This window comes from Chenopodium quinoa, unplaced genomic scaffold (assembly GCF_001683475.1).
Source record: "Chenopodium quinoa cultivar QQ74 unplaced genomic scaffold, ASM168347v1, whole genome shotgun sequence".
NCBI lineage: Eukaryota > Viridiplantae > Streptophyta > Magnoliopsida > Caryophyllales > Amaranthaceae > Chenopodium > Chenopodium quinoa.
Window position 1 is genome coordinate 4,168,586 of NW_018743252.1, and position 142,679 is coordinate 4,311,264.

Genomic DNA, 142,679 nt, shown 5'->3' on the forward strand with positions numbered 1-142,679 from the left:
ATTAAAAATATAAGTTTATATTAGAAAAAGCAGACTGGTTAATTAAAAGGCAATAACAAAATTAAAAATAATAGTGAAATAAAACTCATAATTTCCTACAAAATTTTTAGATGAAATGAAACTTTTATTTGAAAACGACAGTAGTTAGTTGGATAAGGATGAAAGATGGATGAAGTAAATAGCAAAGATATGAGGGTGCAATGAATGAGTGGACTAATTGGTGACGTTGTGGGGGATCTAATGTGGACCTTTATGTTGGTGTGCTTGCCCACACACTCACACAGTCACCAACTTCCAATTTTTAATAATGAGAAAAAAGTGCCTATGATTAGCTGTTTTTGTAGTTAAGCTCAACATGTTTTAATCCACTAGTTCATGACTTGAAGGGGACTAGTTGAGGGTAATGAAGGGCACTTCATTAACCAACAACCTACTAATTTTAGGTATCTATAATACCTCACGTGGGGGCTTTTATGGTATTATAGTATCGATGGAAGATCGATGATTCCGCACTGCAACCTGCTTGCAAGGAAAGCGGGTTGGTATGAGTATGTTTTTGATGGGTATTAATACAAGATTTGAATTAAAATGTTGTACTAAATATAAGTTATGGATATAAGTAAAATAATAATTTTACTTGTCACACTTGAACTATCTTACTTTTAAACTCAAATTAAGTGAAGTGAGTTTGGCAAAATTACTCGTCTTGGACTCTTGGTTGAGGACTACCCGTTGTTGGTTCGTTAGTAGCACTTGCACATATTGACAATTTGAATTTAATTCATCAACACGAACCCAACTTAACTTGCTAGATTAATTTGACTTATTAATTCCATAAGATGTTGATATTTCAATATTTCCAAATAAGATGTGACAATCATAATTGTTACTAAACCTAATAATATACGTATAATCTATATGAAAGGTTTTATGCATAAAATTAAGCAATTAATTAAAGCAAAATCAACTTGGCCAATTTGACTAAAGTGTGATAAGATCTTTGCCACACAAAATCATGGACCCATTTTTTTTTTTTTTAATGCATTGCAATTTCAAATAATCAAATCACTTAGTTGCATGGACCCGTCATACACATTAATATGGGTGTGTGTGTAGTTTAGGACACATACATAGGTCATTGAGCTGTCGTCATACTTGGTTTATTATTACAACTGCTATATAGTATATGCACTAAATGCATGCATAATATAATTGGCATGGTATAGAAAGTTACACATCACTATACATTGTACCATGTGACACTAAGCTAACAACTCTTGAACTATATAGGAATGCCGACGAATTTTGTCGGTTTAGGACAATAAGATACTCCCGCTGTTTCATAATATCTATCCTATTTTTTAGTCTGATTTATCTCTTTAATTTTGCTTCAAACTCTGTAATACGGAGTATTTTTTTATTGTACGCACCACACCTTTATTCTCACAACAATTCCATTAACCCAATTATCTTTCTATCTTATCAATTCTTTTCAACAAAAAATAAAAAAATAACCATCCCCCAAATTAATATAATCTAGAATTTTAAACCTTCTTACTAAATTTAAACCTTTCAAAAGTAATATTAAAAAAAATCTTTTTACAAGTCTTTAAGATTTAAATTATAAAAATAAATAAATAAATAAATAAACTCACATATTAACCTTTGCTATTTACATTTTGCTTATGTTTTAATTCTAAATAAATATGGGGATTACCACCACACAATTTTACACTCTTTCAATCTTCTCAAATCCAATCAGTATCATGAAATAAATAATTATAAGAACCAAATAAATTTTCAATCAAAATGAGGTCAAAAAAGTCACCTAGTTGGCTATTTTTATCGTTTTTCTTACGATACTCCTCACCTAGTTGTTTGCAACAGCCTTATACTAAGGCAATTACATGCATCATTGCATCATACACATTTCACTCTTGTTCTACCATAGAAATTGACTGATGTGTACAAGGCAATGGACGTAATATCGGATGGCATGACAAAAAGGTAATACTCGTAATTATTTAAAAGACTACTTACTCTATCTCTAAATGCTTTTTATTTTGAAGATGATAGTCTCACAAATTAAAAAAAAAAAAAAAAAAAAATTTACAAAGCATTTTAGAAATGAAGGGGTCGGAGTATATTACAATAACTTGTATGCAATCATTTTATCAGTATTTCATTCTTTAAAATAAAAATAAAAAATAAAAAATAAAGGTTTCTATATGAAGCAAGTGAATGATGGATACCAACTTAGCCCACTTGTTCCATAAATACTGAATATTTAATAACCATTATTACATAAATATCTAGAATTATTAAATTTGGTTTATAATTTTGTAACACTATTTGATTATGCTGAGAGGACAAATAAATGTCAATTGTACAATTAAATAAAAGAAAAATAGAAAAATTAAATTCTACTAGTCCGTAAACCTGTCAAGGTTACTATACAATAGAAAACAAAATAGTGCTTTTAGAAGATACCAAGAATAAACCTATTTTAATATAATTGTTTCATTTTAGAGACGAAAAGTCAAACTATAAAAGTATAAAGTAATTAGTAGTGTTAATATGCTAGCATAATCATCCTTAACCCCCTTGCACGAAGCCATCAGACCAAAAAATCCGACATTCCTCTACACTAGTGAATCTCTACACGTAAGTCATTAATATGTTAAGTTAATGAAAACGACTATATATGTATGTAAGATGATACTAATTGATAGATGGAGTTTGGTTTGATCCTGTGGCGGATCCAGGATTTGAGTTTGATAACAAACAAACAAACAAAAAAAAAAAAAAAAAAAAAAAAAAACGAGAAAAAGTTGTTTACACTTTTTGTTGTCAGTTTTCAAAATATCATGATTTTAATAAGTTTGACTAATTTTTAATTTATTATATGACATATAACATATGATTTGAAAAAACAAAAAACCAAAAAACAAGAAACCATAGCGATACAAAATGAACCCTTAGTAACTAAAAATGAAAAGAAAAGAAAAAAAAAAGATTATCTAAAAGACCAGTTATTTGTGAAACAGGTCTCTTTGATCGGAAAATAAAAATCTGACAAGGAAAAAATTATAAATATCACCTAATTTAATAGCAATTTTTAAAATAGGAAGTCTCTTTGAATTTAACACAAAAAGCCGGGTTGATTCATTGCTTTGGCTAACTATATAACAATACATAAGAGAGTTGTTATTAGATACAAACGACCTCTTTTGTTATCAGTTTTTTTTTATTTATTTTTTTTTTGGCTGAATGGGGATGCAGCTATACCTATGTGTACCCCTAGATCCGCCAATGGATTGATCCAATTAAGCTAATTTCATGAGTGACATACTTGTGTGTGCGTTGGGCTAGTCATTTGATTCACGTATGGTTTTGGTCGAGCCAAATTAAAGGTAGGTAATGTCTATTCTATGGTAAGTTTGCATACAAAGTATTGGCCTGGGTGAGGCAACCCTCACCACATGGTTTGTTAGCGATCCACCCAAATTATGCCTATAATCTCAAAGTTAGTTAAACATAATAACGAGAAAAAAATCCTTATTAGTCAGGATCAGACTTTCTTCTAATAAAGGGGCCGGGAGAACGTCAATAAGAATTGAATCCACGGCTTCATCATAATCAGCGTGTAGGAGAAAATACAAGTTGATATCTGATATCAACTTGTATTGTTAATATCAAGGGCATTTCGGTCTATTTTGCATTTAAATAATGGGCAAATTGGTATTTCCGCAGTTTACATGGCTCTTCCCTTAATGAGTTCCCCGTTTTCTCCAATATTGACGTTAAAGATGGACGTTAGTTTATTTTCTCTCATTTGAAAGGTCGCAACTCATTCTTCAATGGTTAAACGAGGAACGCAGACCTCAATTCCGGCGTCACTATACCGAAGTATCTGATACTGAGACGTTCACATAGTAATGCAGGTGACATTGTTCCGTTTGTATTCGAAGTGGACTGGACCAATGGTGATGAATTTTGCCGCTGCCTCGGTTAGTTTGATTTCGTAAAATTTGGTAATTGAACTTATTGAATTTGGATATTGTTGTATAATTGATGATTATCGATTTGTACTGGAGTATTGGAATGTATGTGTGGATGCAATTAGGATTTTAAGTTTTGTTATTCCTGATTATCAATAATGATAATCATAGAAATTGATGGTATTTAACTAGGATTATAAGTTTTGCGATTGAATTGTTCAAATTTTAGATTGACAACATTTCTCCGATTAGATGTACACCGGATAATTTCGTAGCCTAGATCCAACTTCTGATTTGTGTTTTTGTGGAGATTAACCTGGAGCTAACAGAATCATCTTCGTTTTCTCTCTCATTAAGTTTTTTGATTTGATTTACTCTCTCCTCCAACCCAGATCTGAGTAAAGTAAAGGGAGTAAACGTCGTTACTCTTCCCGTTCCGTAACATGTTTTGTAAAAGAAATGAAAACAACGAAGCCCAACTCAGCTTTCCAATACTTTATGAATACTTTCCAAAAAGTTAGCCTATTATTTACGAGACTACCATTATATTAACATTTTTTGTTGATATCTGATATTAATAGTGACAGGCTTGTCCTATAGTTAAATTACGGCTTTCAATATACGAGAATTTACCTTCATGAAAAAAAAAATAATTATGAAAACCTCACTCAAGCAAAAGCCGAATCAAGATGGATCCTAATAACAACTACATGAAAAACATTTCTCCATATCAAATTTGTTTTATCATACAAAAATTGTAACCTGAGAAGGAACGTGGCAATCCATAAAACATCAAATTGTACTGAAAAGGCTATGCATGATCGGTGATAACAAACCCTAAGTAACGATTCGTCGAGCATATGAAAAATCTTAAACTACCTTATAAATACTTTATGAATCCATATTGTTTCTGCTGCCGATTTGAAGGGGTGGTTGCGTGATTTGATATGAATGTTTGATTAGATAGTTTAATATCAATGTTAAAATTGTTTTGAGATGGTGGTTGCATTGTTTATAATTTGGAGTATTTTAATATTAGAAAAAATTATCCCAACTTTCATTTATTTTGGTAGAATAATCCCAACTTTGGATTATACTGGAATAATCCGAACTTTGGGGTTCTTCTTTTTCTTCAATCCCTAACCGGTCAACCAAAGTCAATGACCTATTATTATCAGATCACTTAACACGTATCAAGTCCTGATTGGTCAAAACATTATAAAAAAAAAAAAAAAAAAACGGCAGCCTCCCCTTCCACCATCCGTGCGCCGCCTTTGCCGCCCCTTCCCTCACCAGTCGTACGCTACCTTCGCCGGACCGCTACATTTCTCCCTCCCTTACCGGATCGCCGGTTTCCCCCCTCCCATTCCCCCACGAAACCACCTATGAAACCCCTCCCCACTTTCAAAAATCCCAAATCGCTCCTCCCACCACCCCGAAACCCTAGCGGCTAGGGTTTTCGATGGTGTGGGAGGCATTTTTGGTGGTTTTTAAGAGTGGGAGAGGTGGTTTTAAGGGGGTTTTGTGTGGAGGAAGAGGTTTCAAGGGAGGGAGTGGTCGTCGGAAATCGAGAAAAGGAGGGAGGGAAAATCGGCACAGGGGGAGGGGAATCAGTGGCGCAGGGAGGGGGAATCAACGACGCAGGGGGAGGGGGAATTAGCGGGGCAAGGTGGTGGCTGTTGGGGTTCTGCTGGTGGCCAGAATTGGGAGGGGTTTTGGCTGTTTTTTTTTTTAACTAATCAATTTGTGACACGTGTCACTTTAACAAAAAAAAAAAACCATTCAACCGATAATTGATATTTGGGATTGAAGAAAAAGAAGAACCCCTAAAGTTCAGATTATTCCAGAATAATCCAAAGTTGGGATTATTCTAGCAAAATTCATGAAAGTTGGGATTATTTTTTCTAATTTTTCCTTAATATTAATGTTTGATTAAATTGTTTGGATGATATGATTAATTGGGTGGATGACAAGGTTAATTGTTTGGATGATATGATATTTTGCAGGATAAAGTAGATCTGATCAAGTTGAGCCTGGCTCGCTAGCCCAGCCCGACCCAGCGGATTTTGGGCGGGCTTTGGGCAGTTGTTCGGCCCGAAATCGGGTCGGGTCCAGCTCGATTTTTTTAAAAAATTGGACGAGCTTAGGAAATCAATTTTATGCAATTTTAGTTGACTTTTTTCGCCCGTCCCGAAATTGGCCTGAAAAGCCCGCACGACCCGCCTAGTTTGGGCAGGTTTGGGCACACATTCTCCGGCACGTTGAATGAGCAAATTTTTTTGACCTTGGCCCGGTCCTGCCTGCCCATTGATCACCTCTAAAATAAAAGCATGTTGTCCTTGGAAAATTCAATTGCTAATGAATGTGTCGAGAATTTGTTGGCTCATTTTGAGGTTGTTTTTTCCTGCCATGTGTATCGAGAAGCCAATCATGCAGAAGATTATGTTGCAGCTATATGTAAACATTGATCCTAATGTAGATGCTAAGTTTTCTTCTTTTATTTCTTTAGATAAGTTAGGGTACAGTCTTGAGAAAAGACTTGTCTAACTTTTGTATTTTTCCGTCCAATAAAAAAAATGGATCAATTGTTTGGATGATATGATTAAATGGCTAGATGATATTATTCATTCATTGTTTGGATGATATGATTAATTATTTGGATGATATCTTATAGTGTGTGGGCTAAATGATATGGTTAATTAGTTCGATGATATTATGGTTAATTGTTTTGATGATATCAGTAATTAAACTACTTGGATAGTATCTTTAATTTCTAGGTTGGAAGATTTCATTTATTATTTGGATAATATCTTTACGTGTCTAAATTGCATGATATGATTGATTAGTTGGATGACATGGTTATTTGTATGGATGATGTATATGATTAATTGTTTGGATGATATCAATAACTACTTGGATGATATGATTAATTGTTTGGATGATATTAATAACTACTTAGATGATATAACTAATTGTTTGGATGATAAGAGCTGGATGATATCATCTATTGTGTCTATGATTTATCTATTATTGTCTGCATGATATCATCTATAGGCTGGATGATATCATCTATTGGTTCTAATATCGATATCTTATAAGTTGGATATGATATCATCGATATATTGTGTCTAATGATATTATCCATTGCCTGAATGATATCATCTATAATTAAGTTAGATGATATCTTCTATTGACTATATGATATAATCTATAAGCTGGGGTTGTTGTTTTAAGGCTTGCCTGATCACAAAACTATTGGTGAGGCAAGCCTTACGCAATACATTCTCAAGTTTGTAACTATTGAAGCATGAGTATTTATTCAATTTAGTTTAAAAGCGGGTTACTATTAAACTTATGTCATAACTATAAAAAATAAAAAAAAAATAAAAATAAAAACCTTTATGTAAATTGTATATTATATTGATCAAATGAGTTAAACTATTATTGATGTTATGTGTGTGTGTCTATGTTTTTTAGATGTACTACAATGTCTTTTGAGCTTGTCAATTTAGAATTTTGACTATTGACATCTATACTTAAAAAAATATTGTAGTACAATTTTTGAAAATATATAGAGTAATCCAACATCAAGAAATAAATTATTTAACCCAATATATCACTGATATGAAAACAACTCATGACTTAATTCATAAGGCCTATTGCCATCCCAACTTGAGATGATGATATGTACTTCATGTATTTATATATGTAACTTTTGTGATGATAAAACCACTATTATTATAAATGTCCAACTTTACCTAAAACCACCTCCTCTCCTTAGCTCTTCCACCACCGAAAAACCCTCTTCTATTATAGCTCCTCCATCTCTATCGAAAGCCACCTTCTCCTCCACCTCACCATGCAAAACTACTCCCCCCCCCCCCCTCACCGCCGAAACAACCTTAGTGATGGTCTTAATAATGTCGGGGGTGGGTAAGTGTAAAGTGTTGGTCACGAAGTGGAAAAAAGTTAAAAACAAAAATATATGATTATTTCATCAGGTCACCGGCCATTTTGGACCAACAAAGTGAATTTCTATAAAGTTCGAATTCTTTAAATATAATCTAAAATTGGGATTAATAAAAGTAAATTGGGCATAGTTGATATTATAAAGCCAATTTCAGTATGGAGGAAACATCCGATTTCTCTTCATATGTACACCAATAAGACCATCTCCAATGGTATACAAAAGGGACATGCTTGCAAATTAATCAATGTTACAAGCATGTAGCCTACCATTGAAGTGGTAAAATTGTTGTAGCTAAATTAAAGTTTTTAAACCTGCTCAAACAAGCTACATTGCTTGATGTTTTAAAGATAACATTATCCACTTAAATTATGACATACGAAGTATATATAAAAAAACATATATTATTTATTTATTTTTCTTCCAAGATACAATACGCTAAAAAAACCTATCCAATTGGAGCACGTTGTAGCTACATAATATAATAGCTTAAATATTTGATGTGGCAAGGAGATGCTCCAAGTTACCCGTGCATTACATTGGCCAAAAATCAAAATTATTACTGATTAGGGGATTTTGCTCCCACCAATCGGAATGCGCCACGTGGGCCAATCAGGACCTGCCAAGTGTCCCCTAGTTGGAACTGTCAGGGCTTGCCACGTGGCACGCGCTTATTCGTCCACCTTGGACCTGTTATGTCACGACATGTGGCATACTCCATGCCTAATGGAGAAACCGGCCACCCAGGCCCAACTTCCGAGGGAAGCCCAATCGGCCCTAGGTTAACCTAAACCTAGGATGGGCACGTTTTCCAAGGTTATAAATACCTCCCTTAATCCTCATTAAGGGGGAACACAGAAACATTACGGAAAAAACACATTAATTACACACAGTAATAACCGGCTGATCTCGCTAACAAAGCAGATTACCTACATTAAACACTCTCACCTAGAGAGACCAAATCACTTTAATTTCCGCATTAATTACTCCTTAATCAGGTACTAACTTGACCGTTGGAGGCGGAGCTCACAGGAGTCTCCGTTATTTTGCAGGTACAGGCGTCCGGTTCCAGTCTCGGAATTGTAACTCTCCCGCAGGACATCAGAAAACCCCGAAACATTTGGCGCCGTCTGTGGGGAGAGTACTTCTGAGATGGCATCCAAGTCTGTACCGACTCCTGAAGAGAGGCGTCCCCTAGACGACCCTCAAGTTCAGTCGGACCATGATACCGAAAGTGAATTTGAAGTTGAAGCTCATACAGCTTCAGACGGGACCCCAAGGGCCCGACGTACCCGTCATACCGAAAGGAGGGAACGGGAGCATCTTCAAACAGGAAGCGAGCCAGCAGGCGCACCGCCTGTTCGGCAACAGCCGACTGATGGGTCTGCTCCCATCACAAGGAACGAACTCATGACCTTCATGAGGGACTTCAAGGGAGAGATTCAAGAGTTGATCAACAAGAAGCCGCCTGCTCCAGTCAAGGAGCAGTCGGCCAAGAAACCCTCCACTTCACTGAAGAGGAAGCCAGTTCAAGGGCGAGAGGCGACTCCTCATCCTAAATCTAGGAAGCGGGAGCCACCTGCCCTTGATTTCACAAAATTCCGTTATCCTACAGGAAATAGGAAACCTGTTCGTCATATTCAGGCGGACGGGTCGAAGCAAACATTCACAGATGCTCGGCTACTGCTAGAGCAGAAGAAGAGTGACCGATTGTCAAAGTCGGCCTCTACTTCAAACTTTCAAGACAGTTTACGAAATGCCTCGATGAGGCATACTCAGTCGTACCATGAGAGTCAGTCAGGCGGCACCTCCCGTCAGTCCGACTTTCATAGTGACCAGGCGGTACCAAACTTACCATTTGTGCCGCAACAACAGTATTTTTTGCAGCCACCTCCGTTTGGTGGACCTGCAGCAAAAAACGTCCAACCTATGGACTGGCAGCTACGGTTGCTTAGACTTGGTGAACAGCCGTCGGCCTTCTCCAAGGAAATTACTGAAGCCGCTCAGCCGGCCAAAGTGAAAAATGTACTAGTAGGCGCCTATGACGGCACTACTAACCCAGAAGACCATCTGATGGCATTCACCAACCTGATGTACCTTCAAGGGTTGGATGATCCCACTTGGTGCAAGTGTTTCCCAGCGACTCTCAAAGGAATCGCACAGCAATGGTTCGGCAACCTGCCGACTGGTTGTGTAAATAGCTTCAAGACGCTTGCTTACTTATTTGCCTCCAACTTCGCCATGAACATCCCTGCGAAGAAAACGACCCTTGATTTGGGAACAATTCAGCAGGGCGAGAAGGAGGGGCTTCGTTCTTACATCAGGCGGTTTAACCTGATGAGAATACAGATTCAAGGGTTACCGGATGAGGTAGCTTATACTGACTTTTTCAGAGGTCTCAAAGACGGGTCTACCTTCAAATTTGATTTGGTTCGAAAAAGGGTGGCGACTCTTCAAGAGGCCTTGATTGAAGCAGAAGCCTATATACAGGCGACTGATCTTTGTACGATAAAATAGTCGGACGGGAAAAGGTTCGACAAAAGAGAAGGACGACAGAAACAGCCGTCAAACAAAGATGAGAAAAGAAAAGAGGTCTGGGCGGCTGATTCCTCTAAACAGCCGGCCCAGAAAAAGAAAAAAGAATTCAAACCATACTCCCCAAAGTATGCGTTTAACAAGGATAACCAGTTTATCCTAAAAGAAATCAAGGGACGGATCTCAATTGAGAAGCCGGTCCCCATGAAGGGTTCTGCAAACAACCGGAACCAAGATAAATTCTGTGCTTATCATGATGATGTTGGTCATCACACCAATGACTGCATCAGTCTCATGCGGTATCTGGACCGCCTGGCTGAGCAAGGTGATCTTGCCACTTATGTCAAGAAATCTACGGGGAACACTTCCTCAAAAAAGCAGTCGGCCAAAAAGAATCAACAGGCCGACAGCTCCGATACAGATGATGCAGTCGTCTACACCATTGCAGGCGGCTTCTCAGGAGGCGGCCCCACTATTAGGGGCAACAAAGACAATATCAGGTGGTTAGATGTAAATTCCGTTCACCAAGAACGGTCGTCCAAATATTCATTTCCTGAGATTGTCATCACTGAAGAAGATCTAGGAGGGGTAAGGGGGCCGCATGACGACCCTCTCGTTATTGAATGTAAAGTGGCCAACCAGAGAGTTGGCCGAATCCTCATAGATACCGGAAGCTCCTCAGATCTCATCAGTAGCAAATGTCTGTCGAAACTAAAATATCAGACTGATTGCATACATCCGGCCTCCCACCCTTTAGTAGGGTTTGGAGGAGGAGTCGTCCACCCACTGGGACGAGTAGATTTACCCATCCGCCTGGGCAAAAAAGGGGAAGGACGACACATGGTAGTCCGGTTCCTGGTAGTAGAGGAACTCTCGGCCTACAACATGATTCTGGGTCGACCTACCCTGAATAATTCCAAGGTTGTTATAATCCCATCTCTTATGTTGCTCAAGTTTGAGAGGGATAATGGAACAGTCGGCTCCCTAAGGGGAGATCAGAGGATGGCCCGAGAGTGCTATCTCTCGGATTTCAAGCCCACTGTTATGGCTACTGGGTCAAGCGGTGAAAAAATAGACCTTGACAAGGAGAGTGCGCCTGTTCAAGAAGCAGGCGGCAAAAAGAGAAAGGCATCCCAGACAGGGGCCGCAATAAAAGCAAGAAAATAGCAATCATTGGCAGAGGAGCGGCCGGATGAGTTCCGCCCTCATCCGGCTGGTGAGCATGCGGACCTGATCTTAGACGACTCACGTCCTGACCGAACAGTCAAAGTTGGGACGACTGCTCTGAGAAACCTTGGTGACAACTTTCACAAACTATTGAAAGAATACAAGGACATATTTGCATTCGAAGTCCATGAAATGCCAGGCATTAGTCCTGATCTGGCGGTACATAAACTGGCCGTGGATCCGAAAAAGAAGCCGGTACGGCAAAAGAAGCGGAACCATGGCGAAGAAAGAAGTCAGGCGGCAGCCGCCGAAGTTAAAAAATTACTTGATGCAGGGTTCATTCGGCAATGTTACTTCCCAGACTGGGTTGCAAATGTGGTGCTTGTTAAAAAGCCGAATGGCACCTGGCGAATGTGTGTAGACTACACAGACTTAAACAAGGCGTGCCCCAAAGACAGTTACCCTCTGCCTAAAATTGATAACCTGGTCGACTCAACAGCCGACCATGCTTTGATGAGTTTTATGGACGCCTATTCTGGTTTCCATCAAATTACTTTATGGAAGAAAGATCAGGAGAAGACGGCCTTCGTCACTGATCAGGGGTTATACTGTTACACGGTCATGCCGTTTGGTCTTAAGAATGCCCCGGCTACCTTCCAACGAATGATAAACACTGTGTTCTTTGATCAGATTGGGAGAAACGTCAAGGCATACATTGATGATATGATTGTCAAGACTAAACTTCAGAAAGATCATCTGTCGGACCTCCGAGAAACTTTCGCCACACTCAGGCGGCACCATGTCATGCTCAATCCAAGAAATGTGTATTTGGAGTTGAGTCTGGGAAATTTCTCGGATTCCTTATCAATCAGAGAGGAATAGAGGCGAACCCTGAGAAGGTGCAGGCGGTCATTGACATGCAGTCGCCTCGTACCATCCGAGAGGTTCAGAAGTTAACAAGTTGTCTGGCGGCCTTGGGAAGATTTCTAAGCCGATCAGGCGACAAGTGCCTATACTTTTTCCAGGCAATTAAGAAAAAGGCAAGGTTTGAATGGGGGCCGGATGCTGAGGCCGCCTTCCAGAAATTAAAAGTTCACTTGCATTCCTTGCCGAGGCTGGTCAGCCCTTTGCCCAAAGAGGTTCTCTACATGTACCTGGCCGTCTCTGATCATGCGTTAAGCGCTGTTCTCCTTGCTGAAAGGGACGGCTGTCAGCTCCCGGTCTACTTTGTCAGTCACGTACTGAAAAATGCCGAGTTGAGGTATCCCCTAGTGGAGAAATTTGGTCTTGCACTCTTCATGGCTGTTAAAAAATTGAAGCCCTACTTTTTGGCACATACAGTCGTCGTGTATACAGACCAACCTATCAAGCGGCCACTTACCATCATGGAGTCGTCAGGCCGAATGATCAAATGGGCCATAGAAATACAGAGCCTCAAAGTTACAATCGAGACTAGAAAAGCAGTGAAGGGGCAAGCCTTTGCTGATTTTATTGTAGAGATGACTCGTCCTCCTGACTCTCAAGTTCCAGACCAAGTATGGAAGGTATATGTGGACGGAAGCTCTACTTCAAATGGTTGTGGAGCAGGCGTCATATGTCAGTCGCCAGAGGGCGACAGGTACGAGTATGCTCTACGCTTCAGTTTTCAGGCTTCAAACAATGAGGCAGAATATGAAGCTTTACTAGCCGGGATCCGCATGTGCAAGGCGACAGGGGCAAGAAAAATAGACGCCTGTTCCGATTCACAATTGATAGTGAGTCAGTACAATGACGAATACGAAGCAACCCATCCGGCCATGATCAAGTATTTACAGGCGGTCCGACAAGCAGTTGGCTCCCTTGAGGATTTCCATCTAATCCAAGTGCCGAGATCAGAAAACAACCAGGCGGATGCACTGTCAAAATTAGCATCATCCGCCTCCTCTGATACTCCTCGAACTGTTTTTTGGGAAGTAATGGAGAAGAGAAGCATCGAGGAAAACCCTATTGGAATCCTAGACAGAAGCTCAACCTGGATGGATTCAATCAGGGCATATCTGGCAAACGGTACACTGCCGGATGATCCTCAACAGGCGGCAGCACTGAAAAAACGAGCCACCTGTTTTGAAATGATAAAGGGAGAACTTCACAAGAGGGGGTACCTTCAACCCTTCTTAAAGTGTGTTACTCCAGAAAAGGGACGAGAGATACTAGACGATCTTCACTCTGGTTACTGTGCTTCTCATATAGGTGGTAGGATGCTTGCTCAAAGGGCAAGGCGGCAGGGCTACTTTTGGCCTACTTTGGAAGCAGATGCAATGGAGATGGTGAAAAAATGTGACAAGTGCCAAAGGTTTGGCAAACTAATTCACCGTCCGGCTACTGACCTCACTACCATTCACAGCCCACTACCGTTTGCTAAGTGGGGCATGGACATTCTGGGTCCATATACGCCTGCTACAGGCGGAAGGAGGTACATACTTGTTGCCGTCGACTACTTCACTAAATGGGTAGAGGCGGAGGCTGTAAAGGGAATCAAGACGAAAGATGTAATTTCATTCATTTGGAAAAATTTCATCACTCGGTTCGGGGTTCCCATGTCTATGGTTTTTGATAATGGTCCCCAATTTGAGACGCCTGTTCTCAAAAGCTGGTTGGGTGATCAAGGAATTGCAAACTACTTTGCATCTGTCGGCCGTCCACAAGCAAACGGCCAGGTAGAAGCCTTTAATAAAATCATCTCAGACGGTCCCAAGAAAAAGATTGAACGAGCAGGCGGCCTATGGGCGGATGAACTACCACATGTTCTCTGGGCCATTAGGACGACTGAAAAAGGGGCAACTGGAGAAACTCCATTCCTCCTAACTTACGGTGCAGAAGCTGTTCTTCCAATAGAACACTACGAGCCGACTCTTCGAGTAATGCTATATGACGAAGAGGCAAACTGGGAAGCCATGCGCCTGGCATTAGACTCACTTCCTGAAAAGAGGGGCAATGTTGTCTTGCGCCATGAGATCTATCGCCTGAGAATGATTAGATCATACAACAAAAAAGTACACAGGCGTCCACTCAAAGTAGGGGACTTTGTACTTAGAAAAATGGAAGCAGTTGGTAGGGCTAATGAGTCTGGCAAACTAACTCCAAACTGGGAAAGACCCTACCGAATCTATGAGGAAGTCAGGGACGGTACCTACCGTCTGGAAACACCAGACGGACAACCGTTGCCTCGAACTTGGAATGTAGATAATCTTAAGAAATATTTCTTTTGAATGATGTAAAGTAAAGAGCTACTTAATAAAAGTTTGCACTTACTATTCGATTTTGTACTACGAGGGGCATGCCGTCTGTACCTTTACAGTCGGCTACTTTCCATTGAGTTTTTCACTCTATCTTCAGAGGGGCATGCCATCTGTACCTTTACAGTCGGCTACTCTCCATTGATTTTTTCACTCTATCTTCAGAGGGGCATGCCGTCTGTACCTTTACAGTCGGCTACTCTCCATTGAGTTTTTCACTCTATCTTCAGAGGGGCATGCCGTCTGTACCTTTACAGTCGGCTACTCTCCATTGAGTATTTCACTCACAATAGGGGCATGTCGTCTGGGCATATAGTCGGCTACTCTCCATAAGAAGATGGCCGACTGGTTCCAAACACATAGCCACCCCCCTAATACTTAGCTAAAAAGATTAGGGCCTGGCCGACCCTGTGCCTAACAGGCGGCTACCCTCCTTTTACTTAGCACCTACGTTCACCAAGAACTTACCAAGGCCACAGGCCGAATGATCAGACCAGGCGCCAAGCCAACTGATCAAATCTACAAAACTAATACGACCTGTCCCAACATCATAGCAGGCGTCCGACGGCATCCCTCCGGATGAAATTCGTCGCAGAGAGCAGCTCCCTTTTGGGTGGAACATTGTTCTATAAACTAATTACACGGCACCTATACGACTGTCCCCAAGGGCAACCACGTAGCCGTTTTTGAGACAAGGATAACTCTATCACTAACCAAACCAGTGGTAGCAATTGACATCTGAGTCAGATGACCGCCTGTATTACTTGGGATAAATACAGGGGGTACCTATTGAGTTAATAGCCAACAAACATTGGCGAATCAAGGGGTCTAGCCGGCCTACGCCGCCTGGTACCTCTACTTCTCAAGCAAAAGTGACGGCGACTGAGTAACTCCAACGTTAACTCATAGTCACTCCCTCAAATTTGGTATGGAACCTAAAAGGTTTGAGTAGACCACCTGTTTTTTGGCTAACAGGGGCACTCAAACCCCTATTCCTACTAGGTAACCTATTGAGTTAATAGCCCACAAACATTGGCAAATCAAGGGGATCAGCCGGCATCCACCGCCTGGTACCTCTACTACTCAATCTAGATTGTGACGAAGACTAAGTAACTCCTATGTTAACTTAATAGTCACTCAACTTAGTTAAGGCCTAAAAGGTATGAGTCGTCCGCCTGTTTTTAACAAACAAGGGCTCTCAACCACTACTCTTGCTAGGTTAACAAATTATGAGTTAAAAGCCAACAAACATTGGCAATAAAGGGAAACAACCGGTACCCGCCGCTTGTTATCTCTACTACTCAGTTCCTTGGCGACTAGGTAATACTCTATTTACTTGGTCAGACCACTTTCCTACTTGGTTAAATTTACAAATGACAGGACCACCTGCCTAAAAAGGATCCAGACAAAATAGTTCGAATACTGATTGGATAAATGGCCGACTGATCGTCTATCCTGGAAACAGACAACCAGTCGTCCAGGGGCATAGGCGGCGTACTAACTCTCCGTACCTGTCTGCAACGTTCGGCCATGTAAAACAGTCGGTCTAGTGAACAATTGGATATTAGATATGGAATACTTAGACAAATTTGAAGCAAAACAAAAATTCATTAAAAATAAGCCGGTCATTAAAAACCAGCAAAATATTCAAAGCCCCGGCCCCCTGGCCGGGTAAATACAAAGCAAACGGCACGCAGGCCGTGGAAAGAATACATAAAGCTTAAGAAGGGGGCAGATCTTCAATATTAGCAGTTGCCGCCTGGTCAGCACTCTTCTTGCTGGACTCGGCTTCAGCTGCATCCTTTTTTGATGCCTTACCCCCAAGCGGCACAAGCGCCACTACTGGCTCCTCCTCCTCCAACGCTTCTTCCAACGCCTCTTCCTCAGCAGCCGCCAAGATCTCTTGATTATAAGTATCAGAACACTGGTGGTACGTTCTTTCCCAAGAGGCAAAGTCGGCACTGGGGAAGAGGCGGCCCCAGGTCATGCGCTGGATTTGAGCGGAGTCTTCCATCATCTCCCGGACCAGCTCTTTCTTCTCTTGCTCGGCCTTTTCCGAGAGCTCTTGGGTAAGACTCTTCTCTTGGCTCACCAGGCGTTCTTTTACGCTGGCCAAGGATTTCTCCATGGCTTCGTAAGAGTACATTTTTAGGCGAAGAGGTTTCAGCTCGGCCTTAAGATTTGTGATGGTCGCCTCCAGCTCGTCATTCTTCTTCTGGGCCGCCTCTAACTGAGCCCGAACAGCGGCGGTAGCCTGCGCCTGATAATAAAGAATATCAATGGTCAGAACTTCATTTTGGGCAATTTGAAACATTGCCTTATCACAGTCAGAGGCGGCCATAGCTTTTGCAGCCTTTACCTCTTTGTTCTTCCGATCAAGCGGCTTGCGAAGGCCGTTCACTCGGAGCAGGGCCTAAGAACAAAGAAACAGGCGTCAGTTTCCAAACAAAAAATAAAACAGGCGTCCAGAAACTCAAATACTCAAAAATATGCTAAGTATACCTCAGCAAGGACCCCTGCAATCCCGTCAAGGTCAAGGGTGCCGACACCCCTGACCGCCTCCCTTTCAGCTGGAGGAACTGCCCTGATCATAGACTTGGCCATCTCTACCAAGTCAGGCTCCTGAGGGCCGGCTGCATCATGCAAAAACAAACGGATTAGACCTAGTAAAAAAGGGAGCAAGTCTAAAATTTACAAGGACAACTTCATACCTCTAGGCGGCCCAGTTGGAGTTTTAGAAGAAGTGGCCGGCTGTTTCTCAGCCGCCACCTTTTCCTGGCAGAACCAGGAGAGATCCCAACAGTCGTCTTCCGGGCCTTGGGGTCCGGCTGTTGGGAAGATGAAGCTCTTGGAGCACCCGTCTAAAAAAGAAGAAAAAAGTCAGTATATGCATAAACACTCCAAAAAGAGGGTGAAAGGTTCGGAGCTCACCAAGGGTGCCCCCTTCTTGGGGGAGTCGGTTGAAGCTTGTTGCATGATGGAGGCCCGCAACATGGCCGCCGCAGTCTTGGAGGCGGTGATTTTGCTCATGGCGTCAGCTGCAAAAACAAACAGCAAAGTTAATAAAAGTCATAACAAGAAATGTATGGAACAACACAGTATTCGACAGGCCGACTACCTCTTGAGCACCGACTGCTGAGGCCACAGGCGGCCAAAAAGTACTCGTCGTAGAGCCACTTGAAGCTCGGGACGCAGTGCAGGGGTACTTGCTCTCGTACCCCTGAAGTAGAGTCGACCCTCGACTCTACTTTAAAGAGTCCTTTATCAAGGATCTCTTTCTTAGCCTTGGGGGGAACAGGCGGTATGCTACGGCCGCCTGCAAGAAGAGGCGGATTCCTGTTCCACCTATTGAAGCGCTTGTTCAGCTCAATGTCTGAACTCTCAATGATGAGGAAGGTGCTCCGCCAGTCCTTCCACTTGTTTGCTTTACCTCTCGTCGTGAGGTAGCCCCTGTGGCTTGTTAATTGATACCAGCCGGTACCGCCTGTCTTAGGGGTCCGGCTGAGATAGTTCATATGGGCGAAAGCCTCGAAGCTCGGCTCCACCCCGTGCAGTTCGCACCCGGCCACATAGCCGAGTACGTTGACCCAGGAGTTTGGGGCTAACTGCCATAACCCCAACTCAAACCCATCCAAAATCCGCTGAACAGCCGGATGTAATGGGAAGCGCAGCCCTGCCTTAATGGTCGCCTCGTAGCAGCCAAAGCAGGCGCTATCATAACTGGAACCAGTCGGCCAGATGACTGTGTCTTCTGGATCCGGCACAAACACTAGAAAGTCGGGGCCCATGGTGTGGTTTGCAATAAAGCTCTCCACTTTCTCTTGCATGGCTGTGATTCGGCCCCGAGGTACCGTGCAGTAATAGGGGGTATTTAGCTCTCGGTAAGAGGCGGATGGCTCCGCCCAATTGTCCCCCTTCTCAACTGCGTGAGAAAGTCTCGCCTCTTGCAGGCGGCTGTTTTTCTCTTCTGTACCCAAAGAAGCATGGCCAGAAGAGCTTGACTCAGAATCGCCCTCCGACGAGTCCGAAGAGGACGACTCCTCCCCTCTCCCGGAGGGGCCCGCCTCCTCTCTTCGAAAAGGAGAAGATTTGTTAACTGTTAAATGGGAAGGGGTCACTATGACTCCCCCCACAGAATTGCCGACATCCAAGCCGCCTTGTTTCACTTCCACATCTGGCGCCTGGTCAGATGTTTCACTAAGCGGCACCCTGTGGGAGGAGCCGTCTGAATTTGAGATCCTAGCTGTCTTTTTCGTTCTGGCCATCCTGCTCTGCATAGACACAGATACAGTCGGACTTTGTATAAAGGGCAAAGATGGGTCCGGAAAAGGGCAGGCGACACTCCTAGTCCTAGATTCAGCCGTCCCCGGTGACCGGCTGATCACTAACCTAGGTCGTGTCGTGTGCTTCCGTGGTGCCATTTCAAAAAATAAAAAGAAAATTAAGAGTAAGAGAACTGAGTTACCTGAACGAGTGACGGTTGATGAAGTTCTGAAAATCCTGTGCAGTCGGCTTGTCAGAACAGGCGGTAGGCAGAAAAGGTCCGAAATGTCAGAGCAAGTTCAGGGGTCCGAATGTTCTCAAAAAGTTCTCAAAGTGTGAAAATGACTCAAGACAACTCTCCCTTATATAGGCAAAGTGAGAAGGCGAAGGGTCACGTTCAGAATTCAAAATTTGGGCGGGTAAATCTCTCGTCCTTTGGCCGACTGACACCTGTAGAAGGTCGCTGCCTGTTACAGTGCGACACCTGTCACAGGTAACACGTGACCAATCACATGCCACCTGTGAGGGGCAAATGATTAGGAGATTTTGCTCCCACCAATCGGAATGCGCCACGTGGGCCAATCAGGACCTGCCAAGTGTCCCCTAGTTGGAACTGTCAGGGCTTGCCACGTGGCACGCGCTTATTCGTCCACCTTGGACCTGTTATGTCACGACATGTGGCATACTCCATGCCTAATGGAGAAACCGGCCACCCAGGCCCAACTTCCGAGGGAAGCCCAATCGGCCCTAGGTTAACCTAAACCTAGGATGGGCACGTTTTCCAAGGTTATAAATACCTCCCTTAATCCTCATTAAGGGGGAACACAGAAACATTACGGAAAAAACACATTAATTACACACAGTAATAACCGGCTGATCTCGCTAACAAAGCAGATTACCTACATTAAACACTCTCACCTAGAGAGACCAAATCACTTTAATTTCCGCATTAATTACTCCTTAATCAGGTACTAACTTGACCGTTGGAGGCGGAGCTCACAGGAGTCTCCGTTATTTTGCAGGTACAGGCGTCCGGTTCCAGTCTCGGAATTGTAACTCTCCCGCAGGACATCAGAAAACCCCGAAACAATTACTCTCTCCATCCCATATAGTGTTCTTTTTTATTCAATATATATATATATATATATATATATATATATATATGTATATGTATATATATATATATATGTATATATATATATATATATGTATATATATGTATATATATATGTATGTATATGTATATGTATATGTATGTATATGTATATGTATATGTATATGTATATGTATATGTATATGTATAGTGTTCGTTTCTCATTGTTCACGAGAATCAAAGCTAGTAGAGGGAGTGTGCAATATTTTTTAAAGTAGGGGTTTTATATATAGAGAAGCTATTGCTTGCGGATGCCCACACGCAAATTTCCATGCGGTTGGCTTGGCTGATATGTTTTATTTGTTGGCTAATATGTTTCATGTGTTGGCTGATATGTTTCATTTGTTGGCTAATATGATGTTTGTATTGGCTAATATATTCTTTTTGTTGACTGATATATATTTTTTTTTCCTTTTGTTGGCTGATATCAGACATCATTTGGCTTATATGTTTCTTTAGTTAGTTGATATATTTATTTTATTGGCTGATATGTATATTTAATTGTTGGCTTATATGTTTCAATTTGTTGGCTGATATGTTTATTTTGTTGGCTTACCTATTGCTTCTGTTTGCTGATTTCATCCTTTTGTTGGTTGATATGTTTCATTTGTTGGCTGATATGTTTCTTCGGTTGGCTGATGAGTATCTTTTGTTGGCTGATATATTCCTTTTGTTGGCTGATGTATTCCTCTTGTTGGCTGATATATATTTTTTGTTAGCTGATACATATTATTATGTCTGATATGTCCCTATTGTTAACTGATATCAGACATTAATTGGCTTATATGTTTAGTATAACGGCTTATATACAAACTTATTTTATATCCTTCTCTCTCCTCTTTCCCCCTCTTCCTCTTCCTCTCTGTACAAACTTATTTTATGGCTGATATGTTTGTTTTAGCAGCTCCTCACGCCACAAATTCTCACGCCCATTCCCAACGCACCCACCAACCACCAACCATCGACCCACCGAATCCACCCATGTAACACCCTAGAAATTCCTTTCCTTTAAAATACTTATTTTGCCCTTTTTAAAACACGAAATAGGAAAATCTAAGATATTACCGCTACCTTGTAAACGGCTAAGGCAATTATCAAAGACACTTAGCGGAGGACTTTCTTTAAAACCATTCAAAACAAGTCAACTCAAAAGTCAAACCCAACGAAAGTAAAGTCAAACAAAGTCAACCTACAGCTTGGAACCATTGTAGGCCCTTAAAACCAAACAATACTGAAAACCTTTACGTTAGTCTCATGAGCATAATAAAATAAATAATATTCAAAACAAATAAAACACATCATATTCCTATGGAAACTAAGCATGATTCGCTCTTCACTCATGCTCATCATGAAAATGCTTCATCACCTGAAAAACTTCTCTCTACCTGTCCCCACTAATCGCCATTAGAAATGGATCGTCGTAGGGCCAAGGTAAAGACAAGGCCAAACAAACATACAACACACAATCAGCAATGCTGAGTACATAAGCGTAATAAAAACACACTAACATGATTTCATCCTTTCATCACACAACTCACCTTGTTGCACCTGCAAACAAGCATACAAGACATTCTACATTTAACTAGACAAATATCAATGTCCATTTAATTTGATTACGCATCGAACGGGTTTCCCCCTAACCTACCCTAATAAAGGGATACTAACACGGGAGCTAACCGTGCCAGTATAAAAGAACCACTCGTAAGTGGCGGAATTCCTGCGCATATTAAAAATGACTATACAGCGTCCTGTATTCCCAGTAGAAGTTATGGTCAAATATAAAGTCGCATAACTCCCGTCATATGCTCATACTCAAGGTATATACGTTCCAAGAGTTTTGGTGCGTAATCTCTTTCACTTTACGTTGCTTTACATATTATTATACTTGGTAATGACTCTCAATCCCTAACACAATCAAACATTATAATTTATTCAAGCAATCAAACATACCAATCTAATTATTGAATAATTAGTGACCACATAAATTTAATGTTGAATCCTTTTTAAATTACCTCGGTGTTAAATATAATTTAATCCTCGTGTACATAAACACTTAAATAGCTCCTTCCTCATGCTTATAGGATCAATAATAATTATATGAACAATAATAAAATTTCCTTTTCATATTCCAAACCAAATTAAACATTTAGTTTAATTAAACATGCCTTCCATCATGATAATAAGGATATTTTGGATTTTAACACCTGACAAAAGGCTGAAAATGGTTTTTAACACCCCCAAAAAAAAACTTTTATTTTAACACCTCCCAAAAATATAAAAGTTGGAAGTTAACACCAGTTAACGATTTCCGTCACGGAAATTTAACGTGGGTCCCATAAATTGGCTTCAACTCTCCTTCGTTTTCAATTTTTTACGAAACCCACCTTCGTGGCTGCCATCCCATTTTTTCTTCTTATTCCTCCCTTCATCTTTTCTTCGTCTTCTTCCTCCCTTCATCTTCATGGCTGCCATCCCAAACTCTTTCCTTCGTTCTTGCCCACCCTCCCCTCAACTGCCACCCCTTCCCTCCCCCCTCCCTTTCCCCCACCCCTACGCTGCCAACCGAACCCACCCCCCTTCCCTTTCCCCGTTCTCGCAACCAAATCAGCTCCTCTCCAAATACCAGCCCACAATCGCAACCCCTGCAGCCACCTCCTCACTCAAACCGCAAAAAATCAATTCCCAACATCAATTCCCGAAATCAGAGCAAATCGCAGATCCATCGAACCTCGTCTAGAAATCAATTTAAGTTTGCCGAAAAAAGTTACGGTGTGGTGGTTTAGGGGTTAGGGTGGCCGAAAAGGTTAAGGCGGGTCGATTCGTTAGGGTTTGGAGCAAAGTGTTGCAGAAGAGTGGTGGTAGTGGTGGTGGTTGCGGCGATTCAGATCTTTGATTGTGGTTTCGGTGTGGTGGCTTGGGTCGGGGCAGCAGGGGAAAAGGGAGAGGGTTGGGTTGCGTTTGTGGGGAAAAGGGGTGGGATGGGTTCGCCGGTCGTCGGTCGGGGGAGGGAGCTGGGTGGCTAACGGGATGGGGCAAGGTTGGTTTCTTGGGTGGTTGATTTAATTTTGGTGGCCGGTCCCCAGTTAACATGTTTGCTGGCTGCGAAGGCTTGGTCAGTAGCCGTACAGGGCCCTTTATGGGCGGCGGAATTGGTGGTAAAAAAAATGGAAGTTCTCAGTCGCTTTGTTCTCCAACGAAGGAGAAGATGAACCGGTGTTGAATTTTTATTTATTTTTTGTATGGTTTGATTTATGAGCACCAAAAATCTGTAAATCTGTAAATTATGAGCACCAAAAATCTGTAATGGATAAAATCAATGAAATGAAGGTTCAGAGAGGAAGTTTCGTGTTTTGCTGGGTGAAAATTGAAGTTGAAGCCAATTTGTGGGACCCACGTTAAATTTCCGTGACGGAAATCGTTAACTGGTGTTAACTTCCAACTTTTATATTTTTGGGAGGTGTTAAAATAAAAGTTTTTTTTTGGGGGGTGTTAAAAACCATTTTCAGCCTTTTGTCAGGTGTTAAAATCCAAAATATCCTGATAATAATAAAAGTGTGGTTCATATCCAACATGCCAACATATATAATTCCAATCACCAATTCATCATAAATAATTCATACCTCACAAATCATTTACCAACATCAATCCAATCAACAAATTCCAACCAACACCTATCATGATACTACTTGAAATTAATTTATCAAAGCCTAACATGCTTCTACATATTCAAATAATTACCAAGTACGCGAACGTACCTTGAATATGATCTCAAAATCGCCACGACTAAATAAAATCACTCACTTGGAAAACTCCTACAAACCAAAATTACAAATAGGCATTATTACCTATTCAATATAAATTTCAAGCAATATATACACTCCTTAAATAACTCATAAATCCTTTAAAACAAGCTAAAATTTAATTTAAAACCTTAATTTTATTCCCAATTAATGGGTAATTAAAAATCATTTCAAAAAACATAATTATAGCTTATATATAAAAATTCCAGCTTTATTAAATCATTTAAAATTGCTGTAATTGTGTTTTAAAACACTTATTTCAATAATTTAAATCACCCATAAACAATTTCCATCAATATTCATAAACTTAGAAACCTAGGGTTTATAATTTGGGGCTTTTTAATTCAAAACCAAATCTGAAAATTTATATACATCATACTTAAAATCAAACATCATAAAAATCATCACAAAACCCAAAAACAATAATTAGATTAAGGGTGGATTGATTTAAAAATGAAAAAGAAGAATTTTTTTTATATACAAAACACACGCACGCACAAGGGGGAAAGGGAGGGTGCTGGCGCCACCTCCCAGGACTGCTACGATTGCCGACCCTGTGCTGGAGATGGCGGCCGACTATGGTGGTGGTGGCAGCCGGCCACCGTGGTGTGTGTGGTGGTGGTGAAAAAAAAATAAAAATAAAATAAAGGGGAAGGGGAAAAATTAAGGGGAAAGAAAATAAGAGGGGAGAGAGAGAGTTTACCTGTGGGTATTCTCCACCTTGGACAAAGTTTGATTTTGTTCATATGATGGGTATTTATACCCTCTCTCAATAACCCTCCTACTTAAAATTCCTTTACTACCCTTAATGATCTATTTCCTATCCAAACTAGTATTTTGACTTTTCTTAAATACCATTGACTTTAAAATTTCCTTTTATAAAACAATATGCCTCAAAGTTTTCAAATCATGAAATAAAATATTTTCAAGATTGTTAAATAATTAAAAATAACTTTTAATTAAAATAATTCTTTTTAAATTAATGAAGCACCATAGATAATTCATTTCGAATTATTTAAATACTTTAAGAAATACTTATTTAAGTTAAAATATGTATAAAAATACGGGGTATTACAACCCACCATCACCTCTTTCATCACACTTCTTTCTCTCTCTTCCTCCAATTTCGCCCAATCACAACTCCACCAGCAGCAAAACACAGCCACCACCAATCGAACCTCCAATTCCCCTACCTCACTCCCCTGCTGCTGCCCTGCTACGAGCACCCTGCACAGCCCCACCGTAGCTCCTGTCGGAGCCCAGCCGCAGCCATGGCCAGCCGCGCAGCCAGGTGGAGTGCCCAACCATGCACGCAAACCAGCAGGAAACTCCACCGTACCAGGCCAACAGTTGTACGTTTCAAATCTAGGGTTTCAATCGCAAATCCACCGTTGTTATCGCCATTTTTCGATCGTCATCGTCGTCGTCATCCACCAGTGTTGTCTTCATCAACCATTATCGTATTCATCGTCATCGTCGTCTTCATCATCAGCGTCGTCTCCTCCGACGCACAAAACATTGGGTGCGGACATCCACACCTAATAGTTTGTGTTATACATAATATGTGAAATATTAAAAAGAAAAAAGAAAAAAGAAAAAAATAATACATATATATATATATATATATATATATATATATATATATATATATATATATATATAAATTGGGAAAATGTATAGATGTATTTTATATGGTAAGAGATATTAGGGGTGTCTATAATTCGGATTAAAACCGAAATCCAATCCAATCCAAACCAAATTATCAATTCGGATCGGATCCGAATTTTAAATCGGCTCGGATCGGATTGAGATTTTTTTAAAATTCGGATTTTCGGATTGACCCTAATCGGATCCAAACCAAACCAAAAACCGAATTTTAGAATTAAGCATGCATAATATGAAAATTGTTGCTGTCTTAAGTCTTAAACTGTTGAAAGTTGCTAAAGTATTTAGTGCATGGAATATTTGTTGTAATGGACTAATGGTGTTGCCTTTTAGCTATATTAGTTATTTTGAACAATTTTTTTGACTTGATGTTAAACAATTATGTTAATCATGACTATTTTCAAGATTTGCATTAATCTTAAGAATTGGATAAAATGTTATTTTTTATATATCGTACTAGTTAATTAGACGCTATAAACTAACGTATTTTAATTCGGATTTTCGAATCGGATCCAAATAACCGAACTTTGATTCAGATTGGATTGGGTGAGTAATTCGGATCGGATCGGATTGAAAAATTGAAAACTGAATTATATTTCGTATCGGATTGGATTTAGCCTAAATTCAAACCGAAAACCGAACGGACACCTCTAAAGAGAAAGATAAAAATAATAATAATAATAATAAATAAAAATGTACTCCGTAGTGTATCATGTAAAATAAATATAGACCGGTACAAAATACAATATCTTGGACCACTCAAAAAAATACATGCACTACATTATGTGACGAAGAAAGTATTAATGAAATATATTAAAACAATTTCATTAAAGTGGGGGCATAGTCCAAAGAAATAACAATTAACAAGGTGCATCAAAATTAAGTAGTTTTGCCAACTCCTAATATCAAGGTTTTCCTAGATGAAACATCCTATTGAATAGATTAATTCTTTCTCTGACCTTTTACCTACCTTAATACTCGCAACTTATTTTCTCATTAGATGCTTTTCTATGTTTTATTATTTCCCTTTGTGTTTTTATATCTTTATGGTAGGAAATTGTTGATTTAATAACAACTAAAAAACCCCACATTTTTTTTTGTCTTGTGTCATTTTAACGTTTGCTCGTTTTCTTTCTTTCTCAGTTGAATGGTTAATTAGTGTGTGTATTTCATCTATTAGATTACATGGCATGCATGAGAATTGGCTCTAAATCTGACTCTTTGCGTCGTGAAGGCCAAACTTGGTATGTTACATTACCTCCTTTCACCATTTGTTCAATTTGTCATCTTGATTAGTGGTTTCGAGTCGTTGAACCGAGGATTTTAGATGATCCATAGTTTTAAGGGGAAAGAATTTTACGTTTTTTCAGAACGAGAGGATAAGGGAAATCCTATCGATTGTTGATATTATTTTTGTTATTGTGTAATATAATTTTTTGTTGTACTTTAATTTTTTGGAAGGAAAAAAGTAAAAAATAAAAAATTTTGTGAAAGTATAATTAGCATGGTTTGTATCAAAACAACAATAAAAGATAGTTTATCAATGTAAATGTAATAGATAAAAAAAAGTTAAATACAAGATCACAAAATTTGGTATTGTTTTTGTTTTGATTGTGCTATTGAGTAATTCCATGTGATTTGATATAAAGGAATGAAACTTGCACTATATTATCGATTTGAACATATATTGGTAATGTGGAAAATTAATTTTCTTTGAATCATAAACGTTTCTTTAAGATATATATTACAAACAATAAAAAATTATAAAATTTATCAATAAGTCGAAATATACTATCAATTATAAGTAGGTGACAACTTACTTAGCTTGTTGAAGTATAAGGAATGATAACCAAGTTATGGGATGAAATCTCGCTTACAAACATGTGGAACAGGTGAAATTAACATTGGTGTCATTTTGTGTTGTCTTTATTATTTTCTTCCATATTTTTATTACATGCAACATTGAAATGTACTACATTTTACCAATATGTCAAAATCTAACAAAGTGTTGATTGATTAGTGTTACTATGATTTTTTTTTGTACAACATTAAGTTTTTTCCCTATAAATTTTACTAAAATATTCAAATATTGAAATTTACGTTCAAATTGTATGTTGGCAAATGCAAACTCATAATATTGCATGTATTATACAGAGGAATTGTTGTAATTAGCCTTTTAAATTATTACTACGTATTAGTTCAATATTTCAATAGTATCATAAAAATCTACATACAATACTTCCTAAGTTTTGTTAAGTCTCCAATTGATTCAACTTTTTTCTATATCATTTTTTTTTTTCTTCAAATGAATAAGGTTCAAATATTTGAATATCATTATCCTATATTTTCAGGATTTGTTCATCTGGTCTTGCAAGTGATGTTACCATAGATATCGGAGATATATCATTTTACTTACACAAGGTATAATGATTTTACTTCCATATAGTAAATTAGTTATTAAATATGTGTGATTTATTTCATTATGTTGTATACTTGTATGTGTTTAATCTCTTCTTATACTTTCGTACTTTCGTAGTTTCCCTTGATCTCAAGAAGTGGGCTGCTAGAGAAGCTTATTGGAGAGTTTACAAGTGAGGATGGATCAAGCTGCATCGTCAGACTCGATGAAGTACCTGGTGGATCCAAAGCATTTGAACTTGTTGCCAAATTTTGTTATGGAATGAAGCTTGAGATTAATCCCTCCAACGTAGTCTCTCTACGTTGTGCAGGAGAATACCTCGAAATGACTGAAGAATATGGGGAGGGCAATCTCATTGCCCAAACTGAGGCCTTTTTTAGTGAAGTATTCAGCAGCTGGACAGACTCGATGCAAGCTCTTGTAACGTGTGAAGAAGTTCTTGAGCAAGCAGAGGAAGCTCATGTTGTTTCAAGGTGCATAAATTCATTGGCGATTAAAGCATGTTCGGATCCAAGCTTGTTTGGATGGCCAGTTAGTGGACAAAGTAAGAACTCCAAAGAGAAGTCTTTATGGAACGGGATTTCTTCAGGGAGTAAATCACAGATTACTACTGCTGATGATTGGTGGTATGAGGATGTATCTTCTCTTAGTTTTTCACTTTATAAGAGGCTTATTAAAGCTGTTGAAGCAAGGGGGATGAAACCCGAAAGAGTTTCAGGTTCAATTATGTTTTATGCAAGGACTAATATCCCTCTTTTGAATAAGCAAGCTGAAAAGGATACTACCAAGCAAGGATCAGAGGCTTCAACTGCTCTGTTGTCTGAAGTTGACCAAGGGAACCTTCTTGAAGATATCGTAAATCTACTTCCTACTCAAAAAGGCGTCACACCAACCAAATTTCTGCTAAGGCTACTGAAAACTGCTATGAACTTACATTGCAATCCGCCCTGCTTGGAAAACTTGGAGAAAAGAGTAGGAGTTCAATTAGACCAAGCCACATTGGTAGATTTGCTTATTCCAAACACAGGGTTTGCGTTAGAAACATTGTATGATATTGATTGTGTTCAGAGGATTGCCGATCATTTCATGAAAATGCAGTTAGGCGTGTCTGGAACATCTTCTCCTATAACAGCAGAAGATGGTGTGCAGTTGATAAATGCATCTGAATCTATTGCTTCCATGACTTTGGTGGCCGAACTAATTGATTCTTACCTTGCTGAGGTTGCCCCTGATGTCAATGTTAAGGCTCCCAAATTCCAAGCTCTTGCTGCTGTGATCCCTGATTATGCAAGGCCTAGATATGATGCTTTCTACCATGCCGTTGATATCTATCTTAAGGTATCACCTATTTCCCTTTTGTATGTTCCAAATAATAGAGAAAGTAACAATACATTAAATTTACTTATATGCTACTTATTGCAGGCACATCCGTGGCTCACAGAGTCCGAGAGGGAGCAAATTTGCAGGTTAATGAATTGTCAGAAGCTGTCACTAGAAGCCAGTACTCATGCAGCACAAAATGAGCGGTTGCCACTTCGGATGGTAGTCCAAGTCCTTTTCTTTGAACAACTAAGGCTTCGAACTCAGATCTCTGGATGGTTTTTCTTGTCTGATAATCTTGATAGCTCGCAAAATAGAGATCAGGATGAGATTGTGGATCAGGATCGAGCTTTAGTGGTTGCTGGTGATGTGAGGAATCGAGTTTCTGAGCTTGAGAAGGAATATCAAACTATGAAAAAAGAGATACAGAAAATGACGAAGACGAAGAAAAAATGGAGCATATTTTCTAAAATGTTTGCCAGACCTAAACCGCGTGCTCAGTTAATCCAGCCAAAATCTGGGCTCACAAAAGTGCAACAATCATCTCTTCTCAAAACCCAAGAGTTGGAGAATACAAAGTTTACAGATTTAGATGGAACAAATCAAAATTAGAAGGGTAATGATTTTGTGTTTGCTTCTCATTTTCTTTTGGGTAATTTAGTTTTAAAGACTCCTATGTTCTACATTTTCTTGTTAGAAAGGTTCTTTTGTGTTGCCGAATTCGATATTCATGACTTTTTTCTATCTAGTTCATTGTAATGTAAGTCATTGCGTAACTGATTTACCTACACTGCTTCTTCTCCCTAAATTTTCGAGCAAGTTTGATGAGAATAAGAAATTAAGCATTGAACATTTTGTTTTGATATAATCAAGCTTGAAAGTTTGTTACAGTAGTTTTTGTGACAATTTTGTTTTTTTTAGCTTTTACAGTCCTTTCAGTATATTACGGAAGAGGGTGTTTCGTCTACATACTTTGGCAGTATGATAACATTATAAAATCACCTATTTTCCTACTCAGTGTTTTGTTTCACCCAAAAGTACTAGAACCAAATGCAGTTCTGATACTCAGTTGCCTCTGAAAAGAGTTCACTGTAAGTCTGTAATATTTTCCGGGGAGTCGTGATTGGTGCCTAAACTTGTGGGACGTAAACAGGTGTATTTACAAAACACTGAGGGATCTATCTATTCTCACAATGGAAAAGTGCCATTCAGATGCCTAATAGTATTTGTTCCCCTGAATTTACACCCTGTGGAAGAAAATAAATTCAAGAAATTTTGAAATTGCAAGTAAGATTCTGAATGTGCAAAATATGATACTCTGTAGCAAAAGATGGTGTATAAAAGCATGAGAAATCATTTTCCTACACTCAGCTGATGATGCATCCAGGACCCTGAAACTCCTCGGACGTTCTTGTCTGATTACGAAAGCTGAAAGAAAATTAAGCAAAATGGATCTGGAAAACATATACTTTGTTTTAGAAGAAAGGAATGTGTACTAATTCCGTAATATATTATTACTCCGTATTAATATTTTTACACAGTTAAGGAAATAATAAATATTAGGAAAGCCTCCTCACGAGGGGAAAGCTACTAATTGCCTAGTTTGTATAGGTTTTATGCATCACACAGCATATGCCAGATGACAGAGTGGCTGTATTAACATCAAATAATCAATATCTAGTATTCTATAGACAAGTTCAGATACAATCTTGAAAAACACTATGAAAGATTTTACTGAAGAGTGAAATATTGAACCTGAAATTTTTGCATAAAGCCTGGTAAATAATGCCTGGCTGAATTTCTCTATTAATTTATAAAAATGTATTCATTATTCCTGAAGCCATTATTGGTCAAATCTCCAAAGGTACAGCATAAACCCTTAAGATATAGTTCTATATAACTAAAAGACGAATTGAAGCTATACAACATTTATCAAAGATTATATTTTTGTCTCAAAAATGTAGGTTGAAGACACGGCCAAACCTTCAGCATCGAATGTGCGTACTAATCTCTGCCTTTTATCAGGAGACTCAAGCCAACAAAACTCAAGATGAAATGACTTTAGCTCAGCCACACTCTTTGCTATATCAGTAGGGCATCCCATATACATACCTCCAGGCAACAAAGTTAACTGGAAACCTTTGTCAAATTTTATCAGATTATCATGCATCGTGCCCGTCCATTGAACATTAGCAGTGACGTCACTTCCTTTGACAGTTGAACTTATGTCCTGTATGTTTGTGACCCAGAAAGAGGATTATTAGGAACCACACAAAGATCACTTAAAATATCGAGTCATGTCAACTGCAACATGACCTTCAACAGTCAGAAAATTGAAAGCTATGAGAGTAGTTTATGCAAGTATCTAATAGAATGAGAACACAGAGAATACTAGTATAAGACTCCCGTATACATGACTTTAAGGCACTAATGAAAATTAAGCAAATTGGATGCTTAATCTAAAATACAGAAAAATTACAGTGGATGGAGTAACAAAAGTTGTGTTTGTCACAGCCAAACTATAGAGTTATTAAAGGTAAGTAACTAGGGCATTTCTGGATGTCTTCTATTCTATATGTACACACGTAAGGTAGTTATTTTCATTAATCCCTAATAATTTACTAATATTCTACCTACTCTTTCAAAAATAAACATGTTGTATATAGCTGCTCTACACAAGAGTTTTTCTAGGATACTAATCTTGAGCTGTTGCTTTAGTTGGACTCTGTCAAACATTAGGCCATTAGGGGACGTTTGGTTCAACAAACTAGAATGGAATACATTGGGAACCCACCAAGGTAGTATGGATTGAGAACTTCATACCTGGCTGAATTTGTTTAGTTTGAAATTGAAATGGATTTGTACTCAGAGTTTGCATCTAGGGTGGAATGGATTTAGAATCTTGCAGGGTGAGGTGGGTATGAGAATGAGATTGTATTGTAGGGGTTGGAATATAGTTAGATACCACTGGTATGAGCCTATGAGGTTCCATAGCAAAAAATTGTCCAACCGAACATTAGCACGAATTCTACTCCGTTTTTAGGAACTTGTTTTGGATTTTAGAAGTGACTTCTAACTATAGCACGAATTCTAACTAATGTCCAACCAAACACGAATTCTAACTATATTCCAACCAAACATTATATAGCAAAAAAAAAAAAAACAAAAAAAAACACAAGAACTTGTTTCTATATATGAAAAAGTCACTTCCATGTACAATAAATCTTGTGTTTTTTTTTTCTTTTTTTTTCCTTTTTTTTTAAAAAGACATCCAGGAATCCTGTATGCATGCAAGCAATCTACCATATATGCCAGCTCTGACAAGGCAGCCAAAAACAGCATCTTGCACATAATAAATACAGTTACTGTCAAACTGTACCCCATTCTGGTGCTTGACCTTTCTCACAAAACCACCAAGATATAAACCTAACCTTCCATGCAGCACATTTATAACACCAAAATTTTCCAGTTATATGGAGCAAACGTTCACTCCCATTACAGTGTCACCATTCTTAATCAACCTTTAACATTCATCATTAGTGAGGCCAGTAATATTAATCTATTTTGCCTATCCTTCATAATTGCACAGTATATCCATTTAACCATTGCTGCATTTGATACCACCTACGTGATAGTTAAAAAACAAATAGGAAGACTCGTGCACAAAATGCTGCACATTGTCCCACAAGACTCTCGGTCTTGACAGTGTGTACACAAGACTTTGCATCAGACCCCCAACAAACAGACCCTCGATATGTACTCTTTCATAATAGCAGCTGTCAATTTATACAAAATGAGCTACTTAATTCTCAATGTCCAGTAATTTAACATTTGCATTCACTGATGAGCCATAATTTACCATAAAGAATTGTCCCCACCATTTTAATAAAATTCATGGTAAGTTTTAAAACCCTTCATAGTATTCCCTCTATCCCAATTGAAATTTTCCTGGTTACTTGTGACACACATACTTGACCATAAATATTTTAAATCATGCATTAGTAAAAATTAAACAAAGTTGTTATTTTGGAAATATAAATTATAATGACCTTATAACAAGATTTCACATGTTTATGTCTTTTCATATATATTGACAAAAAAACATGGCCAAAGTTTCAGTTTTGCAACCGAGACATCACTTGTAAGAAAATTACAAATGATATAGGAGTATAAAATTTTATTTTTCACATCTTTTCAAAAGCACATAGTACATAGTTAATTTTATATAAGCAAGGGGACTGTATATGCAAGCAGTATGTCTATCTAAGCCACATGAAGTCATAAAATAAACAGATGTACTCTGCTTCAAGCATAGTAGTATAGTACTCTATGAAGCATTTGGTCAAACACTAAAATAGCATCCAAAATTGATAATCTGTTGAGGGGAGTGTCATACCTGGATCAACAGACCATTTTCATCAATTTCTAGTGAAGCAACTGTATCATGCTCAGCCATTGTTGCACCATACACACCGCTGCGTTTGGTGACTGAACTGCCCTTCCATCGGCCAAGAAAAGGTACAATCCTGTTACTGTTATCCTACCAAATCAAAAAGGATCAGCTAAATAGTTACTTTCCTTGGCTTCTTACATTTACTTAATAATCAATTAAAGTTATTATACGAGGGTTTTTGGTTGATGAATACCTCTAAGGAAGGGGGTGCATCAACAACGCTTCCTCTCTCTTCAAGAAATATAAGAAGCATTTCTAGAATTCCTTTTGGGTCCATGATATGGAATGCTCTAGCTCGCATATCTTTATTGATAGAATAAAGGCAATTCTCACAGACAATAGATGGCCGCGAAGAGGGCAGCTTCAAGTTTCTGTGAAATAAAAGATATTGCTTTAAAACCTGGCGAGTTAACTCCAAAATATTGACAAAAGTTAATAGAAGGATGACACTTTAAACTTTAAAGTGTAGATGTAGAGTCACACTATCATTTCCAAGTTCCCAACGTGAACTCAATGCCTAACATATCTGAAAATGCATGATTTGTTATCTGTACTATGTAAGATTTTAATATCTCCTGCATGTTTTACCCTATTTGTCTATACTAGTATACATTCAAAAAGAGTCCAAGTGAACCATCAATTTACATCAAAGAAAACAACGATGGACATTTTTTCATTGTTTGTCTTTATGCTGATCATCTTATCTACACTGAAAATGGTATGAAACTCATTAATAATTTCAAAGAGTCTATGATGCAAGAGTTTGAAATGACAGACTTAGGACTCATGAAATACTTTCTTGGAATTCATGTAACGCAAACCAAGGGAGAAATTTTTTATTTAATCAAGAAAAATATATAATGGATCTCCTCAAGAAATTTCATATGGAGAATTGCTAAACTGTGAATACTCCTATGGCATTGAATGAATAATTAAGTCAAGATTATGGAGCTAAAAAGGTCGATGTTAATATATACAGAAGTTTGGTAGGCTCTTTACTATACTTAACTCATTCAAGACCTGACATAGCTCAAGCAATGAATATGGTATCAAAATTTATGAATAATCCTAGCAAAATACATTTTGCTGCAAAAGGATAATACATTATCTTCAAGGTAGCAAGAAAATAAGCATAAGATACCGAACTAAAGAGAATGATAAATTGATTGGATACACAGGTAGTGGTTCTGTAGATGATCGTAAGAGTACATCAACTTACATATTCTGCACAAAAATAATATCATGGAATTCAAGGAAACAACAAAGTGTAGCATTGTCCTCAACAGAAGCTGAATATATGTCCACTGAAGCAGCATGTGAAACGGTTTGGTTAAGAAGAATTTTAAAAGATTTGGATATTGTGCAAGAAAGTTCAACTACAATATATTCAGACAATATGTCGGCAATTGCAATGACAAAGAATCCGGTGTTCCATGGTAGAAGCTTGAGTTTAATATGTGACTTAGTCAGTGAAGGAGAAATAAAGCTTGAGTTTTATTAAGGTTTCCTTATGTTATAAAAGGACCCATTATGTGATCAATTAGATCACACCCTAGAGAGCCATAAAATTAGGACTCCTTGTTTATTCAAGTTGTTTTTTCTCCATTATAGTGAAGAAGCTTCCGAATCCCACACCTGTGAAGGTAGGTCAAATTTGACTGAACAACATAAATCCTTGTGTTTTCTTCATTTATTTTCTTTATCGTTTTTCTCGATCTAAATTTTCATTGACTTGTTCTGCATTAAACAAACACAACACCACCCGATTTCCTAACATCTTTTTATCACAATGTTTGCATCACAATTCGCAAAGCAAGTGGCAACTAGATGCCATCACTACAATAATTATTTGACAAACATGGCTGACTATGGCTCCCTCCTGAAAGGTGGATGCATTAGATATTGGGCAAAGTCTAATATGAAGAGGAAGAAAGATAAATTCATGTCCCTACTACAGAGCCAAGGGCAATCACGGTAGGACTTAAATAGTTAAGATGAATATGGCCAAAATTGAAGATATATTGCTTCCTTAGGTCTTCAAAGGAAAGATTAATAAATTGTTCCAATTAGATTGGTAGTAATATATATACCATGTTGAGTAGGGTATGAGAGGGAAAGAGGTTTAACTAGCAACTGCTACATACGAAATAAAAAGAAAGAGTATATTAAAGACCTCATACTTAGGCAGAGTCTACTTGGACTTTAAAGCCTTCAGATTAATATTGTACTTCATATGCAATCTGCAGTTCTATTCATGTGCTAGGAATACCAAACAAACATCGAAAAGGGAAATATATCTCTACATATTTTCAAACGATTGTGTGATTGTGTCACTGACTCACTGTGTTATTTGCCTATTATATAGATGATTTAACCTTTAAAGAATCCCATATTCCTAGAACATATCTTATTAAACAAGCCATCTTATAATGCTCGACTAAAATATAGGAGAAACTGCCTTAGAAAAGAGACCACCTACTTGGGAGATTCTTCACCAGTGTCATCTTCCCCAAGAACCCCCTGTCGTAACACTGTTTCTAACATACCAGCAGTCTGGTATCTTAGGGCAAATGCCCTCTCATTTGGAAAGAAGCCAATCTGTAAATGAAACAGGTTTTACATCAAATTCAAAAGACAAAAATCACTAAATGTAAGGTTTGCTCCAGAATTTGAAGACCATCTGCCATGTATTGAAAGAAAAACCTGTTGATACTTGTCCACAGTAAACATGTTGCTTTCTTTGATTTTGTACTCTGCCCACTCTGTCTCCTCCTCATCACCAGAAATGGATGTGCTTGATACAGGCTGTTTTATGTACAACCTGAAAGCAGTTCATGATTGTCACGAAAGGCAGAGAGGGCAGCCACAAGGCCCACAAAATAATGGATTCACTTATCATAATATGATACTATAAAATATAACTTCAACATAGTGATTACAACTCATGCATTTTTATCACCAGCCAAAATTATTATGGACATTATACTAGCACCTCTAAAGAGAAAACCCCTTATATCTATTAAAACTTTCTTATAATCCAAAACCTAGGGGTGTCTATTCGGCATTCGGTTTGGATTTGGCCTAATTCCAACCCGGTCCAAACTAAAATTTGAATCCAATCCGATCCAAATTTTCCCAAAATCCAACACGATCCAATCCGAATTAGATTTCAGTAGTAGGGATCCAATCTGAAATCCAAATTAAAATAAACTACCATGTTTTTTCAAGCCAAATGACCCTTGTATGTAATAAAGACATCATAAATCATCAATGCACTAACCAACTCGAACACGAATATTGATATAAACATCATAAATCAGCAATAAGTTTATTATGTAAATGTAAACCATGCAAGGATTGTTGTGGAACATCATGGACTCATCTATCAAGCCATGATGAGGGAGCAAGGGAGAAGTTAACGTACGTCTGAATGAGGCTAATGAGCTCATCTTCACCATAAGAGCCAGCAGAGAGCCTAGTATTCACTTTATGCAGAAGCTTTCCATTACCATCAAATTGCTGCCAACATCAAATATACTGCTTATAAATGCATCAAAAAAAAAAAAGTATTGTGCTGGTTAGCATCAAAAGTCGATGTTAAAAAGATAACAGAAAAGAAAGTATGTGACAGTGGTTAGCTAGCCAGATATTTTCACTCATTTATAATAAAATACGTGAAAGCCTCCTAAGTGCTTAATGCTGCGATAGACCAATAGTACTATTTTTTTGTTCCCAGAACAGTTTGCAGATTAACCAGCCAAAAACATATGAACCCCCAAAAGGAAGGTTAACACTACCTTCTATGGATTCTAACAACAAAATCAGCATAAGTATAGCATATTCAGACATAGTGTTTTGCGGTACTTTCCTATACACTAAAACTAAAAGTTCTTCAGTCATCTAAAACCAATGCTTCCAAAAACCATCTAGATGCTAGACCTCATCCAATATAAATCCTAGTAGGCATTGGCAGAAAAGCCTTTGAATCTTGCGTAGTTTGACCATTTAAGCAAGCAAACCCTTTGTAGCAGGACACTCAATGATAAATATTGTATGCCACCAGAAACAAAAGTTCCCTAGACAAATATATTGCATCTTACTTATCTGCTTCAAGTCAAAAGCTTATCATGCATCTCGAGCCAATCATGAAACAATCTCAAGGAACATTCTTGTACCCATTAGCCTCAATCTTTTAACAAGCACTGAAAAGTCTAAATGTTGCTTACACTTTGTTTGGATTGAAGGAAATGGAGGGAAAGGAAGGGAAGGGATATGGAGGTTTAAATATTTTTCATTTGGATAACAAATGAGGGAGGAAGGAAGGGAATTGGAAGGGAGATAAATGGAAGGATTAAATTGTAAGAAATTAATCTCTCCAACAATGGAGAGATTTGGAAGGAAATCTCATTCTTACTTCCCTCCCCTCCCTCTCTTCCCTCTCCTTCACCTCCCTCCCTTTCTTTTCTTTCCAATTTCTTTATCCAAACACACCGTTAATAAATATCTCGCATCATCTCTTGGAATTGATGTATACTCAGCTCAATGATTTGGTTCAATATATACTCAGTTGTCTTACTCTATAATCTATGCTGGTTTGTATACTCAGCTCAATGATTTGGTTCAAGGTCAGTCTAGCAGCAGCAAAAGATTCAGGGCAATTAATCACAGCAAGTAGAGCTCAGGAAACTTGGTGATCAAACGGCTTTGTCCACCTCAGCAAGAAGCTGTATGATAGTTTGTTTTGATATTCCAATTCTGTTGGAAAGTTGTAATAAGCTTAGTTCCTTTCAACTTCTGTGTTTCAATATATAGGTTAGTTGTAATTATAAGAAATGAGAATACATACTTGTAATATTTTTCCCCAAAATCTGGGTTTGTAAGAGTCTCTCTCTATCAAAAGTGTCATAAAATTCTCATATTCAAAGTTTTTCTGCAAAACTCAATTGATGAAATCTACTGTTTCATCAATTTCTACAATCTAAAATTCTAAATGTGCTCAAAGCTCTATATATACAATGTCATAAACTATAGGAATGATAACCCAAAAAATGTCTATCTTCATATGAAATGTCCTGCCTTGCAACTACCAATTAATTGATTTCTTAACCATGCGTCCATACATAGAAATTCATACTCCTATCACTTTTTGCACTATTCACATACTAGCTTTGCCATATTTTTTTTTACATGGATTAGTCTAATGTATACATATACAAAATCAAGTTTTGAATTTTTTTTTTTTTTTTTAACTAATAGACAGTAAAACATATTAATGGTCAAACACATGTCTCAAAAGTAGCAAATTAACAAAGTATATTCATACTAAGTACGGAGCACTTAATAGTGATGATGCACTAATTCAAAATTCCACACCACATCAAGGGAAAAAATCATGTAACATCAAAATCATCAAAAAAAAAAAAAAAAAAAAAGCTTCAATCCCAGAAATACTCTACCTCTAAAAAAGAAACCCAGATATTATCAACAATTATAAACAAAAACATGAAGAAAAAAAAGGATTAAAATTGAAATGAAGAAGAAGATACCCACATAGAAAGAACCGGCCCAACTTCCGAGGTTGATTTGAACAAAACGATGAAGATTGTCGATACCCAATGAATCCTCATCTGCTATCTCCAATTCTGGTGTAGAAGTTGGGGTTGTAGTTGCTTTAATTGAATAATTGGGATGATTTTTGATGCTGTAAAATGTTGGAATTGTGCGAAGGTTTAAAGATGGAAGGTAAATTGGTTGGCATTTGTTGTGAGAAAGAAGTTTTAGGGTAAATGGAGAAGAAATTGAACAAGAAAAGGATGCCATAGTAGTAGGGAGAGACTGGAGTTATCCTTTGGAGTTGGCTTATCCCAGAGTAGACATTATTCTGCTATGGACTATGGAATACAACAAATTAACGGATAGGGACAAAGGGATTTGTTAAACATCGTCCACAAATTACTACATAAAGCCCACAAAATTCACTTGGTTTGACAAAATTGCCATTGACCTTTAAAAAAAAAACATTCACACTCTCATCACTCACACTCTCATTGCTCATCTTCTTTCAACCTCTCTTAAAAAAAAAAAATTTCAAACAACGGCAATGTCGAGGCGGCAAGGCAAGGAATTGGCGGCGGAGGGAAGGATGTCCAAGAGTGGCAAGGTACAATTTCTAAAAAAAAAAAAAAAAGGGAAAAACCGCCGTGACGGCGGTGGGGCGCCCTGGCTGGACGCCCAGCCAGCGGTGGTGGCGCCAGCTACAGACGCCGCCACCAGTTGGCTGGCACCTGGGCTGGACGCCATAGCCACGGTTGTGGCGTTTATTCAAGGCGCCGCAGTCGTGGCTGTGGCGTCCAGCCCAGGCGCCAGCCCACTGGTGGCGGCGTCTGCAGCTGGCGCCACCACCGCTGGCTGGCGTCCAGCCAAGGCGCCCCACCCCCCTTTTTTTATATATATTTGTTTTAAAATATTGTTTTTAATTTTTTTTTTTTTTTTTGTGTAATATATTTTTGAATTGTTTTTATATTTTGTTGTTTATTTTTATAAATTTTTTCAATTTCGTTGTATTTTTTCTATGTTTATATTTTGTTTACAATTATTTGTATGTTTTTAGTTTATTTGATTTGGGAGTGGTAGCTATTTTTCGTATAAATTTTTGTATGTTTATATATTTTAAAATTTTGTGTAGAATTCACTGGGTCGTCATGGTGCGGGGAAGAATATAGAGCTTCTTAGTAGAAGCTATTCAGTGGAGAGGTCGGGGCATAGACATGTCAGATCCCGTGGTATTTCGGCCTCAGCTCGTAGAGAACGGATCCACCGTCGGAATGAGGATGACGATGACGATGATGATGCTGAGGAGGGTGACCAGGAGGAGGAGCAGGAGGAGGGCGCAGATGAGGATGAGGATGTGGACGATGGCAGTGGACCGTATGATGATTACGGTCCATTCAGTCAGAGGGTTGATGACATGTACGAGACACGTATGGTGGAGGTGCGTAAGGGTAGGGGTGGTAGGTTTGTTAGTAGATCTGGCACATCATCTGCGTCCACTGTATCTGGGGCAAGCAGGAAACGGTCGAGGGCCGGTAATGATTCTTGGGTTGTTAGGAGTGAGGTGCCCGGTGGGCCTGTTGACGGGAGTGTGATTCCTAGCTTTCTAGGACACATAGCTGCCCGTATTTGGGAGGACCAGGAGAGGCCTTCAGTTACGGGGTTGTTGAAATGTCATACCCGGGAAAAGACTTGTAGCTTTTTGCGTACATGGGCTGAGGCCTGGCCGGCGGAGAGCGAGATGTTCGAGCGACTGGAGGGCACTGGGGTGAATCACGTTCCTGCCACCATGCACGATAAGATTGACAGTACGCTGATCACGGCTTTCATTGAGCGATGGCAGCCGGATACAAACTCTTTCCACCTTCCGTTCGGTGAGATGACGATCATGTTACATGACGTCGAGGCCATTCTGGGGATTCGTGTTGAGGGTAAACGACTTTGTGCTGTGGCTGATGCGGATCAGGCAGATTTGCTGGCGGAGTTGTTGGCGGTGGACAGGGCTGCACTGTACACCGAGGCGCTAGGTGTTTGGGAACACGGAGGTGTGAAGATCGCATCCGTGTTGCAGCGGTGTTTGTACCCCAGTGCACGTAGGACGCACGACGCACAGCTGAGTGCTTATGTTTTTCTACTCCTCGGATGTACCTTGTTTCCGAATAAGAGCGGCGAAAACAAGCTCAGGCCACGCGACATAGTAGAGGCGTGTGACCCCGACAGTGTAGGCCAGTTTTCCTGGGGATCGGCTACGTTGGCGTATTTGTATCGCCAACTAGGATTTGCGAGTCGGGCTGACGCAGCAGGTATCACTGGGTGTCTGACTCTATTGCAGACCTGGATATACGAGTACTTTCCTGCATTGCGACCACATCGTGACCCAGTTCCTATTGATGAGGGGATGCCGCGTGCTTGTGCGTGGAGTCCGCGCTCGGAGAAGAAGTCCGTTGACCGCCTCCGATCGATACGGTTATTGCTGGACAGGCTGTCCCCCTTAGAGGTAACGTTTATAAATTGTTTCTACATTTTATTATTTGCACATATTATATTCATGTTATTAAATTTTATATGTTGTTATTGTACAGGTGAACTGGATGCCTTTCGGCCCGAACCCTAGTGTTAGGGTACCCAGGACCCTGTACACGGGACTCATTCAGTATCGTGAGATCGTCGAGGCGTACATGCCCCAGCGTTGTCTTCGCCAGCTTGGATTTGTCCAAGTTGTCCCTCCTCCCCCGGCATGCCCGATGAAGGTGTTCCGACCTGCATCGTCGAGGGACTACGTCGTGCAATGGCCGGATATCATAACCGGGACGTGGGACCAGTTTCCGATGGTGGCCCGCTTATGGACTGCGGAGTTGCAGCGGCCGCCCTCTGGGGTTACTCCCATGTGTGACCATTACTACATGGAATGGTTCAACCGGTATTCGCACCCGAGGTTGATCGCAGATCTCGACCACAGCGATGATGATTATGTGCCACCGCCTACTGCCACGGAAGCGGTATGTCTTTTATTATATTTGTCGTTGTCTTTTAATTAAGTTTTATATGTTGTTATTGTATTTCATCTTCTGTTTTTTGTTGTATGCAGTGGATGGGAAAGATAATGCAGGACGTACAGAAACTCTCTCTTGAGAAGGACAGCATAAGTGCAACAGGGAGAGCTGTTGTTGATAGTCTGGAACAGACCCTTGCGCAGTGGGAGTCGTCGTCAAGGAGGGATTACTGATGGTTATTGTATTTTATTTATAGAGCATTATGTTGGACATTATGTTGTAAGATTGTAACATTTTTTAGATTGTTCTTTTAGCTTCCAACTTAAACATATTATCAGTGTTGTTTTTAAATTTTGATATAACCGTTCGTGGATCCGCGCAACTTACCCATGCAACATATAGAATGCAGTAAGCAATACAATATAAAATATTAATGTTCTCATTAAAAGAGCAACGTACAAATAAGATTACAAATAAAGAATGTAAACATGAAAAACTAAAATGCAGCTAGGGTGTTCCATTCGTGGATCCGGTCATGATATAGCGCATCCCAACCCTCTACGCTCGCTGTGCGAATGTTGTACCACCGAGGTATAATCGGTGGCACTGGAAAATCGGTTGACATGTCTAGTCGGATGAAATGTCTGTATGACGACCCAAGAAACGCAATAGCTAGCTCTCTGACCGGTGTGGTGACAGTCTCACGCGACCGCCAAGGGAGAACCGTGGTACAAGGATAATAAGCTTGACTATGCACTCCCAAGCCGAAATGCATGACTGCGCATTTGTAAATGTTTGCAACGGCAAACAGATCTAGGGGCGCGTCAAAATAATGATTTTGGCCGCAAGGTCCACCTCCCCACCGGATACGCCGCAGAGCGCCATCCAAGTCATCCTGGTACACATGACGATAAACATTTCGGTTAGAGGCAATTTCGCTGTACATCAACTGACGCACCAAACCGTAGTTGTCTTCGCCCATTTGAAAAACATCAGCCACGACCCGGAATCCGCAGTTACCATCTCCGATTACATCATTCCACCCTTCCAAGTACGACATGATGATCACAGGTATCCTTTCCTTGTACGGAAACTGATCAACATCGTTTCTTCCTATTCACCATATAATTATAGACAGTTAAGAAGGCAGGAGTAACACTTTAAAACTATGTGCAATAAAAACAACCAAAACGTACCAGTTCTCAGGGGCATATTCACAGACGATGAAGATTGACTACGACTAGATGACGATGTCCGACCACGAGAACGACCACGACCAAGACCACGGATATACTCAAACGCACTCCTGTTCCGCCGTTGTCGACCTCGAGGACGGTCAACTCCTTCGGGTTCCTCATAATCTAAGGTAGACGGGTGGAACATGTCATGAAGTACATGAGTAGCGTCACGAATAATAGAAGGATGGCTGGAGGACACTCGGTCGTACATCGAACGAAACTGCTCCAACTCCTCCTGTTCACGGTCGGCCGTTTGAGTGTCTGCATGCTCACCAATAACAAGCGTCCTCCAGAATGAATGGACCTGATCAACATGTAACGACGCCCTTTCTTCTGTAATAAAGCGGTGAATGGTGCATGCGCAAGGTAATCCATGAGTTACTGAAATAGTACACCCACACCGAGCATACACTTCGTCAGCCAAGTCCCTCACCCTATTCAGCTCAGTGAGAATCAACCCCAAGCAGTAGTGCGACACACGACCATGGAGAATCTTAAATATAAAATGGCTATACATCGTACCATGTCGTCGTCTGGAGTCCTCTAGAGAGTTCCTGATGTCGTTCTCTGAGTTTCAATTGACTTGTTCAGTCTAGCGAACAGTGTATCCAAAGCAGCGGTCGATGAATCAATCCAGTCCTTGGTAGCTCTATGAGCGCTCTCAACTCTACATGTTGTAGTGTTCCCAAAATGAAGTACATGGTTTGTCCAATATTTGACAAACTTTTCCCTGTGAGGGACCCATTGATGCATCACATAGTCCACCAGTGCTGGACACCACTGGTACGAATCCCTGAAGTTAGCCAATGCTCGCTCATACGCTTCCTCTGTGGTAGCCTGTAGGATCTTCCGCCACTTACCATTCACCAATCTCTCTGCCATTTCCAAATTCTTCTTGAAAAGGTTGTAGGCTTTCACTTTCACGCAGTTGTTGATGTGCCATGTGCACAATAAGTGGTTCGATTCGGGAAACAGCTCTGCTATGGGGGCAAAGAGACCTCCCTCACAGTCGCTGACGATGGCTGCTGGATGAACATTAGGCCCGATGTAGTTTCTCAGCTTCTCCAACACCCAATAATAACTTGGAGCCGTCTCATCCTTGATGATTGCATGACCAATCAGAAAGTTCTGGTTCGTTGGAGCCATCCCAACCATCTCAACCAGTGGGAACTAGTACTTGTTTGTCTTGTACGTTGAGTCGATCAAAATCACAAATGGCCAAGACTTGATCATATCAGCACAATCAGGATGCACAAGGAAAAGATGAGTCACCTCCGCTGTATCTTCATCAGAATCAAACCAGAACAGGTAACCACGTGATTGTGCCTGGTGTAGCAGCTGCTGTATAGGGTTCCTTCCCTCTGACCGTTCAAACCTGAGTTGCTGTCTGACGTTGTAGATGTGTCTTCGGTTTGGATGGTCTTCTGGAAATTTCTCTAACACAGATGCTAATATTTTAGCAGGCTTCACTTGAGCATCACTCATTTCTTTCAAAACTAGTTTCACAGCAGGACTTAAGCCGCTCAGTTGTCGATGACCCTCTTCATATACTATCATCTCATGGTTGTGATACCCCCATTTAGAGTAACCAATCACTTCCCAACCGTCACGACTCCGTAGTTGTCGAACCTTTACTCTGAACTCACACCCACAACCTTTCCGCTTTGTATCAAACCGAGTGGCTGTACGAAAAACTCTTTCTTCTCTTTTGCGATAACGGTCACATCTCAAAATGCGATCCATTCTACCATCCCGTTGAGATTTATGAGTTACTACTACCAAGCAAAATCCAGCTGCAATTGCAACCTGTTTTGCCCAATCAATCGCCTGTTGAGCTTCTTCGAATGGACCATCATGTCCAAATATCCCACTGTAATCATTTCCGTCTCCACCATATTCCTGCATCAATTATATATTACAATAAATACATTTAACGGATAATACATTTAATTTCTATATTTACACAGAATTAACACAAAAAAAAAGCATAATTATATATAATCAAACTTAATTTTTATAAAAACTCAATTCGAATTTTCAAACTAAATTTAAAAATATACCATTTCGAATTTTCAAATTTAATTTTAAAAAAACCTATTTCGAATTTTCAAATTTAATTTAAAAAAAACCCATTTTGAATTTTTTAAAAAAATCATTTTCGATTTTTTTTTTAAAAAAAATTAAATAAAAAACAACAACAAAATCAAAAAAGAAAAAAAAAATTAATTTATAAGGGTGGCGTCTGCCAGGGCTGCCACAGCCACTGGACTGGCGCCTGGCAGGGCCGCCTCACCAAAAAAAAGCATAATTATATATAATCAAACTTAATTTTTATAAAAACTCAATTCGAATTTTCAAACTAAATTTAAAAATATACCATTTCGAATTTTCAAATTTAATTTTAAAAAAACCTATTTCGAATTTTCAAATTTAATTTAAAAAAAAACCCATTTTGAATTTTTTAAAAAAATCATTTTCGATTTTTTTTTAAAAAAAAAATTAAATAAAAAACAACAACAAAATCAAAAAAGAAAAAAAAAATTAATTTATAAGGGTGGCGTCTGCCAGGGCTGCCACAACCACTGGACTGGCGCCTGGCAGGGCCGCCTCACCCAGTGGAGTGGCGCCTGGCCAGGACGCCAGTCTGGTGGTCTGGGCGTCTGGGCTGGACGCCACTCTGGTGGTTCTGGCGTCTGGCTTGGACGTCCAGGCTACGGTTTGGGCGTCCATCCTAGGCGCCGGAGCCACTCCGACGGTAAACCGTGAATTTTAACGGTGACTTACCTCGTTTTCCGTCGACGACGACGTACCTCCGGCGTCCCCCGCATCTCCGGCCTGCCCTCTGGTCTCCCCCGGCGAGCCAGTACGGCTCCACATTTTTTACACCGAGATTATTTCAATTTTAGAAAATGGGCATAATGGTCAAACCATATCATATTTGTGGGCTTTATATGGTAAATTGCGAGCGATGTTTAGCGTTTCACCAAGTTTTCTATTTCTTTTGGACAAGTGTACCTGGTTTTACGCATTTTTATAGGGTGAGAATGGGCCCGGTACCTGCACTATTATTATTATCGGTTTAACTAATCAATAATCAATAATCAATAACTTATAACACTAAAAACGATATACAAGAACCAATCGATATGTTTGGGTAATCGATTTTCAGAACGATTATCGAATACCCGATATGATATTCAATAATGGAAAGTTAAACTTCTATACTTACTATATACTAAATTAATCACCAAAGTTATCCCTAAATTATACGTGTCGAATTCACATCAAAAAATTTCCCGCCAAACACTTTTTTATTTTTCCTTTTTTTCCTTAAAAAAAAACATCATAAAAATGTTAATGAATAAAAACTTACAATAATTTATAAAAATATTTTAAATTTTATATTTAACAAGAGAGTTTCAAGGGTAGACATTAAATAAATTCAATTTTAAAAAAAAATGATATATAAGTCAATTCATATAAACTAACTTCATTTTAATTGACTTTTATTAGTTACAAGTCTTATTATTATGAAGCCATGCATCGCATGGGACAAAAACTAGATATATTAGTATGGCGAAACCATAAATGACACATGTCATCTCGTGGTTAAAAAATTTTCCTCCAAAAGGGTTTTTTATTATAATTATTATCTTTTTTTTCCTAAGCTTTTTAATGAAGTATATAATACTTGTTATACAATAATACAACCTCCGTTTTCTTTACTTGCATTACTTTGCAAATTGCGAGCTTCTAGGCAAATTTTGGAGATGAGAGATAGAGAAGATAAAAAATGAACCCATGTGATGGGAAAGAGATAGAGAGAGTTTATTAACTAAAAAGAAAAGCAATGCAACTAGATTAGATTTTTAGACCCTTATATTTAAGCTTGGTATATAATCCGTCAATGTTACTATCTTAATATTATTTTAATTGTAAGAAAAATTAGTTTTAATAATCCCGGCTGATTTTCTTTTAACAATTCCAACTTCCGAATTATGTAATAATCCCAACTTTAGGGTGCATTTTCTTCTATTAGTCCCAATTATCGGTGACCTGTTGAAATGGTTTTTTTTGTTTTAAATGTCACACGTCACAAGTTAATTGGTTAAAAAATAAATAAAAAAAAAAACCCAACCCCCTCCCCTAACCCACCAGTCGACCTCCTTAAGTCCCAAAATCAGCCAGCCACGCCACCACATCCCTCGAAATCATCCCCTCCCTTCCCCCACCCCCCAAAAACTCGTGAACTGTTAAACATCGCCCGCAAATTCCTACATAAAGCCCACAAAATAAGAGTGAAATGACACTTTTGCCCTCAAACTAAAAAACACAATTTCTCTCTCTACTCTCTACTTCCACTTTCTCTCTCTAAATTATTTCCAGAGCTATGTCGAGGCGGCCCGGCAAGGAAGTGGCGGCACCGGCGGTGGGCGGAAGGCGGTTTGCCGGCCAGAAGGTAATTTTTTAAATTTTTGTAATTTTTTTTTTAAAAAAAAAACCTCCGGCTACGGTGGGGCGCCAAGGCGAGACGCCACCACCACGGAGGAAGCGCCTAGGCAAGACGCCCGTACGGTGGTGGCGGCGCCTAGCCTAGACGCCACTACCACGGCGGCGGCGCATAGGCTAGGCGCCACGGCCGTGGTAGTGGCGTCTGGGCTAGGCGCCGCCACCACCGTACGGGCGTCTTGCCTAGGCGCCTCCTTCTCTTTTTTTTTTTTTAAATTTTTTTTTGTTTTTTTTAATTTTAACTTTATTTTCGAATTTTTTTTTTTTTTTTTTAAAAATTTGTTTTTCTTTTTTTTAAATTGTATGTTCCCTTTTTTTTTTATCTTTTTTTTTTAAATTTTGTTTTTTTATTTGTTTTAATTTTATGTTCTATTTTTTTTTTTTTAAAAAAAATTGTTTCTGGTTTTAATTTTTAATTTTATGTTCCTATGTATTTTTTTTTTTTTTGAATTATATTTTTGTATGTAAAAAAATTATAAGTTCCCTTTTTTTTTTTATAAATTTTCTTTAAAATTTTGATGTTCTTCTTTTTTTAAGTTTTTGCAATTTTAAATTTTTTAAGTTTTGTTAGTTTTTTGTTTTTGGTTTTTTCTTTGCATTTTTGATTTTTTGATTTTTTGTTTTTGTTTATGTTTTTCATTTTTTAGTTTGTTGTTTATATTTTTTGTTTTTGGTTATATATTTTGTTTTTGGTATATTGTTTTGTTCATATTTATATTTTTTTATGTTTATATTTATATTTTTTATGTTTTTATTTATATTGTGTTGTTTATATTTTTATTTTTTATGTTTATAATTTTATTTCCGTTACTTGTTTATTTGCTTTTGTGTTTATTTTCGTCCTTTTTTGTATTTATATTTTTTGTTTTTGTTTATGTTTGTTTTTTTTTTGTTTGTAGTTTATATTTTTTGTTTTTGGTATATGTTTATGTTTATATTTCTTATGTTTATATGTATATTGTCTTGTATATATTTATATTTTTTATGTTTATAATTTTATTTCCGTGACTTGTTTATTTGCTTTTGTGTTTATTTTCGACTTTTTTTAATTTGTTTTCGTTATTATGTTTCGTTATTTACTTGGAGTTAGGCATCGCAATTTGGACCTGGTGCGGGGAAGAGTATTGACGTCGTGAGGAGTACGATCTACTCAATGGAGAGCTCGGGGCCCAGACACGTTAGATCCCGTGGTATTTCGGCCTCGGCCCGCAGAGAACGGGTGCACTGTTCTGCGGACGATCAAGATGATGATGATGATGATGAGGAGGAGGAGGAGGAGGTCGAGGACGAGGATGATGCAGATGAGGATGTCGACGATCAGAGTGGACCATATGATGATTACGGTCCATTCAGTCAGAGGCTTGATGATACGTATGAGACGCATAGGGTAGATGTGCGTAAGGGTCGAGATGGTAGGTTTGTTAGTAGATCTGGCACATCATCTGCGTCCACTGTGTCTGCGGGTAGCAGAAAACGGTCGAGGGCCGTTAATGATTCTTGGATGGTGAGGGGTGAGGTGGCCGGGGGACCTATAGACGGGAGTGTGATTCCTAGCTTTTTAGGACACATCGCTACCCGTATTTGGGAGGACCAGGAGAGGGCTTTGGATACAGGCATTTTGAAATGCCAAACCCAGGAAAAGACTTGTAGGTTTTTGTGTAGCTGGGCTGATGCTTGGCCGGAGGAGAGCGAGATGGTCGGGCGATTGAGGGGCACTAGAGTGAGTCACCTTCCTTACTGGTCTGGTGACGGTCTCGCGCGAACACCAGGGCAGAACCGTTGTACATGGATAATAGGCTCGACTATGTAAACCAAGGCCGAAATGCATGACTGCACACTTGTAGATGTTTGCAACGGCAAAGAGATCAAGTGGCGCATCGAACCAATGATTTTGATCGCAAGGTCCCCCTCCCCACCGGATACGCTGCAGAGACCTATCCAAGTCCTCGCCGTACACATGGCCATACACATCTCGGTTTGATGCGATTTCACTGTACATCAACTGCCGCACTAAACCGTAGTTGTCTTCACCCATTTGAAACACATCCGCCACAACCCGAAATCCGCAGTTACCATCTGCAATGACATCATTCCACCCGTCCAAGTATGGCATCATGATATTAGGGATCCTGTCCTTATATGGAAAATGTTCAATGTCCATTCTCCCTGTTACACACATCAATAAACACAATAAACAAGTCAACAGTAAACTAATCAAACAGTCAACAAAAGAAATTGATCTCGAATGTCTTACCGGTGCCGGGCATATTCACCGACGACGATGATTGGCTGCCACTGGTACCCACTGGTGCATCACATAGTCTACGATTGGCGGGCACCACTTGTACGCATCCTTGAAGTTTTCCAAGGCTCGATCGTACTCTGCCTCTGTGGTAGCTTGCATGATCTTCCGCCACTTACCATTTACCAATGTCTCTGCTGTTACTAAATTCTTGTTGAAAAGATTGTAGGCTTTGACTTTCACGCAGTTGTTGATGTGCCATGTGCACAGTAAATGGCTCGACTCCGGAAACAGCTCCGCTATAGGGGCAAAAAGACCTCCCTCACAATCACTTACGATGGCCGATGGCTGTACATTTGGGCCGATGTAGTTTCTCAACTTTTCCAACACCCAACGGTAACTCGCAGCCGTCTCATCCTTCATGACTGCATAACCAATCAGAAAGTTCTGGTTCGTTGGAGCCATCCCAACCATCTCAACCAGTGGGAACTTGTACTTGTTTGTCTTGTACGTTGAATCGATCAAAATCACATATGGCCAAGACGAAATCATATCAGCACAATCAGGATGGACAAGGAACAAATGAGTTACCTCCGATGTGTCTTCGTCAGATTCAAACCAGTAAAGGTAACCACGTGCTTGTGCCTGGTGCAGAAGCTGCTGTATAGGGTTCCTTCCCTCTGACCGTTCAAACCTCAATTTCTGTCTGACGTTGTAGATGTGTCTTCGGTTTGGCTGGTCTTCGGGGAATTTCTCTAACACAGACGCTAATATTTTAGCGGGCTTCACTTGAGCATCACTCATTTCTTTTACAACTAGTTTCGCAGCTGGACTTAGGCCGCTTAACTGCCGATGCCCCACTTTGTATGCTATCAGCTCATGGTTGTGATATCCCCATTTGCCGTAACCCTTCACTTCCCAACCGTCACGCCTTTGATGTTGTCGAACCTTAACTCGGAACTGACACCCACAACCTTTCCGCTTTGAGTCAAACCGAATCGCTTTACTGAAATCTCGTTCTTCTCTTTTGCGATAACGGTCGCATCTCAAAATGCGATCCATTCTACCATCCCGTTGAGATTTATGAGTTGCTACTACTAAACAAAAGCCTGATCTAATTGCAACCTGTTTTGCCCAATCAATCACTTGTTGAGCATCTTCGAACAGGCCATCATGTACAAAAATCCCACTGTAATCATTTCCGTCTCCACCATAATCCTGTAACAATAACATATAACGTATAAATATAATTACATTAAGATTAAATTAATACACTTAACACAAAATTATCACAAACGCAATTTCTAAATTTTAAATTTCTAAATATCATTTTTATATTTAACGCATAATACATTTAAAAAACAAAATAATAACACACATTTCATTTCAAATTTATCAAACATAAATAAACAAACAAAAAAAACCATAATAAAAAAAATAAACAAATACAAAACAAAATAAAACAAAATAAAACAAAAACAAACACAAAATAAAAGATGCATTAAAAAAACTTAATTAAAAAAAAAAATTAATTCCCTCCAAAAAAAATTAAAAGGAAATAAAACAACACAAGCAAACAAAAACAAAAAAATTCCAAAAAAAAAAAACAAAACAAAATAAAACACCACAAGCAAAAAAAAAATCAAAAACAAATCAAAACAAATAAACAAAAAAAACAAAACAAATAAAAAAAAAAACAAAAACAAAACAAAACCAAACAAAAAAAAAACAAACAAACAAATCAAAAAAAAAAACAAAAACAAAACAAACAAACAAAAAAAAAACAAACAAACAAATAAAAAAAAAAACAAAAACAAAACAAACAAACAAAAATAAAAACAAACAAACAAATAAAAAAAAAACAAAAACAAAACAAAAAAACCAAAAAAAAAAAAAGGGGATTAAATTAAAAAAAAAAAAAAAAAAGAAAAACAAACAAAAATAAAAACAAACAAACAAATAAAAAAAAACAAAAACAAAACAAAAAAAACAAAAAAAAAAAAGGGGATTAAATTAAAAAATAAAAAAAAAAAAAAAAATATATTCCCCTAGTGGCGCCTGGCCAGGACGCCGGAGCCACGGCCTAGGCGCCTGGTCAGGACGCCGGAGCCACGGCCGGGGCGCCTGGTCAGGACGCCGCCGCCATGGTGGCGGCGTCCTGGCCAGGCGCCCTGGCCGTGGCTCCGGCGTCCTGGCCACGCGCCACTACCATGGTCGAGGCTTCTCCACCAGGCGCCGTTACCACGGTGGCGGCGTCCTGGCTAGGCGCCACAACCACGGCATGGCCTTTTGGCTAGGCGCCAGCCACCATTTCGTCCTTACGATGCGTTACGAACCTCGTTTTCCGATGACGACGGCGATTCTCCGGTGATCCTCGGCGATCCGGTGCTGCTCCACATTTTTTTAGTGCGAAAAATTTATCTTCGGTTAAAATTATAAAAAGGGCAAATTTGTCAAAAAATTATAAAATGTGGGCTTTATGTAGAGATTTGCGGGCGATGAATAACAAGTCCCAAAAACTCCCCCCTCCCTCCCTCAACCCCCGAAACCACCCCCTCTTTTCTTCCACCCCCAAAACTGACACCCTTGGGCAGTTTCGGGGGTGGGAGAGGGGAGAGGGGCAATTTTTGGGGGTTTGGGAAGAGAGGGGGTTGTTTTATGAGGTGGAGAAAGGAGGGGCGGTTTTCGACGTGGAGAAAGGGTGTCCAATCGTTTTTGAGGTAGGGAAGGAAGGGAAGTTTTCCGATAGGAAAGGGTAGGGAGGGGCTTGGGGTGGTGGTTAGGGATGGCAATTGGTAGGTTCTACTAATACCCATACCTTGATTTTTTTATCCATACTCATACCCTACCCAAACCCGGATTTTTTCATCCATACTCATACCCTACCCGAACCCTTAGGGTCTAAAATTTTTAGACCCTTACCCGGACCTTAGGGTTTAAAATTTTAGACCCTTACCCGGACCCTATGGGTTTAACAAGTCTGGGTAGGTATAGGGTCCAATTAGGGTTGTTTACTTTTATTTTCCCCTAATTTTTAATCTTTTTTTTTTAGTGTCGATTGCATATAGCACGCAAAAAAAAAAAAAAAAAAAAAAAAAAAAAAAAAAAAAAAAAACAAAGCCATGAGAGAACATTAACAATTAATTTGAGGAAATTTTGAGTTTTGATACCACAAAAACACCCTATTTTGACTTTTGCTACCTATCTAAAATTTTATTTTATTTTGCTACCTCCAAAAGTTATAACATATATTTTTTGCTACCACTTAACAGAATTCGTTAAGGTTTTGTTAAGTGGGACCCATTTTTCATTAAATAATGATTTAATTTATTGAACAAAAATTAAAAACTTAAAAAAAATAAATAAATAATCCCAGCCACTGTACACCCCATCAGGCGTCAACCACCCCTCCACCCCCCCCCCCATGCCGGCTGCCGGCGCACAAACGATCTCCCGGCACCGGCGACCCTACCCCTCCCCTTTCCCACTCTGTTTGCCCTACCAATTTCTTACCCTTCGACATTGGTGCTTTTCAATGCGCTAGGTTTTCGATTAGATGCGAAATTGGTGGCGATGGTGGTATTGCGGACTGTGATTGATTGTCTGTGGCGTGCAAATAAAATGATGGTGTTGCCGGTTACTGCATGTAGTGGCCTGAGGTGGGCTGTGACGGTTGATGTTCGCTGCTGCTGGGAAGCGGGGGCGTAGCGGCTGATTGATTGTAGGTTGTTGCGGGGGTCTGCGCGGTGGTGTTTGCGATTGTAAGGTGCAGCTGGTGGCATTGTTGTGCGGCTCTGTGATTGTGCCACTGTGGTGGCTACTGATTATTGTTAGTGTTTGGTCAGGTGGTTTGAAGAGAAGCGTTTAGGCAGGTGGTTTGGTGAATGCTTGGTGCACTGAGGGGTGAAGCAAGGTGGAGTTGGTGTTGTTGTGGTTGGTGTGTGAAGGTGGAGTTTGGGCGCCAGCAGCAGGCACGGGGAGGGGGCTGGCAATGAGAGTGGCTGGAAGGTGGCTAGAAGGAGGGAAGGGTGGCTGGAAGGTGGTTGGACGGTGGCTAGGCTCTACTAACGGAAATAGTAACCAATTCTGTTAAGTGGTAGCAAAACATGTGTTTTTTTGCTTTTAGGTGGTAGTAAAATAAAATAAAATTTTAAATGGGTAGAAAAAGTCAAAACAGTGTACTTTAGTGGTAGCAAAACTTAAAATTTCCTTAATTTGACAAATTATACAACAATTATAAAATTGACAATGTGGATGGTTGCTTAAGACTCGGCAAAATGAAATGCGGTGAAGTATTGAAGTTAAGGACTTGTTGCTCTGTTTGGAAATTGGAACTTTGGACCAGTGAAACAAAATGTGGGATATGCGGCAAGTCAGCTATAATCTCCTTACATACTTAGGGTATTACAAGTATCATTTGTTTTTGTTTTTTTTTTTTCAATTTACTAATTAAATTAGGCAGGTCTAAGTACGGGTTTGGGTTTGGCGGGTCCTCGGGTAGGGTCTAGGTCTGAATATATTGTACCCGGACCCTTACCCTACCCGATACCACCTATACCCATACCCATATTTTAGGATAGGGTCCGACAGGGTCGAAGCAAGGTCTTGGACCCGTTGCCATCCCTAGTAGTGGTCTGGTGGGGGAATGGGAGGGGCTGGGGTTATCGAAATTTTTTAGTATTTGGATCAATCACGACTTGACATGTGTCTGGTAACCTGATATAAAAAGTTATTGACTTTTGTTCACCAGTTTAGGACTGTTAGAAAGTCGTATTTATTCCGAAATAATCGAAAGTTGGTATTATTTAAAGAAAATCGGTTAAAGTTAAGATTATTAAAACCAATTTTTCCTTAATTATGTCAGTATTGATATCCATACATTTGAAGTCATACAATGCTAGTAATTGATACGGAATTATTAGATCCTCCATTAGCTAAGGGGGACCATGCGGCAAGATTTATCAATGTCAACGGCAAAATTCCCGGGCACCAACCATTTAGTTTCCGGTTACCTCAATATGTGCAGTTGATTGCTCCAATTTTACTTAATTGGTTTCATACTATATTCTTTTTGTTCGTATAATTATGAAAATATGTAAATGTTGACAAGAAGCCAATAACCACCATCCATGATCATTAATAATAACTAAACAAATACAAAGTCAACATGTAAAATTTCTCATAAAGATAATGTAATCAAACTGCCTTGGGCAATTTTTAATTTCACAAACAAATTCGGTTTCAATAAATCAAGAAATACAGCAATCTTTCAAACACTAAATAAAGGCTAAATGGAAATGAGATTTAAGATACTTGTGAAGAAAAAAAAAATCTTTAGTTTGATCAAATAAGTTATCTTCTACGAGTAAATGTACGACATTTGGCAACATGATAAGATTAACCCATGACCCGGAGGAAGGAATCCCAAACAGCACCAATGGCAAATACTAGAGGCAAAACAAAGTGGGATCGGTAAGACATCCTTGGAGCATCACTCTTAACGGGGGCTGCTTTAGGCGGTGGAGGGGGCTTCTCGATTCTGACAGACAACTTCATGCCACCAAAACAGAATCCTTTTCCACTGACGAAGTAGCGGTGTCTGGTTACATTAAGTGGAACCACATCCCTTCCAGCTCCTGTAGTCCAGTTTGCCATAGGGTGATCGGTGTTGCAGTTTTCATAGTTAGTCTTGTTCACCTCAAGGACATCCATCTGGTTCCGGTCATACACAAAAACTAAACAGTGGAAAGAAGAAACAAGTTAATGATTAGCTTTTACACACTACTGCACTATGTGACACAAAAACAAGGAAAACAGGGAAATGAAACTCAAAACAGTCAGGTTATAAGGAGTGGAACCACGTCATAATTAACAAGCTATGTTAAGACACAAAAGGCAAAACCATAATCATATTTTTTTTGTTTCAAAATCCAAAGTCTGACTTGCCATTCAGTATTGGGTTGAGGTAAATAATAATGATAAATTCAGTACATATAGTGATAATAAACCAAATTGGAAATGATATTAAAGTAAACAATAGAAAAGTATTGCTTATAGTACGACTTTCCTTCAAATTTGACAATTAATTTACTCCGTAAATCATACACAACTCCAAGCAATACATTGGTAGATTCTTATTTCAAGATCTTTTAAAGCATTTAAGTTTTACCATTATATGCATTTTTTTTTTCTCCACTATACTTTTTGTTGAGGGTTGGAATTTAAAATAAAAGGAAAGAAAGAGGTATAATCTTCAAAGGGAAAAGTATCAAAAAGTATCAGTACTTTGAAAAATGATAGCCTCAGGCCTTACACCTTTTTTGAAACTTCGGGCCTTATACCTTAACAAACACTCAAATGACTTTGTAGGTCCCCGCTAAACCACTATAACTTCATATTCTTATGCAGAGATTGTATTTTATACTAAAACTTGTACGCAGTATAGTGCTTTTACAAGGGCCTCGGCCCCCTTGGGATAAAACAAAGCTTCATCCCAGGTTAAGAATTACTTAGAGAGATGATTACTTTCTGACAGAAAGAAATCATCTTGAATATTGGAAGATAAATAAAAGGGGAGAGCCTGATTACCATCCAAAGAAGAAGATTTTATGAGATTCCTCATGAATCCAAGTTATCAAAATGGAAACCCACTTCCAGGATTTAATACATCAAAAAGATAAAAATAAGAAGTTAAGGCATTTCAGATGTCTCAGATGGGAGACAAGATCCAGCATATGTGATCAGCTTTGATTCAAATAATTAGTATTAAAATTCTGATTCTGATAACCTCGATGGAATTTTAAAAATTAGACAGATGACTTGTATGTGAAGACGATTAGGGTCTCAGTCAAAGAGATTTTACAATCCATTATAAAATAAGTTAAAACATTTTTAAATAACTAAGTTTGTAAAAATCTGTCTGCTACACTAGTCTTGAATGTGAATCTTTCTGAGTTCAGGTATCAGTATTCTTATACTTCATTAAACACAAATCAGGACCACCACACGAAAAATGGCAATACATATTGATTATTCCAGGCTGTATTTTCTAGCCCACACAATATTCCCACTAAATCCTCATCAACTCAATTTTAATATTGTTGGCAAAAGATTATTAGATGCCTCAAGACCATTAGATATTGTGGCTTTTGACAGATCATAAGACCTCGGCAACGCGGTTTACTTGTATTGTATCTCTCTTCCATCAACTATATCTCCAATCTAGCGCGTGTAGTTTGGATGATCAAGCTGATCAACTATATGTCTATTCTAGTATTGTCTTTTTAAGGTGAATCTCACTAATAAAAAATTTGAACTCCCGACCTCCTCACCACAAAAGTGACATATCCTAATATCAGCTAGCGATCTAGCATGAAACAATTCGTCTAACGGTGAAACCATATAACAGGAAGACACAAAAATAGCAAGTAGATAGCTAGAGTAGCTAATCTAGCTACGTTTTCTTCTTATATCTCTCACTCCCTAATCTCAAAAACAAATTGTCAATGGCTCGACTTCTACAACTAGCAGCCTCAAAGGCACATCCAATATTGCTATTACCCATTGCATAATCTACATTTACCCATTGCATAATCTACCTACATGAAACAAACATCGAAACAAATTAAACTTTCACCCATTGTCTTCGGCCACATTAGTATGGGTAATCTACTCACTAGTGTTGTGCCGTAAGATTAACGTAGCATATCATGGGAATTAATTATATGATTAATCGTACCAAATCAATTTAATAACTAATCCCACATGAAAATGACTTGTAATCGAACATAGTTAACTTTGACCATCATTAGTTATAGATGTCAAAACTAAAAATTACTATGAAATAAGAATCTTAAAATTAAAGTGCAATATAATTAAACGCTCCCAAAATTTCATGTTTTATTCACAGAACTCCAAATGCAACTTAAATTATTTTGACACCCAACATTAATTAACCCAAAAATCCATTCATTTAACTAAACTATTAAAAGGGTATTTATCATTTTTGCTAAAATTAGAAATTTCTTTCAAGTTCAAATAAAAAAATAAACCAACACAATATAAAACTTGAAAAAAGCAACATAATTAAGATCTAAACAACAAAAACACTGAAATGAACACAAAATAAGATCCAAACAACAGATCTAAACACAAAACAGAAAACAAAAAAGTAGAGAGAGAAAGAAGAGAGAGAAATTACATAGCCAATCTCCAAGGTAAAAGTGCTTATCACTAGCCCAAACAGTGTAATTAACATTGGAAGTCCAACCCTTATTTCCTCCAACAATGTAACGTTTAGCAAATACATGAGGCACCATAACCATCACCAAGGCGCATGTTAGCGCCATTGCTAGAATGCTTGACTTCATTGAGCTTGTTTTTCTCTCTCTAAGTTTGAAATTTTTTGATGAACTTTTTTTTTTAGCTAGTGATTAAGCTGGTACTAGAAACTGATTCTGCTAAAAATATGGGTTCCAGGGGTGGGACTTCGGTCTGACAGTTCGGTTTGACCTCACTTTGAAACTGTTTCGGTTTGAAACGGTTCGGGTTAAAACGGTTTCATTTAGACGGCGGGTCGGTTCAGTTCGGTTTTGATTAGTCACAGGTTGGTTCGATTTCGGTTTATTTTTGTACGATTTAAATTCGGTTCGGGTCATAAACGGTTCGGTTTATAAACAGTTCGGGTCATAATCAGATCGGTTAGAAACGGGTCGCTTCAGGGGCGGATTTACTCGGGTTAATGCCGGTTCAGTTTTTAAACGGTTCGGTTAATAATCGGGTCGGTTTGAAACAGGTCGGTTTAGGGGCGGGTTTACTCGGGTCAATGCCCGTTCGGTTTATAAACGGTTCGGGTCATGATCTGACCGGTTTGAAACGGATCGGTTCAGGGGCGGTTTTACCGGGTCAACGTCGGTCCAGGTTCATATCGGTTCGGGTCATGAACGGATTATTTTGAGATGGGTCGGTTCAGGGGCGGGTTTACCCGGGTTAATGCTAGTTCGCTTCATATCGGTTCGGATTATACTCGGTTTGGTGCTAAAATCGTTCGGGTTAGTTTGGTAATCAGTTAAATTGGATCGGGTTGAAATCGAGTTCTAAAAAGTGGTTTTGACCAGTTAGCGCGTTTTGTTTTATATCAAGTTGGGACTAGTATTTCCATTTCATTAGCGGGTCGGCATAGGTTGGTGAAAAAAATAATGGATCGAGTAGAAATTGGGTTTTAAGAGATTTTTGACCGGTTAGCTATTTTCGTTTTATATAAAGTTGGGACTTCGTCACTTTATTTTCAGACATCGGATTATATACAATTACACAAATCTTCATTTATTCAATTATTCTATATCATGTTAATATGTTATGTTTCAAGTTTGGTTATACTCTTGTTGTTGTTTATTCGATATTATCATATTAGTCTATTACAAATTTATAATGTATTAATGTATTATTGTTTCATTATTAAATATATATTATTAGGTTATCAGCTTCTTGTTGGATTGTTTTAGATATCGTGTCATGACCATGTTTTGATGAGTTGCTACTTTGAATACGATAAATCGATTCAGATATCAGATTATATAGAATTTCAGAAATTCTCATTCATTCTATATCATGTTAATGTGTTATGTTTCAAATGTGGTTATAGTCTTGTTGTTGTTTATTAAATATTAGTCTATTACAAATTTATAAGGTATTAATGTATTATTGTTTCATTATCAAATATTATTAGGCTATCAGCTTCTTGTTTTAATTGTTTTAAAGATCGCGTCATAACCATGATTTGATGAATTGGTACTTTGAATACGATAAATCGATAATTGATATTGTAATAAACTAATAATTTAATGTTACGGAACTATATTTGGATGTTTAATTAAAATCACGATTATTCAATTTCCCATTAGTCTAATAAAGTAATAATTGACAATTGTTTGTAACTATTCCATAATTTTGGTGTTTAAGTTATATTGCTGAATTACTCTGTTGTCTTACCCTCTCTAATCACCTTTTAAGATTACGTGCCTACAAGGCTGCAACATATATATGTTGCAACTTGCAAGTTAAAGAAAACGGGTGGGGAAGTAGAAGTATTCAATTAGATCGATCATCAACTGTTTTAAGTTTTAATAATCAGATACATTTATCGATTATCTATACATACCAATGATAGTATGATACCAATCGTACCATACATTATTATTTATTACATATACTGATATACATATAACTAATATACATTAAATATGTCATATTGAATCAATTCCAATTTCCAAACATTTGTGTTTCTTACAATTAATAAGTTACATAAAGTTAAGAGTACAGTAGTGTTTTTATTAGTACGTAGCTATGAATAAAAAAACCATACTATCCAAATCCATTATCCCATGATCCGTGTCACCGTCTTATATTAAATATCAGCCATTGATTTGCATGTCATCTAACGGCCTATCATCGCACACATTCCAATTCACGATCCGTGTGTTTTCTTTTCCACCAATCAGATCACTCTTACCATCGTCTCTTTAGTACTCTTTTTGATTTCTCTCTCGTTTTCTTAATCCTCTTCTGTAATATTATCAATAATATGCTCACTGCTCTCTCGTTTTCTCTCTCATCTCCTCTTCCTTCTTCCTTTCTTCTTCTTCTTTCTTCTCCCTTCTTCCGTCTATGTTCTCCTTTCTTCCATCTCGTTTCTCCGTCTCCGTCCACCGACACCACGCACGACGGTTTTTATGGTCAAATTCAACCACGAAACTCTAGATCTAGTTGTTTCATGATCAAATTTGGCCTTTTAAAACCAAATTTGAGGCCAAATTCAGGATTAATATATAAGGTGTTTTCGTTCTTCCTTTTTTTATTTTCTGTTTTTCTTTTTAATTTTTTTTCAAGTTGTGGGCAACGGAGGGGGCCGAGTTAGGGTGGGTGTGGCGGCGGTTAGACTGGGTTCGGGTGGGTGGGGAGGGAGGGAGTTTTATGGTGGGTGAGCAATTAGAGTGAGTTGGGGGGTTTCGAGGATGTTGGGTTTCGTGGGGGTGGGTGGGGTGGGGTTACGGTGGGTTTGGGTTTTTTTTTCGAATTTTTTGTATGGGGTGGGGTGGGGTGTGTTACGGTGACGGTGGTGGGTGTGGTTGGGGTTGGGTCTGTTTTTTTTTTTTTTTTTTTTTTTTTTACAGTGACGGTGGTGGGTGGGGTGGGGTGGGGTTTGTTAAGGGGGTGGGGTGGGGTACGTTACGGTGATGGTGGTAGGTGGGGTGGGGTATGGGTCTGGGTTTTTATTATTTACGGTGACGGTGGTGGATGGGGTGGGGTAAGGTTTGGGTCTGGGTTTTTTTATTTACGGTGGGTGGTGGGGTGGGGTGGGGTGGGTTACGGTAATTATGGTGGGTGCGGGGGTGGTGTTAGGGTGGGTCTGGGTTGACGTTGGTGGGGTGGGGGTGGGTTACGGTAACGGTGGTGGGGTGGGGGTGGGTTACGGTAACGGTGGTGGGTGGGGGGTAGTGTTAGGGTGGGTCTGGGGTGACGGCGGGGGTGGTGTTAGGGTGGGTTACGGTGGTGGGTGGGTGGAGGGTGGTTGGATTGGGTGGGTGGCCAAATTTTTTCATTTTTTTATTTAATTTATAACTCCTAATTTAGTTATACAAGAATATAATTTTAATTTTATAATAGCAAAAAAAATTACAAATTTAAATCAATAATTATATGTAAAAAAAATTGTACTGTTAAATTACATTAAACATCAAATATATTTCGTGGAATTCTAACAAATTGTTAAAGGCTGTAAATAGTTCAATTTGAATGGAACGGGTTGTAAAAGGTTCGGTTTAAATAGTTTGTAATCGGATCGGTTTAAACGGGTTGCGGTTTGAAAATAGTTCGGTTTAAACGGTTTAATGGGTTATAACAGTTCGGTTTAAACGGTTAGCGGGTTGTAAATGGTTCGATTTAAACGGTTTTTTTCCTACGGTTTAAACGGTTTCGGTTTATAAACGGTTCGGTTTAAACAGTTAGCGGGTTAACATTAATCGGTTCAAACGGTTTCGGTTTATAAACGGTTTGGTTTGTTATTGGTTTATGGTTCGTAACGGGTTAACATTAATTGGTTCGGTTCGGTTTCGGTTTGACATTATACGGTTCAGTTCGGTTTTCGGTTTAAAATTAGCGGGTTATAAACGGTTCGGTTCGTGATGGTTCGGTTCGGTAACGGACGGTTTCACGGTTCGGTTTGAAAAGTCCCACCCCTAATTCCTGATAATTTTGGTGGGGTTATAAATAATCAATGGTACTTGTATTATTTTTTATACTTTTTTTATTTAAATATTTTGTTTCTGTTTTTGTTTTTATTTTTTGGGTTTGGAAGAGTGAAATCTAGAGTGACAGGTTGGAAAGTTATGTTGAAGATATCTAACTCCCACATGGGGTAGATAATTTGTATGTTTGTTTATGTTTATATGGTTTTAATTTTAAATTAATTAATAAAAGTATGAATTTAATTTAAGAGAATAAATGAAAGTGAAAGGAGTGGGAGTTAGCTGTTATGGTGGCCCTTGTGGGCGGTGACCGGCGGTGGCCGGTGGTCGGCAGGTGGTTGTTTGATGGGGAGAGATGTGGGAGGAGACTATTTAGAGATAGTTAATCTATATTAGTACTAATCATAGTAATGTTTTCATTTGAAATCTTATAACTATTTATAGTTTCAGGGGATATTGTAAATTATTTATAACATATAAAGATTTTAAAAAATTGTTCTAATTTGAAAATTGATTTGAACCGAATTGGAATTCATAACCGATTATAAATCGAAACAACCTGTTATTGACATAATTGGTGAAAAAGTGAAACAAGTTCCACTTAAATCACTATTGACCCGAGTTTAATTTACTTACCATGGTATAGCATAGAAATTATTGATTTAGTTGTACAATTGTTTTATCTTTCAAGTTTGGATTAATGACATTTTAATGCATTTTGTTCCAATCATAATCTTTTCTTCATGGTTAGTTTATAATAAGCAACTACGTATTAATAGTTGGTCAAATCATGAAAAGTGTAATTGTATTGAACTAACCAATTAATAATCCAGCCCTACCCAAATCCAAAATGATTAGACTTGAAATTTTATCCAACTTGATTAATCTGACCCAAACCTATTTTTACTAACTCATAAAGAATAAAATGACCCGACTTAATACGAACCCAACTAAACTCGACCCGAATTTGATCTGAAGGTTAGATTGATTCGACATAACTCAACTCGAATATGACCTAAGACCCGACATGCAACCAATCGAACTTAACCTAAATACTAAAATAACCTATATATAAGAAGAACACAATTATGTGAGGTTTTGTTTAATTCTTATCAATGAATATTTTAAGAAATTCCTTCCGTTATTTGTAGGGGACAAGCTCCCCATTATATATGTGTGGCGTTTTAGAAGATTTTATATAGGAAGCATAGATAATGTGTTTTGGGGTGAATTAATTATTAGATTGCAAAGAGAAAAATAATAAAGAATGTACGAGTAAGGATCACAATAAAAATAAATTGAGGTTTTCATCTTTCCTCCAATGTGTATAGGGCCTCCAAATTAAATGGGCTTGATGAGGAGAGTTAGAAGATAAGGGAGCCGCAAATTCTTAGCTACACCCTTGTGTAGCTAAGCTAGTTGCACCAGCTTCATATATATATATGTGTAGCTAAGCTAGCTGCACCAGCTTCATATATATGTGAATATATAATACTTTAAAAATGAACATACATTTTTTTTTTTCTTTCATTATATCTTAACTCTCTCTATCTCTCTCTTCTCTTTTCTTACCTCTATTAATTTTCTCTCTCATCGGTTTTCTACTAATTTTGAAACTTTCCCTATCCTTTATTATCTCTATAAAAATGAGCATGTAAATACCTCACTTTCCTTCAATCATTATTCTTCTTTGTCCTTCTACTTCGAGCATTCTCCAATTCGTCACTATTGTAGCATTCTCCATCGTCATCGTATTCGTTGCGATCGTGAATCGTGAGGTATGTTGAATTTTTTTTTTTTTTTTTTTTTTGTGGTTTTATAAATTCGTGAATGTTATAATATTGTTGATTTTTATCAATTTTGCATTTGTGATTCTTAATCTATCATATTATAGATCGATAATTATTTTCTCTATGATGAACCAAGATAAGATTTAAGGTGGATATTTAAATTTTAGAGTTAAAATAATTACAATCGAACTTGTGTATAATTTCCGTAAAAAAAAAAAATTGAACACGTAGTACTTTAAAAAGGAATATGTAGTACAAATGAACTTTTAATACACTAAAAATGAACATTTAGTAAAGAAAAGATAGACATATTTTAACGATTTATTTTATCTTTATTTTCGTTAATATATATAAAGAATTTGATATTATATGAATATATGAAAATCATATTCATTTTTAATATACTAAATGTTCATAATTTTTTTTGACGTGTTCATTTTAGATAATAAATGTTCATTTTTTTAAAAGTGTTAATTTTTATGTAATGTTTACTTTATTAGGTATGGTCTAGGTATTCAATGATTGTATGATAAATGTTGATAAATGTTCATTTGTAATATACTAAATGTTCATATTTTTTATACGTGTTCATTTTTTATTAATAAATGTTCATTTTTTTTAACGTGTTCATAAATTTTTTTTTAGGCCGTTGTCTAGCAATTCTATGATTATATGATAATCATGTTCATTTTTAATTTACAATATGATCATATTTTTTTTAACGTATTCACTTTTTAATACTTAATTTTCATTTTATTTACATGTTCATTTTTATTATTAAGTGTTCATTTTTTTTACTATATGTTCATTTTTTTTACTATATGTTCATTTTATAGGTCGTGATGCATCTAATTGGTGGGCGTAGGTTGTGAAGGACAAAGGTCAAAGGAAATAGGGAGTCCAACATCAATCATCATTAGGCTCATCAAGCCATAACTACTTTTGGAGATGCATATTTAAACTTGCACGTACATACAAAAATTGTACTTACACATTACACTTAAATTTGGTTTTTTAATTTCAAAAATTGTAAAATATACAAATTTAGAAACAGAACTTTATTTAATTACATATATTTAATTTCTCGAAAAAAAAAAATTACATATATTTAACTTCTACTCCCAACTTATACTTTCTTTGTTTTTTTAGTTCACGTTTTATCTTTAGCACTATTCACACACTTTTCTTTGACCGTGAACATAACAATAACAACAGTAGAAAAGGACAAGAGGTTAGTAATAATGCGGCTAATGCCTAAGATTGTGTTCACTTGGATTGTTGCGCACGATGCGCAACTTGATTCTTTGGAATTGAATAACTAACTTTGGGTCCGTTCTAAGCTCCACTAGCAATGTTATGTCACCACAAATATTCTTGTAAAATATGTTATTATTATACAGTTATTTTTGCTTACAAAATTTGTTCAAAGTGATTACAAGTATTATAATGTACAACAATAATTATATCCCTTTTCAAATTAGTAGATATAACATAATCCAAATGTTTAACCTAAACAACACAAATCAACGTTTATGTAAAAGTATAATCAGAACTATCTATGCCCGCATGTAGCTACTTTCTCCGTTTTTTTAGTTGCATCACTTTCCTTTTTAACTAATAAATTCTCTCTATCTCTCTCCTACCACATAGGCCCCATTTATTGTTTCTCTCTACTTCAAAAATTGTCTAGAAATTCGTAAAAACAAAAGTGATGCAACTAAAAAACACGGAAGTAAAAATTTCAAAGGACACTAGTATTCCACAACCCTAATGAGCTGACCATCATGTTGAGATCGGCCAAACCGGCAAACCCAACCCATTGCAGACATCTTCTACGCCAAATACTCAAATAGGGAAGAAACAAACCAGTCCTTGAGTAATGTCATTTTCGATCACAAAACATTCCTTTCCCTAGTCCCACCTAAATTCCTCAAATTAATGAATAATTGCATTAAACTTCATCTTTACAACTCATAATAAAACAAGCAGAAGCTTTGTCCTGCAGGTAGTTTAGTACCATATTTAGGATGGTCACAGATTCAGGCGTTCAGCCAAACTAGCTTACATAAACCAGCAGATCAAACTTATCCTCCTTTGCTTTCATTACCTTTAAAGCCACGTATCACACCCCATTAGCTTAAGCTTATTAATAGACAATGACACTGTTTTTCAAGCTTAAACAGTTAGTCGGAATTTGGCCTCCTGTCCAGAGAACTAAACAATCATACATGCTGATCTCAAACTGTGAACCTGTCTGCTGTATGTCACCAAAACAATGAACGGTCTGAATGAACAACCTTCTAGAAATGCAATGCGACAAACAATTCTATACACAAGTCCTGTTACAAACAGAAAAGAACTTAACCATACCATGACTGAAAACTAACAAAGTACAGATTGCCTTCTCTTGGGGCTACACTAATGGTTCATGAGTTCATCACTATATCATTTTTTTCCCGGTCAAATTAACACACTTTCCACCCATGAGGGAAATTAAGGCTTTCATAGATAAATATGCAGAACCAAATGATGTTGGTCATTAAGGAAACGGTTACACAGGGGTCAAGGGCTATACAAGCTAGTGAGCTATACATTAAACCCATACATAATCATGCCCATCGAATTGTTCATAGTTCACATTCATACAACAACCAAAACATGCTGAGTTCGATTGTATAATCTCATCGCACTCTAGGAAAATGAGGATAAGTTCAATCCAACCTTCTTAATAAGTAATCAACTTGAACCTCTTTTGTTAAAGGCATAATCCATTTCCCATACAGATTGGCAACCAAACTAGGTTTGATCTTGAAAGCTGGGCATGACTCATCACCAATAGCATCTGGGTTGACAGGCACCTCAAGTCCAAATGTTTTGGCTTTCATTTCAACTCTTCTCTGTACAGCTAGCTCCACTGCCTCATATGTCAGCAAATTCATCAATTGATCTTTGTCCTGCAAGGTTGAGTATCAACATCAGAGAAGAGCTTCTAGTGCGCCAACAAGCCAAACTAGCTACAAATTATTTACTTGTTAATGTATAGATATAAAAACTCTTACTTGTGCCGCAATAGCAGCTGTATAGATATCAGGTGAAGCTCGAAACTTTGCCTCTGCCACATACTTGCCATAATGTATTCTTTTAGAGAGTGCCTGCAAGGAAGAAGATGAACTTAACAGAACTGTTCAGCACTATGTCCTCACAGAAAGAAGTACAAAACTACAGATATATTCATTCATATTTTACTGAAGGTTCTGTGACCAATGCCACAAATCCTTCAAGGCAAATTTTATAATTGCTGCAGTTTGTCACTAAAAAAACCAGTTCAGTGCTTCAAGTCCCAAAATTAAATTAGTGATTTACCAGCAATCTGATCATTAAATATACAGAAGTAGAGTTCATGCCAAGCTTCTTATAGCAGTGCAGAAACTTTGCATGACTAAAATATAGCAGCCAAAAGTAGAGATGATGAGCTTGTAAAGGTCCTGGCCTTGGTGATATATGCAGACTAAAATCTTAATAATCGAAGCTAGTAGAGTAGTTCAACCTAGATGAACATGTATTCCATATACATCCCTTAGAGCAGGTTAAGTAAAAGTGTGTACTAAGGTGTAAATCTGTTCACTTATCTGTGTACTCCAAAGCTAACAGCTGGAGGAAAAGGAGAGATTAAAAGACGCAGTCCACAGGGATTTTTTTTAAAAGTCTCCAGGCAACACAAGCATTCTGTTAATAGAAAAACAAGAGTACTATTTATGCAGAATACGCTTTGGACTCTCAACATTGCATTGCTTAGCGAACATTAACTTACAATATATACACTGATTAGAAGGTAAAATTGAAGCATCCCTCCCATGGGAAAAAGTGGGGAGGATGTGCAGGAAAACTCCACATTTGAGATGTACAAGTCTCTTTCTCAATGGTTATTATGATTAGAAGACACTCCATCCCAATTACGAAAGGTTAACAAAGGTAAGGTTGTAGTACACATAGACCTCCCTAGGAAGTAGGACTTCCAATGCAGAATCTTTCCATGGCAGTTGTTAATGTGGTCAGACTACTGGGAAAAGGGAACTACCAAAGTTCTCCAAACAAGATAATACAACAGATATGAGCCTCAGATTACGATGCTGTTAGGACAATAACATAGCTCAATTAGAAATAAAATTATGCAAGAAGAGAAGGTGGCAGAGTACTACAGCAACCTATTACCAGCAACGCATGAATCTAGTAACTTAAAGTGCGTGTAAATGTCCATTTCTCCTAAAATTAAAGTGAAAACTCAGCTTACTGTAAAAACTTTCTTTTGATTATATTGTCACACCAAATCATGATAAATAAATGCAACTATAGTTAAGGTAGATAACTAGCTTAAGTATTCATACCTGCAAGCATATTGTGTCGCAAGTAGCAGAAGAACCACAATTTCCGTCGTCTCCATCCTTTACAAGTCTTGGCAGAAGGTCATTGAAGTACATATTCCAAATTAATTTGTTTATATTAATTGAATCAGCATGAGGATGGAGAACCTACATATAAAGCAGCAGTAGTTGACATAATCAGAACAAATGACCAACACAATTCTACCAATAAACAATTCATAACTTTTAAATTTGCATCAGACAGCATTACACTACACATATAAGATCTTAAGATCACATCCATCGTATCTGAAAGAGAAAGGGAAGCTTATATAGTATTTCTCTTGATTAATGCATCTTCTATAAACAATTTTTTTGTACTACCATCTAAAAGCATAGACACTAAAGACTTGAAAGACATTGTATGAATTTCAAGCTAATAGTTGCATCTTCTTTATTCTGCCATGCCCTATACTTCCATTTTCTAAAAATTTAGGGTTTTTTTTTTTTTCCTGTGTTTGACTGATCAGAGCAAGCAGCATTCTAAAGTCTCATTCATTTTCTATCCTTTAATATAATATGAATCAAGATTCTTTAATGAATTTCTTCACAAGTAAAAAGTGGACGGAGAGTTCACTGGTGAATATCCAGCAAAGTACTTAGAAATTGATGATTTAACCATTTAAGGGGAAAAACAAGTCTTTGTTTCCTCTTCAGGCTCCAGGCGGCTTCTGTTGACTCCCATCCAGTAACTCCCACATCAGCAACAACATCAACCTCTCTCTCTCTCTCTCTCTCCCACGCAGAATTTTGCTGATTTCATTTACACATAAGTACAAAGCTGATTTCATTTACACATAAGTACAAACACAGAGTATTCAGGACAGGTATTAGTGTATTACCATTCATAAGTGAACAGTATACTAAGTAGATGGACCAGTGAATTCACCAACCTAAGAGATAAAATATTAGGCATCACGCTATATTTAAGATACAATTATGTTGAAGATATTTGTCTCAAGGCTTTTATTATGCTTCGTCAGTAAGAATGTTATGATCTATCCTGACATTCAAAAGCTAAGTTAATATCTCTTGACAAAAGACACAAAACAACTAGTTCAACTACTACAGGCTACAAAATATTCGAACAATAGCTTCCACTATGATACAGTCTGTTAAAGCAAAGCCTATTTAAGTTTAGTCTACAAAAGCTGATTTAAAAGCCTTTCTCACACAAGTATAAAGAAGCTGGCTTATTTTAGACCCCCTACAGATCTATATGTTGTCTCAAATGGAATATATTGACATCTAATAAAGTTACATGGTCAATCAAAAGGAAACTATTCAATCAAGAGCATGAGTTTAATATGACGTACTTCAATCCTAACATAACTTTTTGACAGGAAAAATGGATTATATTAACAATTAAAGTAGTATAAGCAAGGAGGAAAAGCTGTCCTCTCAAAATACCAAATTTACAGAATAACCCAATTTCGTCGAACTTCCCCAATAGTAAGTAGTAACACTTGTAAGCTCCAAACGCCTTAGTCCATAATGACACTGAATAAGTGACTTTGTTCCACCACAACTCAGAAGACAAAGAGCTTCAAGAAAAGACATGGGAGTTTATTCCAGGTTTCCAGGAACATATACCACATATTTGGCATGAAGGCAATGCAGATTGCACCATAGAAACCTCTCCTTACCAAGCCCCCAAAAATAAATCTGCAACCAATTCATAACCTCTAAAGGGAATACCCAAGACTCCTCATGTACAGCAAACAAACTACTCCAGAGGCACTTGTCATCTCATGTTGAAAAAAAAAAAGAGTGAACAAGACTACTATTAGCACTGCAAACAAGTCTGTCCCACCCACCTCAACCTATGTATTTGGAGCATGTCATCAGTGTTAATCTTCCATACTTAGTTTTGACTTAAAAGCTGGAAATTGAGGAGAGCAATTCAAGCAAACTAGTAAGATTTACATGTAAGAGAATCCGGATGAATCCCCCATCCACACCTTAGAATCTGTGAGAGCATTTGTGATAGACTCATGCTTGCTGGACTATCACACACACCTTTAACACAGAGTATAGAGGGAAAGGATCATATCCTTGATTGAAAATGTTGAAAATCAGGGATTTGTACAAGCTAGCAACTTTAGGATGCAATTGCCAATCTCTATTACTGACTTTAGGTCACCACTCTCATAATAGTGACTTGAGGTCACAAGTTCACAACTCTCTAAGGATTTACTCCAAATTTCTGCCTTCTACTTTTTTCCCCTCTCTCTATATATACTAAAGCTAAAGATTATTAACCTAATAATACTAGGCTTCCAAAACTGCCCCTCCTAAGATTAGTCTATTACAAAATCCTCCTCAATACCAAAATGAAGGTATGAAAAAACCACTGTCTGAACTTACAAGCCCTTTTCCAAAAGTTACCTAAGCTTATTGACCCTAATCTGAAATTAATTGAACTTAGGGGCCGTTTGGTTTGCACGGGGTAAACGGAATGGAATGAACAAAGGGAATGAAATGGAATGGAATGAAAATCCCTCAAATGTAGTATGTTGTTTGGTTGTAAAAAAACAATGGGAATCACTAGATTCACCACCACCACACCCACACACCCTCACCGCGTTTTCGAAGGCTGTGGTGGCTGGTTGGAGTGTTTGTGGTGGCTGGTTGGGGTCTTCGAGGAGGCTGGCCGGGACGACATTGCTGTCGGCGACGGAACCCAGCCCCCTAGCGCGCCTGACACCGACGGAACCCTGACCCCCTACCGCGCCTAACTCCGACTGCACCGCTACCGTGGTTGGTACTCTTTCTTCACTTTCTTCACTTTTCGAGGAGGGAAGGTAGTTTCAGGGGGCGACGAAGGGTTAAGGAGGGGCTGGTGCGACGTGGGGATGGCCGAGATTAGGGAATTTTTTCGAGGGAGTTGAGGGGATGGCCGGCGAGGAGTGGGGGAGTTGAGGGGATGGCCGGCGAGGGGTGGGGGAGGTGCGGCGAAGGGTAGGCGGTGGTGCGGTGGTGATGTGGGTAGGTTGGAGGGTGGTGGTATGGTGGTGTGGTAGTGGCCAAGGAATGGAATGGAAATACCTTGGGGGGTGGGGAATGAACTTGGAGGGATTTGGGGGAATGAAGGGGGAAAGGGGAAATGGAAAAGTGGCCTAACAAACAACAACAAAGGGAATGATTCCCCTTGATTCCCATTCCCTTTGTTGAATACCCCCAACCAAACGGCTCCTTAGTCTTAAATCAACTTGGGTAACCATTACCCGGACTTAAATTTCATATTTATTTTTAGAGTGAAAAGATCAAAGCCTTAGTTTTATTTTCTAGTCCATTAAAAGTCTTGTTTTCTTAAGTTTCATATCTTCCACCCTACACTCACAAATAAATCATACACGTTTAATTTTTTTTTTTTTATTAAGAATTTATGAATTTTTATTTTAATAAATAAAAAACCTAGCAGGATGGATGTCATAAATAACTGCATACAATTATTTCCACGTAAGTGACTACCAAGTTGTTCATCAAAAAGTAAAAGGATGAGAGGATGATGATGACTCCATAATTGCTTGTCATTCAATAACTAAATGTTAATAACAACATTAAAAAAAAAAAAAAAAGGGAGATACGTTAAAAATAATTCATTACCTGAGGATATTGCATAGGTGGCAATAATGGTTCAGGTAAATCCTCAGGAAAAAAAGGATGCTCATCTGGGCTCTTATATCTTCCCACCTAAATGCAAAGGGATAATAACAATTAGAAGTCAAGCACATTAATACATTTCTATCTAGTTATACTTGAGAACTTCAAATTTTATGATACCTGAGCATGAAGCTTTTCAGTTTCCTTAAGCATAAATTCAATCAAAGACCCATGAAAGCCATGCAAAGGGAACGCGTCAGGATTGTATGTGTCAGCATTGTAACAAAATTGCGATCTCTCTAGAAGACTAAATATGATACTATCTTCTTGCCGAATCAAGGAGTTCCGAATACCATCTAGGGTCAAGCTTTCACTCTCATCGATTCTTGTCTTAGACTGTACGCTACAAAAGTTGAAGTCTTAAATTAATTCACTAGGATTTCATTGATACTTCAAAAACATCACAATCAAGTCAGTAAGTTGTGCCATATATTTTCCTCCGTAAACATTAGTATGAGAACTTATATTTCCATTATGGTTATTCTCTGCCATCAGGCTCTTCCTTTACCCCCTGGCTCTCTCATCCAAGAGATATCCAACATTTTATATGCCTACTACTATGGCCTTAAAGTGTAATTTTAGAGAAGGATTTCCAAACATCTTAAAGCACATATGTTGGACGCTTGAATGACATCAGCCACTTTTGGTAAATCCTTTCAAAATAGTGGCACTACCATTTACCAACATTCTTTGATGGTACAGGTGTAGGGGTATAGGGTACACTACTAACAAACTGAGATTAGGGACAGCAGATAGGAAAATCAAAGGCTGCTAAATTTATAACAGAAATAAATTTTGCTAACTGGAAAGACCAGGGGAAAGTCCATCACGGTGTTTGTTTTAGACTTCTCCAAATTTTAATTGCATGAACAAATTTAGCAAGAGCTAGTAATTCAGTATGGTTACTTGTCACTTGTCAGCTTAATCAGACAGACAACTGTAGTAATTCTATAATTCGAAAGCACTCTGTTATTTTAACAAAATTATAGTTGTGTAGATTGTGTACAGCTTTTAAGCAAAGCATAGAACCATATTCTTCTGAGTAAATAAATCCTTTGCATAGGCATTTGGTGAGAATCAAGAGACTCCATAGGCAATTAAAGAGAATCAATATAATTCCATTGGGAGCTTTAAGCATAGAACCATATTATTCCGAGTAAATAAATCCTTTGCAAAGGCATTTGGAGAAAATAAAGAGAATCCAGTGGCAATTAAAGAGAATCAATATAATTCCATTGGGAGCTTTGGAGAAAATCAACACATACCAAAGGCGAATTGAAAAGAATCAATAGACTCCATAGGCAATTTGGAGATAATCTGTAGATTCCTTTTCTGGGGCAGGATCAATCATAGGACTCCTAATCTAGGCAGTGACTAGTCTGGAAGAGTTCATCTTCCATCTAATTCATGTCATTTTCTCTTAGGAACGCATTACAAAATGAGCCGATAAACCCTTTTCCCCCACATTCTCCAAAGGGGCTGTAGAAATTGTTTCAGAAAACAAACTTTTCTGTCTTATTTTCAACCAAAACAAGCCTAAATTTATTACATATCTTCCAACTTAATCAGCTAGTTACATCTTCTATTTGTGGAGATATAGGATCAAACCACCAACATTGGCTCCATTTCCAACCACAGGCAGCAAATTTAACCAGTTCGAAAACTATAATCTCCATTGACACAAACAACTAACCCAATTCCGAAAGACAAGCATCAATAGATTCAATAATCAGCCAGTACATATTAAAATATTCACACAACAACCCACTAAAGCCAAAAGTTGAAGCAAAAGACAAACATTAAATATATTTAAACTTCGAAGAATATGCCAAAAAAAAAAAAAAAAGTAAATTATCAAATCACCAAAAATAAATAGCAAAACAGAGCAAATAAAGCAATGTAATAGCAATAATTTCATCAAATAAATCACTAAAATAAAAGGGGAAATTATTTTTTTATTAAAAGAAAGAGCAGAAATGCTTTATACCCAGCAACAACTGAAGAAACGTTAGAGGATTGAATGCCCTTCATTGATGAATTTATCCTTCTGCAAAAGCTTAAGCTGCAATTTTTGCCAATTTGGTAAGGATAAAGATTAAAGGGTGTCCTTAATTTTTCTGGGTTAGTCCCAAAATAAGCTAGAGTTTGTGGGTTAGACATTAACAGTTTTGCCTCCATTGACGAGAAAGAAAGATACCCAGGTCAAGATTTAAGCAGAAGAAGGGAAAGAATATTGGAGAATATAGTTGATGGAAAACAGTAGGTTTATGGAAATAAAATGTACTATATATATATATATATATATATATATATATATATATATATATATATATATATATATATATATATATATATATATATATATATATATATATATATATATATATAAAAGTATGGAAAAGAGAAGAGACGTTAGAATTTGACAAAGTGGAAAATAATGGGAGATAACTATAAGAGGCGGAAAAATTACGAAACTAAGAAGTTAGGTGGCAAAAGAGGAAAGAAGAGGAAGAGGTAGGTATGTGAAAAGGCAAGAAGTGGAGGCCATGCCTCAATGCTGGTATTAAGACGTCGAGGTTGAAATATGATTTCTCATATTTGACTCGTAAGTTGATGGAAAAGATATAGCGAAAAAAATAGAAAAGATTAATAGAATTGTAGAAGAGAATTGAGGATTGATTAGAAGGTTTTTTTTTTTTTCCTGTCTAGTGTGCATGTATTAAGACATCGAGGTTGAAGTATGTTCTCTCACGTTTGATTCGTAAATTGACGAGAAAAATAGCAAAAAAAGTAGAAATGGCTAACGGAATTGGAGAAGATATTAAGGATTAGAAATCGAGGATTGATTAGGAGTTTTTTTTGTCGAGCATGACTTAATAAAAACATTGAATTTGAAGAATGCTCAGATTACTCACCCATGTTTGACTCGTAAATTGATCAGAATAATAGCGAAATTAAATAAAAACAACTAACAAGTTGGAGAAGTGATCGAGGCATGCCTATATCAAGACTCAAGATTTTTTTTTTTTTTTTTTTTTTTTTTGTCTGTGTAGTGTAGTATGTGGATGGTCAAAATTGAGTTTGTAAGAGTTGAGAAAGTAAGGTGAATTAGTTTCGTGAGGTGTGTTTTGGTGAAAATTGCTATTCGCATACGCGACTTTGAAAATTGATTGTAACAAATTAATGTTGCTCAACTAACAAGTTGGAGAAGTGATCGAAGCATGCATGTAGTGGAGGGCATGCCTGTGTCAAGACTCAAGATTTTTTTTTTTTTTTTTGGTCGATGTAGTGTAGTGTGTGAATGCCCAAAATTAAGTTTGTAGGAGGTGAGAAAATATGGTGAGTTGGCTTCGTGAGGTGTTTTTGGTGAAAATTACTATGCGCGTACACAACGTTGGAAAATTTATTGTAACAAATTAATATTGTTCAACAAAGCTAACAAGTTGGAGAAGTGATCGAGGCATGCCTGTATCAAGACTCAAGATTTCTTTTTTTTTTTTTTTTGTTTTTTGTTTTTTGTCGGTGTAGTGTAGTGTGTGGATGGCAAAATTAAGTTTGTAGGAGGTACGAAAGTATGGTGAGTTGGCTTCGTGAGGTGTTTCAGGTCAAAATTGCTATGCGCATACGCGACGTTGGAAATTGATTGTAACAAACTAGTGTTGCTTTAGTGAAATTGTTAGTCGTTTTAACTATTTTGCTATCTTTCTCACTAATATAGTCAAACATGGGAGAGCTTACTTCAAACTCATCTTAATTTATGAAAGCATCAAACGGAAAACACCAAGCGACAAACGACATACGACAAGTGGCAAGTTGTTTCCTAGTTTGCTTCAATGAGTACATTAGATCCATGTGCATGTCAACTCAACAACTTAAATACGACGTATATAGTTTTGTTTCCGATAAGAGATTATATAGTTGTTACATAGCTTTAAGGTGTACAATAATTGACAATGTATTTCCCTATGAGGATTTAGCCGCATAGCATCACCTTGAAAACGAGAGTAACAAACGCTGAAGTTTGTCAAAAAGATAATAAAGGCAATTTAATTTATTGATTATTGTTGTTAAAGTAATTGATTTTATTGGAATATTTTATGATTGAAGTGTCATCTATAGCACTTAATGCAAGCCATGCTATTTAGGAATCAAATAAAAAGGAGTAATTTACATTTATAATTATTTTTATATACTCCATAATATAATAGGCATTTGAATATTAAATGAAATATATAATATTTTAACTACTCAAATACATATATAACTAGGCACTTTAAACGATTAAATTTTATATAAAAAGTAACTTAAGGTCATGTCAATAATTATTTATAAGAACAATTACTATGATATTTATACAAAAAGAAATTTTGGTAAACTAAATCAAATTCGAAAACCCCTCTCAATTGAAGGGTTGAGATTTAAACCAGTTACATAGTAGCTGCATATTATTTAGCCATTGACAAAAGGTTTCCCAATTTTTATGCATCTTCAACATCACCATCAACCTTCCATTCATCCACGGTCTCTCAATTTACAATTCATCATTTGCTGGTTTTGTTCATCTTCACCATCAACAATTCAACATGTAAACCCCCAAGGGCCCCCAACTCATACACATCAACCTTCCTCAACACAAGATGCACCTCCATAATAATTCAATAGCAATTTTATACTAGTATGTAAATCACCCAAAATTCATTTACAATTAAAGTTGGGATTAAGCTAATTTTAATCACCAATTTAATACTAAACTCACCTTTAAATCAACTAAAACCCATTTATAAGCCCAAAAGCCAATCCCCCAGCCTTTTGGTTAGGATCATGTATTAGTCCATGCTATATTAAAAGGGTAGGATATTATTCTTTCAAAAAAAAAAAAAAAAAGGGTAGGATATTAGATTAAAAATTATAATTACAGTGATAGAATTTGAAGAAAAAAATCTAAACTAACATTTTCAGTCATCCGCAGAGGAGACATTCCATCACAAATAGGTGAAATAGCCCCAAAATCCTACAAAGTACAGATATGATAAGAAAGCTGTGCAGGATATACATTCTTGAAGAAGTGTTGTGGGTACTGGGTAGGCTTTTTATGGAGACCTATTTTGTACTGGCCTGCTCAAAGGATCTCCTTCAACAAAGCAGGAAATCACGGGACAGTGGGCTCTAAAACTATGACGAAGATCAAATGCTCTTAATACAACTAAAGTTTTCATTACAACCATTACTCCTCCCATTGCTCAAATAGAAAGCACACGACTGAAAAACCCTTGCACACAAGACATAACACATCAAATCACTTCCGAACTGTTATAATTGGAGGCCACGAGAACCTCTTGTAGCTTGTACCATCTTACTCACTAGCTTCACCAAAAATGTCCCCTTCCTGCTGCTCCACTTCTTGACTCTTTGTGCTATTTATAGCTATATCATTAAAGCTTAGATCATTTCTCCAAGGAGGCGGAGTCACACAATCAGACTCCCCTGTTGAACTTTGAGAAGGATTCCTGGCAGGTGTTGAGGGAAGGGAATTGGCAGAAGAGCGACCCGTCCTCAGCTTTTGCAGGGTGGCAAATGACTCCCTCATTGCTGACATAGCTTCAAAAAACCGAGTGCATGATGCTAGAGCAACAGGTATTGGACGCAGCATATCCTACATTAAAGATTAGGAAGCGAACAGTAAGGACAAGGAGGTAGATAATGAAACAAACATTAAGGCTTGCACTTATTGCATGAATCTCAGCATTAAGGCTTGCACTTATTGCATGACAAGATAAGTTCAGAAACTGAGCAACCACTACCAATAACGAAACATTATCTTTTCTATCAAAGAATATATGCCTCAAATTAATCTGTCTTGCTACCTCTTAGATAGCAGAAAATTAGCAAGCAATATTTACCTACAAAAAGCATCCACAAATTTAAAATTACTTCACTGGGCTAGGAACACACTTTAGTAATCTGGTTACATGGCAAGAGTGACTAGATGCAAAGTTTCAAAGACTATACTTCATATTAAATTTACTTTCTAAAACTTGTTTACTTATGGAACCCAACTTTGACATGCTAAAAGAGGAAAAGGTATACAGAATATCAGGTCAAGCACAATGGATTTGGGCGCATCAAACACATGATCTTTGAAATTTTTCCAACAATCTATATCACCAGACTAATTTAACTTTTCAGCAACTTTTAAGCAGACATGTTTAAGGCCTAATTGATTTTAAAAATGTATTTTATCCCTTTCTACAAATTTGCAGATAATTGTGTCATATCAGAACTCAGAAAGCCTACTTAAGAACCTGCTGATTTTTATCCCATCTTACAATTATGATTGTTCAAAACATTACCAGCAAGCTACTATCATATGAAATAGCTTTATTTCCCAACTTCTATAAATATTTTTTTTTGTACTTTCCAATGCAACAAACAGTCCCAACCCTACATACATAATCTTCGGGAACAGACCCCCCCCCCTCCCCCCAATATCTTAATTAGTGCTAAGAGAAAGCACATAGATTTAGCTGATTCACTTGATCACTTCTCCCATGACGACAGATATATGAAATTAAAAGATATGTAATTACAGTCTCCAAGCAGCTACGTTTTTCAGCCACGTTAACAAGTTTCAGTAAATGAAGCCCTCCCCATCGTTCAGAAGATGGAAAAAGGTCCACTGATTTGCTTGCCATTGTGAAAGGAGAATGTTTAGGTTTTAACATCTCCCTTTATTTTTATCTCTCTTCACTTTTTTCATAAACCAAAGCTTTACAAAGAAAATAAATGAGCCCTTACAAGGCGGAAATAATCCAAATCAGAAAGCATCAGATTCTCTATGGAATGGAGAAAATACTAGTACTTCACAGTACAAAATAAAAATGTCATCGCCCATATTATTCCAACTAAAGTCAAGAAAAATTTCAGGTACATACAGCCCAAACTGAAGGTGGTTCCTTAAAGTTTTGGCTCCACTGAAAATCTGCAACTGATGCTGACAACGCACCATAATCACTAGCCGCTTTCATTAGTAATTCCGAGAATTGCTTCTGTAAACATCAACCCAAGAAAAAGAACAGCGCATTAAGCCAATAAAGCCCAGTATGGGCAGTATCCACAAAATACAAACCAAGCATATAAATTGCTCAGTTACACAAAAGGCCAAATCATATAAGGGAACATACCAAGGGAAACACTCATCTGTAGAACTTATTCTATAAAAAATCCTAAAGAAATTATAAGTTTTAGTTTTTTAAACTGTCGAAATAAATATATTCAAACTTGAACAAGTTACACCGAGCTAATAAAACGAGTTATTCATGCACTAGAGACAAGTGTTAACGAACATGAATGAGACAAAAATGAAGGTGTCCAAGTTTGGCTTGTATACTTAACGAGCCTAGAAGTTTTGTTCAGCGTTATTAATCTACCAAATAAACGAATTTTAAGCGAGCTTGTTTACGAGTTGTATGCGAATATATTAGCTTATTTACAGCCCTGGTCCCTGGATTTTAGAATGTCATGACAAGAAATGTAGTAATTCAAGAACCATGTGATAGCAATTCAAAGTTTAAAGCAGAAATGCAGTAACTCAAGAACCACACATGGAGAATTCCTACTAACACAATCACTAAAGCAGAAATGTATAACAACGGTCAGGTATATTCTTCCAGTAGGTTATGTACTGTCAAAGAAAATTTGCTAATTACAAACCTGGAATTCTGCTTCCACGGGAATGCAATCCAATGAGTAAGGCTGTTGAAGACGGGCAATAATACGATCCTGAAAAATTATGATAAAATGAAAGAAAAATTCAAACTGTAGGTAACACAAACAGCAAATTTCAACCATGGCTCTCATGTGCCTAACAAATTCAACGCATTTTTTGATCCAACAGAGGCTCCACAACCACAAGCAGGACAATATAACCCAGATGTCAAAGTTAATGGAGAAAAAAGCTTAAAATAAAGATATCACAATAATAGCCTACAGTGTGCAGCTGTGTATGCCACTAAACTAGAGTGGGGAAGCCATTACTTCTGTTAACAAGTGAGCTAGGTGCCAACAGTATGCAGAGTGGAAACCATCAGATGGCCATCACCCTGTCTTCCTGAGTAAAGTGACCCTGACAGAGCAATTGTAAAGAAGCTGATTATATAACAGAGAAAAAGGGACACATAATAGCTCTGGTGGGTCAATAAGCCATATTTTTTAGGCACAGACACAAATCCATTGCCAGCAACTTCACAATTTCTTAGATTGTACTTGGGAATTTTTATTAGGCACGCCTGCTACAGTAGATGGGCAGTCAGAATTTTTCTTGGAAGTCTTTGAATTTATGCATGACACTAGCCCAAGCTGCCTAGCTCATGTTGGAGAAGATTATCAACCTTGAGTTAACTACAGGATTGTGTTAGCATACTACTACATAATCTATTTGATCAGGGACACCTTTATCTTGAAACATCATATACTCATGCCCATATGGGTTTTGAAGGAATAAGCAATGCACAAATGATGTATACGGAGTATATAGCTGTCATCTTAACTTAATGTAAATGCAGCTCAGTCTAATAGCTTTGAGTGAGTTGAATAAATGCATTAACATACAAAGACACTTCTAAATACCCCCCACCCCCCCCCCCCCCCCCCCAAAAAAAAAAAAAAAAAAGAAAAAAGAAAAAATGTTGCACTCTTCGAAATGCTAAATTTTAAATTGGATGATACATATCCTTATTAATTCTATTTCATAACTGTGGATTTCAACATACATGACCTATCATAAAGCCCTTAATCCTAAGCCTTTCCAGTCAATAAGAAGCTACTTCATTCCAAATTAATTGACATGTTTCTTTTATCATGTTTGTCAATGCATATAGTCAACCATAAATATTGGTAATTATCAATAAGTTAGAATTAAAAAAAAGTTGATATTTTAGATGTACACATAGAAAAGAATTTAACAAGATCCACGTGACTTTTTTCTTATCTATAAATCACAAATGCTAGTCAGTATACAATTTGCAAATACTGAATAGTATCAAAATTCAACATGTCAACTGAAATGGAGGATATAAAAGAAAAGATGGCAACACATACATAAAACAAACTTTACTCTAGAACTTGATAGAGCACATAAGACAATTATCTCACGATGTCTCAATTTGGAAGAGATGTCATGTAGTAACTATCTACATGTTCATGAATGCTAACAAGTTCCATTTGCGAAGAGGAGAAACACACTTTCTACGTTTTCTTTTTGGCAATTAATTCAAAAATGTCCCAATCACGAGAAAATACAAAAAAGTTTACGCAAAAAGCCTAAAAACATTAAAGTTCATAATATCTCCGGGACATCAACACTCAATCTACCCCTGCATTCAGTCAACCTGTATATAATGGATTAGGTTTAGGATGCTATTTTTGAGATCCGGATCCAACCTGTGGATCAGTCTTTAACGTCTTTGTATTTTATGATACAATTTTATAAAATTTATACTCCCTCTTTTTTTTTTCTTTTTTTTTTTTTTTTAATAATTGCGCCATTTGAAGTTTCACGCTTGCCAATGCAAAGCTTTTAAACATTAATATCTTTACTTTTGTTTAGTATAAATTATAGATATTTGATATTTGAAAAGTATAAATCAACACAAATCCAATAAAATCCCACACAACTATATTTTTTTTCTTATGTATAAAAACAACAAATAAGAGGGGTGTGTGAATAGTGTAAAAGTCCAAATGGTGCAATTAAAAAAACAGAGGAAGTATATTACTACCTCCGTTTCATATTATTTGCAACTTTTGAATAATACCCCAAAGTTGCAAATAATATGAAACAAAGGTAGTATTTGATTTGACTTTGATAGTAATTATGGTACTACTAATACTTTTAATGTTTCTCATGGACTATTAATTTATAATTTTATATACTCCCTCCGTTCCCGAAAGTTCGACTCATTTTGCATTTATGCGATCTCCAATGAACATCTTTGACCGTGAATATCTTTGGCTATGTATGAGTAAAAATTACAAAAAGTTGATATTTAAAAAAGTTATAATAAGGTGAATCTAATAAGATCCCACATGCTAATATATTTAAACTTTTTTTTATTTTGACTACATGAATAGTAAGTGAATCGAACTTTTAAAAACGGAGGTAGTACTTTGTATCCCCTCCCATTTCATAATAATTAACACAGTTATTTCTTTTGGCTGTTTAAGAATAATTGACACATTTCCTTATTTGGATATGACACGACATACTAAATGTTTTTACCTTACTCACCATAGCCCACTTACTTTCATCACACTCACATGTCTCTATTTTCTTTATTATGCGCCTAAAAGTGTCTATTATTTCAAAAAAAAGGGGAGTAATTTTTTGTGAATTAAAAACTTTTTTTGCTTTTATTTGCCATTTCGGAAATTTGATGGCATAAGCATGTAAGATGATAGGCAGAAATAATAATATTTTTTCAATTGGCTAAAAAAAAAAATTACAAATTTTTAAAATAAATCAATTTAATAAAAGCGAAAAAGTTACATGTGGATACAAATCTAGCTCTAGATTAATATCTGAAAATTTGGGATTTGCAGATAAGAATCCACGTATAGAAAGTCCAATCCGGCCAGTTTTCTTCCCTAGATGCCAAAGTCTCAATCCCTCTCTAGCTAAAGCATCAACAAGTTAACAATAACGAGACAAAACCAGTGGATGATTCACTACTCCCTAATGTTACCAAATGTTGATAAATTTTTTTAGCACGGTTCAAGAAGGGTATAGCATCATTTTTAGAAAAAGCAAATTTTTCTAGGACAAGAGTTGTAGCTTATTTGTTAACTAGCCATGTCAAATTGTTAATTGCCTCTCCAACTCCTACGATCAACAAATTTTAGCAATTGAAAACTTGATAAATCATTCATTTCTAGAGTGACAAGTACACTATAGTCTACAGAGTTATGGTTGAACCTGTAAAACAGCAAAGGCCACTTTTACACACCAAAATTCACAGTGGTCCATAGCATATTCAGTTAAAAATATTTATTTGAATAATGTATAGCATGGATAATCCAGAAAAAGTGATACCTTATTTTGAATCACATCTTTCAATATAGTAGTTATTCTAGCTAAAGTCTCTATCTTCTTTTCCATTTCGGTCACATGTGTTAAATATGCCACATTCTTGTCATCCTACAAAGGAAACATGAATTGTTCAGTGGACTGTAAATGGTCAGAACAAACTATAACAAACACATTACTGCCACAAGAATACAAGATTTAATGGCCCCAAAACATAAAACTTGATAAACAGACATACACTATTATTCGAAATTAAAAAGCAATGTTCAGCCATAAAGGACCTTCTACACATTCATTCTTTGGTCATAGAATATAAATATCCAATGACAATGCTGAACCTATATCTAATAGTCGGCACTTGGCAGTAACCCTTTGAGCCATGATGCCTTTTCCATATAAAGAATGTTTAATTGAAAATTATATCCATCACACCTTTAACTATATTATGTGGTTACATCATGAAGGAGCATTCATCATTTACAATATTAGGGACTGGTTATATTGAGATGGTTGTACGGGAACACCTTGATGGATAGAATTAGGAATGTAGATATAACCAAGATGTGGGAAGGAAAATGCACTCAGAAATTTGTTGAGATAATTCCTTGTCTTGGCATTGATCCTCAGCCACTCAAATGATGTGGAAGTTGTATAACATTAGTAGATATTAATATTAAACATCTCTTTCTAATTTTATCTTCACCTATTTTTCTTCATTCTTCTTCTGCAATCAACCATCTTTTTCTTATTTCCATTTATTTTTTATCTGATCACCCTTTTCTCAGTTCTACATCATTCTTTTCCTCTATTCCCTTACTAATATCTCTTTTAACTCAACCCACACTAACCTCTCTGAACCATCAAATGATGTGGAAGTTTGAAATTTGCCAAAATCGTTGAAAATTTCCCTGGCTATTAAGTTTCCTGAACCCCAAAAAAAACAAATTCATCTTCATTTGCTCACACAATACTAGTACAATTAAAATGATGGGTATTTGTATGCATTCCCACTTGTATAATCACTTTTATAATCCACTCAGTGTTTCAGCCCAACCTATAATTTGTGGGGCACGATATTATACCAAATCTTCTGCACAAATCATTTAATGCATGTTTGATATGTGGATTTGAGGTGAACACTATTGACCCTCTTTAATGGGTATTCGATGTATAATCCTTACATATGAGTAGAAACCTGTAATTTGTGTAGCGCGATATTTTACCAAGTAATCTTGTGCATGAATCACTTACAAGGTGAAGACCAGATAGGAAAAAATTAAACGGAATTAGTTTCACCATTAAGCATATATAAACTAGAAAGCACTATTTCATTTTGGCGGAAAACTAAAACCATGGAAATACAACAAGTAACACGCACACACACATCATGCATCCATTGATGAGGCTACCATCCACAATAATCAGAAAAAAGATTATAAAAAACAATGGATAAACTCTAACCTTTCTGCCTCGTAACTCTACTTCTAAATCTGCAATTTTCCTCTGAACTGCTGTAAGGTCTCTTAAAACCCTTACCAGATCATCACTCTTCTCCCCAGTGGCAGATGGATTTTGGAGAGCTTCCTATAAAAAGGGAAAGGCAGGGACAAAACTGAGTTGACGCAAATACACAGCTGTACAATGAGTTATTTCAAAATGGGCACTGAAAATATGCAAAACATAAACAAAAAAGCAACAATTCAAAGGTACGGGAGTAGCATTAAGGAAATAATAGAAAAAGGCACACTACGCATCTCATAAACTATCATTCCGTAAACACAGTCAGCAACTTGTAATAGGGATGATGGTAGACCTCAGCAAAGCTTCTTGTGCCCCCTCAACAGGCCCTTTCCTCTAGAAAATGAGATATGTTTCCCAAAAACCTTTCTGCTTATCTACAAGTTTCATGAATGAAGTATGAGTCTTAATTTCTTTAGCCACAGTCATTACAGGAATTACATTCTTGAGAGATAGGGAGAGAGCCACCTTCTCGGAAGAGTTCTCCCTTTAAACCCTAATTTCACAAGCTACCAACTGAACAAACTATCAAACCAGGCAGCATTACAAGCAGTAATTCTCTTAAGCATAATAGCCTTTACAGTTTACACAGGTGTAAATCTCTAACTTAATAGCAATACACCTGAAAAAGATCATCAAACATACCAAGCTTCTGTTCCCATATCATCATATTCCTGATGGTCCATACATTATAAACCACATCATATAGAGCAGCAGGAAACACATGATATCTGAACTTATTTCTTGCCACGCAAAAATAGTCTGCCAGCCTTCAGAGTCATCTTCACTTACCACCGAGTCAGTAACGAGAAGCACATTTCCAGGAGATCTCGCAGTCAAAAAAAGGTGGGGGCGGGATTCAACCACATAGGAGGCAGGTATTCTCATCACAAACTTCTACACATTATAGCTTTACCAGAGTATTAAGCTTCTCATTTAGCATAAGCCAACAAAAGTTGAGTGTGGAAATTTTAAGGCAATTTCAAAAGCAACAGCCACAAAACATGGGTGTATTGGTAGGAGCCCCTTATAATCATCAAATACAGTATACGTATCATTAAATGAAAATTTCCAATTTGGACCACAAAAACCCACTTTTAAGTCCATCCTTAACAGAACATATTTTCTTCCATTCCCAGCTAGTATTGCTCTTGGGATTGTAATCCCACCAATAATTATTATGCAGGTACACATAGTGAACCCATTTTACAAATAAATTACCAATTTTCTTGGCCACATGCCAAGCATATCTTACCAAGGTAGCAATATTCCACTGGTAGCAATTCTCAACACCCCAAACCTCCTTCAGCGGTTCAGCCTTGGATATGCAAACAACAACCCAGAAAAATGAGGGAATGTTTTGTATAAGTAGCTTTCCCTCCCCAAAGACAAAGAAAGGCAAGGAAAGTAAAGACGATTTCATTAAGCCCAATTTAAGGTATCACTAGACTAGTACCCGCGCGTTGCACGGTGGTGAAAAGTAATTAATCCATATTTTATTTATATCTTTTGTTGTTGATAACTTTTTAATTTTTTAATTTTTTTGTATAAAGATGCTTTTTATAAATATAAAAAAAAACATGTACAGAATCCTTTTTTTTTTAATGGTTATTTTTTTATGCTACATCATAATATTTACTATGTTATTGAAAATATATTAAAGTGATGGTTAGACAAAATATATTTAATGTTGTATTATCTATTGAGCTTACGCGTTTAGAGTGGAAGTTAAAGACACAATATCTATATCTATTAAATATTGTTGTACAGTATTAGGAATATCCAAAATTAGTACGGAGTATACAACAATATTGATACAAAATTCAAGTTTCAGATTTTTAGTTTCATACCTACTTTGTTCTAATTCCTGGCAAGTAAAATGAAAGAAGAAAAAAAAAATTGATGACATCATATTGAAGTTTGGAGGGAATTTTTTTAATGAGAGCTTGACACATAAAACACTTTAAGGAATTGATGACATCAACACGTTTTGTTTTAGTAATAGTTATAGATAACCCAGAAAGGGGTGAATTTGAGTGAGCACATAATTAATAAGTTAAAGTCTTCCTATGTAAGACAAATGCCTAGAGTCCCACCTCCTGGCAAAGTTGCTGAAAAGACAGAGGTATGCCTAGGAATTGAACAAGTTACATAACCAGAAACCTTGAGAATACTCTTCTTCTCAGATGGGACGTTTCTAAAGTACACAGCAGACTTTGGCACATCAAAAGATGAGCCAGATTTAAAGAGGTGGAAATTCTTAGTAAAAGAAGAACAATAGAAGAGAGATCATCTTTGCACAACAAAATTAGGCCACAGAAAGAAGGAAAATCCCCAACTACACATAGAGGGGATATTACACGCATAAGACACAGAGATGACCCTTCTAAGTTCTGACCCTCAAAACAGCCATGAAAACTTCAAAATTGTGTATTTTGGGGAACATACACAAATCATTAGCCATGTAATTATCTAAGAAAAACATCAATCTTAAGGAGACACCTAAGAGAGATGGTTATCCTATTGTGAATATAAAGCACTCTGACTTTAAATACAACCCCGGGAAGATCTTTTTTAGGTCTCATGCATAACATTGTAGTGATATCCACAGAGGACAGAACAAGAAGTCTGGAATCTAGACCTCATTCAGGTTAGGCAACCTTAGAAATCATAGTACGAAAAGTAAAATTGACCTTACCAAGCAGTTTCCTCCATATCAGTAAATCAAAGCACATGCATCTTTTCCTCCATAAAAACCCTAAACTGATAGATCATAGTCTCATACGCTTTGCACAAATCAATCTTCGCGAGAAACCTAGGAGAGATAGCTATCCTATTCTGAAAAAAGCCTACTGAATTCAAGAACAATCCCTGGAAGATCATTTTTTAGTCTTATACATAAATTATATAAAGAAAGATTAGATGACGCTCACTTCTCCCATCACTCAAACTAACATCTCTTCCCAACTCCTTCACTAATTAATACATTTAACTGAAAACTCAAAGCTATTCTGACATGACTATAATTATATGTATTAATTAAGTTTCCAACCTTCCACTCTAATTTAACTATGAGCAATCAATCAATCGAAGCCTTAATCCAATAAGTGGGGTGGGCTACATAAACCAAAAGTGATTATTCCGTATAATCAAAATCAATCTAGATAGAAAAAAGTAGCAAAATTTAAGAAGATTAAGTAATAAAATAGTGAAAAGAAAGGGCAACCTGTGGAGGTGTAGAGACATTGAAACCAAGATCAGAAGCAATGGAGAGAGCATCTGACATGCCACCAACTCGCCTCAACGGTTTCTTCCCAACCCATGATGTGTCGCTTCCGGTAGACATTTTAGCTTTTACACTTGATCCAGCAAACCAAAGATGTTTGATTCAAGGGTTGAATCCTAACATTAAAGGGTCGTGCAATACATTAGCAACCAAATTTGATTCGAAAAATCACATAATTTTAGGATGCAATAATCAAATTAGGCTCATAATTTTGGTTATCTTAGAATTTAGAACCAATAGTTGAGATTTTGGAACCCTACACTTAATGCAGTGACAATCAAATTAGATTGTGAAATTGATATGATGATAACAAAAACCAAACAACTTACCTCAGAAGCTGCTGAAAATCAACTGCACTTCAATGGAGAACGTTGAGTGCGCTTCAATGGAGAATGTTGAGTGCGATTAAATCAAAGACAAACCCTAGATTTTGAAATTGATATGATGATTACAAAAACAAACAAATTACCTCAGAAGCTGCTTCAATGGGGGATACACGTATTAGATTCAACGGAGAACGTCAACTGCGCTTCAATGGAGACCGTTGAGAGAGAGGTAGGATTGGAGTAGCGCGGCCCAGCCCAGCAATTTGCTTCGGTTAATTTGCCCAGCAAAGGGGTAAAATGGTAAATTCGAAATGGGGTTTGTGTAGGTGGTCGAAGAGGTGGTGGATGAGGCGGTCGAAGAGGTGGTCGTTGCAGTGGAAGAGGCGTTATTGAAAAGGTACTTAGTGTTAATTGCGAAAATGTGGGTGTCTCTTTGATTTAATTGGTACTTAGTATGTTTGAGTAAATTGGTACTTAGTATTTTTGTGTTTATAGAAGCACAAGTAAAAATAGCTTAAACTTGGGGGCCTTTAGGCTGTAGCTGTTGTAATCATGATTTTTTTTTTTTTTTTTTTTTTTTTTTTTTTTTTTTTTTTTTTTTTGTCTTAAAGGTAGCATGATGTTCTTGGTGTCTTTTCTAATGAGGAAAAGACAATAGTTGTCCACATTTGATTTTAGAGACAATCTTAGCTATTTATTTTGAAGTTTTATGAAATCATCTTCTATAGCAACCTAACCTGATTGTTTGAACTCTTAATTCTATAAAGAATCTCAAATGTTCACATAGAAGTATTAATTGAAATCTAATTTAGAGCCACATATTTGTTTTTATTATGGTAGTATGCAAGAAATCTTAAAACTGATCTCTTGGGTTAGAGAATGTGAAACGCTAAACATCGCCCGCAATTTACCATATAAAGCCCACAAATATGTTATGATTTGACCATTATGCCCTTTTGCTAAAATTGAGATAATCTCGGTGTAAAAAATGTGGAGCCGTACTGGCTCGTCGGGGGAGACCGGATGGCAGGCCGGAGATGCGGGGGACGCCGGAGGTACGTCGTCGTCGACGGAAAACGAGGTAAGTGACCGCTAAAATTCACGGTATACCGTCGTAGTGGCTCCGGCGCCTAGGGTGGACGCCCAAACCGTAGCCTGGACGTCCAAGCCGGACGCCAGAACCACCAGAGTGGCGTCCAGGCTAGACGCCCAGACCACCAGAGTGGCGTCCAGCCCAGACGCCCAGACCACCAGACTGGCGTCCTGGGCAGACGCCACTCCACTGGGTGAGGCGGCCCTGCCAGGCGCCAGTCCAGTGGGTGTGGCAGCCCTGGCAGACGCCACCTTTAATAATTAATTTTTATTTTTTCCTTTTTGATTTTGTTGTTGTTTTTTATTTAATTTTTTTGTGAAAATAAAAAATCGAAAATGATTTTTTAAAAAAATTCGAAATGGGTTTTTTGTAAATTAAATTTGAAAATTCGAAATAGGTTTTTTTAAAATTAAATTTGAAAATTCGAAATGGTATATTTTTAAATTTAGTTTGAAAATTCGAATTGGGTTTTTATAAAAATTAAGTTTGATTATATATAATTATGTTTTTTTTTTGTGTTAATTATGTGAAAATATAGAAATTAAATGTATTATCCGTTAAATGTATTTATTGTAATATATAATTGATGCAGGAATATGGTGGAGACGGAAATGATTACAGTGAGATATTTGGACATGATGGTCCATTCGAAGAAGCTCAACAGGCGATTGATTGGGCAAAACAGGTTGCAATTGCAGCTGGATTTTGCTTGGTAGTAGCAACTCATAAATCTCAACGGGATGGTAGAATGGATCGCATTTTGAGATGTGACCGTTATCGCAAAAGAGAAGAAAGAGATTTTCGTACAGCCACTCGGTTTGACACAAAGCGGAAAGGTTGTGGGTGTGAGTTCAGAGTAAAGGTTCGACAACTACGGAGTCGTGACGGTTGGGAAGTGATAGGTTACTCTAAATGGGGGTATCACAACCATGAGATGATAGTATATGAAGAGGGTCATCGACAACTGAGCGGCTTAAGTCCTGCTGCGAAACTAGTTGTGAAAGAAATGAGTGATGCTCAAGTGAAGCCTGCTAAAATATTAGCATCTGTGTTAGAGAAATTTCCAGAAGACCATCCAAACCGAAGACACATCTACAACGTCAGACAGCAACTCAGGTTTGAACGGTCAGAGGGAAGGAACCCTATACAGCAGCTGCTACACCAGGCACAATCACGTGGTTACCTGTTCTGGTTTGATTTCTATGAAGATACAGCGGAGGTGACTCATCTTTTCCTTCTGCATCCTGATTGTGCTGATATGATCAAGTCTTGGCCATTTGTGATTTTGATCGACTCAACGTACAAGACAAACAAGTACAAGTTCCCTCTGGTTGAGATGGTTGGGATGGCTCCAACGAACCAGAACTTTCTGATTGGTCATGCAATCATCAGGGATGAGACGGCTCCAAGTTATTATTGGGTTTTGGAGAAGCTGAGAAACTACATCGGGCCTAATGTTCATCCAGCAGCCATCGTCAGCGACTGTGAGGGAGGTCTCTTTGCCCCCATAGCAGAGCTGTTTCCCGAATCGAACCACTTATTGTGCACATGGCACATCAACAACTGCGTGAAAGTGAAAGCCTACAACCTTTTCAAGAAGAATTTGGAAATGGCAGAGAGATTGGTGAATGGTAAGTGGCGGAAGATCCTACAGGCTACCACAGAGGAAGCGTATGAGCGAGCATTGGCTAACTTCAGGGATTCGTACCAGTGGTGTCCGGCACTGGTGGACTATGTGATGCATCAATGGGTCCCTCATAGGGAAAAGTTTGTCAAATATTGGACAAACCAGGTACTTCATTTTGGGAACACTACAACATGTAGAGTTGAGAGCGCTCATAGAGCTACCAAGGACTGGATTGATTCATCGACCGCTGCTTTGGATACACTGTTCGCTAGACTGAACAAGTCAATTGAAACTCAGAAGAACGACATCAGGAACTCTCTAGAGGACTCCAGACGACGACATGGTACGATGTATAGCCATTTTATATTTAAGATTCTCCATGGTCGTGTGTCGCACTACTGCTTGGGGTTGATTCTCACTGAGCTGAACAGGGTGAGGGACTTGGCTGACGAAGTGTATACTCGGTGTGGGTGTACTATTTCAGTAACTCATGGATTACCTTGCGCATGCACCATTCATCGCGTTATTACAGAAGAAAGGGCGTCGTTACATGTTGATCAGGTCCATTCATTCTGGAGGACGCTTGTTATTGGTGAGCATGCAGACAATCAAACGGCCGACCGTGAACAGGAAGAGTTGGAGCAGTTCCGTTCGATGTACGACCGAGTGTCCTCCAGCCATCCTTCTATTATTCGTGACGCTACTCATGTGCTTCATGACATGTTCCACCCGTCTAACTTAGATTATGAGGAACCCGAAGGAGTTGATCGTCCTCGAGGTCGACAACGGCGGAACAGGAGTGCGTTTGAGTATATCCGTGGTCTTGGTCGTGGTCGTTCTCGTGGTCGGACATCGTCATCTAGTCGTAGTCAATCTTCATCGTCTGTGAATATGCCCCTGAGAACTGGTACGTTTTGGTTGTTTTTATTGCACATAGTTTTAAAGTGTTACTCCTGTCTTCTTAACTGTCTATAATTAATTATTTGGTGAATAGGAAGAAACGATGTTTATCAGTTTCCGTACAAGGAAAGGATACCTGCGATCATCATGTCGTACGTGGAAGGGTGGAATGATGTAATCGGAGATGGTAACTGCGGATTCCGGGTCGTGGCTGATGTTTTTCAAATGGGCGAAGACAACTACGGTTTGGTGCGTGAGTTGATGTACAGCGAAATTGCCTCTAACCGAAATGTTTATCGTCATGTGTACCAGGATGACTTGGATGGCGCTCTCCGGCGTATCCGGTGGGGAGGTGGACCTTGCGGCGAAAATCATTATTTTGACGCGCCCCTAGATCTGTTTGCCGTTGCAAACATTTACAAATGCGCAGTCATGCATTTCGGCCTGGGAGTGCATAGTCAAGCTTATTATCCTTGTACCACGGTTCTCCCTTGGCGGTCGCGTGAGACTGTCACCACACCGGTCAGAGAGCTAGCTATTGCGTTTCTTGGGTCGTCATACAGACATTTCATCCGACTAGACATGTCAACCGATTTTCCGGTGCCACCGATTATACCTCGGTGGTACAACATTCGCACAGCGAGCGTAGAGGGTTGGGATGCGCTATATAATGACCGGATCCACGAATGGAACACCCTAGCTGCATTTTAGTTTTTCTTGTTTACATTCTTTATTTGTAATCTTATTTGTACGTTGCTCTTTTAATGAGAACATTAATATTTTATATTGTATTGCTTACTGCATTCTATATGTTGCATGGGTAAGTTGCGCGGATCCACGAACGGTTATATCAAAATTTAAAAACAGCACTGATAATATGTTTAAGTTGGAAGCTAAAAGAACAATCTAAAATGTTACAATTTTACAACATAATGTCCAACATAATGCTCTATAAATAAAATACAATAACCATCAGTAATCCCTCCTCGACGACGACTCCCATTGCGCAAGGGTCTGTTCCAGACTATCAACAACAGCTCTCCCTGTTGCACTCATGCTGTCCTTCTCAAGAGAGAGTTTCTGAACGTCTTGCATTATCTTTCCCATCCACTGCATACAACAAAAAACAGAAGATGAAATACAATAACAACAAATAAAACTTAATTAAAAGACAACGATAAATATAATAAAAGACATACCGCTTCCGTGGCAGTAGGCGGTGGCACATAATCATCATCGCTGTGGTCGAGATCAGCGATCAACCTCGGGTGCGAATACCGGTTGAACCATTCCATGTAGTAATGGTCACACATGGGAGTAACCCCAGAGGGCGGCCGCTGCAACTCCGCTGTCCATAATCGAGCCACCATCGGAAACTGGTCCCACGTCCCGGTCATGATATCCGGCCATTCCACGACGTACTCCCTCGACGATGCAGGTCGGACCGCCTTCATCGGGCACACCGGGGGAGGAGGGACAACTTGGACAAATCCAAGCTGGCGAAGACAACGTTGGGGCATGTACGCTTCGACGATGTCACGATACTGAATGAGTCCCGTGTACAGGGTCCTGGGTACCCTAACACTAGGGTTCGGGCCGAAAGGCATCCAGTTCACCTGTACAATTACAACATATAAAATATAATAACATGAATATAATATGTGCAAATAATAAAATGTAGACTCTATAAATAAACGTTACCTCTAAGGGGGACAGCCTGTCCAGCAATAACCGTATCGATCGGAGGCGGTCAACGGACTTCTTCTCCGAGCGCGGACTCCACGCACAAGCACGCGGCATCCCCTCATCAATAGGAACTGGGTCACGATGTGGTCGCAATGCAGGAAAGTACTCGTATATCCAAGTCTGCAATAGAGTCAGACACCCAGTGATACCTGCCGCGTCAGCCCGACTCGCAAATCCTAGTTGGCGATACAAATACGCCAACGTAGCCGATCCCCAGGAAAACTGGCCTACACTGTCGGGGTCACACGCCTCTACGATGTCGCGTGGCCTGAGCTTGTTTCCGCCGCTCTTATCCGGAAACAAGGTACATCCGAGGAGTAGAAAAACATAAGCACTCAGCTGTGCGTCGGGCGTCCTACGTGCACTCGGGTACAAACACCGCTGCAACACGGATGCGATCTTCACACCTCCGTGTTCCCAAACACCTAGCGCCTCGGTGTACAGTGCAACCCTGTCCACCGCCAACAACTCCGTCAGCGAATCTGCCTGATCCGCATCAGCCACAGCACAAAGTCGTTTACCCTCAACACGAATCCCCAGAATGGCCTCGACGTCATGTAACATGATCGTCATCTCACCGAACGGAAGGTGAAAAGAGTTTGTATCCGGCTGCCATCGCTGAATGAAAGCCGTGATCAGCGTACTGTCAATCTTATCGTGCATGGTGGCAGGAACGTGCTTCACCCCAGTGCCCTCCAGTCGCTCGAACATCTCGCTCTCCGCCGGCCAGGCCTCAGCCCATGTACGCAAAAAACTACAAGTCTTTTCCCGGGTATGACATTTCAACAACCCCGTAACTGAAGGCCTCTCCTGGTCCTCCCAAATACGGGCAGCTATGTGTCCTAGAAAGCTAGGAATCACACTCCCGTCAACAGGCCCACCGGGCACCTCACTCCTAACAACCCAAGAATCATTACCCGCCCTCGACCGTTTCCTGCTTGCCCCAGAGACAGTGGACGCAGATGATGTGCCAGATCTACTAACAAACCTACCACCCCTACCCTTACGCACCTCCACCATATGCGTCTCGTACATGTCATCAACCCTCTGACTGAATGGACCGTAATCATCATACGGTCCACTGCCATCGTCCACATCCTCATCCTCATCTGTGCCCTCCTCCTGCTCCTCCTCCTGGTCACCCTCCTCAGCATCATCATCGTCATCGTCATCCTCATCCCGACGGTGGATCCGTTCTCTACGAACTGAGGCCGAAATACCACGGGATCTGACATGTCTATGCCCCGACCTCTCCACTAAATAACTTCTACTAAGAAGCTCTATATTCTTCCCCCCACCATGACGACCCTACACAAAATTTTAAAATATATAAACATACAAAAATTTATACGATAAATAATCATCATCGCAAATCAAATACACTAAAAACATACAAATAATAGTAAACAAAAATAAACGTAGAAAAAATACAACGAAATTGAAAAAAATTATAAAAATAAACAACAAAATATAAAAACAATTCAAAATTATATTACAAAAAAAAAAAAAAAAAAAAAATAAAAACAATTTTTTAAAAAAATTAAAAAAAAAATAAAAAAAAAAAAAATGGGGGGGGGGCGCCCTGGCTGGACGCCCAGCCGGCGGTGGTGGCGCCAGATGCAGACGCCGCCACCAGTTGGCTGGCGCCTGGGCTGGACGCCACAGCCACGGCTGCGGCGCTTAGACTAAACGCCACAACCGTGGCGGTGGCGTCCAGCCCAGACGCCAGCCAACTGGTGGCGGCGTCTGCATCTGGCGCCACCACCGCCGGCTGGGCGTCCAGCCAGGGCGCCCCACCGCGTTCACGGCGGTTTTCCCCTTTTTTTTTTTTTTTTTTTTAAACAAAATATACCTTTCCTCCTTGGGACATCCTTCCCTCCGCCGCCGCCGCCACTTCCTTGCCTTGCCGCCTCGACATTGCCGTTATTTTGAATTTTTTTTTTTAGAGAGGTTGAAAGAAGATGAGCAATGAGAGTGTGAGTGATGAGAGTGTGAGTGACGAGAGTGTGAGTGTTTTTTTTTTAAGGTCAAGGGCAATTTTGGGAAACCAAGTGAATTTTGTGGGCTTTATGTAGTAATTTGTGGGCGATGTTTAACAAATCCCTAGAGAATAAGATTATTGTGTTAGATTCTCTGAAGATCTTTTATATAGTTTTCACTTATTTTTATGATATTATCTCAAATAAATTTTACACCACCTAAATATAACTAATTATTGGGAGAGCTCTTCTCTCATAAAGTGGAAATTTACCTTGTATTGAATCAATCACTTTTTGATCTATATCTCTTCCTCTAAATTGCTAATCTGAATATTTCTTTGTTGAAATGTAGTAATTCGTAGTAGTGTGAAGTCAATTATGGTAGAATAATCTGTAGTCTAGTGTATGCTACTTCTAGTGCTATTATAAATTATCTGTATATGTTTTATAAGCATTTCACTTCATCCAGTTGTCAAAAAATTTGACAGTGAAATATGTAAAGCCAAAAAAAAAAAAAAAAAAGTTATTTCTTTCATGCTGAGTAGTTGAAAGTCTGGGCAAAACAACCCTTTGAGATAGTGAAACATCAAGAAATTTGTTTTATGGTGAAACATCAAGAGATTTGGGAAGATGGGTTCCATTGTCTTCTGCCCCTTTTCTGCAAGGATGTTTTCCTGTTACAGTCCCTATCCCTGAAACATAATAATAATCTCATTGAGTGTTGTTATTGTGGCTATATTATTGTAACATTAATATTTGCAGTTTCTGTTGTGCTCAAATCACATCTGAACTGGTTTTTACTATGTTGTATTAAGGATCTGTCTGAGCCATCTTTGCCTCTTCGGATAATGATGAAGGTGACGGGTGTCGGCCTCGTAAAGTCAGTGCGGATGTGTTACGGTGACTTCACTTGATTTGGCTCAACTAGGGAACCTGTAAGTGTTGTTGTATTCCTTTTGGTCATGAAGAAAGCTATTGTTCTCTACGTTTAATTAATAAATAATGTAAAAATTGTACTACCTCCGTTTATTATTATTTGCAACATTTACTAAAATTGGGCGCTTCCTATCATTTGCAACAAACTTTTTTATTTCCTTTTTTAGTAACTTTTTGCCAACAAAATGCCCATATTACCCTTACTTAAACAACTTAGACATCTAATTAAATCATTAACCTAATTTAACTTTTTACCTAATAAATCTGATTATTGTAATCATTTTCACCAAAAATCATTCATTTTCCCACTTTCTCTAGTTTTCCCCAATTTTCTTCCTCCTTCAATTTTCTCTCTCCTCTTCATTTTCTTCTTCTTCTTTACCACATCTTCAATGGCAATGGAAAATCGATTGAACATGTCCCTCGACGATCTCATCAAGATCAACAAATCTTCTCGTTCGTGAGGGTGTTAGGGGTTTCAGATCTGGTTTTAGGGGTGGCGTGAGTTTCGTGGGGGTGGCGTGACTGGTTTCGTGGTAGTGGCTGGGTTCGTCTGGTTTGTGGGTTTGGTTTCGTGGGGTGGCGTGGGTCTGGTTCGTGGTGGTGGCTGTGTGGGTTTAGTTTTGTGGGTTTGGTTTCGTGGGGTGGCGTGGGTCTGGTTTGTGGTGGTGGCTGGGTGGATGTGGTTTCGTGGGGGTGCGCGGGTCTAGTTCGTGGTAGTGGCTGGGTGGATCTGGTTTCGTGGGGGTGCGTGGGTCTGGTTCGTGGTGGTGGCTGGGTGGGTCTGGTTTGGGTTTGGTTTTGTAGGGGTGGCGTGGGTTGGGTTCGTGGTGGTGGCTGGTTCGTGGGGTGGTTGTAGGGGTTCAGATCTGATTCGTGGTGGTTTACGTACGGTTCGCTGGTGGTGGTTTACAGTGGGTTTAGTGGTGGTGGTTTACGGTGGGTTCGGTGGTGGTGATTCTGGGTTTTAGTAGTTTTGATAATCTTTTGTTTTTTTTAATTGGATTAGTGTTTAAGGACATGCCCTTATATTTTAATAATCATGCTTAAAAACTTTTGCCTTGGCCTCCGTGAAAGGTACGGTTGTTGCAAATAATAATAAACGGAGGTGTCCATATGTTGGCCGCGATTAAGCGTAATCCGGAGAGGCTATTGTGGCTATTGTGGGAAGATTTGATGTCCGGGTACAACGAAGCTCGAACTAACGTTTTGGAACTACTTTCAACACCAACATGCTGTTAATTCTAGGAAGAAAACAAAGTAGTTATTGTTTTTGTACATGAGAAATATGTATATTAATTGTGTGCCTAGTTGGCCTTTTTGGTACAGTTACTTGGCCTTGTTGGTACAGTTATGGGACTTACGGCCACGTTTACTATCGTAACATAGCTAATGTTATGACTAAACCAATATCTACAACAGTATCTATCTATAAATGATAGTATCTATTTCTAAATAACAATATCTCTTTATAAATGACGGTATACCTTTCTATGTAACAGTATCTCTTTATAAATGACTGTATATCTTTCTATATAACAGTTTCTCTTTATAACTGACATTATATCTTTCTATATAACAATTTCTCTTTATAAGTAACAATGATATGCAAAATTCATAAAAAAAAAAAAAAAAGAGAGAGAGAGAGAGATTTATTTATAAATGATAGGATCTATTTCTAATTAAGCTTATCTCTTTATAAATCGGAAAACACTTGTGTGGATGGTGGACCTGGTTTACAATAATATTAATGTAGACCCGTGGTTCATACGCGCGCAACTAATGTTAAATTGAATATAGTGACCCTAATTTTAACATACTTCCTCCATTCTTTTTTACTTGACCCGCTTTGACTTTTACACTATTCATCACCTCTCCTTTGACCATCTTTTGTGAATAATATATAAGGAAAAACATATTCATGTGGGATCTTATTAAATTCGTCTCAATAAGTAATATCATAGTATATAACTTTTATAATTTTTACTTATTGATAATTAAAGTTATTGATCGTTAAAGTTTTGCATTGGCAAGCTTGATAAAAGAAACAGGTCAAGTAAAAAAGAACAGAGGAAGTAGTAACTTTTATTACACATAGTGACTCTAATTTTAACATAGTAACATTTATTATACATATTGATCAGAATTAAAAAAAACTCATTAAAAGAAAATTAACCTCTTATGACTTTTATAATAGCACAATGACATAATAACCTTTATTTTAACATAATGACATTTTTTTATATATAGCTAAAACGATCGTAGTGTCTCTAATAGTGGTCCACAATAAATTAATGTGAACCATGTTTTTTTATTTTTAGAAGAAATGTGAACCGTGTCTATTTAAGAATTAATGTTACAAATGACAGTATGTATTTCTATATAGTTGTATCGTTTTGTAAATGACAGTATATCTTTCTATATAGCAGTTTCTATTTATAACAAACAATGTTATGCAAAATTAATAAAAAATGAGAAAGAGATCTATTTATAAATGCTAATTTTTATTTCTATCTATATAATAGTACTCCCTCTATCCCATAATTACAGGTAAATATCTCTAAAAAGTACAGTTTTTAAGGAGGATGGAAAAAGTAGAGGAATATTGTATGAAAAAAGATAAAAAGTGAAGAACGAAGTATGAGGATAATATAAAGTAGAGAATATTGTATGTGAATGTTAATAAGTAAGTAATGATTTTGTAGGTATGCGTGTATTTTGTATGAAAAGGAGAAAAAATAAGTAATGGTTTTTTTAGGTATGTGTGGATTTTTTTATGGAAAAGCTAAAAAGTAAGTAATAATTGCGTGTTATTTATAGTAATAGGAGGAACCCTTTGGGATACCCAAAATGAAATATTTGCCTGTAATTTTGGGACGGATGGAGTATTTCTTTGTAAATGACACAATATCTTTCCATATAACAGTTTCTCTATCTAACAATATTTATTATACTTAATTTTCCTACCCCTTAAATTAACAAAGTATTTGTAAAAAGGGGTTGGAAGTAATTTTAATATATGGATTTATTAAAATAAAAGGGCATAACCTATTAAATCAAATTTTTAAATGGGAAAAACGAATTTTAAAGGGTAAGTCTTGTATGTGGCTAGCTACACGGTGTGGCTACATTGGTTTATAAAAGTAATCTTCATTTGTATGTATGAGTAACCTCATTTAATCATAAGAGTAACCCCATTTTGTCGATAAAAGTAACCCAAATTCATTATACGAGTAAAATCAAGTAATTTAGAAATAAGTAACTCCATTTGTCAGTCGAGTAACCCCTATTATTTTATTTTAAAAAATGAAAGTATGATTCCACTTATTTAAGAGAGTAACCCTTTTTCTCATTTAACTAAGGTAACCCTATTTGCTCTTCACCGTGACCCCTATCAATATCTATATATATTATTAAAGCTCATGGCAAGACATGCTATTCTGTCGTGTGTCACTAATTTTGCCATTTGGCATATAATGTGACGCCATATCATACCAACTCTTTAATGATTGAAAAATTCCATGCATTAACCTCTATATATTAATGTTTAGTTTAATTGAAAAACTCTTCATATGCATTAACACCCTATTTAAATTTACCTTAGAATGTAACTCCTTAATAATTGAACAATAATAAAATTTGTAAGAAATTAAACATTACTCCATTTTTTGTGTGCATTAATTCATAAAATTGTAATTATAGAGTAAAAGTTTTGATTTATATATATTAATTCATACAATTGTAATTATAGAGTAAATGTTTTTTTTTTTTGTGCATTATGTAGTAGCATATATATTGACATCAAATTTATAAAGACTAGATGAAGCTCGTGCGATGCATGATTTATTTGTATTTTTTCAAATAAATTTTTTTACTGAATATATATTTATCTAATAAACTTTGTGATATTTGCTTGCTTACTACTTGAATTTTTTTATTATAAAATAAATTATTAATTTTGTTTCTCATATTTAGATAAAATTTGTAATATAAAAAGATAATATTTTATTTTACAAAGTTTCTTATGTGGCTGGTCACACAGTGTGGTCGGGATTATTGGGTCAGGATTTACTTACTCGGACGGTTAGGGTTACTCGGTCAATGTTTAAGTGTGTCTCAGCCGGCCACACGATATGGCTAGTCACATAAAAAACGCGCTGATTTTATTTTTATAATTAATATTAAATTTTTGATCTAAAATAAATTGCAATTCTTTTTTTCATTGGCTAAAATATAATATTTTCCTATGTGACGCTCTAAAATTAATCTTATGTGTGTGTGTGTGTGTATGTTAGATTTGATTCATCAATTTTTTTAATTTACAACGGATTGATTTATCATTTACCCTATTTATATTAATGCAAAAAATTATTCTTATAGTCAAACCAGCTCATACAAACAACAAACTATTTAAGCTATCATCTTTTTTTCTTTTTTTTTCTGTAAAAAAAAACCTCACCACTTAAGGTGACAAACAAGCCAAATTATATATAGTTTGATTAAAGCAATATATTTATAACGACCCGGGGCATCGCCCGGGCCAATAACTAGTTACTTTATTAATCACCTTATATGTGATTATGTGAAGTGGCTATACCATGTGGATAGCCACATATAAGAATTTGTGATTTAAAAAATACAATAATGAATTAATTTAGGAATTTTGAAGACTTTGTCAGAAAATGTTAGATATTTTGGTCTAAATGTCACTTGAGAATTTTTTTTACTAAAATGTCGCTTGGAGTTAGGGTTTATTTATTTATTATTTTACCATAATTGTCACCTTCGCTAGGGTCTTTTTTATTTACCAATCTGGTCAATAGGTCGCATATATTTATACGTAACATTATTTGCTTACAAATAACAATATCTAAACAAATAAAACAGTTCATCTTTATAAATAACCATTTTCTAAATAGTTCATAACGATTTATCGGTTATAATTAAATTTGAAATTAACAACTTTAGTTATTACAAATTTTCAACTTTAGTAATCTGAAATTAACAAAACCTTACTACATTGTTAATAAGTAATTAATAATATGCTCCTGCTACCTTTTACTCAAAAAAAAAAAAGTAATTCATTGTTTATCAACACATCACTACATTGATAACAACTTTAGTGATTAGAAAATAGATTAACAACTAGGCATGACTATATAGCCTTATACAAGACTTATTGTACTACATTCGTTTCATATTATTTGCAACTTTGAAAGACGCACAAACTCCTAGGCAAAATTTGTTTGTGAGTGTAAAATAAAGAGAGAAATAAAATGCATGTGATGAGGAGAAAGAGAGAGAGAAATGACAACTTAAAAAGGAAAGAAAACATTTATTGCAAATAATGTGTAGCATCCATTTTAAGCAAAAGTTGCAAATAATATGAAACAAAGATAGTAGTTGTTTTGGGGTTTTTATGGCTCTCGGGAATTGTACCTTAGGCCTCTTTCACCTTGCTATGAGCGCGTGACACGTGTCATACCCTGCATAGCTCTTTGAACTCTAGTTTTGGGGGACACGTGTCACCACATTAGTGGTCCATGTGTCCAGGGTATGTTTACTGTAAACAATAGTCAAATCCCTAGGATAATGATTTAATAACTTCAAATTAAGTACTCGTGAAATGGTACGATTATGTTAGTTACTATCACTCTCTAAGTACGATATCTGTTTATCAATTAACTATGTCTGTTTATGAGATAACGTACCAATATTTTCATTTCATTATTAACCCAAAACCACAAAATCCCATTTGAATTTACAATACTTGTTAACCTTATGAATATACTTTAGTTCCTATTAAAGTTTCTAAATATAATATAGAGTAAATTGAAATTCATCAGAAATCAGAATTTAACATCATCATATTATAGTATGCAACAATATATAACATTTAATTAAGCTGCATATAACAGTATATGCAAACAAAATTACAGCATCAGATATAAAAAAAAAAAAAATTCCAATCCAACCATTTTTGTATAAGCTTCTTCCATTTCTGCAAAACAGAACATAACACAGGTTCATCAATTTAGTTCACTTCTTTACTTCAGAAATTAAGCAAGCAAGTTAAGAAACCAGATTCTACAAAACAAAAATATACATCCTTTATTTCATTCCTACAAAACAGAAACAGAACTTCACAGCACTCACTTTATTTCATTCCTTTAAGCAAGCAGATATACATCCTTTATTTCAGATAAGCAGCAAATAACAATTTATAAAGATGTGTAAATCACAATTTATTCAGCTGCATATAACAGTATGACAGTTTTTTTTCAACCAAAAAAAAAAAAAAAAAAAGCAACCACATTCAACAATTTCCTATAATTTAAAAACTAACCACACATTCAACAATTTCCTATAGTTTAGAATACTAACCGCACATTTGACAATTTCCTATAATTTAAAAAACTAACAACATTCAACAATCTCCTGTAATTTAGATTAAACCAACACCATATTCAAAGGGAAAATTAAGCTAGCAGATTCTGATGACTTTGATGCAAGACCCACTGATACGACCTTCCAAAAACCTTCCAATTCACTCAAAGTTGTTCCAATTATAAAATAAACCCTAAAATCAAAACACCAATTTACCTGATAAAGAGGAATTTAGCTCTACGAAGAGCTACAGATCTTCACGGAGCTTCTTCTTTTCAAAGTTCAGAGGTAGTCAGAGCTATGGATCTCTTCTACCGAGCTTTACGGTTTAGTGGTTTTCCGACCACAAAAAAACCTTTCTCGCGATTTCTGTGTTTTTTAGCGGGTTATGATTTTTTACCCCCTTCCATCACTTTTACCTACTCTAATTTCTTTTAGCTTTAAAAAAAATAGCAAATAATATTTTTTATTCTGGTATGGACTTGACACATCCCATACCAGGTATTGGGCTATGGCCCTATGTTTACTCGAAGTATTCCTTCCGTTTCTAATTACTTACTCAATTTCTCTTGGACACGTATGCCAATGTTAATCATCAATAATATTTTTAATTATCAATAAGCATGAATTTTAACAATTAAAAATTGATAATTTATTCATTGAGACGATTCCAACAAGCATCCATAATCTTATATTAGGACAAATAAATAGTGCAAAAAACAATAAACGGAACAAGTATTTAAAAACGGAACAAGTATAAGTTACTCCATACAATTTTTGTTGCAATTCATTCAAATAAATGCTATCTCAAAAAAAAAAAAAAAGCGCGCCATCATCATCCTCATCATCATCATCACCATCAATCTTTCATTCATCCATGGAAGTTTCTCCCAAGTTACTTCCCAAAATGTACCTCCCCCAATTTACAATTAGATTTCTTCATCTTAAACAATTTACAAATCTATTGATAATTTCAATCACCAATTCAGTACTAAACTCACCTAAAAAATTCTACAATTTAAATCATATTTAGGTCAGCAAAAGAGATGAAAACTAAGGCAAATTGCTCGTCAAGGTATGTGTTAACTGATATGATACTAAAAGCAATAAAACAGTACACTTATCTCTTGAAGCGTGAACCAGAAAACAGTAGCCGTGTCGTGGAGAACCACTGACCTAAAAGACGCTTCCGCGCTACCTCTCGGTGCAGTAGACAAGAAGCGGTCGTCCTCCAGGATAAGTACGGTGCCGGAGTTTATGTGCACTCACAAACCTGACTGGAATTTAGAATACTTGCCTAGAAATATTAGAACAGTGTTTAGTTATTTTTAAGAGAGAAGAGAGAGGAATGTTTTCTGTGTCTTTTGCTGAAGAGGGACTGGAGGAAGATGGCCAACAACGACTAGCAAGAAAAAAGGAAGAAACAGCCATATGATTAAGGCCAAAAATCAAGCAAAACGGCTGACCGTTACTGTCCACAATTGGAGACAGAACGTAGCCAAAAAACTGTCCAGATTCATCAGGCCAGTCAAAAACCACAATCAATGAGTGTAACGGTTTAGCTGTAATCAAGGGATTCCCAACAGTAAAAAAACGGCTAAAATAAATAAGGAACATTATGTCAAATAAAATTCCTCCAAAAAATAAAAGGACCCACACCCGCGCATCGCATTCCCCGAGGCTCGAGCCCTGAGCCCGAGACCGACCCGACCCGGCTCGGCTCGGCGCCCGCGCATGTGTGTGGTACAACACCCACCTCCAAGTCACTCAATTAAGAAGTACTAACATAGTACAATATAAAAATAAGGAGAAAACCTAGTACAATATAAAAATAAGGAGAAAACCTATCCCTCCACCAATGTGGGATATTTCCCTTTTCATTTATGACTCTCACTTTCTCTTGTTTTCTTTCCTTCACTCAACACTCTAATTATTTTTTATACCAAGAAATTCCAACAATCCCCCATAGGTTCGAAGATATGAAAAAGAAAGGAAGAAGAAATAATTCTAGGCAAAACAAAACAATTGCATAAGTGTCAATGTCTTGCGACTTGAATTAACACATAGTGGACATCAAGCTATGATCCCTCACCTACCAAGTGACCTTCGTCTTGAACTCAATAGGGAGTTAGGGACCCATCACTTTGAGCCACACAATTGAACATGTATAATATTCTGAAATTCCGCGAATAAAGGTGACGCATTATACTGGCCATACGTTCAAGCCTGGATGCTCATAGGTGCTCTAGAGTATAAACCCACAAAATACTCATAGGAAGCGGCCACACTTCCACACCTAAGTAGGCGAATCCCATCAAGTGTGAGCTACAACACACCACCAAAAATATGGATATGGGTTCATTAAGAGCCATAAGCTCAATCTCTTTCTCATTTGTAGCTAAGCACAAAACAAACATCTAGAGATGGACAAAAAATAAAAATTTGTGCTTCCGAATTATTATATAATGTTTCCCTTTGAACTCATAGTGAGTAGGAGTTCACTATTTCACAATTCATACAACGGGCTTTAGCCCCATCTCTTCCGATGTTTCCAAAAATAGTTTTCTACATAGGCCTTTAGTTAACGGATCCGCAATGTTCTTTTCGGACTTAACATAGTCCAGTGATATCACCCCTTCAGACAACATATTTCTGACAGCCTTATGCCTCAGACGAATGTGTCTCTTCTTCCCATTATAGGCATGGTTGTGTGCAACAGCAATCGCAGCTTGTGAATCACAATGAAGTGCAACTGAAGGAGCTGGCTTCCCCCATAGTGGAATATCAGCAAGCATGTTTCTCAACCATTCTGCCTCATGACCTGCCAATTCAAGAGCAATAAAATCAGATTCCATAGTAGACATAGCAGTACAAGATTGCTTACAAGATTTCCAGGATACGGCTCCGCCCCCAAGGGTGAAGATATAGCCACTGTTGGAGTTAACTTCATCATTATCGGATACCCAGTTGGCATCACAAAAACCATCCAAAACTCCTGGAAATTTGGAGTAATGCAAACCCCAATCCATAGTACCCTTAAGGTACCTAAGCAACCTCCTTAGAGCAACCCAATGATCACTGCTTGGGTTATGAGTGTACCTGCTCAACCTACTAATAGAATAAGCAATGTTAGGTCTAGTGTAGTTCATAAGAAACATAACACTACCAATAATTCTAGCATATTCAGACTGATCAACTGGATCACCATTATTTTTCTTTAGGTGGAAGCTCGGGTCATATGGAGTCTTAACTGGATCGACATTAAAAAAGTCAAACTTTTTAAGAAGTTTTTCAACGTAGTGTGACTGATTAAGACAGATGCCATTTGGAGTCCTTTTGATTTTTACTCCCAAAATCACATCTGCCTCACCCATGTCTTTCATTTCAAAATTCGAACTCAAAATCTGTTTTGTTTCATTTACTCGATCCAGGTCAGTTCCAAAGATTAACATATCATCCACATAAAGACAAATAATCACACAACCAAGACTATCATGCTTAGAATAAATACAAGAATCACCTTCATTAACATGAAAACCATTACCAGTCATAGTCTTATCGAATTTTTCATGCCATTGCTTTGGAGCTTGCTTAAGCCCATACAATGACTTGACTAATTTACAAACCTTGTTCTCTTGGCCCAGAACAACGAACCCTTCAGGTTGGACCATGTAAATTTCCTCATCCAAGTCACCATTTAAAAAAGCAGTTTTGACATCTATTTGATGAACAACAAGATCAAAAATGCAAGAAAGAGCAACTAAAGTCCTAATGGTTGCAATTTTAGTGACAGGGGAGTAAGTATCAAAATAATCAATTCCAAACTTTTGAGTAAAACCCCTCACTACTATCCTTGCCTTATACTTGTCTATGGATCCATCGACTTTCAGTTTTTTCCTAAAAATCCATTTACAAGTAATGGCTTACAACCTCTAGGAAGTTCAACCAATTCCCAAGTGTTATTATTGAGAATTTATTGCAATTCACTATCGATTGCTTCTTTCCAAAAAACAGCATCAACTGACCTCATTGCCTCATCATAGGTTCTTGGATCATCTTGAAAAACAAAAATATGCACAAAATCATCATCAATTAAGGAAGATTCAGATAAAAAGGAAGTAATAAAATCAGGACCAAAACTGTTGTCCTTTCGTGCCCTTTTGCTTCTCCTCGACTCTAAAACAGAATTATCATTAGTAATAGGAGAATTAGCAATAGGTAAAATAACAGAACTACTAGCAGGTAATTCACTATCATAAGGGGGAGACATTTTCCAAGGAAAAATGTTCTCAAAGAATTCTGCATCTCTTGCCTCAATGATATGGCCACCTGCATATGAGTTGTTAGTACCTTTAACAAGGAAACGATAAGCTGCACTTTGATAAGCATAACCAACAAAAATAGAATCAACCGTTTTAGGACCAATCTTGTCCCTCTTGAAACTAGGTATGCCTAATTTCGCTAGGCACCCCTACACTTTCAAGTATTTCAGGTTCGGCACTCGACCTCTCCATATCTCGTATGGAGTCTTGTCAAGTTTCTTATGAGGAACCCTGTTCAAAACATGACAAGCAGAAAGAATAGCCTCCCCCCCACATATTGTTAGGAAGCCCAGAACTAATAAGCATAGAATTCATCATATTCTTTAAAGTTCTATTTTTCCTTTCAGCTATACCGTTCTGTTCGGGTGAATAGGGAGCTGTCGTCTCATGTACAATGCCGAGTTGCTCACAAAATGCCTTAAGAGTGTCAGGGCTGTACTCACCACCCCTGTCACTCCTAACTCTCTTAATCTTCTTGTTCAATTGGTTTTCCACCTCAGCTTTATATTTAAGGAACATTTCCTCAGCTTTGTCCTTAGACCTGAGAAGATAAACCATGCAAAAACATGAACAATCATCAACAAAGGTAATGTAATACTTCTTACCCCCTCTTCTCTCGTGATTATTAAAATAACCCAAGTACTATGAACAAGTTCTAGTACTTCATTCTGTCTATCTACTGATTTAAATGGCTTCTTTGTGAATTTGGCTTCAACACAAATTTGACATTTCGAAAAATCAGTGTTAGAAAAACGTGGAATCAAATTTAAGTGTTTAAGCCTTTTAATCGAATTAATGTTAACGTGACCTAATCTAGCATGCCATAAATAAATAGACTCAGCAATATAAGCGGAAGCAGTACTAGCATTCTTATTCATAGTGTTAACTTTAACATCAAGAGTAAAAAGCTCCCCATTACAAAAACCCTTCCCCACAAATTCCCCATTGCGAGTAAGAACTATTCTATCAGAATCAAAGGAGAGCTTTAGTCCAGCCTTCATCAGTAAACTGCCAGAATTAAATTCCTGCGCATCTCTGGAACATGCAAAACATTAGTGAGAGTAAGCAATTTTCCAGAAGTAAGAGTGAGAACGATCTTCCCTTTGCCTTGGATAGAGGCGGAGGCTGAGTTGCCCATGAAGACATTTTCACCTTCAACCTTGTCATAGGTGGTGAACATGTCCTTGTTGACGCAGATGTGCCTGGTTGCTCCAGTGTCAACAATCCACTCAGCAGCATTACCTGATTAGGGGATTTTTATCCACCAAGCGCCGTTTGACAAGTGGACCAACCAGGTTCCGCCACGCGTCCTCCACGGACCACTTAAGACACGCCACGTGTCCACCCATGCCAAATGGGACAACCGGCCATCAAGGCCCATTTCAGTCTAGAAGCCCGATCGGCCCTAGGTTTACCTTAAACCTAGAGAGTTGCACGCTTCCCAAGGCTATAAATACTCGATTAATTCTCATTAATCAGGGGACCGAATAATTTACGGAACACACTAATAACCGGCTGATCTCGCTAGCAAAGCAGATTACCTACATTAAATACTCTCACCTAGAGAGACCTTATTACTTTAATTTCTGTATTAATTACTCCTTAATCAGGTACTAACTTGACCGTTGGAGGCGGAGCTCTCAGGAGTCTCCGTTATTTTGCAGGTACAGGCGTCCGGTTCCAGTCTCGGAATTGTAGCTCTCCCGCAGGACATCAGAAAACCCCGAAACATTTGGCGCCGTCTGTGGGGAGAGTACTTCAGAGATGGCATCCAAGTCTGTACCGACCCCAGAAGAGAGGCGTCCCCTAGACGACCCTCAAGTTCAGTCGGACCATGATACCGAAAGTGAATTTGAAGTTGAAACTCATACAGCTCCAGACGGGACCCTAAGGGCCCGCCGTACCCGTCATACTGAAATAAGGGAACGGGAGTATCTTCAAACAGGAAGCGAGCCAGCAGGCGCACCACTTGCTCGGCAACAGCCGACTGATGGGTCTGCTCCCATCACAAGGAACGAACTCATGACCTTCATGAGGGGATTCAAGGGAGAGATCCAAGAGTTGATCAACAAAAAACCGCCTGCTTCAGTCAAAGAGCAGGCGGCCAAAAAACCTTCCACTTCACTGAAGAGGAAGCCAGTTCAAGGGCGAGAGGCGACTCCCCATCCTAAATCTAAGAAGCGGGAGCCGTCTGCTCTTGATTTCACAAAACTCCGTTATCCTACGGGAAATAGGAAACCGGTTCGTCATATTCAGGCGGACGGGTCAAAGCAAACGTTCACAGATGCTCGGCACCTGCTAGAGCAGAAGAAGAGTGACCGATTATCAGAGTCGGCTTCTACTTCAAATTTTCAGGACAGTTTGCGAAATGCCTCGATGAGGCCAACTCAGTCGTACCATGAGAGTCAGTCAGGCGGCACCTCCCGTCAGTCTGGCTTTCATAGTGCGCAGGCGGTACCAAATTTACCATTTGTGCCGCAACAACAATATTTTATGCAGCCACCTCCATTTGGTGGACCTGCAGCAAAAAACGTCCAACCTATGGACTGGCAGCTACGGCTGCTTAGACTTGGTGAACAGCCGTCGGCCTTCTCCAAGGAAATTACTGAAGCCGCTCAGCCGGCCAAAGTAAAAAATGTTTTAGTAGGCGCCTATGATGGCACTACTAACCCGGAAGACCATCTGATGGCATTCACCAACCTGATGTACCTTCAAGGGTTGGATGATCCCACTTGGTGCAAGTGTTTCCCAGCAACTCTCAAGGGAATTGCACAGCAATGGTTCGGCAACCTGCCGACTGGTTGTGTAAACAGTTTCAGGACGCTTGCTTACTTATTTGCCTCCAACTTTGCAATGAACATCCCTGCGAAGAAAACGACCCTTGATTTGGGAACAATTCAGCAGGGTGAAAAGGAGGGGCTTCGTTCCTACATCAGGCGGTTCAACCTGATGAGAATACAGATTCAAGGGTTACCGGATGAGGTAGCTTATACTGACTTTTTTAGAGGTCTCAAAGACGGGTCTACCTTCAAATTTGATTTAGTTCGAAAAAGGGTGGCGACTCTTCAAGAGGCCTTGATTGAAGCAGAAGCCTATATACAGGCGACTGATCTGTGTACAATGAAACAGTCGGACGGGAAGAGGTTCGACAATAGAGAAGGACGACAGAAACAGTCGTCCAACAAAGATGAAAAAAGAAAAGGGGTCTGGGCGGCTGATTCCTCTAAACAGCCGGCCAAGAAGAAAAAGGAATTCAAACCATACTCCCCAAAGTATGTGTTTAACAAGGATAACCAGTTTATCCTAAAAGAAATAAAGGGACGGCTCTCAATTGAGAAACCGCTCCCCATGAAGGGTTCTGCGAGCAACCGGAACCAAGACAAAATCTGTGCTTATCATGATGACATTGGTCATCACACCAACGACTGCATTAGTCTCATGCGGTACCTAGACCGCTTGGCTGATCAAGGTGATCTTGACACTTATGTCAAGAAATCTACGGGGAATACTTCCTCAAAAAAGCAGTCGGCCAAAAAGAATCAACAGGCCGACAGTTCCGATACAGATGATGCAGTCGTCTACACCATTGCAGGCGGCTTCTCAGGAGGCGGCCCCACTATTAGGGGCAACAAAGATAATATAAGGCGGTTAGATGTAAATTCCGTTCACCAAGAACGACCGTCCAAATATACATTTCCTGAGATTGTCATCACTGAAGAGGATCTAGGAGGAATAAGGGGCCGCATGACGACCCTCTCGTTATTGAATGTAAAGTGGCCAACCAGAGAGTTGGTCGAATCCTCATAGATACTGGGAGCTCTTCAGATCTCATCAGCAGCAAATGTCTGTCAAAACTGAAATATCAGACGGACTGCATACATCCGGCCTCCCACCCTTTAATAGGGTTTGGAGGAGGAGTCGTCCACCCACTGGGACGAGTTGATCTACCCGTCCGCCTGGGCGAAAAAGGGGAAGGACGACACATGGTAGTCCGATTCCTAGTTGTAGAGGAACTCTCTGCCTACAACATGATTCTGGGTCGCCCAACTCTGAATAGTGCCAAGGCTGTTATAATCCCGTCACTTATGCTGCTTAAGTTTGAAAGGGACAATGGAACAGTCGGCTCCCTAAGGGGAGATCAGAGGATGGCCCGAGAGTGCTATCTCTCGGATGTCAAACCCACTGCTAAGGCCACTGGGTCAAGTGGAGAAAAAACAGACCTTGACAATGTCAAGGAAAGTGCGCCTGTTCAAGAAACAGGCGACAGAAAAAGAAAGGCGTCCCAGACAGAGTCCGCCAGAAAGGCAAGAAAATAGCAATCATTGGCAGAGGACCGGCCGGATGAGTTCCGCCCTCAGCCGGCTGGTGAGCATACGGACCTGATATTAGACGACTCCCGCCCTGACCGAACAGTCAAAGTTGGGACGACTGCTCTGAGAAACCTTGGTGATGACTTTCACAACCTGTTGAAAGAATACAAGGACATCTTTGCATTTGAAGTCCATGAAATGCCAGGCATTAGTCCTGATCTGGCAGTACACAAACTCGCTGTGGATCCGAAAAAGAAGCCGGTACGGCAAAAGAAGCGGAACCATGGTGAAGAAAGAGGTCAGGCGGCCGCCGCCGAAGTCAAAAAATTACTTGATGCAGGGTTCATTCGGCAATGTTACTTCCCAGATTGGGTTGCAAATGTGGTACTTGTTAAAAAGCCGAATGGCACCTGGCGAATGTGTGTAGACTACACAGACTTGAACAAGGCGTGCCCCAAAGACAGTTACCCTCTGCCCAAAATTGATAACCTGGTCGACTCAACAGCCGGCCATGCCTTGATGAGTTTTATGGACGCCTATTCTGGTTTTCATCAAATTCCTTTGTGGAAGAAAGATCAGGAGAAGACGGCCTTCGTCACTGATCAGGGATTATACTGTTATACGGTCATGCCGTTTGGTCTTAAGAATGCCCCGGCTACATTCCAACGAATGATAAACACAGTGTTCTTTGATCAGATTGGGAGAAACGTCGAGGCATACATTGATGATATGATTGTTAAGACTAAACTTCAGAAAGATCATCTGACGGACCTCCGAGAAACTTTCGCCACACTCAGGCGGCACCATGTCATGCTCAATCCCAAGAAATGTGTATTTGGAGTTGAGTCTGGGAAATTTCTCGGATTCCTTATCAACCAGAGAGGAATAGAGGCGAACCCTGAGAAGGTACAGGCGGTCGTTGACATGCAGTCGCCTCGTACCGTCCGAGAGGTTCAGAAGTTAACAGGTTGTCTGGCGGCCTTGGGAAGATTTCTAAGCCGATCAGGCGACAAATGCCTATACTTTTTCCAGGCAATTAAGAAAAAGGCAAGGTTTGAATGGGGGCCGGATGCTGAGGCCGCCTTCCAGAAATTAAAGGTTCACTTGCATTCCTTGCCAAGGCTGGTCAGCCCTTTGCCCAAAGAAAATCTCTACATGTACCTGGCCGTCTCTGATCATGCGTTAAGCGCGGTGCTCCTTGCTGAAAGGGACGGCTGTCAACTTCCGGTCTACTTTGTCAGTCACGTACTGAAAAATGCCGAGTTGAGGTATCCCCTAGTGGAGAAATTTGGTCTTGCACTCTTCATGGCTGTTAAAAAATTGAAGCCCTACTTTCTGGCACATGCAGTCGTCGTGTATACCGACCAACCGATCAAACGGCCCCTTACCACCATGGAGTCCTCCGGACGAATGATCAAATGGGCCATAGAAATGCAGAGTCTCGAAGTTACTTTCGAGCCTAGAAAAGCAGTGAAGGGGCAAGCCTTTGCTGACTTTATTGTAGAGATGACTCGTCCTCCTGACTCTCAAGTTCCAGACCAAGTCTGGAAGGTATATGTGGACGGAAGCTCTACTTCAAACGGTTGTGGAGCAGGCGTCGTATGTCAATCTCCAGAGGGCGACAGGTTCGAGTATGCTCTACGCTTCAGTTTCCAGGCTTCAAACAATGAGGCAGAATATGAAGCTTTACTAGCCGGGATCCGCATGTGTAAGGCGGCCGGGGCAAGGAAAACAGACGCCTGTTCTGATTCACAACTGATAGTGAGTCAGTACAATGGCGAATACGAAGCAACACATCCGGCCATGATCAAATATTTACAGGCGGTCCGACAAGCAGTCGGCTCCCTTGAGGATTTCCATCTGATCCAAGTACCGAGATCAGAAAACAACCAGGCAGATGCACTCTCGAAATTAGCATCATCCGCCCCCTCCGATACTCCTCGAACTGTGTTTTGGGAAGTAATGGAGAAGAGAAGCATCGAGGAAAATCCTATTGGAATTCTAGACAGAAGCTCAACCTGGATGGATTCAATCAGGGCATATCTGACAAACGGTACACTGCCGGATGATCCTCAACAGGCGGCATCACTGAAAAAAACGAGCCTCCTGTTTTGAAATGATACAGGGGGAACTGCACAAGAGGGGGCACCTTCAACCCTTCTTAAAGTGTGTTACTCCTGAAAAGGGACGAGAGATACTAGATGATCTTCACTCTGGTTTCTGTGCTTCCCATATAGGTGGTAGGATGCTTGCTCAAAGGGCAAGGCGGCAGGGCTACTTTTGGCCTACTTTGGAAGCAGATGCAATGGAGATGGTGAAAAAATGTGACAAGTGCCAAAGGTTTGGCAAATTAATTCACCGTCCGGCTACTGACCTCACTACCATTCACAGCCCACTACCGTTTGCTAAGTGGGGCATGGACATTCTGGGTCCATATACGCCTGCTACAGGCGGCAGAAGGTATATACTTGTTGCCGTTGACTACTTCACTAAATGGGTAGAGGCGGAGGCTGTAAAGGGAATCAAGACGAAAGATGTAATTTCATTCATTTGGAAAAACGTCATCACTCGGTTCGGGGTTCCCATGTCTATGGTTTTTGATAATGGTCCCCAATTTGAGACGCCTGTTCTCAAAAGCTGGTTGGGAGACCAAGGAATTGGACATTACTTTGCATCTGTCGGCCGTCCACAAGCAAACGGCCAGGTAGAAGCCTTTAATAAAATCATCTCAGACGGTCTCAAGAAAAAAATTGAACGAGCAGGCGGCCTATGGGCAGATGAACTACCACATGTTCTTTGGGCCATTAGGACGACTGAAAAAGGGGCGACTGGAGAAACTCCATTCCTCCTAACTTATGGTGCAGAAGCTGTTCTTCCAATAGAACACTACGAGCCGACTCTTCGAGTAATGCTATATGACGAAGAGGCAAACTGGGAAGCTATGCGCCTGGCATTAGACTCACTTCCTGAAAAGAGGGGCAATGCTGTTTTGCGCCATGAAATCTACCGCCTGAGAATGACTAGATCATACAACAAAAAAGTGCACAGGCGTCCACTCAAAGTGGGGGACTTTGTACTTAGAAAAATGGAAGCAGTTGGTAGGGCTAACGAGTCTGGCAAACTAACTCCCAACTGGGAAGGACCCTACCGAATCTATGCGGAAGTCAGGGACGGTACCTACCGTCTGGAAACACCAGACGGACAACCGTTGCCTCGAACTTGGAATGTAGATAACCTTAAGAAATATTTCTTTTGAATGATGTAAAGTAAAGAGCTACTTAAAAAAGTTGGCACTTACTATTCAATTTTGTATTACGAGGGGCATGCCGTCTGTACCTTTACAGTCGGCTACTCTCCATTGAGTTTCACTCTTTATCTTTACAGGGGCATGCCGTCTGTTCCATTACAGTCGGCTACTCTCCCTCGAGTATTTTACTCACAATACTTAGCTAAAAAGTTTAGGGCCTGGCCGATCCTGTAACTAACAGGCGGCTACCCTTCTTTTACTTAGCACATACGTTCACCAAGAACATACCAAGGCCACTGGCCGAATGATCAGACCAGGCGCCTAGTCAACTGATCTAACTTTTAAAAACTAATCCGACCTGTCCCAACATTATAGCAGGCGTCCGGCGGCATCCATTCGGATGAAATTCGTCGCAGAGAGCAGCTCCCTTTTGGGTGGAACATTGTTCTATAAACTAATTACACGGCACCTATACGACTGTCCCAAAGGGCAACCACGTAGCCGTTTTTGAGACAAGGATAACTCTATCACTAACCAAACCAGTGGTAGCAGTTGACATCTGAGTCAGATGACCGCCTGTATTACTTGGGATAAATGCAGGGGGTACCTATTGAGTTAATAGCCAACAAACATTGGCGAAACAAGGGGTCTAGCCGGCCTACGCCGCCTGGTACCTCTACTTCTCAAACAAAAGTGACGGCGACTGAGTAACTCCAAAGTTAACTCATAGTCACTCCTTCAAATTTGGTATGGAACCTAAAAAGTTTGAGTCGTCCGCCTGTTTTATACAAACAAGGGCACTCGAACCCCTATTCCTACTGGATAACCTATTGAGTAAATAGCCAACAAACGTTGGTAAATCAAGGGGTCTAGCCGGCCTACGCCGCCGGATACCTTTACTACTCAATCAAGATTGTGACGAAGACTAAGTAACTCCTATGTTAACTTAATAGTCACTCAAACTTAGTACTGAGCCTAAAAGGTACGAGTCGTCCACTTGTTTTTAATAAACAAAGGCTCTCAACCAATACTCTTGCTAGGTTAACAAATAACAAATTAGAGGCCAACATTGGCAATAAAGGGAAACAACCGGTACCCGCCGCTTGTTTTCCTACTTAAATTCCTTGGCTACTTGGTAATTCTATTTACTTGGTCAAATTGAATAAAGAGTTCGAATACCGATTGATTAAATGGCCGACTGATCATCTATCCTGGAAACAGACAACTAGTCGTCCAGGGGCATAGGCGGCATACTTACTATTTGTACCTGTCTTAACGTTCGGCCATACACAACAGTCTGTCTAGTGAGCAAATTTCAAATACTTAGACAAATTTGAACAAAAACAAAAATTTGATTAAAATGAGCCGGCCATAAAAGACCAGCAGAATATTCAAAACCCCGGCCCCCTGGCCGGGTAATTACAAAGCAAACGGCACGCAGGCCGTGAAAAAAAAAAAAAAATATACTTAAAGCTTAAGAAGGGGGCAGTTCAGTATCAGCAGCAGCCGCCTGGTCAGCACTCTTCTTGCTGGACTCGGCCTTAGCTGCATCATCTTTTGATGCCTTACCCCCAAGTGGCACAAGCGCCACAACCGGCTCTTCCTCCTCCAACGCAACGTCCATCGCCTCTTCTTCAGCAGCCGCCAGGATCTGTTGATTATATATTTCCGAACACTGGCGGTACGTTCTTTCCCATGAGGCAAAGTCGGCACTGGGGAACAGTCGTTCCCAGGTCATGCGTTGGATTTGGGCGGAGTCTTCCACCATCTCCCGGACGAGCTCTTGTTTCTCTTGCTCGGCCTTGTCCGAGAGCTCTTGGGTAAGACTCTTCTCCTGGTTCACCAGGCGTTCTTTTACGTTAGCCAAAGATTTCTCCATGGCTTCGTAAGAGTGCATTTTCTGACGAAGGGGCTTCAGCTCGGCTTTAAGTTTGGTGACGGTCCCCTCCAGCTCGTCAACCTTCTTTTGGGCCGCCTCTAGCTGAGCCCGAACAGCGGCGGTCGCCTGCGCCTGATAATAAAGAAGATCAATGGTCAGTACTTCATTTTGGGCAATTTGAAACATTGCTTTATCACAGCTGGAGGCGGCCATAGCCTTTGCGGCCTTTACCTCTTTGTTTTTCCGATCAATCGGCTTGCGAAGGCTGTTGACTCGGAGCAGGGCCTAAGTACAAAGAAAAACAGGCGTCAGTTTCCAATCAAAAGGGTTAACAGGCGTCCTGGAACTTCAAAAGGGTATACCTCAGCTAGGATCCCCGAAATTCCATCGAGGTCAAGGGTGCCGGCACCCTTGACCGCCTCCCTGTCAGAGGGAGGAACTACTTTAACCATTGACTTGGCTACCTCAACCAAGTCAAGTCCCTGGGGGCCGGCTGCATTAAGCAAAAGGAAAAACAAGTTAGACCTAATCAAGAAGGAAGCAAGAGTGAGTTTTTACAAGCAAGTGTCCATACATCTAGGCGGCCCCGCCTGGGTTTTTGAAGAAGTGGCCGGCTGCTTCTCAGCCGCCACTGTTTTCCTGGAAGACCCAGGAGAGCTTGCAACAGTCGTTCTCCGGGCCTTGGGGTCCGGCTGTTGCGAGGAAGAAGCCCTTGGAGTGCCAGACTGAAAACAAAAAGAGTTAGTATATGCATAATACAACTTAAAGGGGAAGAGTTTTTTAAAGCTTACCAAGGGTGCCTCCTTGCTGGGGGAGTCGGCGTACGACTGCTTCATTAGCGAAACCCGCAGCATGGCCGCCGCAGTCTTAGATGCTGTTATTTTACTCATGGCGTCGGCTGAAAGAAATAAACAGCAAAGTTAGTAAAAATCCCAAGTAAACAAGGCGTGAGAAAACAGAGTATTCGTCAGGCCGGCTACCTCTAGAGCACCGACTGCCGAGGCCACAGGCGGCCAAGAAGTACTCATCATAGAGCCACTTGAAGCTCGGGACGCAGTGTAGGGGTACTTGCTCTCGTACCCCTGAAGTAGAGTTCACCCTAGTCTCTACTTTGAAGAGTCCTTTGTCTAGGATCTCTCTTTTAGCCTTTGGGGGAACAGGCGGCATGCCGCGGCCGCCTGCAAGAAGAGGCGGATCTCTGTTCCACTTGTTAAAACGTTTGTTCAGCTCCGTGTCTGAACTCTCGATAATAAGGAAGGTGTTCCGCCAATCCTTCCATTTGTTTGCCTTACCTCTCGTCATGAGGTAACCCCTGTGGCTTGTTAGTTGATACCAGCCGGTACCTCCCGACTTAGGGGTCCGGCTGAGATAGTTCATGTGGGCGAAAGCCTCAAAACTTGGCTCCACCCCGTTCAGTTCGCACCCGGCCACATAGCCGAGTACGTTTACCCAAGAGTTGGGGGCTAACTGCCATAACCCCAGATCATACCCATCTAAAATCCGCTGAACAGCCGGATGTAATGGGAAGCGCAGACCAGCTTTGATGGCCGCCACATAGCAGCCAAAACAGCCGTCACCATAGCTGGTACCAGCCGGCCAGACGACAGTATCTTCTGGATCCGGCACAAACAGTAAATACTCCGGGCCCATTTTGTGGTTAGCAATAAAGCTCGCCACGTTGTCTCGCATGGTTGCGATCCGGCCCCGGGGCACCCTGCAGTAGTAGGGGGTGTTTTCCTCTCTGTAAGAGGCGGACGGCTCTGCCCAATTATCCCCCTTCTCCACTGCATGGGAACTTCTCGCCTCTTGTAGGCGGTTATGTTTTTCTTCTGAGTCAGAAGAACTATGGTCAGAAGAACTATGGTCAGAAGAGCTGGAATCGGACTCGTCCCCTGACGAGTCCGAAGAGGACGACTCCTCCCCTCTCCTAGAGGGGCCCGCCTCCTCTCCCTTAGAAGGAGCAGAAGGTAAATTAGACATGTCCACGGTTAGATGAGAAGGGAACACCTTGGTCCCTCTCTCAGAACTGTCAGCTTGACAGTCGCCTCGTTCCACATCTGGCGCCTGGTCAGATGTTTCGCTAAGGAGTACCCTTTGGGAGGAGCCGTCTGAGTTTGATATTCTAGCAGTCTTTTTTGTTCTGGCCATCACGTTCTGCATAGACACAGATTCAGTCGGACTTTGTATAAAGGGCAAAGATGGGTCCAGAAAAGGGCAGGCGGCACTCCTAGTCCTAGATTCAGCCGTCCCCGGTGACCGGCTGATCACTAACTTAGGGCGTGTCGTGTGCTTCCATGGTGCCATTTCAAAAAATAAAAAGAAAATTAAGAGTAAGAGAACTGAGTTACCTGAACGGATGACAGTTGATGAAGTCCTGAAAGTTCGGGTCAGTCGGCTTGTCAGAACAGGCGGTAGGCAGAAAAAGTCCGAAAATGTCAGAGCAAGTTCAGGGGTCCGAATGTTCTCGCAAAAATTCTCAAATGTGAAAATGACCGAAGTCAGCACTTCCTTTTATAGGCAAAATGAGAAGGCGAAGGGTCGCTTCCGAATTCAAATTTGGGCGGGAGAGTCTCCCGGCCGTCTGCAAGGTGACACCTGTAACGGGCCGTCGCCTGTCACCGTGCGACGCCTGTCACAGGCGACACGTGACCAGTCGCGTGCCACCTGTGAGGGGCAAATGATTAGGGGATTTTTATCCACCAAGCGCCGTTTGACAAGTGGACCAACCAGGTTCCGCCACGCGTCCTCCACGGACCACTTAAGACACGCCACGTGTCCACCCATGCCAAATGGGACAACCGGCCATCAAGGCCCATTTCAGTCTAGAAGCCCGATCGGCCCTAGGTTTACCTTAAACCTAGAGAGTTGCACGCTTCCCAAGGCTATAAATACTCGATTAATTCTCATTAATCAGGGGACCGAATAATTTACGGAACACACTAATAACCGGCTGATCTCGCTAGCAAAGCAGATTACCTACATTAAATACTCTCACCTAGAGAGACCTTATTACTTTAATTTCTGTATTAATTACTCCTTAATCAGGTACTAACTTGACCGTTGGAGGCGGAGCTCTCAGGAGTCTCCGTTATTTTGCAGGTACAGGCGTCCGGTTCCAGTCTCGGAATTGTAGCTCTCCCGCAGGACATCAGAAAACCCCGAAACATTACCTGTAAGGTTAGCTTCTAAAACAACAACAACAATAACGTTAGAATCCTCAATAAGTTTTGCTTGTCTCTGTCCATTGTTCTTCTTCTTGACCCTGCAATCCTTAGCCTTGTGACCAGTCAGCCCACACTCAAAACAGGTACCCTTAAACTTGTACTTCTCAACCTTCCCCTTTAGCTTAAGAAAACTATTTTTGGCTTTGGACCGGTTGTTTGGTTTGGGTTCAACAAGATTGGCTTTGGCAGAAGAAGAGGAAGGGAAAACAAAATGGCCTTTATCTTTGATACGGTTTTCCTCCTCAATTTTGAGGTGTCCTACAAGCTCCTCTAAGGTTAGGTCTTTCTTTTTGTGCATTAACTGGTTACGAAATTCCTTCTAAGAGGGAGGGAGTTTCTCAATTAGAACAATAGCAAGGGTAATATCACAAATAGACAGACCTTCAGCAGCCATATTAATACACACATTCTCATAAGCATGAATCTAATCAATAATAGGCTTATCATCAACAATTTGAAAACTTAACCACTTACTAACACAATAACGTTTAGTACCAGCATCATCAGTCCCATATTTTTTCTCTAAAGCATCCCAAATATCCTTAGCATGATAGAAACCCATATAAATATCCAACAGATTATTTGACATATGATGCAGCAACATGCCCTTACAATTTCTATCATCTTTAGCAAACTTAACATCAGTTTCAGACAGATCATCATTATTAACAGGTTCAACAATATCATCAAGCACATATGCAACATCAATCTGTTCCAAATAAAAGCGCATCCTACCAGCCCAACGTTTATAATCCTTGCCATCAAGAGGTTCTAACTTAGACATATCAGGAATCATAAATTTGGAAGCCATAATCGTCTTTTAGATTATTAACTGATATGATACTAAAAGCAATAAAACAGTAAACTTATCTCTTGAAGCGTGAACCAGAAAACAGTAGCCGTGTCGTGGAGAACCACTGACCTAAAAAACGATTTCGCGCTACCTCCTAGTGCAGTAGACAAGAAGCGGTCGTCCTCCAAGATAAGCACGACGTCGGAGTTTATGTGCACTCACAAACCCGACTGGAATTCAGAATACTTGCCCAGAAATATTAGAACAGTGTTTAGTTATTTTTAAGAGAGAAGAGAGAGGAATGTTTTCTGTGTCTTTTGTTGAAGAGGGACTGGGTTTATATAGGCAGTAAGGAGGAAGATGGCCAGCAACGACCAGCAAGAAAAAAAAGGAAGAAACGACCATATGATTAAGGCCAAAAATCAAGCAAAATGGAAACCACAATCAATGAGTGTAACGGTTTAGCTGTAATCAAGGGATTCCCAATAGTAAAAAAACGGCTAAAATAAATAAGGAACATCCTGTCAAATAAAATTCCTCCAAAAAATAAAAGGACCCACGCCGCTCATCGCATTCCCCAAGACCTAAGCCCGACCCGACCCGGCGCGGCCAAAAGAGATGAAAACCAAGGCAAATTGCTCGTCAAGGTATTTACTTCTATTAAGCTTGTGGTATCCTCTATTACAGAATTAGATTAATTTTGATTGTTCAATTAGATTATTCTCCAGTAGTTTAAATTTTGTTGAATATCTTTAAAAATTTGTCTTGGACCATTGGTTGATTATTAATTAGAACCCTAACATTTGTATTTAAGTTGTGCTCATCAATTAGTAAATTTTTTTAAAAAGTTAAGGAGTAGTTACATGTAGAAGGTTTTTATTTTAAAAAAAATGCAATTGATTTTGAGTATTGGTGATTTGAAGAGTTGTGGTTAAAAGTTCTAAAATTGAATCTACTTTCAATTAGTAAATTTCATTTTTTATTGTGGATTCGTAGAGAGAAGGTAAATTGGTAGAGAATTATAAAAAGGGTAGATAAGTAGAAAGGCTTATATATAAGTATGGCTTCTTGTGTGTGTATGTGTATTGATTGAATGCCAGATGAAGCTTGTAAGAAACGGCCGGAAGATTCTAGAAACTTCCTTCATTACTCCTGTAGCCATAATATTCTTGAATGTTCACGAACCATCAACCATGTATTTTTCTTGCTTCCAATGTCAAGAATTCTCTAGAAGAACGATAAAGTAGATAATCTAGAGAAAAAATGAGCAAGAACTAATCATACTTGGTTTTTCTGTAAGCTTCTAGAACAGGCATAAAAACTCCATCAAAATAATGAGCCTAAATTTAGACTATACACATCACCATCTGAAGTCCCACGAATTCAAGTGTGCCCTGGATTTTTCCCAGTACCTTTATGACGACCTTTCCCGGGAAGGAGTCAGGAAGTTTGTCGTCGGGATTATTCAGGCTTGCCAATATCTGTTTAATTGTCTCTGCAACTTCATCCTTTGTGTTTGATGAGCGCTCCCTTGAGAATTTTGCCTGACGAAGTTGGCATGATAGCTTGTTACCATGCTTAATGAGGGAAGATATAAAAGAATTCATGGTGGTTTCAGTTGATGACATGGTGTAGTTAATCACTGCTGTTACGGTTGTGGTGCAAAAGGAAGGTAAAACAAAACTAATGATAAATCACTGCTTTATTTTTGTTCAGTTTTATTTGAATGACAAATTATACTTTGTATAAATTTGAAAGCACTTTTTATTGATTTATAAATTAAGATTCAAAGTTGGGCCACATAGCATATTTAATATAACTATATCAAGCAAGCATATCAGTCTTTAATAGTCTAAAAGGGATATCTTGGTTTATAAGCTTTTGAAACCTTTAGCTTGATAGTTTTGATACCAATGTACCATAATTTGCTCTATTCATTCTTTACGTGACAAAATCAGGCCGAATCAATAAGCGTAAAGGGGCAAAAATAATAGTAATGAGTTATTCATTATAGCTCAATAAGCTCATGCTCACAAACAACTTATCTCTTACAGTAATCTAAAATTTGGGTACAATAAACGCGTGAATATAATATCAAAATATCATAACAATGAAATGCTTAAATTCAATAAAAAACTTAAGTGCTGCTGAGGTGAAACATCTATGGGAAAAGGGGCAAATCCGGGGCCTCATTCTCACGAGTCTCGTTATCCAGGCTTTGCTTACATTTCTTGCACCTAGAAGAAAACGCAACTCAAAAAGCTATCTTATGCCCTTGATTTGGGTTCTGTATTTGTCAGCAGATGTAGTTGCTGTGTATATCATTGGGTTAATATCCAGCAACAGAAATCATTCAGCTCAGAAGGAGCTACAAGCGTTTTGGGCACCGTTTCTTCTACTGCACCTTGGTGGTCCAGACACAATTACTGCTCTGGCAATGGAGGATAATGAGCTGTGGCACAGGCACGCTCTTCAGTTGGCTACCCAGGTACTCGTGACTATTTACGTGTTTGTAAGATCATTGCGACATAATTCTTTGTGGATACCCACGATTCTCATGTTTGTAGTTGGATTTACCAAATATTATGAGCGCACTTGTGCTTTGTTTTACGCTAGCAGTGACAATTTTAGGGACTCCCTCAGGACCACACCTGAACCTGGGCCTAACTATGCTAGGCTAATGGAAGAGTATTTTTCTGCTAAATGTGCTCATATTCCTTCTGAATTTGATGTTGAACATGGTCAATCAGAAAATTTGGACCAAAAATTGCAGGGAGATGGAGGTCTAGACGAAAATTTAAGCAGTGGTGGTAATAACACGGGCACTTCTGAGGCAACAGATCCAGAATATCATGTGAAGATAGTAAGTGAAGCTCACGATTTCTATGAAATGTTCAAACCCCTTCTTGCAGATGGGTTTTTGAGCTTAAAGGACCGTGATTGGAGTCGAAACATATTTTTGAAAAGGTCTTTAAATGAAGCTTTAAAAATCATGGAGATTGAGCTCAACTTAATCTATGATATCTTTTATACCAAGTCATTTTTGTTGCAAAAGAAACGTGCATATGCTCGCGTTTTATGCTTTTTATTGGTTATTGCAAGACGACTATTTCCTTGCTTCTGAGTTCTTAAGCCCATGGACTGTAGATATTGATTATGACGAAAGTCTGTTGATTTGGCACCTTGCGACCGATATCTGCTTCTGGACTGCTAGCAGCAACAACCAAAGTCCAGAGACAGAAAATTATAAACTCATCAGCAAGTCACTCTCAGATTACATGTTGTATCTTATAATGTGGCAGCAAAAGCTTCTTTCTTCAGTGGTTGGTATGTCGGATACTCGGTTTGAAGACACTTGTGCAGAAGCCACGAAGTTCATGAATAAGAAGTTAAATATCAGTTGGCATCAAGATTCCTGGTGGAATCCTAAGAAGTTTAGGAGCACAAACACTCCAGGCCAATCATATGAAAATCCTGAAGAACAAGAATCTAAATTTTTCAGGGAGTTCAGTGCGCGGGTGCTTGGAGTAAAAGCAGAAGTTGAGCCTATTGTTGCCAAGGGTGATAAAAGTAAATCAGTCCTCTTTGATGCATGTCGTCTAGCTAAGCAACTGCAATTGTTTGGAGAAGAAGAGCAATGGAAGATAACCAGCAAGGTTTGGGTGGAGCTGCTTTGTTATGCTGCTGTCCGTTGCTCACCAAGAAGTCATATCGCACAATTGAGCCAAGGTGGGGAGCTCATTACGTTTGTGTGGCTGTATATGGCTCATCTTGGTTTAGGGGAGCGCTTCTTGCAAAACCAGGGATTTGGTCGGACCAGACTTATTATTCACAAATGACTACTCACTACTAATAAGCACAATCCCTTGTACCACATATTGTCTCCACACACAATTTCCTTATTTTTAGCTATTTTCATGTCATATATGAATTGTAACTGAGTTATTTTATTACTTGCTCACTAACTAGTGGTGAGTTGAATAACAAGAGTATATTTTATATTGTTAAAATAATAGACTTCTTAAACAAGTATATTTGTGCTATTTTGAAAAGCTGAATTATATCATATAATATCTTAGGGTATTATTCTAGTTCTTATTATTAAAATAGAATGATATACTATGGTATTTTCTATTGTGTGGTTCTGTATTATAGAAAATATCTTTTGTTATAAGATATAATATTTTAGGTTACGAATAACTCATCTCCCAACGCTATTTAACATAACTGAAATCTTAGTTTGAGTTTAAGTTTGTACGTGCAACAATAGAAATATTTTTGCAAGGCTCAAACACTTATGGGATATAAGACCATCTCCATTGGTAAGACTCAATTTTGAGTATTCAAATACAAAATGAGTTATTTTTTACCTCCAACGGTAATACCCAACCCACTTCTCAATTTAGCAACTCATGTGAAGTCTAATTTCCCAATGGTGAGACTCTCTAAAGTATACTAATGTCACTTTCAATTTATAGCCCACCAAATCCATATTGTAAGTTTTTCAAAAAAAAAAAAAAAAAAAAAAAAAACCTAAAACTTAAATAAATTACATAGTATATTATAATATTGATAAAGGGCCCACACTTTTTGTCAAATGAGACTCAAAGTTGAGTATCTAAACTTAGCAACTTTTTTTTGGAGTTGCTAAGTTTAGGTACCAACTTATTGGTATTCTTTGCAAAAAAATACTCTCCCTCTCCTAAAAAAACTCCCTCAAATCTCACCATTGGAGATGGTCTAACTCGTCTACTTACACTAATATGCCCATGATTTTCGTACGAGTAGTCTACAACAGTGGGTGATAAGAAATACTTCCTCCGGTTTTAGTTATCTGCAACATTTACCCAATCGCGGTGCTACCTATTATTTGCAACATTCCCAAATCTTTCTATTTTTAGTAATTTTTTTTAAATGAAATTACAAAAACATCCTTACTTAAAACTTTATAACATCAATTACATACTTAAACATAATTAATTAAAAACTAATCTAATCTAATTAAACTTATTTTTATCTTTTCAGAATCATCAATCTACCCCCAACAGCCACTACTCCTTCATCATCTCTTCATCTTCCCCATTATCTTTCTCACTCCTCCTTCATCATCTTCTTCCCCTTCCCTCATAATTTATTTTCTCCATCTTCATCCTCTTCAACATTAACTTTCTCTCTCCTCTTTCATCATCTTGTGGGTGGTGGGTTAGGTGGTTTCGGGTTCGAAAGGTGGGTGTTTTAGGATAGCGTCAGTGGTGGCTTTGGGTTCAAAAAGTGGTTTTGGGTTTCGTGGGTTTCGGATCTGGGTTTGTGGGTGGTGGATTAGGTGGTTCATGGTGGTGGCTGGGTGGGTCTGGTTTGGGTTTGGTTTTGTAGGGGTGGCGTGGGTTGGGTTCGTGGTGGTGGCTGGGTTTGGTTTTGTAGGGGTGGCGTGGGTTGGTTTTGTAGGGGTGGCGTGGGTTGGGTTCGTTGTGTGGCGTGGGTCTGGTTCGTGGTGGTGGTGTTGGCTGGGTTCGTGGTGGTGGTGGTGGCTGAGTTTGTGGTGGTGGCTGGGTGGTGGTTTACGGTGGGCTCGGTGGTGGTGGTTTACGGTGGGTTCGGTGGTGGTGGTGAATCTGGGTTTTAGTGGTTTGATAAATTTTTGTTTTTTTTTTAATTGAATTAAGTACATGCCCTTGTATTTCAATAATCATGCTTAGGAACTTTTACCTTGGCCTTCGCAACCGGTACGGTTGTTGCAAATAACTAAAACCGGAGGAAGTATAAGAGTTCAAGCTCATAATGATCTTTCTCCGGAAATATGGCCAACCTCTTTTGCCATAGTCATTTGGTGGATCTGAATATGGCGAAACGTGGTGGTTTTTAATCGAAATAATGAATGTGAGTTCTTCCCAGCCTCCAATGGTGAGAAGAGAAGCTTATATCAAGTGGTTGGCTCCTCCGTTGGGATGGCACTCGCTCAATTCAGATGGTGCAGCTAAAGGCTCTCCTGGCCCTATTGGTGGAGGGGGCATTATCAAGGATGCAATAGGCAAATTTAGCTATGCCTATTCATTGAAACTTGGGGTGTGTTCTGCTTCCAAAGAAGAGGTTTTAGCTGTCGAATATGGGCTTATCTTAGCACAAAGAATGGGTATTCGAAAGCTACAAGTGCAGATTGATAACAAGGCTATTGCGGAGATTCTTGGGAAAGAAGATAATTATGGAGGTGAATGTGTTCATCACATTGCGAACTATCTCAATATCATAGCTAACCCAAATTGGCAGGTTGAGGTGAAACACAGTTTTAGAGAAGGCAACAACGCAACAGATTGGCTTTCTAATCAAGGAGTATCTCAGAACAACCGATTTGAGTTGATTCAAGTTCCCCCTCGCTTTAGGTCGTATTTTGCATAATGATGTAATAGGCGTGGCTTTGCCACGTTTTATTCCCCCTTACTTTTTTTTTTCCTGGGGCTTTGCCCCTCATGTGCACCAAAAAAAAAAGATAGGATTAGTTGTCTCTTCATATATATGATGTGCAAAGTCTGCAAAAGACTTTGCACATCATACAACCTCTACAAATATATGGTGAAGTGTCATTTGTGAGAATGATTTAAATTACTATTAATTACTCCTTCTATTATTCTTTAATTAAGTGCTTGGACTAAATGGCAAGCGAGAGTGAGAGAGAAAAAAGCTTTTCGAGCGAGAAAAACGATCTTCTCCAAAGATCGAATAAGAATTTCAAGAGAAATTATTTGGATTCCATTGAGAGGCTATCCAAATCTCAACAACTGGAAAATAATGTAGATATGGAAAGAAATTCTTTTGTTGTTGAAACAGGTAATGAGGTTGGGAATGCGAATGCGGCAATTTCCTACAGACAAGCTGCGGGTGGATTTGCGAATAAGTTGAATCCCCTTTATAAAGGACGGGCAAGAAAGATGAATTTGATTCAGATGATGACGTCCCTGTGCTATGGATGAGGAGATGGATGAAGAAGGATGCCCGACAATATATTTGCAAAGGAAGAGAAGCGCAGATTGCGTAAGCCTTGGAAACATGCTTTGATCATCAAACTATTTGATAAAAGACTTAGTTATGAGGTCTTGGTTTGTAGATTGAAAGCTAAGTGGATCCTTAAAGGGGAAATTGCCCTTACAGATGTTGGTCATGCCTATTACATTGTGAGGTTTAATGTTCTGGAGGATTATGAATATGTGCTTACAGATGGTCCTTAGATGATTGGTGAAATCTACTTGACGATTAGAAAATGGATCCCAAATTTTGTGGCAGACGAGGAACCTATCAAATCCCTCACGGCTTGGGTGCGTATACCACAATTGTTAGTAGAGTATTTTGATACTTAATTTCTGTTAAAGATTGAGAGTAAGATTGGTAAAGTTATTAAGATTGATCGAAACAATGAATCAAAAGACCATGGACAATATGTTATGTTTTGTACTAAGGTTGGTTTAACCAAACCTCTATTATTGAAATTCCGTTCGAATGGGAAAATTCGGAAGATTCAGTATGAAGGTTTGAAAATGATTTGCTTTAAGTGGCCGATTAGGCCATAACAAAGATGAATGTCCTTTATTCAAGAAGAATGTCAAAGATCAAATTGTTCATGTTCATGGTGCTCAGTTGAAGCAAGGTATATTTGACAATAGTCAATTGGAGGATGAACGTCCTGAGGATAAGGATAAGTTTGGGGCGTGGATGTTAGTCACAAGGAACAACAAAAGGCAGCCAGCAAAAGGGTTGGGAGCTCAGTCCAAGAGTGATGCAGGGATCGTAAAGGTAGCACAACCCAATATGGGGAACTAGGAACCTGTGAAGAATGTTGCAAAGTCAACCAGTAACAAGAAAACCAAAGACCAAGCTGAGTCTAGGTTTGCGGTGTTGGATGTTGAAGAGGATACTGATGAGGTGGCGCGTGAGTATAATGCTACAGCTATTCAGAAAACGAGTAGTGAACTAAATTTGGATCAATCTTCAATTGGGGAAGCGGTTAATTTGGGCTCATCGGAAGGGGTTGTTAAGGGAATTATTCAAGAAGATCTTGAAAGGATGAATATGGATTCTAATGTGGAAGATATTATTCCCACAGTTGATTTGGGAAAATCTGGAGAAAATGATATAATTATGGAAAAAGATCATGGGGATCAGGCTGACTTTAGGGAGAGGGATGATATGGAAATAAATCCCGTGAATAATAATAATAAGGAGAATTTGGAACCAAATAATCAGTTATTTCCCAAAGTACAAGAAAGAATTTATAGAAAAGAATCTAAAATCCCCTTAAGTGCTAAAAGTAAAGAAAATAATATTTTAAAGCCATATTCAAACAAGATTGACCCAAAAATTGTGACTAATCCTACGTCTAAGAAGTAGTGGGAAGGAACAATTTTACCAATTAGTGTCTTCTATGCCATCAGCCCTAAAGGAGTATAGTGGTAACATCCAAAATTCTTCAAACAATGCTTCCAAGTCAAGTACCAATAACTCTAGAAGTGAAGGTCCCTCGGACCTACGAGATGTTCATGGATTACGCAATGGAGGGACCAACAATGGTTATGGTACATCCGTTGGCCAACAAAATTCTAATAGAGTTGGATTCGTATCTTCCGCCAATTCACATCCCACCAGAGATGATGGCAACATTCATCCTCAATTTCGATCGTTTAATATGTCTTTAAAGCTTTTAGTATGGAATGTCCGGGTTGTGGGGAATAAGGTCAGTATGATTAAGGAGTTAGTTTGTATCAATGATCCTACAATTTTAGTGTTGGTAGAAACCCATATGAGTGGTACTCAAGCTCAGTAGATTTGTGACATAATTGGTTTCTCTGGTCAACGGAGAGTTGAAGCACAGGGATTTAGTGTGGCATATGGTTGTTTTGGAGAGTTAATAGAGTGACTATGAATGTGTTTGATGAACACACTCAACACCGTACTATTGAGGTGTGTAAAATTAGGGACTCACCATGGCTTTTTCCAGCAATTTATGCGAGCCCTGATAGTACGAGTTGAATGGACTTATGGAAAGAGCTGGAACATATTCGTGACACGTATAATGGCCCATGGCTATTAGCAGGGGATTTTAATGAGACTATGACGATGGATGATAGGAATGGTAATGGAGGTTCGGAGATGCAAAAAAGATGCAGAGAGTTTACTAATTGGGTTGAAAACAATGCCTTGATTGATTTGAGTTGTTCTGGGCTAGGGAACACATGGTTTCGTGGCCTATCTCCCGACACATATAAGTCAGCAAGACTGGACAGAGCCCTTGAAAATGATGCTCGGAGGGTTCGTTCCTTTTGATGAGGCAGCGGTGAGAAACCTTCCGAAGACCAGCTAAGACCAGTGTTCAATTGTTATTAGTACATCGGGATTTGCTCCTATTACGGAGGTCACTAAACCGTTCAGGTTTCAAGCGGCGTGGCTGGAAGAGAGCACTTTCAATGCGTTTGAGAATGAGCAATGGAAGAGGGATGAACCAATCGTTCCTTTCTTGAAGAATTTTGTAGAGAAGCTTAAATCATGGAACAAGGAAAAATTTTATAATATTTTCTGAAAGAAATCAGAATTGTGGGCTCGATTGGGGAGCATACAATCCGAAATTTTGAAAGGAAGGCAGAGGCATTTAGTTAAGCTCGAGGCTTAGCTGAGAAGAGAGATGGAGGTAGTGTTGAATGCGGAAGAAACTCTTTGGTTTTAGAAATCTAGGATGGAGGCAATTAGGGATGGTGATCGGAATACTCGCTATTTTCATCTTTCCACTATTATTAGAAGAAAAAGAAATCGTATTGATATGCTAAAAAGTGATAGTGGGGATTGGGTGTTTGATGAAAGTGAGGTGAAGAAGGTGGTGATAGATTATTGGAGTGGTTTATTCCAAGAAAAACAGAGGTGTTCACAACACGAGGATGTTGTCAGATTATTTCCCGGTTATAGAACATGGAGATTTTAAGAATTTGGCTCGTCCCTTTAGTGCTTGCGAAGTGGTAGCATCTTTGAAAAGCATGAAAGCTTATAAAGCGCTAGGTCCTGACGGTTTCCAACCATTATTTTTTCAGAATTTTTGGGAAATTGTAAGTCCTAATGTGATTCGTTTGGTAAAGGACGTCCTTGAAGGGAAAGATTTTCCTAATGGCTTGAATGATGCGTTCCTAGTGCTTATCCCGAAGGTTGATGTCCGGAGAAAGATAACCACTTTCGGCCAATCGGCTTGTGCAACATTGTGTATAAGTTGATTACGAAGGTTGTTGTGAATAGATGGAAGCCGGTCCTCCCGAATTTAATTTCGCCAACTTAGTGTAGCTTTGTACCGAAGTGGCAGATTACTGATAATGTCATCATAGTCCAAGAAATGTTACACTCTATGAGATATAAACAAGGAAAGGTGGGTTACATGGCGGTGAAAATTGACTTCGAAAAAGCCTATGATAGGCTTAAATGGAGCTTTATTCAAGATTCCTTGCCTGAGCTTCGGTTACCTCAACACATGGTAGAGGTAGTAATGTAGTGTATCACCTCAGCAAAGTTGCAGATTTTATGGAATGGGTGTCCTCTTAAAGCCTTTAGCCCCTCTCGCAGCATTAGACAAGGGGATTCGCTTTCACCATATATCTATGTGGTGTGTATGGAAAGATTGGCTCATCTTATTGAGAGAGAAGTGAAGCTAGGAGAATGGAAGCCTGTACGTGCTAGCCGCAATGGCCCTTCAATTTCTCATCTAGCTTTCGCGGACGATTAATTCTCTTTTGTGAAGTGACATGTGAACAAGCTAAAGTGATGCAAAAGTGCCTCGATATTTTTTGTACAGCATCAGGTAGTAAAGTTAGTATTACGAAGTCTAAAGTTTATTTTTTGAAAAATACTAGCTATGCAAATAGAGAAGCGGTGTGTGAATCCTTGGGGATGGAAGAGACAAGAGGATTTTGGAAAATATTTGGGGGTTCCTATGATTAATGGGAGAACCTCTAAAAGAGAATATCAGTTTTTTGGTTGAGAAAATTAATGGTAAGCTCTCGGGATGGAAAACGAAAACTTTATCAATTTCTGGGAGAGCTTCCTTGATACAATCAGCCTTGAGTACCATTCTGTGGTACACTATGCAGTCCACTAAATTGCCACGAACTACTTGCGGTGATATAGATCGAAAGAACCATGGATTTCTGTGGGGTGAATTGCATGGGGAGAGAAAGGTGCATATGGTTTCTTGGGACAGAATTACTAGACCCAAAGAAGAAGGTGGGCTTAGCCTACACTCGATGAGGAATACAAACAAGGCCTTCCTTGAAAAATTGGGATGGAGGTTATTGGCAGAGCTGTTTGCTTTGTGGTTTGGGTTCCTTAGAGCTAAATATTGTGATAATCGATGTGACTTAGACATGTTCAAAGACAAACAAAATTCTTCTAACTCGTGGAGAGTTATTCTAAGTAGCATTGATGTGGTCCAAAAAGAGATAAGTATGGCAATCGGTAATGCTTCGAGGACTTTTTTCTAGGATCGTAGGTGGGCTACTAAGGAGCCTCTTCTTTCGTATGTGACTAGTGAACCACCTATTGAGGAACAAGATTAGACAGTGAGAGAACTTTGGGATGAGGCTGTAGGATGGAAGTTTGAACGTTTTGCGGCTTATCTCCCTTATGCTATCCTTAGTGAAATAGCAGCGCATGAAGTCTTAGAGGATGATGAAGCTGTCGATGCTGTGTATTGGAATGGATCCTCTAGTTGAGGGTTTACAATTAAATCGGTGCTTGCTATTATTCGGGATGTGAATGCAACTGAAACTGAAGAAGTGAAGGTGTAGAAAACGATATGGAATGTACTAGTCCCTCAGAGAATTTGATTCTTTCATTGGTTGTTGATTCAAGAAAGGTTGATGACTAATCGAAATAGATTTGTGAGGAGATTGACTGATGATCTAAGATGTCAAGTGTGTGGGGCAACTGAAGAATCAGGTGAGCATATAGTCCGATTTTTCCCTGCTGCAAATATGGTTTGGAGAAAAATGGGGATTAGTTTGGCTCACATTAATAATTCAATCCATTTTAGTGAATGACTGGTATTGAATTTAAGTGAGAATAAAGGTAAAGTTGGGGTCGGATTGGCCTAGAAATTTTGGAATGGCTTGTTGGTGGTTGTGGAAATGGCGCAATGAGAGGTGTTTTAGTTCCACCCCTAATATACCCATTGATCAAGCCAGTTTCATCTTTGCAAGAGTAGGGGAAGTTCAACAAGCACTAGAAGAAGTTGCGGAGATGCAGGGCACCAGCATTGAAGAACGAAGTCAAATCTTTGAGCGGTGGATAAGCCCCAATGTGGGGTAGGTGAAATTGAACACGGATGGCGTTGCTAAGGGTAATCTGTGTAATGCTGGAGCAGGTGGAATAATAAAAGGAAGTGAGGGAGAGTTGTACGAGATGTATGCTATGAAAAGTGGTGTTTTCACAAACACAAGATCAGAGTTGTTGGCGGTTCTAAGAGGCTTGCTAGTTGCTTGGCGGCGGGCGGTCATAGAAGAATTCAAATCTCTATTGACTCTGAAGTTGTTTCAAAAATGTTAGCGGAGGAGATTCCACTAGCTCTCCGTATCTTCATATTCTGAAAAAATGCAAGGCTCTCATCTCGGGTCGGGAGTGGGAGATCACGATCAATCATTGCTATAGGGAGGCGAATAGGGCGACTGACTGGCTCGCGAGCTATGGGGTGAATCTTGATCGTAAATGGGTTTTGCTAGAGGCGGTCTCGAAGGACCTTTGTGCTATTTTATTTGAGGACTTGGGGGGAGTGGCGTGGCCGAGTTTAGTCTAGGGGAAGGCAAGAAACGAAGGCCAGTGATGCTATGAAGTTGTTGTTGTGTTCTTAGTCTTCTTTGGTGTGGAGTCTGTTTGTCTTTTGTTTTGCTAGTTTGTTTTGTTATTTAATTTTAGTTTTGCGTGCTTGTTTCTATAGGGCTTGCCCCTCTCTTTCACCAAAAAAAAAACTCCTTCTATTTCGTCTTGGGGTGAAAGTTCTTGTTTGGTTTGGACTATGGCCCAAACCGACATAATTCGATTTCAAAATTTTCAATACGAATCCAAACCGAATTAGAATTCAGTCCAAACCAAATCGAACTGAATTCCTAATAAGCAAATCGAAATCGATCCATAAACCGAATTTTTTCACCTCATACAAAAAAATAAGCAAATTAAATCATTAAAAGACAAAATAACACAATTTAAATTGACAAATAACTTTAGATCTATTTTATATAATAAACTATTACATGGCTTAAATTTGCCCACTAATAATATCAACATTAAAAGACATACAACTTAAAAAATAAAATTCAGATACGATGCTCATCAAAAACTTCAGATTCATCATCAACATTACCTAAAAACAAGTGCTGAGGCTGTGAGAGACGTGCGGTGGTGAGGCTGTGAGGGACGAGCGGTGGTGAGGCTTGAGAAACGAGCGGTGGTGACTAGTGAGGCCATGAGGGAGAAGTGGTGGTGAGGCTATGAAGGAGGAGTGGTGGTGAGGCTGTGAGGGACGAGCGGTGGTTGAGTGAGAAAAGGAGGGAAAAACTAGGGTTGCCTCAACTAAGAAGCTAAGGGAATGAGTGAGGAAGGCTCAAAGGCAAAAGGTAGTAGGATTTTGATTTATATATGAAGGGGAATATGGGTTAGGGTATTGGGCTTCATATTAATGCGGTTTGGAAATTCGGTTATCGGTTTTTGGAAGGCCAAAATCGAAACCAATCCTCAATCCATTTTTTTTAATCCCAAACCAATCTAAATGGAATTCCCAAAAAATCTGAACCGAATTGTTAAATCGGTTTGGATCGGTTCAGTTTGCGGTTTTAATCCATATCACTTTCACCTCTAATTTCGTCATAATTGCAAATATTTTCTTTTATGTCATTTTCAATTTTTCATAATAATTGCAACATTTGTTTATTTGATAAGGACCCATTATTCTTATAATAATTATCTCTCCTACTAACCCCACTTTCACAAATGTTTTATTATTTCTTTCCTACCAACATTATTTACACAACTTTTTTTTTATTATTTCTCTCTCATACTAATTATACTTATATTATAAAAAATTAACCCACTTGCTTTATTTTATTAAAGCCTACAAGCCTACTCTATACTATTCTTAAACTATGTGTAGTCCCCATTGTGCAATTATTATGAAACAGAGGGAGTGTATTGTTTAGGGTGAGCATGGTAAATAACTTGTGCATTTCCTATAAATGTGAATACACTCAACTTTGCAGATTTGTACTCCGTTTGTACTTGTGGAATTGTCCTTTACTCTTTGTCACTAGGTAGAGGAAGCATGAGAAGTATTTTGAGATTGAATATTTAGAGGTATTTGTTGTTTTACTATTCCTGTTTTATACTCCCTCCATTCATGAATAATTGTACACATGTTGATACACTAATTTGACTTTAAATATATATGATTAAATATTAGTAAAATTATTAAAAAGGTTGATATGATTAAACTCTATATTAATTGTAACACCCAGAAATTCCTTTCCTTTAAAATACCTGTTTTGCTCTTTTTAAAATACAAAAAGGAAAATCTAAGACATTGTCGCCACCGTGAAAACGGCTAAGGCAAATATCAAAGACACACAACGGAAGAATATCTCTTTAAAAACTCAAATGAAATAAAGTTCAATAAAATCAACCCCTAAAACCAAAATAAATATAAACATTAACTAATGTTAGTGTCAACAATTACATAAATAAGTCGATACAATAAATAATAAACAAAGAAACTTGTAACCCTCTTCGCTCAACCCCATCATGCTTGTTATGCTTCATCACCTGAAAGCTTCTCCCCACCACTCGCCATTAGAAATGGGTCATCGTAGGGCCAAGGTAAAGATAAGGCCAAACAAACATGCAAACACACAATCAGTAATGCTGAGTACATAAGCGTAATATAACACACTAACATGCTTTCATCCTATCAACACTCAACTTACCTTGTTGCACCTGTAAACAAGTATACAAGACACTCAACACTTAACTAGACAAATACCAATGTCCATTTAATTTGATTACGCATCGAACGAGTTTTCAACCAAATCTCTGCCTCAAATAAATTGAGGTAAACTACACCGGGAGCTAACCGGGTAGGCAAATGTCACATGAAGTGATTGGACGTCCTGCGGATAGAATAAATAAAAAGGAAAATACAGCGTTCGGTACTCCCAGTAGAAGTTATGGTTAAATATAAAACCCCATAACTCCCCCCATATGTTCATACTCAAGGTACATACGTTCCAAGAGTTTTGGTGCGTAATCCTTTTCACTTTACGTGATTTACATATTATTAGACTTGGTGATGACTTTCAAACACAACACAAACCAAACACTATAATTCATTCAAGCAATCAAACAAACCAATATTCTTGAATAATTAGTGACCACATAAATTAAGTGTTGAATCCTTTTTAAACTACATTGGTGTTGAATAACACCTTAAATGCATAAGACACCGCAAATCATATCCCTCGGTGTTAGAAACACCTTAAGTGCACATAGGCACTGCAATATAATTTATTCCTGTGTACTACGACACTTAAATAGCTCCTTCCTCATGCTTATAGCATCAATAAAAAAATATATGAACCAGCATAAAATTTCCTTTTCATACTCCAAACCAAATTAAACATTTAGTTTAATTAAACATGCTCTCTAACATGCCAATAATAAAAGTGTGGTTCATAATCAACATGCCAATACAATTAACTTCAATCACCAATTCACCATAAATAATTCATACATCACAAATCATTCAACAACATTAATCTAATCAACAAGTCCAACCAACACCTAACATGATACTACTTGGAATTAATTAAGCAAAGCCTAGCATGCTTCTATACACTTAAACATTACCACGTACGCGAACGTACCTTAAATCATCTTCCCAACTAGCCACAATGCTAGAAATTACTCAACTTAAAGTCTCCTACAATACCAAATATATAAACTCAATTACTCCCTTGGTTACACAAATTTCCAACAACTTTTAAACACTTTAAAACCTCTCCAATAAGCTGAAATTTTGGTTTAAAACCTTTAAAACTCTTTCTTTAGGTGGGTAATTAAAACCACAAAGTAAAAACTCATTCATGGTGTTTATATAAAAATTCCAGCACACTTTTTAAGATTTAAACCTCTCAAATCAATCTGAAAATTATATTAAAACATTAAACCTTCGTTAAAAATCAAAAACTGCCCGAAAACCATTTTTAGATGCTGAATTTGGCCACGAGAGGGTGGTACTCAGTACCAAAGGTAGTGAATTTTGATTAAAACGTCGTTTACACACGAAAAAATTATTTTATTGTAAAAATCGGATGAGTTAGAATCTAAACGTGATTAAAACGCGATTAAAAAAAATTAAGAACGGAGATCAGAAGTTGATTACGGAAAACTGAAAATTTATATACAAAATACTTATTATTAAACACCCTAAAATCATCACAAAAACCAAAAACAATAATTAGATTTAGGGTAGATTTAATTAAAATTATAACAAATAATTTTTTTTTCTTAAAACCACCGGCGCACACGCAACCACTTAGGCAGCCGTTGTCGCGTTGCCTGGTGGCTGCTGCCGCAGGCGAAGGTTGGTGGTGGTGGCCGTCGGCCGGCGGTGGTGTGTGGTGGTGGCTGACCGGTGTGTGGTGTGTGTGGTGATTAAAAACATTAAAATTAAAAATAAAGGGGAAGGGGAAAAATTAAGGAGAAAAGAAAATAAGAGGACTAGAGGAGAGAGAAAGTTTACCTTTGGGTGCACTTCACCTTAGGCTTATGATGGGTATTTATACCCCTTCTCAACATCCTTCCTACTTAAAATTCCTTTACTACCCTTAATGATCTTTTTCCTAATCAAACTTGTAATTTGACTTTCCATAAATACGTTGACTTTAAAAATTATCTTTTTATAAAATAATATGCCCTAATATTTCCAAATCATGAAATAAAATATTTTCAAGATTAATAAATAATTAAAATATACTTTTAGTTAAAATCATTCTTTTTAAATTAATGAAAAACCCTAAATAATTCATTTCGAATTATTTAAATATTTTAAGAAATACTTATTTAAAATAAAAATACATATAAAAATACGGGATATTACATTTATACCTATTTAACAATATATATCATGAAATTTTTTGTTATTAATACGTTACTAAAAAACAATAGTAAAAGTTAACATATATGAATAAGGAAAATTGTCAAAAATAATATAACCGTTGTCCTATTCTTTTTTTAATAATACAATTTGATTATTTTTGAATATTACAACCTTAAGGGGGTGTTAATTTTAAACAAGACATTACCAGTTGGTAACCTGTTTTTACAAGTTATCATGACACATGTCATTGTTTTATTGGTTTTGTTAATTTAATTAAGTAAATTTTGACTTTTACTACCTCTATAAAACGACTTATTTGCTTTTACCACCTACATAATTAAATTTTTATTTTACCACCTCATAAAAAATATAAAGTTGGCTTTTCCCACAAAAACCAACTCCGGTGACGGAATAGTAATGTGGGGCCCACTTTTTTCTATTTCCCTCCAAATTTTATGCTCCCAAACACGATCTTCCTCTCTCTATTCATTACCCTCACCTTCCCTATTCAATTCCTTTCACTTTCTCACCTTCCTCCCATTAATTTTTCTAATTCTCATCTCTCTCCTTACATTTTTCATCTCTCTGTAAAAATTAAACCCTAAATTTCTCACCTTAATTTCTCCCTATTCCAAGAAGTAAGCCTTGCCATTGGAACTCCACGTTGACATCTTTTCTCTTTTGAAGGTGATATACTTATGGAAGACATTTTCTTCTACAATTCACAACCAACAACATCAATACTTGTTCTAATTGAACACAATTATCATTCCCTAAGCCAAATTTTATTAACCAATTACAATTTCAAAAAATCCCAAATTAATTTTTACTAACATGAACCCTAATTTTTAAACTTTGAATTTGAGGCTCAATTCATAAGTGATATTAACAATTTAAATGATACAGAAAACAATTGGAAGATAATTACGACATCAATTGCGAAAAATACACCTAATAATTCATGATTTTTGCGAATTAAGTGTAATATGCATACCTTCTTTCAATTTCTCTAACAGTCGACTTTTTAAAACGAACACAAATCTGGAAATTTAAATGCTAGGATTGTTAGGATAGAGCAAATTTGAGGATTTGGGGAGAAATTCCCCAAATTCAAGCTCAATAATTCAATGTTCTTTTTTGAGAAAAGAAGATGATAGGTTTAAATAAAGAGGGAAAATCTTGATAGATTGGGGGAAAATTCAAAAAGTAGCCATTATGTTGGGCCCCACATTACTTTTCCGTCACCGGAGTTGGGTTTTGGTGGGAAAAACCAACATTATTTTATTTCTGAGGTGGTAAAATAAAACTTTAAATTATGTAGGTGGTAAAAGAAAATAAGTCGTTTTATGGAGGTGGTAAAAGTCAAAATTTCCTTTAATTAATTATTAAAAAAATTTAAACAAAAATCCAACCACCCAGCCACCTCCTTTCCCCTCCCCTAAACGTACGCCGCACCCTCGACGGCGATGGTACGGCCGACGACCAACTTTCCCACCGTCGGTCGACCCACTTTCCCCCTAATTCCAACCTCCCCCTTCCCCCGTCGCGACATCTAGCCTAGCCAAACCCTAACCCCTACCACAAAAAAAACCACTCTAATCCACACAACCACCACGAAGCCCACTGAAAACACCACGAAACTCACCCCTTCCCTTTCTCAGACCCCGATAACCACCTCCCTCACCTTTCGAAAAGCGCCCCCCACCCCTTCCCCTGCATAAAAAAGTGTCCCCAACGAACCCTGCGTCGGGCCGTGTTGTTCGTGTTTTGGTTCGGAGAAGGGAAGTTCGGTCGTGAAGGGCTGGTCGGCCGGCCCAGGGGGTTGGGGAGAGTTTGCTCGCCGGGGAAAGGCAGGCTGACGTGGTGGTTGTTGGGGGTTACAAGGGGGTTGCCTTTATTTTAATCTAAAATTAATCACTAAAAAAACAAATTTAATATTTAGATCAGACCAATTGCCTGACGACACGTGTCATGTGTAACCAGTTTAAAAGATTTCAGGTTTTTATTGTCTTGTTTAAAATTAACACCCTCTAATGGTTGTAATATTCAAAAATTCTCAAAATATTGTATTTTTAAAAAAGAATGACCAAAGGTTCTATTATTTTTGGCAATTTTTCCTATGAAAATGAAAAAAGTCAAACGTGTCAATTATTTAGGATTCAAGGGAGTAATTGTTTTAGTTTATATGCCTCGGATTATTATTGCATTGGCGATTGTTTGTTTTATATAATTTTGGATATATATATATATATTATTTTAATATTTCTAGGGTAGGAAAATAATCTATCTACAAAAAAAACATGCTAATATCATTAAGCTAAGTGACACATGTTAACTTCTTATTGAAAAATTTCCTACCTAAACTATTTTGACAACATTTTTTTACTCTATTTTTTTCCTCCCAAGTTCCAAGACAAAATAAATGCAGTACTTCTTTCAAAATTAATTAATGAGATTATGATTACACTTTTTTCGAATAAAGAATTAAACTATTTTTTTAGCAATGTCAAATTTTAAACCGAAATCGTTTAACTTCTCGAAAGTCGAAACTGACCGACCAAAATGAGAACCGAACAAATTAAAAATCGATTATTTGAAACCAAAAATTGACTCAAATCAATCATATTTTAGTAAACTCGAAACTAAACTGATCAGAATAATGTCAAACTAATTGTATAAGAACCGAACCCGTTAACGAACAAAACCAGTTCTAACTACATTGAAATAGAACCGAATCGAAAAAGAACCAAACCATTGTTAACCCGAAATCGTTTGAACCGGGTTAAAAACCGTTTACACCAAACCTTTAACAAACCGCAATCCGTCTGCAGTAAATTGTTCACAAGTTGGATTGTTTATAAACCGAGTTGCATATAAACCGAAGCCGAACTGGTTCTAAACTGAACCGTACCCAACGGTTTTATATAAATTGGTAGCCTTAGTTGAATTAATTTTGTCATCTTAATCTAAACATATGAAATATAAAGGGGAGATTAAAATCACGTTATAGGAATTTTAAATAAAATCTAATTTTGCACACATGTTTACTACAAAGTACATTATTATTACTAGAGTATTGGTTAAGTTAGTAGTTAGTTCATTATTTTACGCATAACTGATTTTAGAATTTGTTCCTACATTAGATCATTACTTCATAAGAGTTGGTGTATGAGGTCAAATTTCAACCGAAATCGTTTAACCGCCCGAAATCAGTTGTTCCAATTGAGAACTAAACTGATGAGAAACGATTTTTTGAAATCAAAAATCGACCCGAATCGTATATTAGTTAACCCGGACCCAAAACGATCCGAATAATATCAAACTATATAGACCTGAACCAGTTCTAAACCGAACTGTTATAAAACCTAACTGAAAAACAATCGAACCATTGTTAACCCGAAACCGTTTACAAACCGCAACCCGTTTGTTCTGAATCGTTTATTACCTGAATGGAATTAAAATTGCTAAAAAACTGAAATCGAAGTGAACTAATAATGTTTTGAACTGAACCGAAACTAACCTGTAGGTCACTCAACCTGATTTCAAGCTGAACCGAAACCAAACTATCAAACCGTTTTGATCGTGCTAACTAATTAAATAAATAATAATTATTTAATTTATATAACGCACGGGACTAAACTAGTTTACAAAATACAATGAATAATATACATATATACTCTAAGAATCTAAGGTACACTAAGTAAAGGAAAAGCAAAAGGATACGGAGTAAGAGCAAAGAGAAAGGAAAGAACCTAAAATATATTAAAGGAAAAAGAGAAAGAAAAGGATAAAAACGAAAAGGGAACAAAGGATAAACTACCAAAGCGAATATGGATAACAATGAGGCAAGGAAAGGATCAAGTATGCTTGCTTGCATTGGGGGCCATTCGTACCATGTGAAACAAGATTGGTTTGAAAAAATGGCACATTTTGAATACAAATTCTTAAATGGACCTGGTTCAAACAAATTTATTGCGGACCACTAACATTAGAGATAGTATGATTGTTTTATTAATAAAAAAAAAGGTCATTACATTAAAATAAAGGTTTTTATGTTGAAATAAAAGCGATTGTGACATTATAAAAGATATAACAGATTTGTAAACAGAAATAACATTATAGGTCACAAGTTTTAATAAAGGTTACTATGTTAAAAAATAAGGATATTATGTTAAAATTACGGTCACTATGTTCCAAAT

The 142,679-nt window shown here is 38.3% G+C and overlaps 5 protein-coding genes and 1 long non-coding RNA gene across 8 annotated transcripts; 1 reads left to right on the forward strand and 5 right to left on the reverse strand.

Annotated features, from left to right (window-relative positions):
• The first annotated feature begins 26,786 nt into the window (after positions 1-26,786).
• LOC110734851 (BTB/POZ domain-containing protein At5g03250-like) lies at positions 26,787-30,385 on the forward strand. The gene is made up of 4 exons (XM_021914992.1): positions 26,787-27,070; positions 28,178-28,247; positions 28,363-29,583; positions 29,668-30,385. The coding sequence occupies exons 1-4, from the start codon at positions 27,012-27,014 to the stop codon at positions 30,175-30,177; spliced, it is 1,860 nt and encodes a 619-aa protein (XP_021770684.1). The 5' UTR covers positions 26,787-27,011; the 3' UTR covers positions 30,178-30,385.
• Positions 30,386-31,326: 941 nt separating this feature from the next.
• LOC110735050 lies at positions 31,327-39,968 on the reverse strand. Its single transcript, XM_021915177.1, has 7 exons — positions 39,569-39,968; positions 37,443-37,537; positions 36,722-36,839; positions 36,498-36,616; positions 34,212-34,389; positions 33,962-34,105; positions 31,327-31,795 (listed from the first exon to the last, which is right to left on the reverse strand). The coding sequence occupies exons 1-7, from the start codon at positions 39,836-39,838 to the stop codon at positions 31,505-31,507; spliced, it is 1,215 nt and encodes a 404-aa protein (XP_021770869.1). The 5' UTR covers positions 39,839-39,968; the 3' UTR covers positions 31,327-31,504.
• A 15,750-nt stretch (positions 39,969-55,718) lies between these two features.
• LOC110735051 (lamin-like protein) lies at positions 55,719-58,988 on the reverse strand. Its single transcript, XM_021915178.1, has 2 exons — positions 58,751-58,988; positions 55,719-56,285 (listed from the first exon to the last, which is right to left on the reverse strand). The coding sequence occupies exons 1-2, from the start codon at positions 58,917-58,919 to the stop codon at positions 55,948-55,950; spliced, it is 507 nt and encodes a 168-aa protein (XP_021770870.1). The 5' UTR covers positions 58,920-58,988; the 3' UTR covers positions 55,719-55,947.
• Positions 58,989-66,925: 7,937 nt separating this feature from the next.
• Positions 66,926-74,944, reverse strand: LOC110735052 (chorismate mutase 1, chloroplastic-like). Its single transcript, XM_021915179.1, has 6 exons — positions 74,660-74,944; positions 72,793-73,015; positions 72,616-72,702; positions 68,971-69,114; positions 67,645-67,737; positions 66,926-67,539 (listed from the first exon to the last, which is right to left on the reverse strand). The coding sequence occupies exons 1-6, from the start codon at positions 74,848-74,850 to the stop codon at positions 67,297-67,299; spliced, it is 981 nt and encodes a 326-aa protein (XP_021770871.1). The 5' UTR covers positions 74,851-74,944; the 3' UTR covers positions 66,926-67,296.
• Positions 74,945-77,541: 2,597 nt separating this feature from the next.
• Positions 77,542-89,470, reverse strand: LOC110735053 (AUGMIN subunit 2-like). 3 transcript variants are annotated; one of them, XM_021915181.1, is made up of 8 exons: positions 89,026-89,470; positions 88,886-88,907; positions 88,497-88,672; positions 85,214-85,336; positions 83,759-83,863; positions 80,383-80,451; positions 79,605-79,718; positions 77,542-78,325 (listed from the first exon to the last, which is right to left on the reverse strand). In XM_021915181.1, the coding sequence occupies exons 3-8, from the start codon at positions 88,614-88,616 to the stop codon at positions 78,026-78,028; spliced, it is 831 nt and encodes a 276-aa protein (XP_021770873.1). In that variant the 5' UTR covers positions 88,617-88,672; positions 88,886-88,907; positions 89,026-89,470; the 3' UTR covers positions 77,542-78,025. The 3 variants fall into 3 exon arrangements, with proteins under 3 accessions (XP_021770873.1, XP_021770872.1, XP_021770874.1); XM_021915180.1 differs by having other exon boundaries at positions 88,886-88,936; XM_021915182.1 differs by lacking the exon at positions 88,886-88,907.
• A 13,531-nt stretch (positions 89,471-103,001) lies between these two features.
• On the reverse strand, positions 103,002-104,492 carry LOC110734853. Its single transcript, XR_002513929.1, has 2 exons — positions 103,767-104,492; positions 103,002-103,164 (listed from the first exon to the last, which is right to left on the reverse strand). It is a non-coding gene; the product is annotated as an uncharacterized LOC110734853 (long non-coding RNA).
• Positions 104,493-142,679: the final 38,187 nt, after the last annotated feature.

Bases quoted from the DNA above. Each gene is read 5' to 3' on its own strand.
- LOC110735053 (XM_021915182.1), bottom strand. From the start codon at position 88,616: ATGTCTACCGGAAGCGACACATCATGGGTTGGGAAGAAACCGTTGAGG. The intron at 79,719-80,382 runs GTTTGTAATTAG...TGATGTTTACAG, and splicing joins CCGTGGAAGCAGAATTCCAG to AAGCAATTCTCGGAATTACT. The intron at 78,326-79,604 runs GTATGTACCTGA...TCTTTAATGTAG, and splicing joins AACCACCTTCAGTTTGGGCT to GATATGCTGCGTCCAATACC.
- LOC110735052 (XM_021915179.1), bottom strand. From the start codon at position 74,850: ATGGAGGCAAAACTGTTAATGTCTAACCCACAAACTCTAGCTTATTTT. The intron at 67,738-68,970 runs GTATGAATACTT...TCTTCCTTGCAG, and splicing joins GCGACACAATATGCTTGCAG to GCACTCTCTAAAAGAATACA. The intron at 67,540-67,644 runs GTAAGAGTTTTT...TCAACCTTGCAG, and splicing joins CAGCTGCTATTGCGGCACAA to GACAAAGATCAATTGATGAA.
- LOC110735050 (XM_021915177.1), bottom strand. From the start codon at position 39,838: ATGGCATCCTTTTCTTGTTCAATTTCTTCTCCATTTACCCTAAAACTT. The intron at 37,538-39,568 runs GTGGGTATCTTC...TGATGTTGGCAG, and splicing joins GTTGGGCCGGTTCTTTCTAT to CAATTTGATGGTAATGGAAA. The intron at 31,796-33,961 runs GTATGACACTCC...ACAAACATACAG, and splicing joins AAAATGGTCTGTTGATCCAG to GACATAAGTTCAACTGTCAA.
- LOC110735051 (XM_021915178.1), bottom strand. From the start codon at position 58,919: ATGAAGTCAAGCATTCTAGCAATGGCGCTAACATGCGCCTTGGTGATG. The intron at 56,286-58,750 runs GTAATTTCTCTC...TCCACTGTTTAG, and splicing joins TTACCTTGGAGATTGGCTAT to TTTTTGTGTATGACCGGAAC.
- LOC110734851 (XM_021914992.1), top strand. From the start codon at position 27,012: ATGGCATGCATGAGAATTGGCTCTAAATCTGACTCTTTGCGTCGTGAA. The intron at 28,248-28,362 runs GTATAATGATTT...GTACTTTCGTAG, and splicing joins TATCATTTTACTTACACAAG to TTTCCCTTGATCTCAAGAAG. The intron at 29,584-29,667 runs GTATCACCTATT...TACTTATTGCAG, and splicing joins CCGTTGATATCTATCTTAAG to GCACATCCGTGGCTCACAGA.